Here is a 114,741-nt window from a genome sequence, read left to right as displayed (position 1 = left end):
TGTCCCAGCTTCCGCCCAGACTGCTCTCGACCTCCTCAGTCTTCCCTTCGAGTGTCTACGGACCATACGTTCTCTGTGGAGGACTCCAAGCATGCAAGCTGCTCGAGATGTCCAGGACTTCGGTGACTTCTTCGGGGCTATGAATCGGGCATGGAATGCTTCTCTCTCTACTGTGTTCCCGTCTGAGACTCTCGATCTACCTTCGGTCATCGGTAGCCTCCACACCAATCCCGCGGGACCGAGTAGATCGAAGGAGAAAGGAAAAGGAAAAGGTAAGGGTAAGAGTAAGGACAAGTGAGCGGTACGTAGCTGTAATCCTATGTTGTATGCAGTACGTTCTATCTCCTAGCCCTTCGCAGTCGCCCTTCCTTCGGCTTAGTAGGGTGAAGTTCGTGGAACTTCGCCAATATGTCGTCAGCTCCATCGACGTTCTCCACTGGTTCCCATGATACTGAGTCGTCTGTTCCTTCGTAACCTAACCACTCCACCAAGTACTCTAACTTTCCTGACCTCTTATTTACTCTAGAGTCTACAATGTCTTTTACCTCCCACGATTCCCCTACATTATCTACCTCTACTGGGCCAGGTGGTTCAGCTTGCTGACCAGGGAATACTGGAGGATGATAAGGACGGAGCAAGGAGACATGGAATACGTCATGGATACCTGCCATCGTTCCTGGTAGTTCCAATTTACAAGCATGAGAACCCACCTGCCGTACTACTTTGTACGGCCCACTTTGCTTAACATCTAACTTCTTCATTGGTCTCTTCGTCTTAATATTCTCTAACGACAGCATCACTAGGTCTCCTTCCACGAAGTTCGGCGTAGCCCGGTGTTTCCTATTGTATCCTTCGGCGTACCTCTCATTAGCTTTCTCAATTCCTTCGATACAATCCTTGTGTATTTCAGTCAAGTCTTTTACCATCACCGTAGCAGCGGGTACTTCGACTTCACTGGCCTTGATCTCTTCCGCCCACCGAGGATGATATCCATAGTTCGCATAGAATGGTGTCTTATTAATCGCGGAATGGTGGGTGTTATTGTAGGCGAAACTAGCTCGAGCTAGTAGCTTCGACCAATCGTTCTGCTGATAAGAAGTGAAGATTCGAAGGTAGAGCTCTAAGGATTGGTTGGTTCGTTCAGTCTGTCCATCAGTCTGCGGATGATATGCAGTAGAGAGATGTAGTCTTATCCCGAGACTATCGGTCAAGTTCTTCCAAAATTTCGAGGTAAACTTCGATCCCCTGTCAGACACTATGTTCTCTGGTAGCCCATGCTGAGCTACCACATAGTCCATTATCAACTCGGATAGGCCAGCTGCGGTTAACTTCGTCGTAGTCGGGATAAAAATGGCCCATTTGGTCAACCGGTCCACCACTACTAAGATGGAATTGTATCCATGGGAATTCGGGAGCTCTTCAATGAAATCCATCGAAATGCTGGACCATGGCTTCGTAGCCACTTCCAGTGGTTTAAGCTCTCCATGGGGTCTCTGCCTGTTAGTCTTTGCTCTCTGACACACCGCACATCCAGCGATGTAATCTTCAACATCCTTCCTTACTCCAACCCAAACGTAGTCCCGTAGGACTAGCTCGAGAGTCTTCGCTGAGCCTGGGTGACCCGCTAGGACCGAGTCATGCCGCGTCTTCATTATCTTTAGTCGAGCATCGGCGTAGTTCGGCACATAAGTTCGACCATCGAACGTGAGGAACCCTCTTGAGTTCCATCCCCCACGAAGTATTAAGGGAGACCGCGAGGTACGGCGTAGTTCGGTGACCGACTCTGGTTCCTGCACATCATCATGACATGTCGGATGAGAGCACTTAGCACAGGTTACCCCCAATAATTCTTCTCTAACCTCCTCCACCTCTTCGTCTTCCTGTATTCCAACTATCAAATCTATAGGGTCAATGAGGTCGTTCTCTCGTACTTCCTTTGTTCCTTGTAAAGCCCGAAGCAGGTGTTGTAACCCAGAGCTAGTATCATCAAGTTCGTCGAACTTCGGCAGACCTTGGATAAGGTTGCTCTCTTGCACCATAGTACTTCCTTTCCCTGAGTGGTAGTCTGCTCTTCTCGACAGTCCGTCCGGCAGTGTAGCTTGTTTTCCTGGTCGATACACCATTTTAAACCTGAAGTTAGAGAGCTCTTTGACCCACCTACCCTGCCTGGGGCTAAGTTGTTTAGGTTCCATCCAGTAAGTTAAATTTAAGTGATCTGTGAGAACTGTAGTCTCTACCTGTAGTAGTAAGTGTCTCCTTCTCCTGAAAGCTTCAACGATAGCGAGTAATTCCTTTTCGCCTACCGTGTAGTTTAACTGCGCCGCCTGGAACGCTCCGGACTCGATAGCCACCGGGTGTTCTTGCCCCAACTCGTTCACCTGCGAAATTATGAATCCCCAGCCGAAGAACGACGCATCTGTTTGTAGTAGCGTCTTCAACGAAGGGTCAAAGTGAGCCAATACTGGCGCCCTACACATCCTATCCTTCAATTCTTTAAAGGCTCTTTCCTGCTCTACTCCCCAAACAAACGGCACATCTTTCCTGGTGAGGTCATTGATCGGTTTAGCAATCTTGGAGAAGTTGGGGACAAAACGCCGATAATAACTGACAACTCCCATAAATCCCCTACTCTCTCGCAAGTTCTTAGGACGGGGAAAAGATACGACAGCATCGATGTAATCCGGGTTACTGGAAATTCCACTCTGTGAAACCACGAACCCCAGGAAGACTACCGAATCTCTCTCAAACTCGCACTTACTGGCTTTAACGAACAAATTCGACCTCCGAAGCACTTCAAACACCTTCGCCGTAGTTCCCCTCAGTTCTTCCAACGTTTGACCGTAGATGAGTATATCATCTATGTAGACTACTACTCCCTTTCCCAGCAGCTCTCGAAAACTTTCATTCAAGAAGTGCTGAAACACAGCGGGAGCATTCCGTAGGCCATCTCGGACAACAAGAGACTCGAACATACCGTACTGCGTCCTGAACGCTGTCAGGTGTTCATGACCTTCCTTTACTCGTAGGAGTTGATAAGCCCCAATTAGGTCTAACTTGCTGAAGTACCTCGCTCTTCCCAGCTCTTCGGTTATCTGGCCGATCAGAGGCAGAGGATAGGCGTCGGGTATCGTTGCCTCGTTTAACTTTCGGTAGTCAATGACCATTCACCATTGACCTTTTGCCTTCTTCGGTACCAAGAACATCGGTGATCCGTAGGGCGAATTACTGGGTCGAATTCTTCCGGCCGACATTTCGCGATCTAGGATGTCTCTCAGCGCACTTCTCTGATCTTCTCCAAGCGAGTAGAGTGGAGCAACCTTCAGGTTCGCCCCCTCCTTAAGATCAAACTCCAAATCATAGCTCCTCGAGGGAGGTAATTCCTCACCTCCCTTCCTTGGGTTAAAGACATCAATGAACGAGTGGTATTGTTCGGGAACCACCTGATACAATTCCTCCTGTTCCTCCGGACTCAGTTCATCCTGATCATCTTTGTCTCGGAGATCTATCGCGTCCGTCGGAGTTGGCAGACCTATGGCCGCTAACTTCGCCGCACTTGGTGGGGTTGGGATGGGAAATTTCACCGAGTTGTCTCTTCCATCAAGGACAACCCCTTCCTTCCTCATCCAATCCCACCCTATCACAACATCTGCGTCGCAGAGCGTTGTTACATCGAGACAAACAGATCGCACTTCGGCGTCCTTCGTCAAACTAAATCCGACTTCGACAAACTCGGTGATGGGTCCAGCGACACTCACCGAGCCGTCGAACATGTGAACGGGTACGCTCACCTGATATCGCCTCTTTTCTACACCTATCTTCGCTGCTGCCCTAGGGCTTATATATGAACAAGTAGCTCCAGTGTCCCAGAGCGTAGTTAGCTTTATTCCATTAATGAAAATGTCCGATTTAGGTTGATCTCTGGAAACGGAAGGGATGAGGAGATGATTATCGACATTGCATGAACAAGGGGTACTGAGTGGTGTATTTTTGTATTCACAATCCTCTGGCTCCATCAGCTGTGTTTCTTTTATGGGTTTGGGAATGGTGGCCGAGAGAATATGGCGGACCCGCCGAGCCTCGCCTACTGCGACAGGTCCTCTTCTTTTCCCTGGTCCTCTTCCAAATCTACTTCTCCTCCAACCGCATTCAAGTTCCTCCTCTGTCCGAGAGGTACTGCGTTCCCTCCCGATCCTCCACCACGTTCTCCGAACTTCTCCCCCCATGGAGGCAACAGTCCAACCTTAACCTTAGCCTCCCTTACAGGGCATTCCTTCAGCCAATGTCCTGCTTCACCACACTCGGTACACTTCCCCTCCTTCCTCCTTGTCTCCCTCAGATCGGAGCTCGGCCTAGGCCATCTTCGGCGAACTTCGTCGATGTTTGGCGGTGTACTCTTTACCACCGTCGACATCATAGCCGCCTGGACACCACCCTGCGCCGAAGGTTGCCCCTTTTCCCATTTCTTCTCTTCTTTCTTCTCCGTCCTCTGACTTTCCACCACTGTCGTTGTCCTTATCCCTCCTTCCCTTTTCCTCTCTGCCTCCTTCTCCACTTGTCTCCTCCACAGGCGGTTGTCCAAGGGAATCACAAACTCCAATAGCTCTTTCACAGTCCCAAACGATCTACCGTGTCTTGCAATTTCATCTAGAAGGTGCGATTTTAGTCCTTTCTTGGCTCGGTCAACTAGATTTCCATCATCAGACCACTTAAGAATCGCAACATGTCGCTGGAAGGCGGAGAAGTAGTCCGAAGCAGACCCGGTTTGCTTGAGGTCGTTAAGTTGTCGGGCCGCAGTTCCTTCTTCGTCTGGATCACCAAAGTTAGTCTTGAGGTACTTAACGAACTGATCGTGTGTCGTGAGGTACTCAGGAAGAGGTCTTTTGGATAGATCGGGCTGCACTGCAAGAAGAGGTGTTTCGCGTAGATGAGAGATCATGAAAAAGACTTTCTTAGTGTCGTCGGGGAAAAGATGAGAGTTCAATTCGAAATGTACGTCGCACTCAGACAGAAAGGCGGTTAACTTGTTCCGATCTCCTCTCCAGAGGTCTGGGTTAGGTAGCTTTATCCCCTTCCGTTGTTCGCCCACTACGCTTGGGGTCGCCGAAGTTTGCCGTCCCATGGCGTACCTCACTCCTTCTGATATCCCTTCTGCAATCCCGCCCACTGTATCCCTTTCTCTTCTCTGTTCCCATTCCTCCCTACGCCTTCTCTCCTCCATCATGTCTTTGTTCATATTCGCCACCATCTGCATCAAGGCCAACACCACCCCTTGTGTTCCTTCTTCTCCCAAGTTCGCCGTACTTCCAGTGTTTTCTCTTGGGCGTGGGGTTTGGTCTGACCCAAGTGGGGATCCCACAGGTGGGAGAGCATTAGACGGAGGAGAAGGAGGGTTAGAAGGCACCGGTGGAACGAACTCATCTCCTTGAATTGATCCCCCCACACTATCCTCCACTCCAAGGTCCTGCCCCATTGCTCTGCTAAGCTCCTCCAATGCTCTCCTCTCGTTCTCCTCCATCCTGTCTCCATCCCTACTCATCCCTCGTGTAATTCTTCTTTCTGGTTCCATATTATCTTTGTACTTCTCCGAGGTTCGCACGGGTCGTCGGTAACAGCGATCCTTGATACTGTCACGGCCGTCGAGCAACTTCTTCCTTATAGACCGACGGTCGACGAACCTCGGCTAACTTCACACTTCTGAGTCGATGTCTCACCCAACCAGGAGGGCGCAGACGTCGAAAGGAGTGTAACTACGGCGTACTTCGGCGTAGTTACTCTAACTAAGGCTTTGTTCTATTGATGGCGATGTATCTCGATGTATAGCTATCTCTATTTGTCTTTTACTACTGACAACAATCAAGGATCGCTGAAGAACTTCAGCGATCTTCTCAGCTAATATTATCTACTCCTCCTAGACGTTCATCCAACCCTCTCGCGCTTTGACGTACTTCAACGCACTTCGTCCAACTTCCCCGAGCCCTCGGCCATCCTCTTCCTCCTTCGACTAACTCCGCCTAACATCGCCGCACTTCTGCTCCCATTGTCCCTACTTAGCCTAACTCCGCCTAACATCGCCGCACTTCTGCTCCCATTGTCCCTACTTAGCCTAACATCGCCTAACTTCGCCGTACTTCTGCTCCCATTGTTCCTACTTAGCCTAACTCCGTCTAACCTCGCCGTACTTGGTGTCAGAAGTCCTGAGTTACGTGTAGAGTAAAGAGGTTAAGGCGTGATGGGGTTTTGATGGCCAAAGGAGGGTCATTGTTGGTGGAGTAATCGAGGTGTCACGACGTAGTTCGTGACAGAATGCACGGTTCACACTGGACAAAGATGGACTTTTAGCTTACCACGACCCTCTCACTGGCAAAGAACGACTTTGCATCCCCTCCATCAACCACCTCCGACTCACCCTCCTCCACGACAATCACGATGCTATAAGTGCTGGGCACTTAGGTATACATAAGACACTATCACTTATCTCTCGCCGCTTCTTCTGGCCAGGAATGCACAAAGATGTCCGACAGTATGTCACCTCCTGTGAATCTTGTCAAAGGAATAAATCATCTGCTGAAGGACCATCTGGTCTTCTCCAGCCCTTACCTATTCCTCCACAGAGATGGCATACCATAGCAATGGACTTTGCTGGACCACTCCCGCCATCAGGAAAGGACCGATTTGACATGGTACTGATAGTGACTGACAAACTCACAAAACGATCCCACTTCATCCCCTGTCATACAACTGACAAAGCTACCAACACCGCTCAACACATCTTCAACCACATCATTCCCCTTCATGGTATGCCTCGTGTCATCATCTCAGACCGAGACACCAAGTTCACTTCCCTCTTTTGGAAAGCACTGTTTCAAAAATTTGGAACAAAGCTTGCCATGTCTACACCCTATCACCCCCAAACCGACGGACAATCAGAACGCATGGTTCGAACAGTGAAGGAAATGCTCCGACATTATGTTGATTATCGGCAGGATAACTGGGTTGATCATCTTCCAGCTTTGGAATTTGCTTACAACTCGGCCACACATCAGTCTACCGGTATATCCCCATTTGAGCTTGACCTTGGCTATCAACCCCTTGCACCTCTGGACTGTCTTATTCCCATTCAAAGTGATGTACCCGCAACCGAAGACTTCCTTGATAATCTCAAAAGCTTACAACAGCAAGCTCAAGATGCTCTTGCACTGGCTCAAGAAGAACAAGCCCGTCATTTCAACATAGGACGAAAGGAAAGACCCTTTTCAGATGGAGACATGGTTATGATATCAACAAGTTACCTCAGTCCCCCATTCATAAAAGGTGCTGGATCGAAGAAACTGAAAGCAAAGTATGTTGGACCTTTCCGCATAGTGAAGGTGGTCAGCCCCACTTCATATAAGGTTGAGTTACCACCTCACATAAAGGCTCATCCAGTTATCAACACTCAGTACCTACGACTATTTCGCTCTAACCCATTTCCAAACCGGAAGCAGCCCCCTCCTCCACCATTAGAACCTGCAACAGCAGAGACGGCACCAGAGTATGAAGTAGACCACATACAAGCACACAGAATTGGACCTCAAGGAAAAGAGTACTATCTAGTGCATTGGGAAAGGCTATGCTGATCATGATGATACTTGGGAGCCAGCTGACAACCTCAAAGGTGCTCCACTGGCCATTACCAAGTATTGGCAGTCTCATTCTCATGGTGATCAGAGGGATGATTCTCCAAGCCTGGGGACCAGGCTTACTCGCCGCCGGGGGTGATGTAGTGGATCTGACCATCCCCTACATACTGATCAGTACCGAGCTACTAGATTCTCTTCCAGACACCCCTACCCCTGTCTCTTGTCTGCCTATCATAGTCTATACAAGTGCTTATACGCACTTGCCTCAGTTACGCCTTCTTTACCTATAGTCTCTCTTGTCTCCTAGTATATAGTATTCACGCATAACGCGTCAAAGACGCAGATTCTGTCAAGTCTTTCCTACGTCAAACGTCAGCCAATTTATGCATATAAGCCGGGTCGGAGGGGGATCTCTTCCTCCATTGTCTTTCTTCTCCCATCCTCTTTCTTCTCACTTCTTCTCCTCCTTTCTCCTCCACCTCTCTCAGACCCTCTTTGGTTTCCCTGATACACTCTTTACTTACATCTACTGACCTTTGATCATTGCGGACTAGTATTATCCACATCACAGAGTTCCGATTCAGTATCCAGCCCTACGGGTAGGTTACATTTATTTATTTGTGGTGATTGTCACGAGACCAACTAACCAGCACTGGGACGATATAACAGTGCCCTTCAGAGACAGTGGTCTAAACCACTGCGCTAAAAGGCCTATTAACCGGCGGTTACTGCATACCGCCGGTCGCTGGTTAAATACCCAACCCATCCTATCACTATCACTATCAAACTGTCTTGTCACTTCGTGACATTATGCCTTCCCTTTCAGCCCCATCTGGGGCCCCAACAGGGATGGGCACGATAGGCCGAAAACTTTCTCCGAGAGGGAGGTTTTCCAAGTAGGGACTGAGCACGACCCAGCCCACCCTGGGAGTCGAACCCAGGATCCTACCCGTAACCGCCGGTTAATCTGTCACGAGACCAACTAACCAGCACTGGGACGATATAACAGTGCCCTTCAGAGACAGTGGTCTAAACCACTGCGCTAAAAGGCCTATTAACCGGCGGTTACTGCATACCGCCGGTCGCTGGTTAAATACCCAACCCATCCTATCACTATCACTATCAAACTGTCTTGTCACTTCGTGACAGTGATCCTCACAAGCAGGATCATTACACTCAGTCGTGACCCATATCTCATCTCTATGGTAATCAGTCATATCAAATAGGTGATTGGCCATATTAGATAGGTTAGTTGACAAGCCAAATAGGTTATCGAATAGGAAATAGGTAATCTAAGACAGGGGATAGGTTAGTTAATAGGCAGAATAGGTAATTCAAGGGATAAGTAGGTAGTTTTGCCTCGAGAATTACCTATGCGAGCTATATCATGGATAGGTTTGCTATCTCTAGGTAGACTATATAAAGAGCACATTTACTTTGTAGTTATTCTTCTTCTCAAGGATCAAAATATTATTTGCCACTTCACAAAAGACCTCTTCTTGACATACTACTTACTTCGAACCAACCCTCATCATTATCTCTGTCAACACCATCACATACGCCGCCATCATCATCTCGACCTGCCCGGATCCTTCGCAAGTCACTTAGTCGTCCGATCATATCACAAGTCTACGGACAACATACTAACCGTCGTTGTCCCAGCTAACTAAACAGTTGCAGTCCACCTGTCTTTGATCCATCAAGGTCTGTCAAGGACAGGACCGTGACACATTCTTTGGCTACATCGATTGCAGAGGAGACACAATTCATTAGCACCAAGACACTTAGACTTCTACCAGACTTCCATCGAGTTTGACCCAACCTGCGACCTAGTCATTGTGTTTCCAGTACCGTTACAGAAACCCCGGAGTTTATCACTGCACTCTTTGATTTCTGGCCAAAAATCTGGAGCCAGCTGGAAGACAATGACAAAACAATTGCCTTGTGTTTCACATCTTTTGAAAGGGTGAAGAATGAACCAGCTTTGAGTGAAGTCTATGAATTTATCTGGGATCAATTTTGCGAGCGTGGGAAGGAGTTTCTACAAAACAAATTGACTCAAATCAGCTCTGAGGGAGAGCGTGTTCAATTCCATCTAGTTGATTCAAAAACGTATAAGTTTCTGCTCAGCATGAACCTGGAACCCAATCTGTGTGAGTCTAATGGCCTGCTTAACATGTTGTCTTGCTTGGAGCTATACACTACTCAGCAAGGAGTTTAATCAGACTACATCTGTAGAAAGATACAATGAATCACAGGAATGCATGATATGAGAGAGAGCAATTTCCCCAAACCCCATGAAAGGTGATACCCCATAGATTTGGTGAAGCAAGCGATGAAACGGTTCAAACCATCCTCGTTCTTCTGCTAGATTTCTAGTCATCCAGGTGGCGCTGGAGATAGAATTGACCGAAATGAGTGACTGTCACGAGACCAACTAACCAGCATTGGGACGATATAACAGTGCCCTTCAGAGACAGTGGTCTAAACCATTGCGCTAAAAGGCCTATTAACCGGCGGTTACTGCATACCGCCGGTCGCTGGTTAAATACCCAACCCATCCTATTACTATCACTATCAAACTGTCTTGTCACTTCGTGACATTATGCCTTCCCTTTCAGCCCCATCTGGGGCCCCAACAGGGATGGGCACGATAGGCCGAAAACTTTCTCCGAGAGGGAGGTTTTCCAAGTAGGGACTGAGCACGACCCAGCCCACCCTGGGAGTCGAACCCAGGATCCTACCCGTAACCGCCGGTTAATCTGTCACGAGACCAACTAACCAGCATTGGGACGATATAACAGTGCCCTTCAGAGACAGTGGTCTAAACCATTGCGCTAAAAGGCCTATTAACCGGCGGTTACTGCATACCGCCGGTCGCTGGTTAAATACCCAACCCATCCTATTACTATCACTATCAAACTGTCTTGTCACTTCGTGACAGTGACTTGGCGGTCCTTCTATCACTGATTTCCTCCACTCGTCCTGGCGGATCAGAATCCGGGTCACTCCCTGTATTCATATACTCTCTCCGATCGGGCTGGTCCAACCCCGGCAGATAGAAGCTTGCGGTATACCCTGCTAAGACTGGTCACCAATCACGGAAAGGGAAATCGAAAATTATGACGTAAGAGTTCCACGATGGACAACTTCCTTCCTCTCCCGCTTTGACCAGAATGCGGAGTTGGCTCGGTGATCATCACATACGTCATTTCCAGATGGTACAATGGATGGATGGTCTTCTTAGCCCTCCAACTGGTAGATCAAGAAATTCATAACAGCCTGGATCAATCACTTTCAACAACACTCCCCCACATCCTGGTAATTTCCCAACAACAAGCCTTTCGAGCCATGTCTGGCCTATATGTGACCGGCAGCAGCATTCTACAGGAAACAAAGTGGTGTATTGAATCAAATAAGAGCGCACCCCCGGAAACGAGTACCATACAAAAGAGAAGAAAGGCCAAACCCCCCACAAAAGGGGTAGTACTAGTTGTTTGTGCTGAAATAGTGCCAAGGAACTCTTACCAAGTTAGTGATGCTCAGGATTCTAACACGGTCACCATCCCCTATCCCAACCAGGTCGGTGAGTCTGACAAAACCACTTCCAAGACTGCTGAGGAGATCGTTCCGGAGCTGGTGGTCGATCTAACAAGGACTGCTGTCCTTCTAAGCGGTCGGTGGAGTTCGGAGGAGATAAAGCAATTCACTACCCGTTGCTCCGAGCGTTGGGATCCGCAGCTCCTGAAGACTAGTGATGCTGATCCTAAAGTGGTACCGGGTATCTTTAAAGCATGGGAAAGACTGTACCCAAAGATGTCCGAGGCTGAGCGGCAGATAGCACTAACACTCTTGGCAAACCAAAGTGTACCTGACTCACAGGCTGAGTCCGCAAGGAAAATAACGTCAAAGCTTTATAAAAGTTTATTCAAACCTCTGGTTGATAACTTCCCTGAGCTCAAGATGGCAGGTGTCAAAGAGGATGTCTGCTGGGTGGGGATTGAGGACTATTACTCTCTCCTTACCCAAGTCCCGAGTGATGGGTTGAGGACCAAGGAAGGGTTGCGTGATGTGGATAGTTGTGTGGCTATGTACTCAGATATCTCTAAGAGGTAATCTGTCCGACAATTGCCGTATTTACAAATGCACCCCGTTCAGGATGGTTTCTCTTACATGATGCAACTTCTTGTGCAATCAATGTGGTTGTCTCTATTCCTTGTGGTACTGGGCTCATGGATAGCTTGCAAATTCCCACCATCCCTTGCAGTTCTATGTCTGATCCATCCCCAAAGCAGAACAATCTTCTGGGATAAGTTACACAATACGAAATGCCCAATGTCCTTTTGGTTGGTCCGTGTGCGCAACATGTTCGCTCTCAGCTAAAGTGTGCATGTGCCACATTGGACTCAAATGCCACACATGCCACACGCCACGTGACAATTCTCGTCCATTTCGGATCCGGGAACGATTCAACCTGAAATTTCACTAACAACTCCAACTCGTCATTACTCGATCTATACATACATACTTTACTCTCCTCTCTATATAAACAACGCCTACTTCTCAGCTAAACGTTGTCCTTCCTTATCAACTGAAACACACACAGTCGCCACATCCAGATATCTGTCCGCAATCCCCACCCTTCCCTCACCCCCTCCCACCCGTCCTTCTCGCCACCCACCCGCTTTCCAATCTCCGACCGACCTGCCCAGACATTGCGACTCACGACTTGCATTGAACAAAAGACCTCAGACTCACAGACTTGTCAAGCCACATATCTCAGGCTTCGCCCCTCATGTCCGCTACTCAGGTCCAGGAGGGCAGTTCTAGCGGAAAGCCGCCTCAACCGCCGCAGGTCCCGGGATCGACGGCAAGTACGATATCAAAGCCTTCTGTACCTCAAGTCAATCAGCAGACCGAAATAGGGAAACAACCGAACGGAGGATCACATCACGTGTCAAGCGATGGAAGGAGGAAAGGGAAGGGGAACTTTGGCACGGGATACAGAGGGAATGGTTTCCGACCACCCAAGAAGTTGTCGGGAACAGAAACGTCAGATCAGGATCGGGAATCATCTACAATCGATCCTTCCTCTACTATTGATATTCAGAAGCCAAATGCTCCCGTAGTCAACGGCGACTCCACTTCTATCGCACTGCTAACAGACGCCGACCACAATCCTCATGTCTCCGCAGCCGGACCTTCCAGACGTAGTGGGAGAAGACGTGGAGCACATACTGGGCCTGACGGACAGACCAGAGCCTCTCCTCTTGGAACTTCCTCCAATCCGGTCTCACATGGCACCAATCAGGTTGGGTTAGCCTTCGAGGAACAGACATCTCGACAGCTCAGCATAGATGCTACTTCGACTGCAGAGGAGCACGCTCAAGGTTCCTCGTCGAGAGGTGACAAGAAGGGAGACACTGGACAGTCTTCTACAATAAGCCCCAGTGATGTAGCCAGTGGGTCAAAATCGAAACGTTCAAAGAAGGGGAAGCAACCAAAAAGGGAGGAGCAGAAGGAGAATCATTCACTTGATCCTCAAGCTCAGACTTTCGTCCCTTCTAGACCGACTGCATCCCCGTCTTCACCATCAATGAATCAACATGACCCGTCCTCCTCTTCTCCCCGCTCTAGTCACTCTAAACAACCCCACAATCTATCCCAAAATCGTAATCGTCACGGTATGGACAAAACCCGCCATGACCACCTCAGCACCCATCGGCACGGCTCAGATTCTACATCTGCACGGACGGACGATCCAAGCTCGATACATTCTTCCCGCAATCAACCAAATACCCATCCGCATGGACATCACGTCGGAAATAAACCATCTCAACATATCCACTCCGCTTTTGCCGCCAGAAGAGGCAAAACCCAAGGACGGTCCACCGGAATGATGTCAAAACGTCGAGCCGAGTATCAACATTCAGCTCAGCTCAGCGCAGATCCCTCGAGACCCCTTGGTAGTTCAAGCTCTTCGAAGTCTTCCAATGGCGCAAAGTCGTCGGATTATCAAAAGACGCGGACCGCTAACGGTCAAATCAGTAACCAGGTCGGCTTCCAAGATGCCTTAGGTAATCAACCGTCTGGTCAAGTCGAGCGAAGTTCCGGTATTCAGAATCGGCAGCATAACAAAGGCAAACCGCAAATGCCTCAACCAAATCCGATGAACTCCCCGGAAGTCACTCACCAAAGAACGGCGACGTTTGACCGAAAGGCTCTCTCGGAAAATGGGGAGCAGAGGAAGCAACAGGGACAAGGAAATAAAAGCAGGAAGAAGGAAGAAGAGAAAGACGATTTGACCTCGCGATTGATTCGGGGTTTAGGAAAAAGACCATTCACCGAATGTCCCATAGTACGTTCGTATCCTTTGCGCTGATGAGGGTATTCATGACTGACTTTCAGTGCTTCAATTCCATCACTCCATCTCAACCCACATGGTCATGCCAACCTGATCCTCTACTTTCTGCCCCTTCTCATAACCCCTCCAACCCCTTTCTAACATCTTCAATTCAAACTTCTCATACAGCGTGCTATACCCCATTTCATCTTCATTGCATACGAGATTGGGCTCAAAGGTCTCTTGAACAAGCTCCTCCACTACGAATTTCCGATGATCCTCCTGAATGGCGTTGTCCAGGTTGTCGAAAATCCCGAATCGTCGCTCCTGGAGCTTACATTTGTTTTTGCGGTAGATTGACCAATCCACCCACTTCGAACATCGCCCCTCATTCATGTGAAGATTTATGTTCTCGTCGGAGAGGAGGATGTGACCATCCATGTCCACTGACTTGTCATCCTGGACCTTGTCCGCCTTGTCAGACAGCTTTGATCGTACCTTGTCCTTCACACCATACTCCTTTAGCCGTGAAATGCGCAGTGGTCAGTGGTAACACGGAGATAGGTAAGATGGGAGCGGTTTGTGATGAGATTTGTGGGAGATCTTTGGGATGTGGAAATCCGGCTCATGTTTGTCAAGTGAGTATAGGGACTGAGCTCCTTTCAAGTAATCATCTCAAATTGATCTCCCTACTCTTCACGCTGTCGACATCGGCTCCCGCTTTCTCTTTCCGTGATTTCCTGCCACTCTTGATCGTCATTTCCACGTATTTAACCACCGCCATCTGATTCACACTGGATTTACAAACAGCTGTGTGCAGAAGAGTTTGCACGTATTATTATTTTCTGATAGGGAGAGAGAAAACGCTTATTCTCAGGCCCCATGTCATCACGGCGCATGTAATCCATGTGCTCAAACTCAAGTAGTAATGTGTTATTGTGGCCAAGAATCTCGCGTTGTGGCATGCGGAAGTATGCGTCAAGAAGAAAAACGTTGTGCGAGTATCGGTGAAGATGGTGTAGAAGAACACTGGAATGGTCGTTTCAGTTGCGGAAAAGAGTGTGATAGATTCTATGATTGTGGAATCCATCCTTGCAAAGAGGTAAGCCTCTTTTTATACCCCTCATTTATACTTTACTGACGATACAGAAATGTCATCCCCATCCTTCTATACCACTACCATGTCCTACTTCTCCAAACCTCATTCATACCTGTCCTTGTGGTCTCACACCTCTTTCTTCCCTCCCGGCCCCTCCACGGACATCATGTATCAACCCTATCCCAACATGCGACAAGTCTTGTCCTCGTTCACGTCCTTGTGGACATGCTTGTCCTCAGAAATGCCATGTTGGTGAATGTCCTCCGTGTCATTCGGAGGTGGTTCGACCATGTAGATGTGGAGAGAGTGTGGTGGTTTTGGAATGTGATGAATTGAGAAAATTGTTGGATTCTGGTGGAGAGGTGATGTGTGAACGAGTATGTGGGGCTTTGAGGAATTGTGGGAGACATGAATGTGGGAGGGTGGTGAGTGTTGTCGTATCCCTTTCTCTCTCTGTACACGACTCTGGTTTGTTTAAACTCTGGGATTTGAGAATACTGAATCTACTCGACATACTTGGGTTTTCACATATGTCAGGGTGGCTTGGGTCATGGAAAGATTGTTAATGTCATGTGTCTGTTGTTTGAGTGGTCGCTATCTAGTTGGATAAGAAAGCGGCGTTAATTTGAACACAGATGAGGAATTGTGACTGACATTCAGTGCTGTCCCCTCTCTTACCAAGGCAAAAATCGCAAGAAACGAGGAATCATGACACCTATGATCGACCGAGAAGACGATTTACACGTATGTGAACTGACATGCGGACGATTACTCAGTTGTGGATTACATACGTGTGCTAAGAAAGATCATAGAGGTGCATGTGGACGTTGTTTGGAATCATCATTTGACGAAGTGAGTTCCCACCCATTCCTCCTTTTCTCACATATATCATGATGATGATTCACTGATAATAGCTCATTTGTAATTGTGGTCGTACCATCATTCAACCTCCCGTACCATGCGGTACAATATTGACTTGTCCTTTCCCTTGTTCTCGTCCTTCACCATCATGTGGACATCCTAAATCTCCTCATCCATGTCATCAAACACCTGATTGTCCACCTTGTCCATATTTAACCACTCGACCATGTGCATGTGGTAAAGATCTTCATGTCAAAAACGTTCGTTGTTCACAAGATCGTGTTTCTTGTGGACAACGTTGTAATCTTTTATTGGAATGTGGTTATCATCGTTGTTTATTATCTTGTCATAAAACAGGAGAATGTCAACCTTGTAATCAAATTTGTTCAAAACCAAAAAGGATTTGTAAACATCCTTGTATGTTAACATGTCATGCTCCTATCAAATGTCAAGAAAATTCACCTTGTCACACTATCGTGGTTCAAACTTGTTCTTGTGGACATTTACAAAACCGAACGAATTGTGGAGCTTCAACAAATAATCCGATAACAAGAGAAGGAATAGGTATAAAATGTAATTCTGAATGTTTGGTAAGACAAAGGAACGTGAGATTGGCGGATGCTTTAGGAATTAAAGTTGATAAGGAGAAAACTTTTGATTGGTCTTTGGAATTGAAAAGTTTTGCTAGTAATAATATCGGTTTTGTCAAAATGGTAGAAGATACTTTTGCCGAGTTTATTAAAGGTACTAGGAGTAATATGATTTTACCTCATAGTGAGTGAAAGTTTTCTCTCTCTCTCTCTCTCTCTCTCTCTCTCTATCTCTATCTCTATCTCTATCTCTATCTCTATCTCTATCTCTATCTCTATCTCTATCTCTATCTCTATCTCTATCTCTATCTCTATCTCTATCTTCATCTTTATCTTCATTTTTATCTTCATTGACATCTCAAACCGAATTTTCTTTCATTTTCTTCTCAACTCTCTCATCTTTGTATGTTATTCTTCATTCTAATCGTCCTCGCGATGCACTGCATCATCAAGAATGTTTGATCATAGTCTCACCCCTTCTGCGACATCACCAACATATCACCTTCTCGCATCACTGAGACCGTGATGGAGAGTCAGCAGAGGAAAAACACAGAACAGAGATGACAGATGAAAAGATGGAAGATTGAAGAACTGACCTTCAGTGCCTCCTGCTAAAAGAACATTCGTCATATCTCTAGCCGACCAATATCGTCTTTCACGTGAATTGATAGATGCAGAACCCAATCGTTCCGTACAAATCAGAAGGAAAATAGATACACGTATCCCACCTGTTTTACTCTCACAAGTTTCTCAAACTCCGACGATCGCTTCGAAATTAAGATCTGTATTACCCAATTCGAAACCAAACACTTCTTCAACATCTTCCGGCGTTTTTGGCTCCTCATCATTAACACCAAACACTTCTTCATCAATACCCAACTCTGTATCACCTACACCCTATACCTCTACAGGCACAACCGTATCGACATCGTATAGTGGTCATATCTCCACAACCAACCAATCGACCGAAGTTCGCCAACAATCAGGGAAGACTTCAGTGAATAGGGAAGAAAGACCATCAATACCTATAGCTCCCATTTTACCCGAAAGTAGAAGATCAATGGGAGATGTGGAAATACGAACATCTTCCGCAAACCTCCAAGGAGCGAGTGGCCAAGGGATAGAAATTGCCGTAGATTGGGAAGAGAGCGATGAGGATGTGTAATGTCCCATGTGATTTATTCCTTTGAAAGAAGAGGACTTCTTGTGTGCGAGAAATTGCAATCATGCACCGAGGGGGAGAGGGAGTTAGGTGACGAGGAACTGAAAAATATTTGAATTGATATGGATTATCTTTGATAGATCATCTAAGACAACATGAGTACGTAGTGAAATGGTAGAGAGGTAGAATACGATTTACATGTTGCATGTTGCATAACCTACTTTGCCAGAAAGTCATTTGTACAGGTAGATCAATCGTCGGCTCCTCCACCATCATCTAACATCAGCAATACCCTTTCTCATCCTTGATCTCATATCGTAATCTTGTCAAACAGACATGATCACCCCTTCCCCCCTTGTTTTTCGTACGTTTGTACAAATATGGATCAACCGCCATCTATCCTCTTTCCCACGTCGTATGCGAATCTTGTCTTCACCCCCAAATATCCTCCTTTCCCATGTTGTAAATAAATTACTTCAACCCCACAACTTCCGCCTCTGTCGGGGGAGGAAAGGAAAGAAAAGAAACGAAAAATCTACAACTCACCACTATCCCCACGGGAATCATCATCACCTTCACCATTATCGAAATAATTACCACCATAATCTTGATGATCTGTTTCCTCACCGCTGAAACTGAATTCTGAATCGTCTGATGGAGGGGAGGATGAGACATCCTGATTTATTAGCTTTTGACTTGGTTTCTTCTTCTTCTTCTTCCTCTTCTTTTCGTGTTCCTCTTTTCTCCTCTCATCTTCCATCCCACTTTCCCACGCCTTATCTTCCATCTTCCGCTCTCTCCTATACTCTTCCATTCCTCCACATCTCATCCTCCATCTTCCAATCTTTTCGTGCTCCTTGAATCGTGCGAAATGCCTCATGTAACATATTCTTTTGATTTCTGGTTCTTCTCCTGATTTCCGATGATTACCTCCCTGATCCAAAATCTCATCCTTATGAAAGTTCGGTGACACAACACAACACGACATGATCTTGTTGTTGAAACACGTAAACAAACAAAACTCACCTCATCTTCTGCCCCTCCACCTTCCTCATCATCAACTTTCTTCTTCTTCCCTTTTTTGATCCCTTCCATCAGCTCTCTCTTGTATTTCACAACACTCAGTTCACTCACTAGGTTTTTCCACTTTTCCTTCGAAATACCCTTTCCACAAAGTTGATGGGAAAAACTCAGGATTCATATATAATTTATCGGGATCTAGTTTTTCATCTGGTCCCCCAGCTTTCTGACCGGAAGCGATGGGCGGAGGGGGGTAATGAGAAGGACCAGCTTGTGGGTTTGTCATCTTTTCTGACCATTGTTCGATTTCTGAATATCAATACTCTCTTCCACCAAGCATATGAGCAGAAAGGTATTAAGAGTCATTCCACTGAATACGACAAAATCGTCTTGTTTGGGAAGATGAGAAGGTTGATTGTAGAAGTAGAAGGGAAGAAAATTAACCTATTCCCACTATCTTCCGTGGATCTGGTAATCTCCAAGGAACACCACCTCCAATTCCATCTATGATCCCTCTAGAGACCAACCGATCGATATCTAAAGATAAAGAGATAATACTTTCTTCTTCTGGTGTTGGTGGTGATAGATAGGATGTTTTATCCATTGGCTGATGTTAGCTTTTCCGAGGGTTTTATCGTATAGCCAAGGTGGGGTAAAAAGGGATTATGACCACTCACAGGATATAACATTCCCGCATGTTTCTTTGGCATCCTCAAAGCTTCATGCCATTCTTTTGAACCAGCAGCGTTCCTATCCCCAAACCCGAAACCGAAACCACCTCTACCCCTACCTCTACCTCTACCTCTAGGTGCACCTCTTGACATGTTGCGAACCCTTCACTTGACCTGGAGCTATCCTTCCTCGTCTCGAAAGAAGCCACTTTAATGTTGTGAATTGGTGAAAGTGTGATGGAATATTTCCGGTGAGGGGTGAGGTTGTTAAATGGGGGGATGGAATAAAAAGGCACACCTTAGGCCGCGTCACTTGAACCTCCAACTCTACTACTCTCTCTACCTCTGCTTCAGCTACTAGCCACTAGCTACTGGCTGTCTTCATACCTGAGCATACCCACGAGACATAGTGACGACAAGGAGAGGACACCAAAATGTCTAACGCTCAAGCTTCCACTTCCGTGGTCCCTCCACCAGGTATGGATACAGCGGTCTATGAAGCTTTACAGGCGTATAGAGCCGTCAGTCGTCTTTCCTTGACATATCCATCTGTGTCCTCTTTCTCGCCCTCTCCTTTCTATATAAATCCTGATTTGATCAAGTCATTATAACACAGATTTCTGACCGGTTCATATGTCGAATAGTGGACAATGTGGACATGCTGACGAATAGAAAGTCAAGGAACATTCAAGGATCGGTGATAGTCTCAAAACTGGTCAGTCCATCGCCTTGTGCCTTATTCACACATCCGGGAGTGAAGCCATTATGTGAGAGAGAAATGGTTATATCAGGCGATATCCTAGTGGCGTGGTGGGGAAGGCGTAGATGCAGAGACGGGATGAGTGTAGTATGACAACGAAAAGAAAGTGCGATTGATGTTTCAGTTAGATTAGGTATAAAAGCCCTTCAAACGGATTACAACAAGACGGAAGATGATATCAAGGCATTACAATCTGTCGGACAGATCATTGGGGAGATATTGAAACAGTTGGATGATCAGAGATGTGAGTCTCGGTCACATTTTCTCTCTTCTTTCGCCACTATATCTTCCCTAGTGATCACATTGAGAATGGATATCATCATCACGACTCACTACTTAGTGCATTTTTCAAAGTGCCGTATTACTATCTGTGACCTAGATTCAGAACTCATCTACGAAACTCCCCTTCTTTTGCGTTCCAATCTATCTTTATCTCTACATGAAGGAATCAACAGGGCGTCGAAGGGGAATATAGATTTTGCTAAGCCCACAACAGTCATTGTCAAGGCATCTTCCGGACCACGATACGTAGTTTCTTATCGACCCACTTTACCAGTTTCCAAAGTAAGTCTTTCCCTTTCAGTCAAAATGCTTACCAAGCTGATAGAGAAGCTCAAAACTGGTGTGAGGGTATCATTAGATATGACCACTTTGACCATTATGCGTATCCTTCCCAGAGAGGTGGATCCTTTAGTTTACAACATGTCATTGGAAGATCCTGGTTCTGCTTCTTTTGCTGGTATTGGTGGATTAGGTGATCAAGTTAGAGAATTGAGGGAGGTAATAGAATTGCCTTTGATGAACCCGGAGTTGTTCGAGGTGGGTATTTCCTCTTTCCCGCATTACCGTTTCCTCCCTTCTCCCTGACCAATCTGAAGGACTGGTTTGTGATCTTTAATCATACTTTGGGAACCTTAGTCCAGCGCAGATCAATGCATCTCGTCTCGCCGTTCAGTAAGGAAGCGAAAGGAATGTGTGCACTCGGTTGATCCTGCATTGCTCGTGAGGATAAGTTTTGCTGACAGACTAGAGAGTAGGCATCAAACCTCCTAAAGGTGTTTTACTATACGGCCCTCCGGGTACAGGTCAGTCCAAATTTTTGACTTTAATTTGTAGATCACTGAACCACAGGGAAAACCCTTTTGGCAAGAGCTGTGGCCGCTACGTTGGATACGAATTTCCTCAAGGTTGTTTCCTCTGCTGTGGGTTGCTTTTCTGTCCCTCTTGCCCCTGGGTCATCTCTCAATTTCACATTTCAGCCCGGTCCTTAGATGCGTTCTGATCCCAAATAACTTACATTTTCTTAAAGTTTACATTGACATGTACTCCTCACCTACATTATTTGCGGAAGTGCCTGCTGAGCTGTTGGATCTCCGTCCGGTTGAGAGGAACAAGTGATCAAGTAATCAACGAGCTGATCCCAGATCGTCGACAAGTACATTGGCGAATCAGCCCGATTGGTCAGAGAAATGTTCGCCTATGCTAAAGAACACGAACCTTGTATAATCTTTATGGATGAGATTGATGCTATTGGTGGTAGAAGGTTTTCAGAGGGTAGTTCTGCCGATCGAGAGATTCAGAGGACTTTGATGGAGGTCAGTTGATAATCCCCATTCTTTACCTCCTATCTACCCCAAGTGAATCCTGAAGAATCATTTGGCTGACCACTCAGCTACTCAACCAGATGGACGGTTTTGACTCTCTCGGTAAAACCAAAATGATCATGGCCACAAACCGTCCTGATACTCTCGACCCAGCCCTACTACGTCCAGGTCGTCTAGATAGGAAAATCGAAATTCCTTTGCCTAACGAACAAGGTAGACTTGAGATCCTCAAGATTCACGCTAAAGGAATCAACAAGAGTGGGGATATAGATTATGAAGCTGTCGTGAAATTGAGCGATGGTTTTAACGGAGCGGATTTGAGGAATGTTTGTACGGAAGCTGGAATGTTTGCTATTCGAGAGGATCGGTATGTGGTGTTTCTCCAATTCATCGTCTCTTCCCACTATCCATAATCCTTACTTTGTCGACTAGTAGCGCGCGGTTACGATGTTCGCTTCATTAGTTTCACCCGGAGCGCTTTCATGCTCGCAACTTGTTCAATTCAGCTCGGCTCAGTGTCAAACCGACATCATACATTTTATCATTCATTGTGTTGATACGTACCGACGAATGCTCACTTCTCGATGAAGACAGAGAGGGATTTGTTGCTAGAGATTTGGAGGATGATAGATGTGTTTGAAAGTGAGGACATAAGTTCTGGCTAATCTCACAGAGATGCGATCGTACAGGATGACTTGATGAAAGCTGTACGTAAAGTGAGCGAGGCGAAGAAACATGAAGGTCAAATGTGAGTAAAGCGTTGTCATTTTGATATCGCCGTACTTGACACCTCCACCGAGACCCAAGTATGAGTATTCCAGATGTGGCAAGACCGAATTGGTTTTCTGAAAAGGGTAAGATGGGTCGCTGATGGAATAGGGATTACCAGGCAGTTTAGATAAAAGTGAGTGAGTAAATATGCATCGTCTATGGTGCGTGGTCATGGTGCATTTTGAATACGGTGCTCTGCTTGTCATTTCATCAATCATTACCACTGACCAACTAATCCACCATGATCTCTTCTTTATCCCACATTCACCCAACCTTGCACATGACCATCCATTTTTCACGTTGGTCACATTGATGCCATCACGACCATGATCATCACCATCAGTAACCCACCGGCCGCCCGGTTCACCGCGTGTTTATCGTACCTCGACTAAACCGTTTCCCCTGTTACGAGCAAAGATGAAACATCAAACATCAATGTTGATCCCCTCTCCTCTTCACTTCTATCCTAACATCACATTACCTCTGTGCACTAAACACCATAATCATCTTCAATACCCACACTTTTGACAGTGGAACAGTGAGTGTTCATCTTCTTTCGCTGGTATTTGGGATTGTTGAGTCGTATCTGTGCTCGGTCGGATTGACTCTATGTGTCGTTGAGGATAAGGATGATCCGTCGTTTGGGTATCGGACATGTAAGGATGGAGGTATGGAAATGATACTGATTCAATAGCTTATACACTCTTTTATATCACATTCATTCCATTCTCTCATCCATCAAGATAATCTCATATTTGGACTTTTCTTTCTCAACCGATATAACTCGCACCTGCGCCACCTGGTAGAACGTCCTTCCTCTGAATCGGAAACGGACTCGAACTCGGACTCGAACCCTCTGTTCAACCCACACAATTCTCACTTGGTTTTCGTCCTTCTCCTGATTAGAAACTCTATCTCGGTCGTTTCATATTTCACGAACTACGACATATTAACAAACGTATCCCAAGAAGAACATAAATCAGAGCGAGGTCATATACCTCAATAATCGATCTGAGGACAGCCTCAACTAACATCGATCACCAGACAAGTCATTTCACATCATCGTGACATAGGGATTTAAAACGACCCAGAAAGTGATTTTGGTACCTTACGGTCAACAGTGAGGTCTTGTGTGGAGGTCGGGTTGTGATTCAGTGATTCAGTGAAGGTTGGGTGAGAAATCATTAGTCTGGGTGAGAATTGAACATAATATTGGTCAAGTCAAACTTTACAGCTTGGGCGGAGTGAAGGTTGAGTGGTTCACTTGGTCAACGGAATAGCGGGAAAGTGTCTCGGTGAACCAGGAACATTTGAATTTGGAAGAAAGTGATGGTACAGAAATAAAAATGTCGATACCACCACCATTACCTCCAAAAGATACTCCCACTTCAATATTTTCTAACCCGTTCAACCAGTCTATCGACCGACACTTACCTTTCAAAACTTCAAAAGAACATCTTCCATCTTCTTCACGATCACCCGGTTCACCCCAGTCACCCAATTCATCAGGTCCCCAACCACCAGGTCCGCCCAATTCACCCAGTTCACGTAACCTAGCTTTTCAATCAGGCCCACACCTCGAAAAGACTACTAGTCAACGAAATTACGAAAATCTACCAGAACTCCCAACATATCCAAACCCTCGTGAAAGAACAACATCAACAACTACATCTTCTACCCATACGACTAATTCCAGTACAGGAAGAGTTTCACATGCTCAATATGCTAGACCTGCATCCGCTTCTTCACATGTTTTGTTGAGTGCCAATGATCATCAGACGGAAATAACGAATAGGAATATAGAACAAGAATTGGATAATCGTTCTGGGTCGCCATTCCCTTTACTTTCAATCACCCCTTATGACCAACCTGGACAAGAAAATATCTTTGATACTCGAGTAAACACTACTATCGACCAACTTCATCCTAGAGGAATCGACCTATCTTCTGAATTTCCAACCTCTCCATTTACTCCACTTACTCCACTTACTCCATTTGCACTGGCCGATACGAGACAGCCTCAATTGGGCCGAATGTCTTTGGGTGAAAGTAGTCGTCTGGTCAATCATCCCAACGATCCACATCATGATAGATTATCTTTAGGTGAAATCAGTCATTTAGTAGATTTCGATGTACCATCAACCACCGAGACTGATAAACATCATAGAAACCTTTTATCAGCCTTGGCTAGTCTTCCATGGGCAGAACCACCTATATCGAATGAGAAAGAAGGAAATGGGTCTAGTTCGAGGCTCATCGCCGTTCCTCATATCTCGACTTCAACTCTTCATCGTGAACCTGTATCTCCGCTCTCTCCTGTAATCGAAGATGATCAAAATAATCAGCATAACCATCCTACTCGATATGTTCATCCTGTTCTACATAATCAGAACAATCAGGATCCTCGACATACTACGAAAGAAACCAATACACAACCTATTTACCCATTCTTATCCCGTGATCCTGCTCTCGAAGGGAATAAAACATCTCGGAATTCTATGATGAGTAATAAAAGTGTACGATCATCTGTAGGTAGTACCAAAAGTGTTTTATCTAATTTATCTCAACAAGTAGGAAGACAACTCGACAATACTTTATCTCCCCCTGTACCTGTACAAGGTATACGATCTACTAGTCCTCTGTCTCCACCCATCCAGGGAGGACAACTCGACAATGCTTTATCTAACCAAATACAAACACCACCACAATTCCAAGTATCTTCTTCTGGTAATCAAGTGAACCCCTATACACAAAATCTATCAACTAACGAGGTACGACCAGGAACGGAAGGTGTAGATGAAGAAAGGAGATTATCAGCATGGAGTGGAATGGCAGATATTTCTTCTATACATGATTCAAGTCCATTACCAACTCCTCTAAGACAAAATTTAGAATTACCTCTTTCTTCTCCTTTACCAAGAAATTCGATTTTAAGATCTTCACATACACCTCCTCTTCAAATTTATTCAAGTAATCCTTCTCCCAACTCCATCATACATCCTCCTAGTCCAAATCGAAATCATCCCTCTCCCAACTCCGTGACACATCCTACTAGTCCAAATCACCCAAATCATCCATCTCATCACCACATTCCTCATTCCCCGAACAACCCTTCTCAGAACGAACATTCTTCCGAGACGCACGGGGATTTCATTTCTTTGAATAGCGCAATGGCAACTCGTTCTTCATCTTCATTCGCTTTTCTCTCTAGGACAGTATCACTTCGTTCAAATTCTATGAAATCTCATAAATCTAATAAATCCAACAAATCTAATAAATCTAGTAAGTCTGTAAAATCGACAAAATCAGGAAAGACAAGTTCGAAAAGTAAGAATGGTTCAGGATCTGGATCTGGCTCTGGATCAGGGAATGGAAATGGAATTGGTTTTGGGAATGGAAGAAAAAGTTCGGTGAAATTGATCAAACGTTGGGAAGTGAGTTTAGCTATGGTACCTGAGATCCGTGGTGATGAATTGAAGAAAAGAGAGGAATTGATGGAATTGAAAAGTTTAGTGGGAAGAGCTGAAGTTTTGGAAAGAATGTTGAGGGCTGGTAAGAGGGTGAGTAATCGTTTTCACTTGTCTTTGCTCACTTTCTTGATTATTCTTTGATCGTATTCAACTCTGGTTTCGTTTTCTCTGTTGTTTTCTCTCACCATCTTCTCATCATTCTCCATCTTTATCTGATACTCTCCTTTCTCACTTACCTTTTTCTCTTCCGTTCCTCCCTGATATCATCTCGTCATCTTTACTATTCTCTCACCTTCTCTCGATAAATTTACATCACACCAACACCATCCTCTACACTCTCAGGAAATCCAACATGTTTAAGAAGTTGAATAAACGCTGATTCACTCAAGGTCTCAAACACATCCATCCGTTTCGCTTCAACCTCCTCACCTTACAGTCGTCCTCCTTCCCTTCAATCACTAGCTAGAGCACTCACAAGATCATCTACAACACATACTAAACGTTCTTCCCTCGCTCGACCATCCACTTCAGCTTCTTCTAGATCTGGAACCGGTCTCAGTCTAAGACAGAAACTATCAAGAAGATTAAAAAGGACAGAAAGTAGAGAAGATATGTTTACAGAGTTAGGTAGTGATGAAGAATTACCAGCTGTTCCTCAATTACCAACTAATCGAAGTATTTCTCAGAAATTCGAAACTATAGAAACTATAAATACTCAAGATGATCTTGGTGACAGTTCAAATTCCAACATGAATCAGTTGAACACGAAGCAAGTTGGTAAAGATCAACATTCAGGATATATGGGTTTATTTCGATCTATGACAAGTCAGAAAGAAGATGATGGTTTTCGATCGATTTATGGTTCAAAGAATAAGAATAAGAAAATGGATAAAAATCAAGAAACTCAACAGACTTTAAAAGATGTGACAATCAAAGGAAAAGGAAAAGGAAAAGGAAAGAATTTACAAGATGATCATTCACTTCCACCTCCACTCCCACCAAAAGATTTACCAGGTTGTATGATCATTAAACCTATTCGTGATCCACTTGAAGAATTGAAACCTACCAAAATATTTCTTCTTTCAGGACCTAATTCACCCACACCACTATTATCGAATTTCCAAGATTTCAATTCTATTCCTCAACACCAAACCACTCGATCCAAGTTGACGAATCATCACCAATCTCAATCAACATCTACCAATCTTGATACAGACACGGATAGAATCAGAAGAGCTGGGAATGATAATCGTGAAAATAGACACGATAGAGAAGAAACAGATAATCATCCTCAATACCCTTGGTCAGATACTGAAAAATTACAATATATACCTCAAAGTCCTCATTTAGGTCATAGGAGTCCAGGATGGAGAAATCGACAAAGTATTTTGAGTTATATGACAACTGGGAATTGGGATGAGAAAAAAAGGAAGAAATGGAGGATCGGATTGATGGTGTTAAGTGTTATAGGGGTTATTTTGATCGTCGGTTTATTGGCTGGTTTGTTGAGTAAAAGAGAGGTTTCGTAGAGGGTACGAGTGAATAGGAAAGACAAAAATCCCTCTTGTCATGGTTAGGTCATTCTTGAAGGACTGATCCTTCCTCGTGTTCAGGGCTGGATTCAATGACAAATGACATGAGAATGATAGTTGAATTTCTCAATTTCCAAATTTTCAAACTCCAATGAGGAATATCATGATTCTGTGTGAAAGATGTGGCCTTTTTACATGGAATTTGGAATTTGGAATTTAAACCGGAAAGATTGGGAGATTTGGTAAAATTCGAGAAATGAGAATAACCCAAGTACGTCTGGGAAAGAAAACAGATGAGGATGAGGATTCTATGGACATTAGATATAAGTCAATATTAGACAATTTGTCATACATGCATATTTCACTAGCACATTACCTTATTCGATCATCTTGTAATCCCTCCACCATGTTTGATGTTCTTCATAGTCTGACGGCTGTTTCCTCCAATGGTTGAAATTCCGATAATGTCGAGTGAATGAAAGTAAGGATTTATGAGAATTGGGGAGGATGGAAAAAAGGTCAAGTGATTTGATTTGATGCGGTCCGAATGAGTTTAGACGGTCAATCGTGGGAAGGAGATGATATAGACATAAGCTTGGAAAAGAGAGAGATGAGAGGGGGTATGGTGATTTGTGGCCTGTGGTTTGTGATTTGTGATTTGTGACGGACAGGAAAAAGTTGATAAGGTCGTATTTATTGTCTCATAGGATCTAAAAGTTCCATGGAAGAAACTGAATTTCCTCTAATGACCTGTGATGTTAGTTTCCTTTTCTTGCTTTTGCCCAGAACGATTAAATTCATTTCATCTCAGCTGATCCATCGTTTTATCTTGTATGATCCAACGACACTCTGAATTGATAGCGTTTTATGAGTGTGTTTCTAACATTTTCGTCGTATTTCCAATGACGAATGACGGTTTTTTTTCCTTGGTCGAACAACACAAGACTATTTCCGATTTCCGACCATTATGACAAGTGGTGTACACTCGTCTTTCCCTTGATGGATTCTCCTTGTCTTTTGAAGTCTCCACCAAATTCGAGTCATTCCAATTTCCCTTTTCTCAGAAAATACCCGTTTCCCCACTTCTCCACTTCTCAAAACGTTCATCATATTCACAATACTTCAATAGAAGGAAACATCTGATCTCTGTCCAATACTCCCCACACGATACTAATACGAAATCATAAGATTAGAGAAATAAGAGATCCCGTCTGAGCAGATTATAGGGAAGTGGAAAGATAAGATTATGAGGCAAGAGTAAAAGAGGAGATATCTTTCAACTCACAGTAGTCCCAATAAGTCGTCTCTTCCCACCACCCAATTCTTCAAAAGCGTTATCCACCACTAAATTCAAAAACATGTCATATCCTCTCAAAATACCAGAAACTGCTCTACCACCTTGTAAATGTAGGTAGAGTTTACGATCCATAAATTCTGTTCTATCAGCTCTCCCTTTGGTTCTCTTTCCCATTCCCTAATTTTTCTCCTCTTCAATTACCTCGCTCAAGCCTGTCATCCTCTCCCCTCTTCTCTCTTCTCTCTTCTTTGCTCGGACTTGACTCGTCTTGCTCACATTGCTCTGCCTGGGTGACGTAAGATCGGTGAAGAAGACATGATACGTACTTTTCAACTCTGGTTGTGATGCTCTTGACATGATGACTTGTATAGGTTATTGATATATTTTGAATACAGTAGAAAGATACCAGTGTTTCTCACAACTTTGAGTGCGGTTGGAAGACTCATCGGTGTTACCTAAACGCCGAGGATGTGGCATATCTCCTCCTCGTAACCCTTCCACCTCATCTCCTCGACTTGTCTCTCCCTTTCAAGTCATTCACCTTATTGACCTACACACAACTTGTATAGCAACATTAAGAAGACATTTATACATCGAGAATGCCAGCCAAAGATCGTACAGCAGAATTTCACTCAACTTTAAATTCTATAAAATCTCGTACAGCTTTACCCAAACCGACAAAAGATGTTAAACAACCTTTACTCAAAGAAGCCGGACCGAGTAGAGGTGCAGGGGGGAAAAGTGAGTTTGGTAGGATGGCTGGGGCAATAGCAAAGGATATAAATTCTACTACTTTGAAATTACAGAAACTTGCTCAGTGTGAGTTGATCACTTTCTGTCATGGCGGGATACTAATACTTGCATATCACTCTTTGTATTCCTTCCCATTCACCGTCGTACACTCTCTTTCGTCCTCTTTGTCGAAATATCTTTTCTTCCTACTATATTCCTCGGCATCATCCATCTGTGTGTCCGTACCGATGAATATCAAATCTCGTCCACTCCTTCTACTCACTCGGGGGGTCTCGTAAATACTCCTGATCTCTCGCGCCCGTCCGTCCATATGTGGGTTGTTTTTTCATCAAATGGGACTTTTCCAAATTGGATCAAATTACTTTTGAACAGTGGCAAAACGAAAAACACTATTCGATGATAGACCGATAGAAATATCAGAACTCACATATATAATAAGACAAGATATCGCTTCCCTAAACACTCAAATCGCCTCTTTACAATCTTACGTCCGAGCTCAAAAACCTACGCAAAGTTCTGGAGGAAAAGGTCAGGTAGAAGAACATAATAGTAATGTGGTAATGTTACTTCAGAGTCGATTGGCGGATATGGGTATGGGATTTAAGGATGTTTTAGAGTTGAGAACTCAGGTGGGCTTGTCGTTCCCTTTCGTCAAAAAATATCTTGCTCCATTACCCCAGTTACAGAGACGAGGGCTGTCTCTCGAACTTTTGGGATGAGAGCACGAAGCGTGTTTGGGCAATGAGGTTTCCTTCCCGGTAGAGAACCCTTTTTGCAATATAGAGATCGCTACTCGGGTCAACTTCTACGGGTCCGTACACGCTGTACGAACAAAATTAAAATCGCCTCGCGAATTTGCTCGTTTGAGGATAGGTTGGACTGGGCTGCGGCGGGAGAAGGAGAACGCAACTGTTGAGGGATCTCTATGAAGTATCGCTGATGACAGAACATGAAAGCGAGCAAAGATCGATCTGAACAGTTTATGCACACTGCAGCTTCTTCTAGTGTCCCCCCTCCAACCAGTATGTCTTATCCTTTCATCTGTCTCTCCCTTTCCATCTTCAGCCGCATTCATTCCTCCCTACAATCTGCCAGTTTTCTTCGATCTGTCGTCACCCGCCTCTACCGCTGTCATTCCCGATGATCTGTCAAATCCCTCCCTTCCCTGTTGACCTCCTCGTGACTATAGAAACGAAATAACAACTCGTCAAGAGATTCGTATCAATTTCGCTAACCCCCTCAGACTCCCTCCTCATGCCCACAGCCGCCAAAACAGGCCCTGGCGCTGGGTTCCCCGCCGATAGAAAAGGAAAGTCTCGCGCCGCCAACGGGAATGGTGTGGACGACGTCGATTTCCTCGCTCTGGACATTGATGGGGATCGGGGAGAGAGTGGAAGAGGTGGAGGAGAGTATCAACAGATGCAGTTGGTAGAACAGCAGGTGGGTTACGTCTCGTTTTCACAGATAACATCCTCTCCTTCTCCTTCCCCCCTTGGGATACTCACAAATGAGTCTGATCTTTGTGGTGGCCTTGATCCACTTGTCTCAGGTTTCGATGTTGCCACGCGATGGCGCAATATGTCTACTCCATCTAGCCGCTCCCGTACCCCTGAGCTCTGAAGCTTAAGGCCCATGATGGGAGGGAGAGACGTGCAGCTGCCATCAGGTATACTGAACAGCAGGACTCTTATATTCAATCTCGATCTACCGCTATAGAAAGTATAGAATCTACCATTGCAGAATTAGGTCAAATATTTTCACAATTGGCAGGGATGGTTGCGGAGCAGAGAGAGACGGTACAGCGTATTGATGCGGATACGACGGATATAGCTGCGTGAGTTAGGGTCATCTCGCTTCCCTCGCCTCTCGTCGTCTTCTGACAATGCTCTTAGCGTCCTGCTGGTCTCACGAACCATAATCCCTCATTAACATGAGTATGGAAAGAAGCTGGGTGGCTAATGCTGATATTCAGAAACGTCTCTGGTGCTCAACGAGAATTATTGAAATATTACGCTTCTGTCACTTCCAACAGATGGCTTATGCTTAAGATTTTTGGCGTCTTGATAATATTCGTGAGTCCGTCTTACCGTTCGGAGGAATCATGCATCTCTTCACTCTTCTTTTTTCTCTTCCAGTCCCTGAACACCTACTCCTCTGGATTTTCCGCTGGTCGGTTTTCCTCTGACGATTCACATATGGCAGTGTTCATGATTTGAAGGTAAGAAAGATGAATGGTCTGATCTGACATACCAGTTCTTAGTCTTCATCCTTGTTTCATAGCTTCACATACAACTTATAATACTACATGTTACACTTTGCACTTGTCTTTGGACTTATCATTCACTTGTACTATAGAATCTTGTTTACCCAAACCTAACCACTGATCAGATCGAGAAGACTACTTGGTTTTTGTGGAAGTTGACATACCTGGGTTGAAGACCTAGGACTATAGAGTAAACGATTTATATCGCCATACGGTCACTCATTACAACAAACCCAAATACCTCTCTATATCCAATATATGATCTGTACGTGAGTGTATCACGATGACAGTCGAATGATTGTATCACACACAAGTAATTCTCGAAAAAGAAAAATGCATAATCCAAGAAAAGGGTATATAATCATAAGGTATTTCAGGTATCTCTACTCATCTCATCTTTTTCTTTTCATATCGCTTTTTATCGTTCTTACATCCTCATGTACATATTCTTTATTTCCTTTTTTTCTCATTTTTACCAAAGTCGATCGAGTTGAAACATGTTGACAACTGATATACATTTCCCAAACTTGTCCGGATGTTTCCTTCTGATCCTTATATCTTTGTACTAACAATTCCTCACATCGAAAAACCATTCTTTAATTTGATGATGATTCCGTACCGGACAAATTCAACCTGCACTATTTTGTGGTTATTCCTTTCAAATGTGAAACCCGATGTCTCATTCCCCTCTGAAATATTTCCCACGCTCCAAATCCCAACATTTCACACGCTTAACCCTGCACTCCACTTCACAACCTTGTCCATCGTATAGAGTCATAGACCGTCGACGGTTCCATACCCCGATTTCACACTGTATATGTCCAATTAGCCAAAAGTCATAATGTGTCTCGAAGTGTATTCTTTGACGAAAAATGACGCGAGACACTATCCATGGGAGCTCCAAAATCTCAGATATCCTATTCCCTCCATCTCCTATACAACGTTTAGGCTACTTTGTGTTTGGGAAAGGAACCGTATTGTCTTTACCTACCAGGGAGAAGAATGCACCATCTCTCATCTACATTCCATCTAGGGTGACGAATCCATCTCCCATCTATATCCCATCTCAGGTGAAGAACCCATCTCCCATCTCAGGTAAAGAACGTACAGTATCCCTCCCCGAAATGAAGGATACCTTTCGCACTTACCCCATCTCGGGTGAAGAATGAGTATAATCATCTAAATCGAAAGAAGGTGATTCGGTATTTTCTTTCCATTCATTCGTTTCTTTCCTCTCTTCAACTTCGAAAGGCATATGAGAACCCGTATCGTTCGATTGAGTTTTAAGACCTATAGATTGTAAAGTTGAAGATGATGTAAGATTTGGTAGAGAAGGTTGGAATAAAGTAGATGATGAAGAAGAAGATGAAGTGAATTGTTGAATTGAAGAAGTGAATGGTAAACTCCAATTTCCAATTTCTTCTCCTGAACCTTTGGTTACTATACCAATTCCATGATCTCCATTAGATTGACCGAGAAGATCAACTTGAGTACTGGAAGGTTGAGAAGATTGAATTGTAAGATGTAAATCTTGATCCATTTCTTCATTTCTTACTAAATCATTCAATTGATTATTGTGTCGATTCAAATCATTTGGTTGAGGTATAGAATCAATTGGGAATTCTAAACCTATTGGTGAACTTTCAATTAAAGGTAAACTACCTCTTGCGAATAAACCGTAATGACCATTACCATTTCCATTTCCGAAATTTCCATTCATACCGAATCCTGAACCACCAGTAAACCCCATATTATGATTCGATTGAGAATGAGAATTAGAATTGGAATATGGTATTCCATAAGAAGTATTAGGAACGATAGGTGCAGACATACTTCTACCTCTTTGATTCATTGGATCGATTGATAAAGTTGTGAAATCTATTGAAGATCTATTCGATTGTGGTTGACTTTGAATAGGAGTGATATTTTTTGAATTCAAATTCAAATTACCATATTTGAATCCATTATCGTTATTCCCATTATTCAAATTCAAACCTTGATTAACATTTAAATCATTGTTCATATTACTACCGATTTGTTGAAATGTCAAACCAGATGTACCTTGTTGTGAAGTGAAATTCCCATTAAGTTGGAATGAATTTAAAGATTGATTTGATAATCTCCAAGATGAAGGCGGTGGTGGTGGGGTTGATGTTGACCATTCCGAAGGTGAAATTTGTTGATTTGGATTCATAAAAGATAAATTTGTAATTTTGAAATTTTCGTTTATTGTATAATTTCTTAAAATATTATTTATCTCTGTAAAAGGTGGTAATATATCAGATTTTGGTCCTGTTAATTCACATAAACCACCACGTGTAGCTTCTCCATCTGTGAAATCTAAAACTGGTTCCCATATCCCAACAATTTCTTGATTCTGATTCTGATTTTGATTTTGGTTTTCTTTATTAATAGTTTGTCCAAGTCCAACTATATTTGTTTCTCCCATACCTGTTGAAATATTTGACATACTCATAGTATGTTCATTCATCCCCATTGTTTCGGAAACATTTGAAGTTGTACCATTAAGACCAGTATTGACGTTGGAATTTGTGGAAAAAGTAGGGTTGATAGAAAATTCTGGATTGTTCAGAAAATCTTGATTAGGTGTACTTGGTCCAATTCTCCAATGATGGAAAGTTGTACATCCTTCTGATAATTGAAATCTAACTGCCACTGTATCTTGACTTGCAGAAAGGTTTGTAGCTACGCTCAAAGAAGAGATCGTGTCAGGTGAAATAGGTATGGTAACTCTGTAAGTGTCGGATTTATGGACAACGTAGAGGAAGAGAGTTGGTGAAGGGGTTAGACGGATGGAACCTCCAAGATCGGGGGAATGGGAAGGACCAGGATTCAAGAAACGTATCCATGATGCTATGGATAGGACTCGAAGTGGTAAGAGGATCAAATTGGCTGTATGTAAGTGATTCGTATATAACTCTCGCACGTCATATCCTCAACCACGATTTCACTGATTGTGTTATCCATGACTTTCTGGCACACTAGCGCCAAAGTTCCATCAAGTAAGTGTGATACTCAGAGAGGCAGGAAGAGAACTACGGTTGTGGCATATTGTCTCAAAGCAGATTGACAATTGGACATAACATCGTTGTCGGGTAGAGTACACAGCACGGTCGACGAATGGAAGTTCAAATGGCGGGTGAAGGGAGTAGAAGCCAAGTAGGGTAGTCGGCTGAGAAGAAACTACCAACTCACCATCGTCATCATGTGTCAACTGTTTCAAAGCCTCAGGATCCGCTCCCGGACCAAGACGCGCGGAGATAGGGCTGAGTCTCCCCTTGAGACTGATTTTGGGTACAAGAGCATCACGTTCTTTAGCGCGGGATTTAGAGCGTCTGACGAGTCAGCGAGAGCTCCCTCGATTCGTTTTGCCTGTAAACCGATATTCCGTGCGTGGGCTCCCCGGGTGTCTGAGCTCCAATAGTGATCAGTGAGATATGGTACGGTAAGTTGGTACGTGTGGGGAGTGTGCATGATAATCCCTGGTAAGGAGCGATGTTGGAGAACCATCAGACGGCCGATAAGTCCTGCGCTTTTCTGGGCAGGACAATCGGTGAACAAAGAAGAGAAAGAAAGCTTACCTATTCTGAAACCAAATTTGTAAAGTCTTTGGCTTAACATCCGATCCCAATTGCTTTGCCAAAGCTTCCCTCGTAGCTGCATCAGGATTCTTGTTCTGTTCGTATGCACCTATCAAAATGTCCAATTGTTCTTTGGTCGGTTTAAACCTAGGTGGTTTTTTCTCTTGTGCAGTTTCACCATCCATAGGTAAATCTAACATATCTCCTCCCATCATTGGACTCATCGCTGGACTTGGATGAAATACTCTTTTACCTCCCATACTCATCCCCATCCCCATCCCCATTCCCATTCCCATATTCATAGAATTTGGAGTTTGAGGATTACCCATCGATTGTCGTCTAAATAAACCACTACTCGTTGAAGACGTCGAGTTTCTAGGTGATGGATATGGATATGAAGATAATGGCATATGAGCGGTTTTAGGAGTTTCAGGTGTAAGACTTGAGACACTCATTATGGTTGATGATCTCTGTCTTGTAGGTAATGAAGCTGAGAAATGACGATTTAAACCAGGTCTAGAAAAATAATGTTGTTGTGAAGAATCTTGTTGAAGTTCAATAGGAGTTTGAACCTGTGGCATGAAATCTGAAAAAAGAGGAGTGAGAGTTGTATTTGTTCCTTGATTTAGAGATGTAAAAGTGGAATCTGACATTGATAATGGAGGAGAAAATGTGTTACACCATGAAGAATTGGCAGCGGGGGTGTATATTGATCCTGTGTCTGGAGTGAATGGTGGAGCTTGAGGTGAGAAAAGTGGAGTGGTTTGAGAGAAGTCGAAAGACCATGTTGGATCTGGAGAAAAAGTTTGAGATTGAGATTGGGAATGAGAATGAGAATGAGAATGAGATGACCATCCGGAATTAGGAATAAAGTTTGAAGGAGCTGGAGCGGGTACTGTAGTGGAATTTGATGAATTCGACAGGGTTGCTAGATTCAAAGATTGTCGTTTGTTTTCTCCTGACCATGGACTTGGTTGAATAGAATGAGAAATCGAATTCGAAGTCATAGTTGACATATCGAAATATCCTGTATCGTCTTCCACTTGAGGGAAAGATCCTGGAGAACTGGACATGGGTAGAAGAAGCTCTTGTTTCACGCTTGGTACGCGTTTTACCAGGAGAGTGGAAGGGACGGTTAGGAGGATAGGAGAAGGTAAGGCCGGTGTCGTACAAGGACGATCAAAAGACGGGGCGGATCGGAGTTGAGGAGTAGGGTGAACAAAATTGTTGAGAAAAGCTTGTATAGAGTAAGTGAAAGGAACGTAAAGTTGGTAAAAGATGGTAGGGCTGTATGTGCTCGCCAGCAAGTCCTATATGTCAGCATTGCTCCCTTGTCAGCTATGAATTTGTGTAGAATGTATGACATCAGCTGGTGGATAGGAAAACAGGACTCACGTAGGAATTAGAATACTCGGTGTTTTCGGTCAAACGGTCAAGTCTCGGTCCCGGATCCACGGGACGTTTCAATCTTCGACTAAGATCAGACACAGTCGGTCACTCCAAGCGACCGATACACTGTGGAAGAAGATACGATCAAAGAAAGTTCGGATAAGATAGGTGAAGAAAAAGAAGAGAAGGAAGTTTCAGTCTGAAGCTCTGTAACAAAGTCAGCGATTTACCTCTCACATATCACCTTGGTTGTCCCTCACCCGACATACGGAAGTACACGATCTAAACACAGACAGAGGATAAAGGAGTGTTTCTAGTTCTTGTCAAGGGGTCACGTATAATGAACCCCACCGGCCAGACTTTAGAGTCTAGTCTAACGGTGTTCCGTCCGTCTTTAGACGTACTGGACAAACGCCGTCAGTCAAGGGAGAGGACGAGAGCTGAGAAGTTTGATCTTGGTAGAGAGCGGTGCAAGACGGACGAGAGGAAGGGGTTGAAGGATGTCCAAGGATGAGGAGAATCTTACTTCCGGCTGTGCAAAGGAATATGGATAACTTTGGGTTATAAACACCAAAAGTTTCTTTTTTTTCACTCAGCTCTTTCACCTCTCCTCTCCATACCTTCTGACGAAACCGAGGGAGAAGGAGTTTCATAAAACGCTATATCTCATCTGAAGATACAAGTATGAGAAAATGATAAGTAAGGAAAGGAGATTATCATACTGACTCACAAGAGTTGAAGGAGGGAGAAAAGTTAGGTGAAGATGTTGAAGGACCCCCAAAAGGGTGAGAAGAGATGTCAAGAGTTTGTAATGGATCGTCTTCTTCTACTACTAATTCCTATTCACTTCAAAGCGGCGACCGGCTCCGAGCTCTGGGTGAGTGATTTTTTGTCCAAGAGACGCGTTTTGAAACGTCACCAAAAGAAGCTTTCGCCGCCCAACGGATAAAAGGGTAAGACAGGTCAAAAGGGGTTATGTCGTAAGGGGTTTGATATCTCGGTCTCCTTGTTCGTGTTGCTAGGTGATACAACTTGTACTCGTCGTATCGATCGTTATTCGTAATACAACTTGTGATACTTGGTATCGGTAACAAGAATGATAAGACAAGTCATAAGTCGATTCAAGGAGTATCAGTTCGGAGGTTTATACGAAACATCAGCCGCAAATGACCGTGCTTGTGATATTGTACTTTTACCATTGCCGATGGTGGAGGCGGGAGACGGAAAGTCGGTTAGCATATTCTGTTCCTCATCATTCATTGGTCAGTCAGACAAGTACACATAACCTTGGGTTTATTAACGATTTGATGTTCCAAGGCATCATTGGACCAGAACCTTGGGACCTAAAACAGAGACACGGATACAAAGGGAGGGGACAGGGGGCAGAGGGGAGTAAGAGGGATAAGGAGAGAGACAAACACGTTGTAGTGGCACGGTCGTAACGGGGTTGTTGGGACAATGGAATCACTAAAAGTCACACATACCCTCCTTTCCGCGACGTGACCGATGTCTTCGGCCGGTACACGGGTCAAAGATGTTTCAAACCGGGAACACAGATTTCACAGTTGTCATGCCTGTCAAAGATGAGAAAGATGAGATGGTTTTAGTACAGTCTGTGAGTGGCCGAGTGGCGCAGGTCCAAGGAATGAAAGTAAGGATGGTGGTGGTTGAGTGGGAAACATGGCTTGATCGCATCCCATCTAACCCACCTTGTAGCTTCGGCCGGACCGGCATACCGGGTTCAAGTCACGTGACGCCAAAAGGAGTATGGCCGACGTGATGAGAACACAAGGAGACAAGGATACAATTCTCTCAGTCGCAGTATAAGGGTTACAGTAGGGAGACACTCACTTAACTTATTAGACGATCTCTGGGTGCAGCTAGCAGCTAGCAGCTGGTGTAAGGTGCAAGGTATAAAGAAGACAGAAGAAGAGGAAACCGTGTCGGGCCGGTACCGGTCCACCCGGTCCATCTTTACCACTTGCAAGACTACAACTAACAATATACTCACTGTGTTAAGTACGATGTCATCAGGACTATCTCTTAACTGTACATGTACTGATCATACTCATCAAGATGTCTCCTTCAACACCGTTCAACGTGATTTACATAGGAGCGGGAACTATCAATTTTGGTGGACCTGTTCAACCTTGGAATCATGTGAGTTACTGGTGCTTCCTTCTCCCTCCCTCTCCCTCTCTCTCTCTCTCTCCCTCTCTCTCTCTCTCTCTCTCTCTCTCTCTCTCTCTCTTTCTTCACCATCCTCGACTTGTGATATGTTCACACCATATCACCCAATCACTTCTATATACTCTTACTTGATAGAAGGGGTATCAAGCTAAGTTGTCCTGCTACGTCGGTTTGCTTTTCGTTGACAATAATGTGATTTGAGTTAAGTTTAATAGTCTATCAGGATCGAAAAGTATCACTTGCAACTTACAAAGAAGTTTTAGCTGATGATAAGAAAACTAGGTTCACGTCTCAATGTAGTTGGTATAGTAGATATATACCCTCAAGCTGCACATAAAGTCATAGCGAAGAAGAGGGAGGAGAAAGTTGGAGGGTATGAAGAGACTTTGGTTTTTGAAAGTATTCAAGATGCCGGGAAAGTTTTACAAGGTGATAAAGTACCTCAGTTGGTGTCTCTTCCCCCCATCTTAACTCCTAAACCTCTAACCTCTAATTTCCTGTCACTTTTCATCCCTCCGTCATCTGGTCTCTCAAAATAAACCCTCTCTCTTCCTTCTAAACTTCTAGTAATTCATTTAGATCGAGGATGTAGGTTCGACAAACACGTTTTTGGGCGTCGGAATCTTGATGGTAGATAGAAGAAAAACTTCCATTACTATGAAACTCTGGTGATCTAGAGACACGCCACCATCAAGTCTTATCTCCTCACCGTCCGATGGAAGATTTCACACTTGGTCACCTACATGTGAATCACCAAGGGTTGGGGTAGATAATCAGGAAGCGAAACTAATCCCAGCCTCGCAGTAATAGGTACCCATCCATGGACTAGAGGATCCACTAAACCAGGTTCAGACGCAGAAATACAACTCGTAGCCGCTTGGCCAAAAATAGGTATGCATATTGAGAAACCATTAAGTTCATCAAGTGTAGAAGAAGTTATGAAAGTGGTTCAAAAGTTAGAAGAAGCTGGGACGGTTACTAGTGTTGGGTATATGTTGAGGTATGTTACAGGTGAGTGTATGACTTTCGACTTTATATCTTACGTTCATTTTCATTTTCACTTTTCCAATTCAACTCACTTGATCCTATTATGTCTCTCCTAGATTCATATCCAATAACAAGGGGAAAAGGGGAAAAGTTTCCGATTATCGTATCTGTTGTACTTATCCTTTCTGGTTCGATGTCGATCCATGTGGTTTCAATGACGGTGATTTTCTTTATGTCGGATCGATGAGGGTGATTCTTCTCGATGCTTTATTTTGGTTCGATGATCGATATGATAAATCTGACTGACGAATAGCGGTAAAAGAGATGAAGTACATTTTCTCTTTTCTTCTGTCACTTTCACTATTCCCGATGGAATACCTGGAAATGGAAATGAATGTTTTTGACAAGTCAGAAAGATCATCGAAGAAAACAACCTTACTATCATGGCGACCGTTGCGAGGTATTTGATGGCATAGTGAGTCATCTTCTCATGGCTTTTCTCGGACTCATCACTATCTCTTCTCCCCTGTACAAAATGTCCCATGTCATGACACCGTATTACCCCCTAGTATAGTTCACATCTCTCTGAGTGAAAGCGAAGTGGATAGAAAGAAACACCCTGTACTTCCTCTCCCTGAAAACCTAAAGAAACATGAGAGAAATCGCGTCCCCTTCCTATCATCATGCGTAAAGAGAACAAGGGTATGTTACCATCCCTTTCTGTTCGACTATGAAATGCAGAAAATATGGAAAGGTAGCGATCTTGACAAAACTGAAAAAGATCAATACTGAATACAGTCAATTCGCAGGTACAACCCCTGCTAGGGTAGATTTCTTTGATAAATCTCTTCGTTTAGGACGTGAGGTTTTCCATATCTTTCATTTACGTGAAGTTTGACGGGATAGCTATCGTAGAACAAGCTACTCATATTTGTAAGTTATCTTCATCCCCCTTACCCTCCTTCACCCCATTCAGACCACAACATTCCCCACCGGGTTCGAAAACGTGTTTATCAAGGTTTACGACTTTAACATTGAGCCTAAAAAGCTGCAAGAGTGTAAGGTTGATACCCTAGGCGATCTATCGAGATTCTTCGCACCACCCGTCATACCAAGTTCGATCCAAGTTCATACTATCTCACATACTGAACCTACTGGACATTTGAAAGAATTCACACATGATGAATCAAAAATACATCCTGAAAATAGGATACCTAGGTTGACTACTGCTATTTGGAAATACGAAGGTGGTGCTTGTGGTACTTTGGTTCATGGATTGACTTTACATGGTGAGTTGGTGTTTTATTCGCCAAATCATGCATCTTGAAATACTCCACTTTGATCATCTTGTGAATTTGTCATGAGAGTAGAAGGGACAAAGTAAATCTTCTTCAAATATCATCATCACCGTTGGTTGCCGACATTAGAGTAAAGCCGAGAAAGTATTCATCTCTACCTTGTCGTCATTCATGAGACTCGACGTGCGGAAGAATGAGATATCGACCGAGACTTGGAGGGATGTAGAAGAGATGAACGTGTTTGAATGAAGGATAGATTGATCTTGTTCTGATTCACAGAGGGAGAATTCTCTGTTGAACTTGTCATCCTAGCAGATGGATGGTGTTTGAGGTTGGTAGATCCATATAATACAAACCCTAAATTATATGTTCGTCGACCTGGTTCGTTAGAAGGGGAGTGAATTGTTTTATCATCTCTGAAACTTGATGACCGAAGTTGACGTTTTAGAGGAAATACCTATAGGTGAAGATGATTGTTATCTCAACGAATTCTCAGCTTTGATCGATGTTATAGATGGTATTGCTCCGCGTGATGTGATACAATCTCCATATGAAGACGCTGTGAAGTCTTATAAACTTGTGAGTAATCATCATCGAATGCACTGTCTCGATCGTATCTCCCTCAGAGATCTCTATAGGTATATGTCCCACCGAAATTCCGTCCAAAGTCAAACGTTGGACGTCAAACCGTGGTTGATAATTTCCAATCGATCCCTCCCACCTTTCATCGAAAATCTTTCCCTCGCTTATCTTTGTCACCGATCATCGAAGTGAAAAAGCTGAGAAACAGACATGGGATATCCGTCTTCAAGGAGAAGCTACAGAACGTGCTCGTGGGATTATACATCCTCCTGTTGATGTGTCTTCGTGAGAAGCGATCGACTCCGACACTTCAGTAGTTGGAGGATTTAGTGATCTGGCGATGTGAAACTTTCGTAGAGTAGTGATGTTATCGAACACGGGTGCAACTCGATCTTGATCATCGAGCAGAGAGTGATTGTAGTTGATATATCTCTTGTCGGTTTTTCACAGTCTGAGTACGACTCGATGTTCTCGATGTACGATGTATCGCCTCGATGTCTTCCCCCCCCCATTGAAGTTGACTTGTCGATGAGAGGGAAAAGGTGAAAAAGATGGCCAAGATAAGGATGACACCATATGATGTCATCTCTCTTTCATCCTTTTCTTCAAACTTTTCGATCGTAACACAAACTCCCAAACTCATCTTTCGTACACTTGTATATAGCTGTGTTAGCTGTGCATAGAATATAGAGGACAGATCTCAGTCATTACATATATAGAACATATAGATAAAACCATACATATAGACACATAGAAACTACTACTTACTCGTCCAAAATAACGAATTCCGATCTTACCCCATCCCGTATCTTCCTTCCCCCTCGGCCATCGGTAACAACCTCGGAAATCGTATAGCCTACCTGTAGACTTTAAAAGAACGATCTTCACATTGTGATCCATTATACGTTGTTCAGATAGATCGACATCGACATTATAACATAATATACTATACAGAGAAAGAAAGGTGATAATTCAAAACCACAAACATCATGTCTGAAATAATATACTTGGACGATAAACGTTATCCTGGTCCTGAAACTTTTCCAGCTCCAAGTTATGTGAAAGGTATACCTACACAAGAAGAATTAGATTCTTTACCTAGGATGTTTACTTGGGGTGAATTGAAAGATTTCATCAGTGAGCAATCTCCCCTCTATCCTTCTTAGCAATCTACGTACGATCGTGACATTTTCATCCTCTATGTCATTGTCAATGGTGTCTTGACAATCTCATACGTACCGAATCTCAAGAAGAACGAGTAGAAAATGTATTATGTGTACCGAAAGATAAATCATAGAATATGAGCTGATGGAAAGAGGATGGATCTTTAGAGTTATTAGGAAGGAATTATTCTTTACAAAAGAGATATGATAGATGGATGACTGGGATTAAAAGGGAATATGGATCTACAGGTGAGTTATCTGTCACTTTTCATATCCTACTCTTCCTCTGATTTACTCGCCCCACCTCTAACTTATCTTTCTATAATCTCTATCTTCCCGATCGACCGGGTTGACTCCTTTTTGTCACTCCCTGCTACGTCTTTGTCTCACACCACTTTCGATGTTCGTCCCCCTCGCCGACTCTGTCACTGATACTCCTTACGACATCTTTCGTCTCTGTAGGAAACTCGATCTGAACAGACGAAGAAATAAGCGATTAACCTATAGAGAAATATCTTTCCACAACTCGACTCCCCTGGTCTTCCTTCACCCAAACAACTACATCACCCTCCCAATCACCCCAACCACCAGGATCAACTCCCTCAAATCCAGATAATCTTACCGGTCGATCCGCCCCAGTCTCAGGAACTTCAACGCCCTCTGCTGGATTTGTCTCACTATCTTCTTTATCAAACAAACGAAAACGACACGAACGTTCTCTCAAACGACAATCTTCTACTCCGGTCAGTGGCGATGATCAAGCTGTTACGAATGGATTTGGTTCGAGTCAATTCCAGAATGCTTTTACTAAAATGGATGAGAAATCTACTGGATCCAGTGTAGGGTCGGGTGAAGATGACGACGACGACGACGAAGAAGAAGCAGAGTATTTACGATACGATCATGAAAAAGGATTGGACAGGACGAAATACGCTTGTTTGATCAATGATTGGCCTTACAATATACCTTATGGCGTTAGACATTATTGTGTTTGGTCAAAGGTGAGTCTGGGGGGATTCCTATCGTCTTCGTCTCGGTCTTTTGGATTACTCCTTGTTTTTTTTTTGTCTCTCAGCATCTTTCATAGGCAAACGGAAGGAACTGAGGGTTGGTTCTGATGGAACCCTCGCTGTTATGATGTGTCCATCTTCACTTCAAAGGTCATGACGATAAGTAAGGAGGGAATGACTTAAGGCGAAGTGACTGGATGGATAATGGAGGGGGTGCAGAAGAGTAGATAATGAGGGGGACGCAGAAGAATAGATAGAGTGGGTGAACAGGGATAATAATCGAGAGGCAGAAGGAAACAACTGGATTGAACCTCACTAAACAATATAGGTACCAATAGCTCATCCTGAACTAGTAAACTACGATCCCACTCTATGGGCAAGAATAGAATTTTGTGGTTTATCAGGATTCACAGGTGTTCTAGATCATCCTCCTCCTTCGGCAGGAGGAGGTACACCTACCAGTGGGATTAGTCCTACTCCTCCAGAAGGACAACCTTCACCTTCTTCTGTTGATCCGGCAATCACAGGTGATTCTCCTGTAGAAGTATCCCAGACTTCTTCATCTCCAGCCATCCCCACTACTTTCCCTTTGGGACACTCATCTGTCCAAGTAAACGATCCGAGCAAAATCAACGGCAATCCGGGTCACAATTCTGTCAACGTTGAAGACTCCATGAAAATCCACGGAAATAACGATCATACATCTGTCAACGTGAACGCCCCCATGAAAATCAACGGTAACTCAGTTCACACTTCTATCGAAATTGACAACCCTTTGCAGACCAACGGCAATTCAACTTCGTCCATCGAACACAAAACTACGAATGGGTCAAACCATACTCCTCCAGGAATAGCCAACCAATCAAGCGACCCAAACGGGGAGATACAGATACAGAAGAACGGAGGAGAAGAATTATCAGGTCTTGTGAAACTACGATTAGAATCTGAAAAAGAAGATTTAAAAGTCCCACCTTCTGTCGAACGTCTCGCAGGGCCTGAAATGAGGAAATGGGCAGGTGTGACATATGAATCCCCTGGTGGTAAAGAAGTAGGGAATATGGTCAGAGGTTTATGGGATGAAAGAGGTTGGGAATGTTTATGGGTTAGTCGATTTTTCTGTCTTCTTTCTACTCATTCCTCACCGACCATTTCTTATCACCGTTCGATGTTTCTTTTTTTGAATTCCGCACTCATCATTTCTTTCTTCTCACACTTTGAATCCAAACCTCGAAGTTTCTATCTGTCATATGCCATATGGTATCCGTCATGATCATGGGCTTCAACCGTATCATTCTCTAAGACTATATCACCATGTGTTCTCATGCTGACTTTTATCACAGTTTGTCAATCCTCCTGTAAGTCGGGATTTTATTCGTCCTATATCAGCAACTTTCAGACTACATCACACATACAAGAATCACGATCCTTTGAAAACTCACACGATAGTTGGTAAGAGTATCATTTGAAAAGTTCCGTGAATACTTGACAAAGTCAAAAGTATGAGTCAGCCTACAAGCTGGAAGCGAATGAAAGAAAGACAGAGAAAGGCAGAGATAGGAAGAGAAAGAGAGAAAGAGAGAAAGGCAGAGATAGGGAGTTGGAGAGAGAGAGTTAGAGAGAGAGGATGGGGGAGAGAAGGAAAGAGAGAAAGAAAGAGAGAAAGAAAGAGAGGAAGAAAGAGAGAAAGAAAGAGAGAAAGAAAAAGAGAAAGAAAAAGAGAATGAGAGAGAGCTAGAGAGAGAGAGAGAGAGGGTTAGAGAGAGAAAGAGTTAGAGAGAGAAAGAGTTAGAGAGAGAAAGAGTTAGAGAGAGAGGATGGGGGAGAGATCAGTTGAAAAAAGAATAATCTAACAAAAACAGCATTTACAAAGCGTACCGACATTATCACATTTTCACATTTTCGCAAGACGTAAAACCCCTGAAGAGATTGATGCAGCTGAAGAAGTTTTAGGACGGGGTTAACGATGAGTTTTCAACTTGATGATATACTCTTTGAAGGGATAAAGATGATGTTGGTATTGAACTCAAAAGTCATAAGTTTCGTATCGTAAAGCGATCATCGACGAGTATGATTCCGGTGTTCTTTATATCGTTCATTGGAATTGTTTTTTCAATAGGATTTTATGTTCATCATGTCACATCATCCCTTTGCATGACGCAAAGATGAATTCCACTACGAGTACTCATACTCTGACTCATATACTCATACTCATACTCAAACTCTACTCATATACTCGTACTCTACTCGTACTGATACTCGTAGAGTCTTTTACTCATACTCTACTCGTACTCATACTTAAACTCATATATTCATACCCTCATATATAGTACTCGTAATCTACTCATGTTCGAGTACACCCTAAGTGAGAAGATGGTGCTGGGTGCTGGCCGCTGATTGCATGGTGTGTGGTGAGTGATGCATGTCACGGACCTGAGGAATCGGATGAAAAGTAGTAAAGCGACATTCAACAAGATTTCACATCACCACTATAAAGACCTTTTCTACCATAGACAAAGACAAATTCACAATTCATCAATCCTCAGTCTACCAAGACAATTTTCCATTTATCAGATCATGTTTATTCTCCACATCACCCAACATGTTTTCCCCCCTGCCCCCCTTACCCCTGCTCCACTACAGTCATGTTCTACCTAGGAGAAGCGGATCCATCGACTGGGCTCGATCAAAGAAATCACTTTCCCACCTCCAAATCTTTACCTTTATCATCCCCTTCCACATCTTCATCAGGGTTGATAGCCCTGGTATCCCAATCTACCCTTTCTACGGGTCCGATCTCCGTGTCAGAGGATACTCCGGTAGAGAGGGCTGATCTGCCGTCGAAAGCGATGGCGATTTCCTCGAGTGTGTACTGTGCCATCAGTGAAGCTTCTTGAGACTAGAAATGTGGGATCGTGAGAGTTGTGGGCAGGAACAGTCGTGGTTATAGGCGTGAAGATGTGACGGGGTGGTGGGTTTGAATTGGAGGAAGCAGGAAAATTCAAGGGAAGGATAAAGATCGATCAGGCTTGAACACTCACACCCTTGGTTTCCACCATGACTATTTGTCAGCGTTGAACACATCATAGCCAGATCATGAGACGTTTGCGAGTGTGGGTGTTCGTGGAATCTTCGGAGACGCACGGCCAAGGACAGACAGGACACAGACGGATATGGAGGGCATGAGGGAGAGCGAGAGAGCGAGAGAGAGAGAGGAGGAGGAGAGCGAGTTGGTGTGTGAAGTAGGCCAGAAGGAGAAGAGTGAAACAGACAGGAGCTAGAAGGGAAAGATGTATGCAGGCAGAGGTTGACAAGAGGAGAAAAAGAGTGAATTTGGCTCACAGTAATAACATAAAACCCATTGAATAGCCACCAAAGGTAAATAAACAGCATAATATTTATATCCGATAGAATCGAGTGCCACCGCATCTACAAACGTCACATAGGCACCTTCGAGCTGTTGAACCGTGTTCCACACCAAAAGACCTTTAGCGCGCATAGAGTAAGTTTGGATTTCGGCAGGGTAAGAGTATATGACAGGGTCTGTGGGTGAGTAAAGAGGACAAGTAATTATATAAGACTTCATTTCAGAAATGTGACCATAGTGACTTGGATCATTATGTTGAGTACAACGTGGAGAGGAGATATATCAATAAGCAATGGCGAAGGGGTAAGATAACGAGTGAAACAGAAATAGAGTAAGTGAGAAGGGAAAAGGAAAAAGGGGGATGGGACCCACTAGAAGCGTTGAAACAACCTAAATAAATCCAAACCAAAACGACCGTAGCCACACCAACACTAGAACTACCACCATCAAGTTGATGAGCAGCCACACCACCCGCAGCGCATAATCCAATCAAAGCTAAGAACAAACAAGGCCAAATCCACAGTACTATAGTCTTCCTTCCCACTCGTTTCCCAATGAAAACAGCTGCGATTTGACAAAACCAAGTGAAAACGGATAAACCGGCATTGATACCTGTTTGAGTGGTTGGGTCTGTAATTCCGACTTGGGTGAATACTATGCTATCTGACATGTTAGACTGGTTTCAGTAAGGACAAAAAAACTTACAGTAGAAGTAGATGATTGAGGCTGATAGTCAGTACTCGTACAAAGACTACGAATCTCGACATGTGGGATTCTGGATTGATGAGAACGACGATTGATCGATACAAGGAGGAGACAAAACCAGAAACATGAAAGATGAGGCCGAAAGGTGAATAAGCCAAAAAGAATTGGAATGAAGCCCTGATGAACTACTCACACCCAGACATGACAGTCAAAAAAGTCATCAAAGCAGCTAATCCTAACCTGTACCTATTCGACCTACTCCTCAAGACCGTACTCCATTTCTCCGCTTTTGCTTCCTTCTCTTTACTCAAAGCAGTGGTAATTTCCGCAAATTCAAACCTCACCAACTCATCATCCGGGTTACCATTCCCATGCAGTTCTACCAAAAAAGCCAAAGCTTCCTCTTCGCGTCCTTTATCAATAAGGAATCTGGGAGTTTCCGGTACGAATTGTACAGCGACTAAAACGTACAAAGCCATTGGTAGTTGGATTAGATAAGGGATACGCCATGCCCATGAACCGGTCATGTATGAACAACCAAAGTTTACCCAGGAGGCGATGACAGATCCTAGGATGTAGTATGAGTTCTGAGAGGTGAGTTTGCGTTCTGTAATGGACGAGAGTCGGATAAGGGAAATAGAATTGACACATACCCATGAATGTGCAATGATAGAACGGGTTCTCGGATGAGTGATCTCTTGAACAACCACCAGAGATGTCATGAGGAATGAAGCTAGACCAAAGCCAATGATGACCCTACCGCAGATGAATACTAAGTGTCAGCGGTGCTCGACGACATGGTATTGTACGGAGCTCAAAAAAAGCTGGATCCGATACAACAACATTTCCAAAGTAAGCAAATTCATAGGCGGTGATGTAGGGGTGTAAGTATTGAGACCAGTCAAAAAGTTATCGAAATATATCCTGAACTCACTAGCATAGCCATTGACTTTCGACACCCCGGCAATGACACTGATAACGGTACCGATGACGATCGTATATCCATAAACTACTCGTCAGCTAAGCTGCAACCTGGCGCTTCAGACAGCTCACATCGAACGCCCCAACGACGACCAAATGTATCGTCAATGTAACTAATAATGGGTCCAACGACGAATCCAGAGATACATCCTGCGGCATTGAGCAATCCCAATCGAGCCCCAGTGGGGTAGTTGAGATCTTCCTGCCACGAGTCGAAAGCTTGTAAACCAGAGATGAGAGTACCGTCGTCTGTACGTGAGTCGAGTTCGCTTCGTCTCATCTGACAAAGCCATCCAGATGGATTGCCTGAGAGACCGCAGTGTTTATCGGCAGTATTGAAATGTGCGAGGAGTACAGTTCGACGTACATCCATTCAAGACCATGCCAACCATGATGATACTCAGAAAGCTATCTGTCAGCGGGGGACCGTTCAAACATATGAAATACTTTAAGGGAAGAACCAAGACAACTCACAAATTAAGCTTGAGCGCTCCCTTGTTCTGGTACCATTTGAGTTTGTCGCTCGCATTGGGGCTGAACGTCAGTTGATGGCATTCGACACAAATCTATGAGACATTTCGAACGCTGCTGTTCCTTGAATTTGGAACGACTGGAAGTTAAAAAAGCAATGAGGGTCACCAGTCTTTCTCCAACCATCGAAATCCTCTGAATGATGAAGTCACTTCATCATGCTGATACTGATGCCCCAATTGCCATAATTGATGTGAATGATGGCAAATCTCAATCTACCCCATCCGATAATTCCGACTTCACCAACAACCGACGAAGACCAGTATTACCAATCCAAATCAAATCGGACAAACTTAACAACAACACCACTCACATGTTATGCCAATCCCCCATCTTAACTCCTAAAGAATAAGCAATCAATTCTATAGAAAAAGCAACTCGCGACGCAGGCATTATCCTGATCCGCTCGCACGGTATGATCTCAGCTCGATAAAGTCTTTTTTTTTTCTCTATAGACATTTCTTCACCATTCCCCACCACATTCTTCTCTTCATACTTTGATAGAAATCAAAGTACGAAGAAAAGAAAGTAGGGTCATGGATGAAGATTATCTTTTTATTCTTCCCTATCATCCTACTCTCTTGTCTCATAAAGAGAAAGCGAGTAGAATTCAAGGTTGACTTTATCGGCACCCGCGTTGCCTCCCATAGAAAAGGTGTTGAAACCTATTCATGGTTTTCTATAAAAGAAGCTTTCACAGGTTTTTTCTGATTCGATCTTTCCATTGCTGAGACTTGATAGTTTTTGTCTGCCAAACGTCGGTGTTGGGTCATACTGACTTGGTGTGTGTGATTAAGCCTGGCTTGAGTTTGTTGATGTAGTACTTGAGATTTGTAGACAATGTCGGGTGTATTGTCTATGAACAGAAGGAGATGAAGTAGAGTACAGGAGAGAAAAAGTGGTGGGAAAAAGAAAAAGTTCAAGTCGAGTAGACGATGGGGGAAAGTGGAGCCGGTGGGATTGGGACGGAGCTCCGTCTTCCGGCGGAGACGGGGGGGTTTTACCGAGGAAAAGGAATGTGGCAGTGTGGCACTTGTCACCTTGACTCGTTCTCCACTACTGGGCCAAATAGTCGCGTATCGTTCTACTTCAAGTCAGTGGTGAATGATTAGTGAAGAACAGCTGGCAGCTATCATCAGTCGATCGTTGTGAGATGTTCAAATAAGGATATAAAGGATGGTGAAAAGACGGATATAATACTCTCCACGGCCTAACACGTGAGTTTCTTCCTCTTGCTCTCTCTCGCCTCTCGCTTCTCACTCGTCACCTCTGACCCAATTTGTGAGTAAGTCAAAAGAAGATTCTCACTCACATCAGTCCAGTAGAAAAGCACCTCGAACAAATAATCAATCGTAAAAAGACTCATGGGTTCCGAAGAGTCCTCTACCCCTCCTCCGTAGTGCGTACTGTATATGGTTCTACCAAACAGGTCCAATATCATCCATCACCCAAATTTGTGAGGTCTACCCTTTTATCACACGTGGAGAGGGTATACCCAAACTACCAAAAACCGGTTTGGGGAATAACAAGTTCGATGAGAGACCTCCGTTCTAGGAGAAATCGACATATGCATATGAGATCAAGAGTTGTAGAAAGTTGTGGAAACCTATCAAGTTGGGAGATATGAAGGAGAGGTATGGGATAGAAGGTGCATCGAGGGGTATGATCTGGGTTACTGGGAAGATGAAGGAGGAAGAGTTGGTGTGGGCCGAGGACGTAGGTAGGGTAGGATTTGAGGTTTCTAGGAGATAGGAGAATTCATCGGTGGTCAGGCACGATTATGAAACGTCGAGTAGGGAAATTCTCGGCTTCGGGCGTTTCAATGACGTCTTTTGTCCACTCTGTTCCCCATTAAGCGAAATGGAGTAGAGTACACGGTATGACATGTGACCCAATGCATCGTGGTCTGACACACGAGTTGTAGGCGTGTATGAAAAGTGATGATTGACTAGACTAAGAGTGGATCATAGTAGAGTATGCACAGTACATATGTAGGTGAGGTGAACATGAGGCGGGGAATGTGGAATGAGGAATGCGAAAAACGGTCCGCGATCCGAGCGTCGACAAGTCCACCAAATTGGGGGGGGATTTCTTCATGTCTCCTTCTCTATATCTGTCCACCAATACCAGGCAGCAGGCAGCATATATACACTCTTAACCACCCTCATACTTGGTGAGACTCATAAAACCATCTCACACATAACACATCGTTGAGACTACGATCCCATAACCCAAAGACAAAGACAATGTTTCTCTTTTCCAGACGATCATTCCTTACCCCCTTTACTCGTTTTTGAACGCCCTTCCCGCTTCAAGTCTCTCTTTCTCTTTTCCATCACTTTAACTACCTATCTATCATCTCATCCTCAAGCATATCCAATAATCTCACCGATACATAACGAGACGGGATAAACGACGTCACATCCCCCCACCAATCCATTCACGCTCAGAAGCCCCTATACGTCATCGACCAACCTCCACCCTTGACGCCCTAGACACTAGACCTTTCTAACCCCCAAGTCTCATCTCATATAATCCTTCCAAACTCCGACACTTACTCACTTACCCACACACGACACAGCAAAGAGATAGAAGGAGAAGAGAGAAGGACATTGCGTGAGAGAACATCACGCCATCGATTATACAAGTAGACAGACTCCGACTTGGTGTCAAAGGAGGGCGTCATGCCGGTTTGATGAGAGAGAGAGAAAAAATAAGTCAAGAGAGAAATATATCAAAGAGGCGGTATATTAGTCATTCTTGTTGGCTTTTTCATCATCTTGGTATGTCCATCTTCCTCTTAATTCCCATGCCATCACAATCATTGAGATTACGAATGATATCTTCGGATATGATATGATGTTACTGAGGTTAGGACTTGTTAAGATGATGATGGTTATCCTTTCCACTCCGACCATGTTCTCATCCTATTCACTTTTTCTCATCCCACGGCGCTCACACCGTTCACCTTTCCTCTCTTACCCACCAAGACTATTCCCAACTTAGCCTTCTCTCTACACTGTTTTCCTTCAAGAATGTAATCGACCCCACCTTGACCTGAACACAGACCCTCACATCGCTTCGAATAGGGACTGACACAGCAACGATCGCCACTGAGTATCACAGCTAATTTTCAGTACAGCACAACCAACATCATCAAAAGATTCCCCACCAAGGGGTGAAAACAGGTGACACTAGTGGAGTGGGAATATGGCAGCCACTGCGATCTTTCAAATCTCAAATCCACATACACACACCACCAGGGAGTTACCTCCATCCCCACCTGACAGTCCTATCAAGCAAGTACCCTTTGAAGCCGACTCAGAGCTTGGACGACCATTAGAGTCTTTATCACAAGATATAAAACCTCTATCGCCACTCTACACTTCAAACGCTTTGACACCTTTGGACAGTCCCGTCACGTCTTCGCCCGCAACGCCCTTATCTACCTCCCTCGACACAAGCTCGAGGCTGTACAACGGTAACGGTCAAAACGTGGGTCCGAAAGATCCCTTGTCTGTTGAGAAAAACCCCATCGCTTCACACTCCCAAATAAGTCTTTCATCTTCTATACACTCAAAGACCATATTGGAAGGACCATCGCTCGAACCATACCCGACCACCAAAAAGCTCAAGATAGACTCTACAATGACGAATCATCTTTCCCCACCTATCAGTCCGATCAAAGACGACCACTCTTCAAGCCCAACAAGAACAAGAGTTTCGGATACAGAAGAGCAAGCCGGCCCTTCGGTCTTGACGCCGAGTACGAGTCACAGTTCTCCTATTTCTCCTCAATCGGATGGAGCCACAGCGAGGATTTGTAAAGTGAGTTCTTGGAGTTCAGTAGGCTTCTCATCTTCCAGTGCCCATCTTTCTACTGGTAGCTAGACCATGATAGTGCAGGAAGTGTGGGTAACTGATGATCAGGTCAAAGAGAAAGTAGGACTCGCGAGACAAGGGAGAAAGATGAGAGGGGCGAGACTGGAGGACTTTCAATTGGTCCGGGTTCTGGGAAGGGGCTGTGCTGGGAGGGTAAGTCTGGCAATCTCTTGATTTTATGACCATTATAAACATCTTGGAAATAGTAGTCCTTTCCCACTTCACCAACAATTTCTACGTCACTATTTCACCTCTTGTCTCTCCCAGTTGTCTTCTATCCAATCCCTACCTTTAATCAATCCTTGTGCTTGGAACCCCCTTGATCTCTGTCATCATCAGCCCCAATTTTCCCCACACTGAAACCACCTCAATCTCCCTTGAACTCCTGACCTCCCCCCCCTCTTCAACAGCTGTAAGAACTCACTCTGACACTTAGGTACTCTTAGTCAAACACGCAAAAACATCATCGATATACGCTATGAAGGCCATCTCCAAACGCTCCGTCTTCACTCACGGAGAATTACATCACACTCTAGCAGAACTATCTATCCTCCGTCGATTCGCAGAACACGAACCTGATAATGGGTTCGTATCCAAGTTACACTTCGCTTTCACGGATAGAGAAAACTTTTATTTGGTCTTGGATTTTTACCCAGGGGGAGATTTGGCAACACAGTTGGAGATACATGGGACTTTGGGACATATGAGAACTAGGTTTTATGCTGTTGATATCGTCCAGGGATTACAGGATTTGTGAGTTGGTCAACTTTCCTCTTCCCTACTTAATTATTCTCTCTCATCTTACATCATCCTTCTCCCACCTGCTGCCCAATTGTCACCTTCCCCGCAATCTTTTCACTTCATTCTCTAATTCGCTCTCCTCGATCATGTCAAGATTATTTTGGAATGTCTCAAATCGCCAAACCACTTAGTCAGTGTTAGATACCACCAGTGTCTCCTAATGTTCCTAAAGGCCAAAGATAAAATCGTGCCAGGTGATTGATTGCAGACACCGCCACGGTATCATCATGAGAGATCTAAAACCTGAAAACGTCCTCCTAGACGCTCGAGGTCATGCAGTCTTAGCGGATTTCGGTCTCGCAAAAGAATTCGGATATAGAGGAAAACCTATGCCAGTTTCGGTAGCTCAATATCCTGGTGAAAAGGTACTTCCACCTTGGGCAGGAATGGGTTTAGGTTCTGAAAGATTGGGAAAGAAAGGTGAAAAGAAAATTGTGGTTGATAGAGCTTATTCTTTCGTCGGGACTTCTGATTATTTGGTGAGTCGCGCACGGACTTCTTTTGAATATCTATACATTGTCTCTCTTATCTTGACCTCGTTCATCTCGATCTTTCGACTGTTCATTAGCTTATATGTCTTCTTTGATATTGTCTCCTTCATCCCAATATCTGGTCATCTCACCGTTCATGAGCTTGACGTTCTCTGGTTTGATAGTGTGTCGCTTCATAGCGAAAAGAGTCATACTGGTCCTTCAGTCTAGTGATCCATGTCTGCCATCTTCCTTTCGTATTGAGCACCTCCACGATATCTTTGGGATTACTCCAATATGGTCAGAGTACAGAATTCGGGCGATAAGCATTGGACCTATGGTGAGGCTAGATTCAGTGGGAGGCCAAACACATCGGGGAAAGGGGTTAGGAGGATATCCAAGACAGATCCGAAGAGACGCTTGTGAAAGATTAGAAAGCGAGCTCACGAACAGGCACCAGAAGTAATCATTGGTAAAGGATATACATACGCAGCAGATTGGTGGCCTTTAGGATGTATGATGGTGGAATGTATGATTGGTAGGGTGGGTTTCTTTTTCTATTTGGTAGGTTTTGAAATTTCCGCTAACGATCAGGTGCCATTCAGAAAGAAAGATGAGGAACCTGTGGTATGTTCTCTTTTTTTCAGATTTTTATATCTTGCCCCAGGCTTGATCCCTGCACATATCCGTCTGTTCACTAGATCTCGTGCACTTTCTGGTCACCGGTCACAAGGGACCATCATCTCGTGCTCTTCTCGAATTCACCAATAATCCCCAAAAAGCCTGGCAGTCATTCGGCGAATGTCGTCAATGCCTGCACACGTCTTAACTCTTCCCTTCGATGATCGTACCTCGTCTTGAACCGTCCTCTCAGTCCTTGCTTACCAGACCATACCAACAGAGTGACTCGATCAATCCGTGGTACTAGTACGAGAGCGAACGATACTGACCAACAGTCTACACTTTGGGAAAGAATCCTACATGATCCTTGGTACTTGATCTTTGAAGATCCGAAATTAGGTGGTTTGAATCCTACCGAATGGGGAATGTGTGATGCCATGATTGATATAGTTGATCTGGTGAGTCATTTTACAAGCTCTTAAGTCATCATGAGTGCGACATGCCTTCCCCTCCATATGTCGGTGGATATGACCCTCACGAAGTATTCCCCCCCAAAATATGTCGGTACTACCTTCATAGTATACAGTCCAAATAGAAAAGTTGAGATCGGCGAGGGTGGACAGTCTAGATGAGGTGCTGTACAGGGCAAGTCAGTAGCTGACGCGTAGTTATTGCAGAAAGACCCGGAGAGACGATTGACGGAGCCGAACATCCAGTCTCATGATTATTTCGGAGGAATGTGAGTTCCCCTTCTTCTCTTCCAGTGTCGTCGTGTCATTGTCCAGAATGTCGACTCTCACACCCTCCCCTCAATTGCCTTCGCAGCTTTTGTGTCCCTCTGATCCCACCACCTCGACTGACTGGTGCAATATGCAGCCTATGATACAGAAGAGATCAAAGGGGATAGTGCAGTGCATCGCCGGTACCACAGTACTCCCGCTGACCCACAGTGACTGGGAAGTGGTTCGTCGCGGAGACTATACCGATCCTTACGGTCTCCAACTTCACCCAGAGCTCGAGGACAACACAAGGTACTTCCCCAAGCTCTGTCTCGAAGAGGTACCCAGTGTCAACATGGAAGGATTCGACAGTCGTTTCGTCCCTGAAGACCAACGGACCCCGCTCAATGACAATCTGGTGTATTACAAGGCCGAAGCGGAGCATCACTTGGAGCTCGCTGGGTTTGCCTGGAGTCGGGATGAATTTGAGCGAGAGCTTCAGGAAGCAGAGGAAAGGGAAGAGGAGATGAGCGAGGAAAAAGAGAATGTCGATATCGAAACCTCGGTATTTGACTCTGATCCCATTAGTCTTCACCAACCAGAGGACCTTCAAACACTTGCGATGGTCGAAGTCGAACATGCGATTGTGGAGGAAGACAACGATTTGGGTCTTGATTTGACACCTGGAGATTATTCGGATCTGCTTGAAGAAATACCAGCTCCGCCTTTGGATTCACCCCAACAACCCGCCAAAATGATCATACAACATCGACAACCAATCATTCCTTTGCCAACTATCGAAGAACCTTCTCCACCACCATCACCCTTCTCACATAAAACAGACACTTTACGTCCAGAACCTTACACACATGACCATGTAGCCCCGCCTGTTTCACCTGTAGCATCACTTCATCGACCCGGTCCAGCTTCACCAATCCGTATAACCACTCGTATCCCAGCATCACCACGAAGTCATCTCGGTCCTCTTCCTTCTGTCCTACCGTCAGCAGGATTATCAGTAAGCGACATGATCTCCATCCCTTCTTCACCCGGTTTAGTCTCACCAGGTCATATGATACTTCGTCGTCATGCAATGTTACCATCCGAAGATACTCTCAACATTCCCGGTGCAAGATTGAGCGTCGAGTTACATGGTACTTTGACAACGTTGGGTGATGAAGAGTGGGAACAATTAGATTCAGAAGGAATTGATTCAGCTCCAAATGGTCATAATATATCATCACATACTGGTACTTCCTTTTTCCGTTCGAAAGGTTTAGGAGTTTTAAGACCTAAACCATCAGCATTGAAAACTAGTAATTTAAGAAGACAAACAAAACCCAGTGATTCCACGAATTCATCATCTTCTAGAAGTCCACAAAAACAGAATCAACAGGTCTTACCTATATTTCCTCTGACAGGGGCGGGAATGTTTGGAGGGAAAATAGTAGGGATGGAAAGTACTAGAAAAGCATTGGAAAGGTTGAAATTTCCGAAGTTGAAAAGAACACCAACTGGTTCTATCTCCGCATCAGCTTCACCTTCACCGCCAAAGGTAATCAGACAGGTGTCCACTCCGGCTGAAATGGGGAGAGGGAGGGAAGTTAGCAGTCCTCAATCTGGTCAGAGAAAAGGAGTTAGACAAAAACTGGATTTAGGATCAGGTCAATCGGAGTTGGTAAGACAAGAATCTGGAGTGAGTGAGACGGAAGATGAAGATGGTGTTCTGTCGGAAGAAACAGAAATGGATGATAGAGAATATATCTCGTCCGTCTCTTCCCCGAAAGGAAGAAGGGCAGTCGAGGGAGATGAAGAAGCTAAGAGAGGGAGAGGGAAAGATAAGAAGGATGAAGAAGTTGACAGAAGAGGAGAAGAGGATGACGAAGAAGAAGAAAGAGGGACAATAAGAGGTAGAAATATGATTTCACCTCTTGGAAAAGGAAAAGTCGGAAATAGAAATAAACGACCACAACAGTTGAGAAGACATACGGAAAGTTTCATGAACCTGTTTTCTGGTGGACAGAAGAAGAAAAAGGAAGGTAGAGGGGTGGGATCCGTTTCGGCTGGAGCGTCGGTAGCTGGATCTAAAGATAGTTTGGGTGAGGGATCTAGTGACACCAGTGAAGAGAGGGGGGATCTAGATGGGATTAACAAGAATAAAATGGAGTCGAGAGATATTCTAGAACGGGATCCCACTCATTTGGAACAACCAATTGACTCTGGCTCGAATAGGAAGTTGAATCAAGACCATGTTGTCGTCGACTCCGAGTCGAAAAGAGTTGCGCAAAAACATGTAACCGACCCCGAGTCAAAACGAAATCCGGTCCCGAACCATGACGACAACTCGATTCATCAGTCCGGAATGGATGAGCAAAATGAGCTGAATAAGGAAAACAACGGAAGGATATTTGATGAGGAAAGAGATCGAACGGGGGAAGAAATTTTCGACAAAGAAGAAGGGAAACTTTCTTTGGAAGATTATGGTTCTATCATATTAGAACTTGATCGACGAATGTCGGAGAATGGGTCTTTGTGAGAGATGTTGTTGTTTTGTTGTTCGTCGATGGAGGGTTGTTAGGTTGGATACGATGGATGGTCGTTGGATGTTGGATGTTTGGACAACTTGGGAATGGTGCATGGTCGATGGACGTTTCGTCGATTTGGGAATGGTGGATGGTCAATGGACGTTTTCTCAACTGAGAATTAGTGATTGGTCAATGAACGTTTCGTCAACTTGGGAGTGGTGGATGGTCGATGGACGTTTCGTCAACTTGGGAGTGGTGGATGGTTGCGAGATGTTTCCTCAACTTGGGAGTGGTGGTTGGTTGATGGACTTTTGGTCAACTTGGGAGTAGTGGATTGTCGCGAGACATCTTCTCGACTTAGGCGTAGTGGATGAGAGACGGAAGGGGATGATGCTGTTGCTGATGTTGGGAAACTCTCTTGAGAAGTAGTAAGGACTTGGGTGTATCATTTTGAGGTACAGTCCCGAGGAGTAGTCGCAGTATGGAGATGAAAGTTGGCCGGCGTGAGTCAGGAGTAGAGCTGGGGTCTGGGTATGAAGTGGGAGACGAACAGGATAAGTCAGGGGCAATCAGGGGGAAGTATCGAGTCGTGGCTCAGGGTTGTGGGCTGAGGGTGAAGGTGGAGGAGACGAGGGTCAGCATTGGGTAAAGGGAACGTGCAGTAGTGGGATGGAGGTGAAGATGGTGAGGTACAATTGTGATAGAAAGGAAAGAGGACATTGATGGGGGTTGAAGTGGAAGATGAAGAAGGAAATGGGGAAGAAGAAGAGAGTTAGGAGAGAAAGACAACACGAAAGAAGAGTAAAGGAGATATTTTGTATAATCCAATTTGATGACCAATGACCAATGACGATCTTGTCTTCATCTTCTCCGTGCTTCTTTCATTCTGTTGAGTCACGTTATGTTGCGTGGTGAATGTTGCATGTTGCATGTTGCAGAACTGCAAGGATAGTATACCCAACATGGTATTCAATATAATCCGTCTTTCCGACCAGCGTCAGCGTCGATACGAATTACGTCCATGTTGGATGTCGGGCGGAAGTTGATTCATTGATCGTCTTTGTGGTCGAGTGACGGTTGACGGTTGTCGGGTCTCGTTCTACACTTTGGAAAATGAAAGAGAAAGAGAAAGATACAGAGTTGTATAACCTCCATGCCAATTTATAAAATCACAAACACGAGTAAGGAATACAACTCCACTACCCACAAGCTAGAGAGAGAGGAAAAGGGGAGAGGTCATGAAGTTGGTACAGAATGTCTGGAGCTCAGTAAGATTTTCGATATTGGAGCATAGAGCTTTGAAGTAAGAATGTCGATATTCATATAATGATCAGTAGATAAGTATTTAAGAGGCAAAATGAACTAAGATGATGAAATACAAAGTCAAGGGTATACAACGGTTTTTCGGAAATAAAGATAAACAAAAACGTACAACGAAAAACATTATTGATCCATTCACATTGTCCCGACCATTCTAATTTCGAGATTGTCCTACATGGACTTCATCTTATCGTTGTCTTACAATTGGGACAGTTTACAGATTCGACAAGATATGTTACACGATTGACACATTGATATTCTACTCGTAGGTCTTCACTTCCACCTTCTCTTTGAACATTCTGATTCTTTGAAATCGAGGTTGATTTCTGGATTCTAAATGACATAAGAGTTGATATTACTATTGTCTGAAGCGCCTCCTTCCAACTGGTATGAGAGGAGGCAGAATAGTTGTCGAATTCTTCCTCAAGAGTATGATGATAGGGATGGACAGGGTGGGGAAGTAGGTAGATGGGTAATTCCCAATTTGGAGGTAGATAGTTGATAAAGTGATGATTTGCTCGAATTGTTTCATAATGTCGAAATGTCGCAAAGGTCGAAAAGGTCGGAAGGTTGAGAGGTAATGTAAAAAATATGACGTCGTTCAGAAGACGATACAAAGAATATATCGAAAGCATCGATCGACATTGGCGTTGAAGATATCGAAGTCACAAAGATGGTCATTCGGTCAAACCCTCATTCTTCCGATTCGGTCAAAGAAGCTAATTCATCTACCAACTCTCTGAACGCTGGCCAACCATCATCTCCCCAAAAACCAGAACGGATTTCGTCTAGACATTTCGAATATTCATTGGAACGTTTGACGGAGGACCAACGGTCGAGCTGGGTGTTAGATTGGGTCACGGGTTCACAAGTTCACAAGTTCACTTATATTTTCATAAATTGAGAAAGGTATCTGAGTGGGGACTGGTGGAGCGGATGATAAAAAAGCTAAGAGGAAAAAAAGACTCACTATGTATTCTCTGATATCACGATGAAGGATTTCATATCGATAAGTGACCAATCTATCTTTTAGCGTTTAATCATACCCCCCGCCTTCGCCACTCCCAAGAGAACTAGGTGGGTAAGGAAAACAAATGGGAGTTTTTGATGTACTTTGTGTGCTTTAACATGATGGAATGTTCCAGGTCGAGAGTATTGGAGAATATCAAACTTCGATGAGAGAGTCACATTCATTGATCACATAAGAGATGTGAGAGAGGATCGAAAGATACACCAGAGGCAGGCAGAGGATGAAATAACTCACAACATTCCCATGGCATTATCAACATTCAAAAGTCCAACCAAATGTTCTCTGGCTAAACTTTCCAACATATCAAGTCTGTATCGATGTGCTAACATGTAAATCCTCAATGCTGATGCTGGTCCAGGTTGAGGTGTCGGATGAGGATTAGGGTCTGGATGGAGTATTGATTGTTTATTTCCTAATTCTCTTGTCGATCCATTCAAACCTCCCACACCTGCCATACCTGCCATACCGCTCATACCTCCCACACCAGCCATTCCACTCATACCTCCCAAACCTGCCATACCACTAACACCGCTTATACCACTTAAAGTACTTGACGTAGTGGTTCCCGATAATCCTTTTGTTGTCCCCACACCTAATCCCGATTTCAAAGATCTATTTGGAGAATTTAATTGTCTATTTGGACTGTGTGCACTTTGAACTTCTTTACCTCTAGTCGAAACTTTCAATTTATCATTCCCTATTCTTCTTGGTGTAGCAGAAGAAGTAGTCGAAGTAGTCGAATTCGAATTAGTTGAGATTGTTGACCCAGAAATACTTTTCACATTTGTTTCATTACTCAACCTTGATATTCTAGAATTGGTAGAATTGATAGAAGTTTTTGAAGTATGTGATAATACCGATTGAGCTCTATCACTAGAATCAGGTTTATGAACATTTGATAATGTCGTACTACTTGATGATACCGTTCTAGCATCGAAATCTTTTTCATGTTCGTTTCCTTCTTGTTCTTCTACATTTGGTTCTGGTTGAGAAGGAAGATGTTGGAATATCCATGGATTGAAAGAAGTATATGAAGATGGAGATGTAGGAGAGAGGAGGATAGATAATTGTGAAGTGTCGATATCTCGAAGTGACATGATAGTTCTTGGATCGTCAAATGGGGAAAAGAGGAGAGAGTTGGTGTAGATGAATCTATCATTAACACTTCTTCTCATTCATAATAAATCAACTTCTTCTCATTCATAATAAATCACAGTAAACAGTGGGGGAAGATAAGAAGTTGAGACATTACATAGATGGTGAGGAATAAAACGGAATATAGGATTCGATTCAAGTGGATCGAGACGAGATGAAAGATATGACATTGGATGATAAAAGGGGAAGAGGGAAAAGGGAGGATACCAACTTACCTTAACATCCAATAAACAGTCTCAAACTCTTCTTCCAACATTACCAACGTTGTGATACCTTCTGATTTCGAATCTTTGTCCTGTGCTTCAGAAAAACCTCCAGTTAGAAGATCACGGAAATATTCGCTCCTGGCTTTAAGAATGGCCGAATGTGCGTAGATTGTTCTTTTCCGAGATAACAATTTAGGTTCTTCTCGTGTTTCTGTTTCTGTTTCTTCCCCATCCCCTCCAATGACCCTAGCATTAGAAGAATCCCCTCCAATAACATCTCCAACCCGATCCAGACTATCATGTAGTCCATGTAAATGTCCTTGAACAACCCCAGAATCCCTGGATACACCTGGATTAAGGATATGTTCCGCACAAACGAATCGAACGTCACAAGGAGTAGTATCTAACAATTCTCCTAATGCCATAATCATATCGGTAGGAACTTCCACTTGAGATTTCGTAGGTGTCACCGTTGATCTTGGTGGACTTTCAATTTGAACAACTAAAACCAAAGTATCTTTCCCTTCCTCGACACTCGTGCTCGTATTAAAAGCTTGATTTTGAATATCTTTCGGAAAGACATCCGAACGTGGTGTTGAGGAATCTTGTGATCCTTTTGAATATTCTTCAGAATGAACATTAGAGATATTTCCAGAAGGTTGATTGATATTTTGCTTAAATGTATACTCTTCCAATTGACTTAATAAAGTCGATAAAGGTGGTAATACCAACTCGTATAAATCTGTTGAAACTGAAAAATCCCATTCTGTTTCTGAAGTCCATAACCATTCTCTAGGTGAATATCTTTGTCCTGTATTACGTCCAGGAGGAGAGATACCGACGAAAATCGAAACTGTGAAAATACCATCGTATTTGATTTTATCCATAGCGCAGGATTTTATATATAGAGAAAGAGTTTTACCTGGTATAGGACGAAAGGGAGTTTCGATATCTGATTGAGGGGAAGGTTGAATAAGAGTTCTAGCTGAGGATTAGTAGCCTATAAAAATTCACTATATTTGTGTACATATATGGAAAATATCACAGAGAGATATGACATACCTAAATCTAACCTATGTAAATCATCTTTCATCATAACACCAGCTTGTAATATCCTAGGTATTTCATCACTTTCTTCTTCCCTATCTTCATTTGCTCCTTCAATAACATCATCTTCTAAATACCTTCTTAATTCTTCCACTCCTCTAATCTCCCATTCATGTTTCCCTATCACACTGGCAAGATGTAATCCGTCGTCAAAAGGGTTTATATCACTTCCTGTACCAGTAGTATGAACAGTAGTACTATTGGATGTTAAACCGGTTCCTGTTCCAGATGTACCAGATCTTGTACCTCTTCCTACCATGAAACCAGAACCAGGTACGTATTCACCGGAAAGAGTGACTTCTCGTCTTCTTGAAGAAGGTGTGGGTGTTCTGGAATTGAGGAAGCGTGTGGCGTGAGAGTGAGATTGAGTGATGAGTGATGGTTGAGATATGGAAGTGGATAGTGTTGATGTGGACCTTCTTGATGTTTGAGGGGAAGACATGATGAGGGTGTTGAGAATAGTGATGTACTGTAGTTGTTTGATGATGTGTAGAAAGATAAGAGTAAGAGGGAAGTGGTTCGTGTGTTTATGTTGTGTTTCCCTCCTCCACTCAACATGCGTCATTGACCGCATACATGTCATAGCAAACAACAACATTCATATGACTCGGTATAATCTTGAGTAGATATGCATACTGTACCTGCAAGCCAGAGGTCAGACAATATATCCACAATGATGCTAAACAAACGTACAGTCACCGTTGTATATGTATGGTGTTCGTTATCATAAGCTTGTTGCTCATCATCACGACCCGCAACTTTCTGATAATTTCTCTCACTTTCGCATCATGTCCCACATCACTCATAAATGTCCCAAATGCCATCTACCCAAGACTTTAACATTTCATCTCTACTCTCATCCCCTCTCCCGTCCTCAAGTGATACCCAAGTGTGCTTCCCCTTTACGATACTCCCTTCCAAGTAAATCCCACCTCCTTCTTAGATCTCTAAAATACCGATTTTTGTCAACCCCCTCTCGGTCATACACCTCTGTTTCTCAGCCCATCAAGGATATCCAAGTCACAGCAAGTATCAAAGATCAAAAACTGACCGAGACGCCCCCGTACCCTCTTCACCCACCACGTCCTCCACCAGGAACAGAAAGACTTTTGAAAATTTATAAATCCTCTCTCCCTTCCCCATCTCTACCTCGATGTCATTTATTCCATTATCTCTTTCCTCCTACACCCTCTCTATCGTCCCAAGACACACCGCAGGTTGTGATAGATGGACAATCCATCGTAGATGATAAAGAGAAGAAAAGTGTGGAAGAACGACCGGCTTTTATAGATGGTCTAACAGGTCGTCGTGTCACCAAGAAACAAGTTCAAAAACAAGCACTTCAACTCGCCAATGGTCTCAGACAGTTGGGTGTGAGGAAAGGAGAGATAGCAGCTGTTTATGGGACGAATTCTTTGGAATGGGTGAATGCGACTTTGGGTTGTTTAGCTGCTGGGGTCATTGTTAGTCCTATCAGTCATGCTTTGTGAGTTTCTTCTTGTCTTTCAATCCGTAGTTCTCTCATACTCAAACAGTCTGGTTCTGGCAATGTAACAATATAGTGTGATACTCTGCTACTCTGATACCGGGAGGATATGCTAACTTTTCAGTACGGCCCATGAACTGGCTCATCAACTTACAGATTCACTAGCTTCTTTGATCTTTATTCAACCTTCTCTCCTTCCCACTTTATATGAAGCTCTTCCTTTACTAGCTAATCCCATCCCGACAGATCGAATAATCCTTTTGGCCCCTCTTCCCACAACCTCTTGTGTATCATCACCACTCGAAAGAACATCCAATCCTCCTTACTCCTCTCCTTCCCCTTCATCCCCCTCCTCAACGACTTCCCCAATCGGAGAGTCTTCCATCGAGAATCTATCCACCACCCTTGATAACAGTACAGATGCCATGACACACTTGACTGACCCCTCCACTCCACCGACATATAAATACATAAGCCAACTCTGGTCCACCCCTTTGGAAATCTCCCCTCTTTCCCCAACGGAAGAACTCTCCACCGCTTTCCTATGTTATTCATCCGGTACCACCGGTCATCCCAAAGGTGTGGAAACAAGTCATCATAACCTTACTTCTCAATTACAAGCTTTACAAGTGGCATATGAACCTCTTGATCCTTCACACGACGTGATATTGGGGTTTTTACCATTGGCACATATTTATGGATTGACGTGTTTGTTGTTACACCCTTTATCCATTGGAGTGCCTGTGGTGTTACTACCCAAATATGATGAGAGGGTTTTGTTGAGGAGCATCAAAGAATTTAGTTGTACTTGGTGTTTGGTAGTACCACCTGTACTTGTCTCTTTATTGAATTCTCCACATATTCCCGCTATCTCTTCTGCAGATTCAACGAACTCTCAAATCGATCCTCCCAACCAAGTTATTTCTTCCGATTCATCCAACGATATCTCTTCTCATGTAGACATCACCAACAGTGCCGACAACCCTACAGGCGTCATTGATCTCTCCACACCTATTGCGTTCGATACTATCGAACCACCTTCCTCGAACAGGGGAGTAGATCAAGTTGTTCCTGTGAACGATACGAATATTTCACCGAGAGATCCTTCTCATCCTCTGTACCCACTCCGAGGTGTACTGTCAGGAGCGGCACCACTTTCTGCCGAATTGGCTAAAAAGTTCCACGCTAAATTCGGAATCACCGTCACTCAAGGATACGGTCTTACTGAAACATCTCCAGTAACACACGTCATGACCGCAGAGGAAGGACGAGAAAAATTAGGAAAGATAGGTAAGTTGTTACCTACTTACGAAGCTAGAGTGGTGGCTACGGGAGGTGAACCGACATTGAAAACTCATCAGAATGGGAATTCTTGGATATCTTCAACAGGGACGAATCCCGCAGTTGTGACTCATGAAGGTTTAGACGTTTTACAAGGAGACGAAGGTGAACTTTGGTTAAGAGGTCCTTCTGTTATGCGTGGATATTGGAAGGATGATAAGGCTACCAGAGGGACTTTCGGAATTGGAGGTTGGTACAAAACTGGGGATGTTGTGAAAATGGATAAAGAAGGATATTTCGAAGTTGTTGATCGGGTAAAAGAGTTGATAAAATATAAAGGGCTTCAAGGTGGGTGATATCTCTCTCTCGTTGATCGTCCCCTTTCCTTTTCACTAGAAGCACTCCAAATGTCTCCTTCCCATTGAAGCACTCCGGATCTCTACTTCTGCTTAATGCATTCCGCATTCCTTGAAACACTCAAGTTTCTCGATAAAATCAGATCATTCGCTGAATGATTTTAGTCCCCCCAGCTCAATTAGAATCCCTCCTTCTACTCCATCCAGATATCATAGACGTCGGTATCATCCCCATTTATTCCCCAACACGCGCATCAGAAATACCCAGAGCGTACGTAGTCCCTAAACCTGGTGTACTCCCTCTGAGGGATCAATCAATATTGAATAAATCTTTAGGAGATCATATGACCTTGATACATAACCCAGCTATGGAAGCTAAGATCGTAGCGGAAGTTAAGAAATGGTCAGAAGGTATACAATCTTGGATAAAAAGTTATGTTTCACCATCTAGGTATTTAAGAGGTGGAGTTGGGGTGGTGGAGAAGATACCGAGGACGGCAAGTGGGAAGATATTAAGAAAAGAATTGAGGAAATGGGCTGAAGAAGAAGAAAAAGAAAGAGATAAATGGGATAAAGGTGAATATGGTAGAAGGAAATTTGAGAAAAGGAAATGGAAAGGTAAGAGAAGTAATTATAGTTTGTGAGGTAACAATATAAGTATCTATTTGTCACTACTCTTACTACGAGCTTTATCATCTTATAAGATATATCTGAATGTACCTTGCAGTAGCACAACATATAGTCATGGTCCATATCCCCGACTCTGAGTATATGATAACTTTTCACAGTCGTGCGCTGAAGTATGGTCCGTGTGTGGAGGAAGAAAGGTCGACCGTGGGAAAGTGCAACAACTCCGCCACCTCGCCGTCAAGTCAAGTTGGACAATGTACTATACATCTATCTCCCTTCTATTCACCTAAGCTACTTGTAACCATCATCTCTTCCCCTCGGCATTCAGTAACTCACAGTACCTATAGTACTCACTGTGAACAATACGTGACATTGCTTGAGAACAACCAGTATCACCAATATCACACAATCCACACCTCTAGTACAACATCAACAATGTCCGTCAACCTATCAGACGATACTTGTCCTCTTTGTCTTTCCCCTTCTTCTCTTCCACCTTCGACGCGCAATGTGGAAGCAAAAGGATCGGAACATATCGCTCACTCAACGATTCTAAATGGAGATACAGGCAGAAAAGGAGGAAGAGAAAATGGAAGAGAAGTAAATATATCAAGAGAAGAAGAAGATTTGGTGATTTGGATAGGTTGTTCAAGATGTTCAGATTGGTTTCATTCGTCTTGTGTATTCAAATCTGCTTCTTTCACTCTACCTACTGCGCTGAAGGATGAGAATTTATTTTCTACTAGGGATAGGGATTGGACTGAGAGATTGGATAAATGGTAAAATTCATATTCACATCTTCTTTCTTTTCCTTTCATTTCAGTCCCCACAACTTGGTCTCCCACCTCTATCCCGACTGACACTCCATAATATGAACTCCCAACACACCTCCCTTATTTCATCTACGTTAAAGGTGAACCAGCACAGTTCACACCCTCTCTCAGGTCACCTATCAGGCTTTTTTGACATATCGGATAAATACTGATTATGTAGGTATTGTCCAAATTGTGTACAATCATCTTCACGTCCTCCTCAACCTACCTTAAAACCTATTCGTACATCTCCCAAATCGACTTCTCGTCGGAAATCAACTCGATTATCACATGATAATTCAAGACCTGTTAAGAAAATGAAAACCATTTCGAGCTCACTCTCCCCTCCACCTACGGATCTCGTTATGGATTCAACTTCGAAAAGTCCTCCCGTCGATCACAATACGACAGGTTCCACCACGTCAGATTCCACTTTGACAGTACCCAGCACGATGGAAGTCACTAAGATGGATAGGACCACGACCAGTTCTAGTCTCACAGATCTCACAACGGTTAGAGATGGGGAGGATGTAGCACAGGTTTTGTTGAGTCTTCATGGAGAACCTCAGGCAATGAGTGTTGGGAAAATGGATTTGTTTGTGGAGGGAAGGAAGGATGGTGTTTGGAAAGATACCAGAGTGATGGAAGGCGAAGACAATCGGAGGGAAGGTGAGTTGAAAAGGAGGAATATAACGTCAGTTGAGAAAGATATAATTCGGAGGGATAATAAAACAGAAATGAATGACGTAAAGCTGGCAGGGGTTGATTCAGAGATGGAAAGGAATCTAGATCACGAGATGGAAAAGGATAGAGATAAGGCAGTAGTGGGAGAGAAACAAGATATGACACAAACAGTTAAGGAGAATGACAAACGACCAAAACGAAAAGCAGCATTGAACAGACCAGATTATCTGGCTATGCATAATCATATACCCACACCGACGGGTAAGTGGTTGGAATTGATTAATGATCCGGAAAAGTATGGTGCGAGGATATTAGAAGGTGAGTTCTGTGTCTCTTCTCACTCGGAGTCTTTCCCTCGCTACTGATCACATTCATCGAAGCTCATCAACTCACCTTTCATTTTCTTTATTCTCAACGCTCCCCTTCATTCTCAACGCTTCCCTTACCGGCATCCGAGCCCTCAATAAGAACAATCGTCGCTATCGGATCTGACCCGCCTCCATACCGAACAGAATGGCTGACGAGTAGATAACTTCCCACGCATCCCCGGTGATCTATTGACCAAAGCCTGGATCGAATCTCCCCTTTCCGACACCCCCATCTCGGAAATCGTGAATGGAGTCAACTATAACACATCGTCCACTTCCCCCAAAGGTACTTCGATTCCTCGAACGTCAGTACCATCTGCTTCTTTCCCCCATCCAACCACGGATTTTTCTGAAACAAGATTTCCTCCAACGTTATTTTACGGTCCTTCTCGTGTTCCCTTGGTGATCAGGAAATCAGACGGAGGGTTTGAGAGTATGGGTGGGAGATTACCTTCGAAAAGTTTGAAAGTTGGGGATATAGTGAAACTTGTGGGAGAGGATAGGACTGTTGATGTTATCGGTGAGTGGTTTCATCCCTAATTGACCCTGTCACTTTTCTTTATCTTCAACTCCATGGGTACTGCCTCCCATTCGCAGTTCATCTACGCCCCAAGTCAGCTAAATAAGCATGAGACAAACCTCTTTCCCTCACCCTTCGATACACACTGGGTCCAAGGGTACAACACTGTACTTTCAAATCCAAACAAGAAATAATACATCATCTTAAACTTGAGACACTCATAATGTGTTTCATCGGAGATTTGAGATCTTAAAAGTATGAAAACACTCCTAGTCCCATACTAACCTCAGACGTCGCATCCCAACATTCCTCACAATGGTCTTTGACGAAATGGGCAGAATACATACGTTCAAGAACTATAAACGGTGAACCTACTCGGAAAGTTTACAACGTCATCACTTTGGAAATAAGCGGGACGGATCTAGCTAAAAGAGTCACACCTCCGAGATTAGTGAGAGAAATCGATTGGGTGGATAATTTTTGGGAATTTGGTGATGGTGGGAAGAGTTATCCGAAAGTTCAATTGTATTGTTTGGTAAGTTATTTCGCTCTTTCATTTTCATGTTCTTGATTCTCCAATGTTGTTTTCGCTCTTCTATGCTTCTATTTTACTTTCCCTGATTCCACGAATTCACTTTTCTCTGCCTTTTGGTTTTTGGGTTTCCATGGGTTTGTTCTCCGTGTTCTTACTGATCATGTTTCTGCTTGTTCGATCTTCCATGTTTCTGCTTATTCCAATTTTCCATGATTCTACTGTTGTTCCTGCTTTCCAGACGAGAAAAAAATGATGCGAGTGTAGCTAACGTCAAGATGGGTGCTAAAGGAGCATGGACGGTTGGTCTTCTTTCGAAAGAAATTTGGTAGACGCTGAAGAAGTTTAGGATTGGCATGTTGATTTTGCTGCTTCTTCTGTTTATTATTCTATACATACTGGATCCAAGGTATGTCACTTTTAAAGCTTTTTATTAAATTTCCTTCTTCAAAAACGTGTTTCGTGTTCTTTCTACATCATCTTTAAGTCGTCATATCATTCTTGGGTCTGGGAGACTTGTCTTCTTCCCATATGGCTCTTTGTGCCCATCTACCAACTTCTGACCTTCCGAACATCACTCATTCATTCTTCTACCAATCCCTTTCCCTAAAACACCACTCTCAAACATTACTTCTGGCGCACCACTCTTAAATATCTCTCAACGTTCCGACGCAAAACGGTAGAACTCTCAGTGTCACCTAGTCGAGGAAATATAAGTCATAGAATAGAAACACTAATGACCAGACCTTTTTCTTCATCCGACCGACTGAAAGTAATTTGAAAGCATATGCGACTTGGTCAGGTTCAGCCGAATTACAACAATCTACTTGGTTGGGAAATATGTGTGATGAAGTTCGGAAAGTTACTCTGACTCAAGGTGATACTATGTGAGTTGTGATTTTACCTAAGTTCATCTTCATCATCCTCCAAAATATATCTTTGTCGATCATGTGTGCCCTCCCATAGACTATATCTATTCGATTGTCCTCATCATATTCCATCGTTCGATAGTCTCTCTGTTGGGTTTCCCTCGTGCGAGACTCTCCTCGTTATTTTAACTCGGTATAGATCTTAGGTTCAATCAGATGAATATAGGTCAAAATCTTAGGGATATTCCTTATTTCATATTCATCCTCGGTGATTCTACGAGACCCGTCCTTAAAAATACCCATGACCGCTATATGTTCATCACTGATGAAAAGGATAATCCCCGCTGGATACATTCATGCAGTTGTAAGTTCCTCCTGTCCTCCTCTCCCTGTTTGGGTGTCAAACCCGGACGCGTAATGAAAGTGAACGCCTCTGGACCTTCTGTGTGTGTTGAAAAATAGACGCTGAGATTCAGTACACTCCTGAAGATGCAATAGTTTTCGGAGGGAATTTCCTCCATTCGTATGATATTGACGTTCGTGAGTGTCCCGATTTCTCACCTGGATCCGCCACCGAAACCATGAGACTCAAACAATCAAGGTTGTGTGTTTGTTGAGATGTTGAATCAGGGATGGTGGGATGTTTTGCTGATATCAGAACTCAGGATGAGACAGATTGAGATTGATACTAAAGTTCCGCAACGGTTTAGATTTCCACAATTGGATCGGTGAGATTTGTTTTTCGACTGGCGCCTGGAGTACTCTAGTCTCTCTACTTCACCAAACACCTTCGCTGCTATTCCCAATCCTCTGCCTCGTGTTACCTCTCTTCTCGACGCGACGTGCTTAGCCGCTGTCCTCAGTGTATTTCGCTCACATCCGTCACGGACTTACTGTATTCAATCAGTTCACATTCAGCTGTGCATACACCTTCTCGAACTGTCACATCTACCCATCTACCCATCTACCCATCTACCCATCTACCCATCTACCCACCTAAATAAATGCCTGAAGAGCCCCACTGATCATAGATTATGTTGGTACGTAGCATCACGCTACCGTACCCATCTCACTCAATTACGCACATACCGACCCAGAGTCCATACCTCACCTCTACACCCCCGAATCTTACAAGGTCTAACATACCTCGCTTCATTTCTAATCTCCCAAACGGACATCCTTGAAGATCCAACAGCAGAAGACAAAGTGAGGAAATCGATATGGGATCGTGTACCTGTCGAAGTTGGTGATCCTGTGAGTTTAGCGAGGGAATTACAATGGCGTGTTTTGAGAGAACTTCCAAAGGTTCATGAATCGAATGAAATGGGAGAGGAGAAACGTGGAATGGGGAAAAAGATGAAGAGGAAAGGAAAGGTTGAAAGAATTAAAATGGTTGTGGAGGGGATGAGAGAGAGGGATGGTTCGGATTTGAGTGAAAGTGTTTTGGGTGATATGGTAGGGATGGGTGATGATTCGTAAGTTTTGTTTTTGTCTTTGACTTTGTCTTTGTTTTTTTCATTCTTGTTGAGTCGTTTTGAATCTTTTCGACTCTTCTCGAGCCGTCTTGAATCTTCTGGACTCTTCTTGATTCTACTTGAATTTTCTTGATTCTTCTAGACTCTTCTCGAGTCGTCTTGAATCTTCTTGACTGGCCTTGACTCTCTTGGATTCGATCCTGTGATGAGAGGACAGTGATGGAAAGACTATGTTGTATCACCCTTTATTTCGATACATGATCAAACCATTAGAAGTTCACAGCAATACATCACATAAGAATGTACATACTGTAGTCTTCTACCCGGAATATGTGGTCAGATTGTTTGATAGAAAGGAAAGATCTGACGAATAGAGGATGGACAGAAGATGTACCTTTTCATTCATCACATTCCACTCGTGTCAAACGTCCTCGTTCATTACTTCCAGATCACATCTCGCCCGTTATACAAAACCCACAAGATCTTTCACGATCGATAGGATCCATGTTACCCATCGTACAACCTCAAAAGTCCTTGTCCATGTCTAAAATCGCAGAAAGAGTCAATGGGAGGATGGAAGGTGGGGATGAGATTATTACTTCGGAGGTAGATACAGTTGTTATGAGGGATATTGAACCGACGAGTGAAAATAGAGAGATTGTGGTTTATGAGAATGGGAAGGTAGTTCCACCGAAAGGAGAGGTCATACGGGAAGCTACGAATTACTTGGAGGTGGTGGAAGGGAAGCGAGTGGGGGATGTGGATGGTGTGGTGGGTGCTCGAGTGGTGGACATGGCAGATACGGGAGATGGGGGGAAAGTGGGGGAAATGGAAGATGCGGGGGGTATGGTGCAAGGGGGGAAAGTGGGGGAAATGGTAGATACGGGAGAGATGATGGAGGGGGGAGGAGTGGGGGATATAGAAGAGACCACAGATATGGTGGATACTGTGGAAAGGATCGATATCGATCAAAGGGTCAAACGTAGGGTCAGGAAGTTGGAAGATGGGGGGATGGAATGGGAAGAGGTTGTGGTACGGACGACTCGGACGGTTGTGAAGTGGGAATGACCGGAAGAAGAGAGATCAGATGGAATAGGGGAGAGAATATCACAAACTTATGAAACGATGTCAGTTTGATACGGGCTACTCATGGCTTACTTTCCATCATACTGTACATGATATCTCCCGTTGTGTGATGGAGCTAGAGTACGAGTAATTCTCTTGCCCCTCTCAGCGAATCATAATCTTGCTTATGGTCAACATGTACTCGTCAGTCATCGGATCCGTACCGTGTCAAGGTACATCAAAACCTCGGAGTCGAATTCGGAAGCATCCTGACATCATCTACTCGATCGGGTGATACTGCTGTATGCTCTAGCCACTCGTAGAGTACGAGTATACCGAAAACACAGATCTTCCCGAGATATCCTTTGTACTAACGGCCAACGGCGAATGCTCCTACAAGTTTTTGACAACGAGGAAACAGAACGGGAAACGATCAATCTAGATATCTACCGTATTCACCTTGGTAATTTCTTGGTAATTTAGATTTAGATTCCCCCAAAGGGTTAAACTGCGGTATTGTTTTACATCAACAACTTGTTGTTGAACACCCTCTTTAACATAGCTTGCATGCTACTTGGTATGTACATGGTACATGCTACTGTCTACATGCTAGACGATTCGTGATAGAGAGTGTTGACGTGAATTTACATCCGAAGATTAGAGAGTTAAAGAGTGGGTGAGTGGTGTAAAGATGGGTCATGACCGATGACCGAGGTTGAAAAAGCGATCAGCTCCCGATATCTCCTTCGTCACTTCTACACACTTTACACAGTACTCTACTGTTGCTCCATACTATCTTACTACCGCTGTGATACTGTGAGCTGTCAAGAGTATACAAGACTGACAAAGGGGGAGACGGGGTACCGCTAGCTATGCCCGATTCAAAGGTTTATCATAAATCTTCACTTTGTTATATTTTATCACAAGACGATCCAATTTGTCCTATACCTTTTCGTCCTTCTTTCATGTCTTCTCCCACTGGGTCCGGGATCGGGACTGGCACCATCAATAATGACTCCATCACCAACGACTCCACCACCAACATCAACACCACCTCCACCGACACCACCACCAAACACGATCACCACAAACCCATGACCTCATTAGAAACATTACCCAGAAACATACTTTCACTCATAACGTATCATCTAGTCATTTCAACTCCACATCCACTATCATCACATTACATTCCAAATCCATCAACCATAATACCCCTTTTACTGACATGTAAAACAATTTACAAAACAATAAATTTCGATTCGAATCCTCAACTTTACAACTCCCTTTTCAGATCAACTTTTGATCATTCTGCTTTGAGTAGAAGATACGATTGGATGGTGGTTCATCTTTCAGAAGTAGCAGGTAGAGGTAGAAAGATATTTGATTTATTTTCAAATCCTAGGAGTTGGGCGAATGAATATAAAACAAGATGGGGTATGGTAAAAAGGATGAGAAGGGATGTAAGGGATTGTACTGTTGTTAATAAGGAAAAAATGACGGCTGATTTATGGAACGTTTGGTTTATCTTGACTGAGAATGGTGAGTTTTAAAAGGTTTCTTCTTTCCCTCCTTCTATCTCCCCCTTTTTCACTTAGAGCCCCGTTACTCTAAATACGTATGAAGATTCGTTTATCAAGTTGTGGCTTCTTCCTTCATCTTTCTTTGTGTTTGTGTATCATCGGACTTGTCATATTGGAGATAATCACAAGTCATACATTATCCTCTCCTTATCTCCTCCCGTGCTATGTTTTCGTCATCTCTCACACTCTGATTTACCGTCTACTGGATCTCTGGAGAAGAAATCATCAAACTATCATTCTGAGCTCGATCGAGGAACAGTGGGGAATCAGCAGTATTTTGATAAATCTCCCCCCTGACCCCCTCCTTTCTCATCTGATCATCATCTCTGTTTCACCTGACCATCTTGTCCCTTATTCCACATTGAATTACTCCCGGTCGATCGGGCATGATCCGAACTCCCACCAAAATATACATCATCGAATGTTAGTCTTATATCCGATTATCGTATGTTGATCTGAGATTCCATGTCACTTGTCAGATGTCAGACTGGATACACGTTCAGGAAAAGCAGGATTTGACGTCGGGGACAAACTGACAACCAGATGGTGAAGCAGGCAACAATTTAGCATTCGTACTCGACCTTTGTCAATTACAAGCTTGGATGAGAGCTCATTATCATGCTGACATGTTGGCGGATGCTTTAGTTCCGGGATATCCTAAAGAGACTGGGTCAAAAGCTTTGGGTATATGGTGTGCTTTGTTATCTGGCACTGGTGGGTTTGACTCTGGTATCTTGCCCCTCCTTCCTTTTCTGTTTGTTTCTTATTTTGGACATCTATCTTACTTCGATTACTTCTCCCTATAACATTGTACTCAGATAACACTTTTGCTTATTCACTTCTTTGCTGCCCTTACATCAATCATATCGACTAGCTGTATCTCAAAATTCACCTTCCAAACCCCTTTCTTCCATATGGAAACCCCTTGAGAAGTCTGCCAATCTCCTTGTGAGAAGCAGAACTTGGCGACAGTGTCGAGTATAAAACTGACGCTCAGACTTCCCAGAGGACGAAACACCATCCGAAGTGGATGAAAGAATATTCATCATGCGTCCTTACGTATTCGCTTCCGCAAAATATGACATCACCTACGCTCCTTGGCGACATCGAAAATTACCTTTATGTGAACCAGGTTGTACTTGTACTTCCCACACGCCAGATGTGAGTTTACGACCGAAAGCTATTCCATATGATCGTTTTGGTTATACTTGGAAACGAGCCCCGCCACATTTTATCCTGGGAGCTTACTTGATGTTCTTCCGATTATTGGAGAGACAACCTGAGAGGTTGAAAATGTCAAAACCGACAGGATCGGCTTATACGACGTCATCTATCTACCCATCGTCCTCTTATCCATCTTCTTATTCAACTGAATCGAGTTCATCTGCCGGTCCATCAACATCTTCCCACTCCAATTATCCTTCCTCCCCATCACTCGTGTCATCCAGACCATTATCAGATGGAATAACCTCGTCATCTCCCCAAACCCTACCGATTCATCCGCCAAAACCCAAATTATTCAGCCTTAGAACTATCCTTCCTTCTAAAATACATGATAAAGAATGGCAACGCAACACTGTTTGTCAAGATCCCCACACTTCCCCAGGTCTCCCACCTTTAACCTTTCGCGGAGATTTACAAGGTGTTTGGAAAGGTAGATATCTGTTCTATGACTTTGGAACTTATCGCGATATTCTAGCGGGGGATATGAAAGCTGTTTACACTGGTGATTTCGCAGAACAATCGATGGAGATGAAATTGAAAGAAACTGTCATAAAGGTTAGAAAAGAGGATGTGGGGGGAAAAGGACCTTTGTTAAGTGCGGGTTTCGAGGGGAGGAGTTTGACAAGTGGTCAAATGGATCCGAGTGTAGGCGCGGGGATGGGTGCAGGTTTGACAGATGAAGAAGAAGAAGAATTGAAAAGGATAGAAAATGGTTATGGGAATCCAGTATGGGATGGGAAAGATGAGAATGATGAGGAAGGATGGACAAAGGAGATATTGATTTCTGGACGATGTAAGAGTAGTTGGGGGTTAGCAAGTGTTAAAGGGAGAGTTAGAACTTGGGATGGTTTGGTCATACTTTCTTTGACGTATTCGGTGAGTTGTTTGCTTTGACCTATAGTTTTTCCCGTGGTTCATATTCATCACTTCACACAACATCACAACCCCAAGATCCTGCACGTTCATCTCGGTTTGACCCAAGTTTCTTCTACAACTTCCTCAGGTTCACTACTTGAATATTCCAACATGCCGTCACACATTGTACTGCCCGCCTCAGAGTCAACCCCTCTCCCCGGGCTACCAAACATACAGACACCCCTGATTTTATCACTACTTTCATGTCGTCATGGCTGACGCTCGTTTTAGCCCCATCCAATGGGCAAATGGCTTTGGCGTGGGTATCTCCACACTGGAGGTTACTTAGTCGGTCGATGGCGAGACACATTCACTCCGGAGAATCTAAGAGGTTACGAAGGTGCTTTTGCCATGGTCCGAGAATCTCCAGATGATCCCGATTACGATTCATCTCATACAGATCAACAAGATCAAACATCAAATACGGATTTGAGAAATGATGGATCGACTGGAGTGAGGATGGAAGAAGGAGTGGGAGGGGAAATAGGAAGTATACCTCAATTTTATATCCCTCAAATACCTTTACCAGGGGAAAATACAAGACGTTCTTCTGCAACTTCAGATTCTTCCGAAGGTGGTACTTTTGTCAAATACCAAAAGAGATCTGAACCTGTTGATTCTTCCGAAGGTGGTTCTTTTGTGAAATATCAAAAGAGATCTGAACCTTTTGATTCTTCCGAAGGTGGTTCTTCTGTGAAATATCAAAAGAGATCTGAACCTTTTGAATTTTCTGAAGGTGGTTCTTCTGTGAAATACCAAAATAGATCTGAACTTTTTGATTCTTCCGAAGGTGGGTCTTTTGTGAAATACCAAAAGAGATCTGAACCTTCTGATTTTTCCGAAGGTGGTTCTTCTGTGAAATACCAAAAGAAATTCGACAATGATTCACCTCGAACGGACGGGAACATGAGGGATATCGTCAAGGAGGAAGGAATGGAAAAGGAAAAGGGCAATTATATTCCGAGTGTCTCGAATGAAAGGGATCAATCTATGGAGGTCGAACATCAAGTCGGTTCTTCTAAACACGATCAAGTAGTTTCCTCATCTCAAATTACTCGACCGCAAACTATCTCTTCTCTCGTTTCCCCTTCCCACACCGAGTCATCCGAATTAAGATCAAATCAAACACAAATCAGAGATAATCCTTCCGCATTTTCATCAACTCGGGTTGAACAAGATAATTTACCAATACGACACGGATGGACTACTCGTCTTCCACCTCCACCACGGACGACGCGGATCGATAACCCTATCGTATCTCTCTCACCTGGGATATCAAGTAAACAAAGTGTGAACCATGTAGATGAACCACATGATCATCTCTCTCGTGTGAGGTCGGAGGAGATGAATTCTGATGATAATGGTTCTAGATCAGAGAGAGAGGAGGGTGGGATGTTTCAACCCTCACGAAGATCTGAGCAAGGGATGGATCGAATGACTCTCGGATCGTTATCAGAGTTTGGTAAAGAGATGGACGGACATGAATCTATTTCGATACAACGGGGAGATGATTTGGAAGGGCAGAGAGATGGAGGGGATATGAAAAGACTCGCTATGAGTCAAATGCTGAAAAGACCTTTGATAGAGGATGATGATGAGAGAGGGAAGAGGGCGAGGTGGGAGTGAAGAGGTGGATTGATAAAGATGCATGTTGTAAGATCTTTTGCAGAGTGTTGGACATTAACGGTTCTTGCTATTGACATTACTTGATCATGACCCTGACCCCTCAAACCTCAAACCCTCTAGACCTTTTTTGGTCATTTGACATTGATATTCCCTCCAAGCTTATCTGTAAGACCGATACGAACAAGTTGAGGGTGAGTGACCATGCTTCATGAGTCGTTCATCACCCTTGTGGTTCACACGATACAGTTGTAATTGTCGGTGATGGTGTGTCCCTGTCCACTCAGTTGGCTAGGGGTGGGGGGGGGGGGAGGAATGGAAGATGACAAGATGGATATTGAAGTTGTTGATAAGTGTCACATTCTCTCTATAGGTAGGTATCTTCGACTTGCCCAGTGATAGGTAGATTGATACGTAGATACACCTGGAAGAGATTGTCTAACTTTGACACGAACGGCGACGGCGGGACCGGTCCGGAGATAAGTGACTTACTCTAGGGGTGCCTGAGTGGAGGAAAAGTGGAGGTGGAGGTTTGGATACACGGTGATTATATATAAAATGGGGGTGGGTGGGTGCAGTTGTATTTCTTTCCCACACTTTCTATCATCACTGGTCAAAAGAGAATAATATCCTTGAGTAGGTGAAAGGAAATAAAACAAGATGACAAAAGAATTATCGTTCCAAGATTTTAAAGTGCCTGTACCCGGTTTCGGGTGGGTTGTTCCTTCTCTTTCTCTTTCTCATTCTCTCCTCTCCTATCTCCTCCTCTCCTATCTTCTCCTCTCTTTCTCTCCTTTTCTTTCCTCTCTCCTGCTCCCCCCCCCCCCCCCCCCCCTCTCCGACTTCCTTCATCCACCTATGACACAACGACCCCTCTTAACCCAAAGTATGTTGAAAAAAGATGACACATGCCCATGATATCTCGATCCTTTGTGGAAATACCGTACTGATCATCCAGCTGCATGTCATTCGTTCATCCGGACGCGAACGACGAAGAAAGTTTAAAAGTTTTACGTCGTGTGAGAGAATCTGGATGTACTTTTTGGGATACCGCCGCTGTTTATGGATTAGGTTCTAACGAAAGTTTATTAGGAAGGTTTTTCAAGGAAGAGAAAGTACCGCTTGAGGAGATTTTTTTGGCAAGTAAATGTGGATTTGATGTGAGTTGTTTCTTTTTTCTTTGGTTTTCTTTCCCCCTCCTCCCCCACTTTCGCTTCTTCGTTTACCCTTTCCTTCGCCTCTTAGGCTTTTTTCTGTCCTGCATTTTACGTTTGATTACTTCTTCTCATCTTCTGGCTTACTTTCTTGTCTATGTTCTACGTCTTGTTTCTCCTTCTCCTCTTTGGCTTCTCCATCTACTCCCTCCTTCTCCCTCCCCTCTTAGACTTCTTTCTTTCCTACGTCTTACGTCTTCTTTCTCCTGTTTCTTCTCCTTCCCCTCTTCGGCTTCTTGTTCTACTTCGATCAACCTCTTCCTCTTCCCTTCGTACCTATTCGAAAAGCCGTTCGACCTTGTTTCGTAAGTACTCCCAATGAAACGAATATCCGGACTATCAGATATTCATCGAACGCCGAGGACGTCCGAGGACTTTCTCCAGTGACTGTTCATTAAAGAGCATGATCGCTTGCACCGGTCGCAGTGGATCGTGTCTACCGGAAATCTGAACTAGATCAAAGAAAAAATAATTGATCCCAGATCGATTTCGAGAAAAAGATAAGAGGAGACGTAACGAATTCACCTGAACATATACGTTCTACACTAGCATCTTCCACGGAAAGACTTGGTAGAGCTCCCGATTTGTATTATTTACATAGGATCGATCCGAACACTCCTCTGGAACAAAGTATCACTACTTTGAAAGAATTGAAAGATGAAGGGAAATGTAGGTATATAGGTTTGAGTGAACCTAGTGCTGCGACTTTGAGAAAGGCGTGTTCTAGTGAGTTCAATTTTTGGTCCCCCCCCCCCCTTCTTTCTATGTATCAACCGCTCCACCCGACATCCAGCCTCAATTTTGTCGAAGTTTCACCTATAACACCATCCATACATCCACACCCAATCTTCTGTTTAATACTCTCTTGTCAATGTCTCCCGAGGGGAAGACGTGCATGGTGAAGGCGTGCGTAGGGAAGAAGGGGAGGGGGATCAAGTGTATGGGGAAGACGTGCGTGGGGAAAGAGGGGGAAATCAAGTGGATGGAAGGAGGGAGGGGGAATCAAGTGAAAGGGTCCAGAGCAAATATCAAACCTAACTGTTATAGTCGCTCATATCGACGCTATCCAAATCGAATATTCTCCTTGGTTCACAGACCACGAAACAATAACGAACCTAATCCCTACCGCAAAAGAATTAAACGTCACAATCATAGCTTATTCACCACTAGGTAGAGGTGTTTTAACTGGGAAATATCGTGATACTTCAAAATTCAAAAAAGATATAAGAGCGACTATACCTAGATATAACGAAGAGAATTATGAGAAAAATTTGAAATTAGTAGATGAATTTGGGAAATTAGCCGAAAAGAAAGGTTGTACTGCTGGTCAATTAGCTATTGCTTGGGTTATGAAAAAAGGTTTCATACCTATTCCTGGAACTAAGAATATAGATAGGTTTGAAGAGAATTGGGGTTCAAGGGAAGTTGAATTGAATGAAAATGATTTGAAAGGGATTGAAATGGTTGTTGAAGGTTTCAAACCTGTTGGTGATAGGTTAGTTGAGAATTATCTCCTGTTTTCTCCCTATCTTTCTCATCCTTTTTTTTCCCCACCACCCCTCTCCCTTTTGTTCTCTTGTTACTCTTCCTCGCCTTTTCACCGTCTCACGGCACAAGGTATAAGAGTTTGTTGGTACTAACAAAGAAAATCATCTTTTGTTTCACTTTTTTCCATCTCTGGCGGGTTTTTCAGAAACGACGAGGGATCATTTGGGGGGGGGTGGGGGGGGGGGGGGGGGTTCGGTGTTCAGGATCATGATCGGACCGGGTGCGCTGGAGAGACAATGTCACAATTACATGTTAGATCTTTTTTGTGAAATGTCAGCTAATGGCAGATACAACGAAGACGGTCTTTCCAAAGTCGGCAGGTGATGGATGACCTCGAGAATAATTCCAAATGTTCTTTTTACATTTATCATCACGTCATTTTGGTTTGTCGTTACGTAGTGAAAGTCTCAACGTGGCCGACAAAATTGTTCAGTATCGTATTCTATGTCTTTGATCGTTGAGCGGATTGTGTGACAATGAGGAGAGAACGAACTGTTTGATTGTTTTGTAGATATGTGTAAATAGCCAAAAGTGAATTTGACAGAGCGAGGATGAATGCAAAAACATATTGTGACATTTCTATCTTCTATATATACTTTTACATTTGCAACATTACTTTTCGAAGATACCTATCTGATAATCCACTGACGACACACATCCCATGAGCGGATCAAAAGTCAAAGTGTCGAACATAGAGGGCGAGGAATGGAAGTCCGGAAGATGACGAGGAATCGGGAGTCAACGGATGGGGGGAAGGTCGACATGTGATGTTGGATATCGTGTGGATTCAAAGAAGTCGGCAAGGGACTTGTGGGAAGGAAGACCAGTGAGAAACACCAGGTTCACACCTTAACACCGGATCCACCATAAGAAGGCATCATCTCCACACCATTCCCATTCGTTCCTTCGATCACTTCATGTCCATTTCCGAGGGATAAGTGCTGAGGCGGCCAAACCACTGCCCAGGGGAGAATAGCTAGGAAAAGAGGCAGCGAATCGAGCGCATAAAACGGCCACTCGTGAGTCATGAGATACCCGAAACGGCCTGAAGCGTACTCGGCCACACGGTAAGCTGAACGGATCTGAAGGGTCAGCGACGATAGAAGGTCGAGTCGAGCAGTCGGATGTGGTAAGGGTATGGTCGTGTAGATTGCGGGCGATGGGAGCTTGGTCATGAAGTAGGATGACATCGGAGTGTGATGAAGGCAAGGGTTAAGAGGAAGGTGGAGTTGTGAGTATGACAGGTGAAAAGTGAGTGTAAGAAAGAGGTGAAGGAAAGGAATTGGGAAGGAGGGTGAGTGGACTGATCACGTAATACATGGAGTGAAAGGGGTGTGTGAGGGGGGTTTGGGGTTTGAGAAGGGGTACGAGATTGAGATACAGATACTTACAAGAATACCGATAGTAGTCCAGAGTAAAACGTAAAGAACTAATCTCCAATCGTTTCTCCATCCTTCTTTAGGTGGAAGTCTAGGGTCGCCAGCTGCATCGCGTTTCCGCCTGAGCGTTAGATATGTCACACGTGCAGTAGATTGTTTGCTCGGCCATGGGGGGAGGGATGAAAGGTTGTGTAATGGAGAAAAGAAGGTAGAGGAGTATATGTCGCGATAGTAAAGGAAGTCAGAGACGGTGAATGTTAAGACACGGGGGATGGCTGGCGAAGTGTATGATCTTAGCTAGGTGGTAATGTCACAAATGGGAGAGGGAGGTGGGACAAACTGAAAGGAAATTCAACTCACATCCTGAAGGTAAAGACGAGAGCCAAAGTGGTGAACAGCAAGAAAGAAGCCAATTGTGCTCCTAGACCGACCAAAGTGATCTACCATCAGTATTATTTTCACATACAGATACATTACCTCGAAAACAAATCTGAACGAAGAGTGATTTGAATGGTGATATGTGTGTAAGGAGGGGAAGGAAGTGTAAAGCCGAACTCACATCTTTCCCAATAGTAATAAGATTCCTCTTGCTAGGATCATCAGAATCTGATAATTCCAAACTACCTCCAGCAGCTTGTGTCAAGAAAGTTGCTACATCACTCCATACGAAGATCCTAACGATTTTCCTAGAAGATAAAAATAAAGAATCTTCAGATTGTAAATACGAAGCTACTCTTGGTAAGATTACATAATCTTGAGCTAAGTATGCGCATGGGGATAATAAAGTGAAAAGATATGTAGCGATGTATATTCCTGTACTATAGGCGTTGGTGTGAACGGCTATACGAATGGCGAAACCTATAGCCATGGTGGTAGCTCCGATGGTGACGCTTAACATCCATTTATGTCTTCCTTGAGTGAAGAAGCCTGGTCTTTAGTAGGTCAGTCTTTGGGGGTGAGAGTGAAGCGTTGTAATAGAGTAAAGAGATAGAAACTGATAATTATCTAGGAGATATACCTGTGTATGTGTTGGGTGGGGGTGGGGGGGGGGGGGGATGATCGGGAAAACCGGATGAGGTATTTTAGAAGAATCATGAAATGAGGCAACAGTGGTTAAGAAAGATGAATGGTACAGGAATGTGAAGAGTATAGTACAAAGTATTCAGACACTCACGGTACCACAAGGCGATAGCTAATAAACCATATAAAACCATTGCGATGATAGCCAACACCCTAGATGGGATGTATCCCGCTCTATCGGTCAGATACTTTAATCATCGTCCATCCGCTTCATATGACCATCGACCACATCATTCTCGATCATTTATATCATCACCTCGGTACGCTCCCCCATGTCATTCATTACCATGAAAGTTTCAGATCGGACCACCCGACGGACGAGGTGGTAAAGGAACGAATCGACTTACACAGGGGTAGTGGTATGGGTCGGTAGGAATTCTTCAATTTGGACAGTCATCTTGAATGAGTGTGAGGGAGAGAAATGATACCAATATGAAACTGAGCGATGACACGATGTTTATATATGGTTGTACGATGAAGGGAACAGAGGTTAAAAGAAACACCGCTGTCTGCGGGTGTTCCGTCGGTTCACGGGGAGACTCCGGGGGTACGGCCGCCGGTAGATACCTCTCCTCTAACGCCTTGAAATTGTTTGTTTGTGGGTACGTACTAGAGGACCTCTTTCTGCACCATGCACCTCTGACCTTGCAGCCTGCACCCTGCGGCACGAGTACGAGTAGTCTATCAAAGTTGTAGAGATCTAGATCTAAAGACGAACACCGCTTTGGGACAAACTCGTACTACCCAAGACTTTCCCACGGTGTCTTTAACACGTGACCTTGTAGAGGGTATCACCGGATATCTCCCGTCCATCGGAAACCGGTGCAACCATAGTGCAACTGGTCAACTTTCTATATCACACTCCTTTCAATACTCTACTCTAACGACTACTACTACCCACACGGAAATGGACTCGGGAAGACCTTTAAAACGACCTAAAGTATTCAAAGCATGCGACAATTGCGTTTCTGCCAAAACACGTTGTGAAGAACTCACAGATCAAGGTTGTCGTCGATGTCGTCAAAGATCCAAAGCGTGTTCGTTGATATACGAAATCCAAGTTGAACCTGACAGTTATCCATCTCACAAACAGCCTCAACATGATCATGTTGATCATATAACATTATCAGATCAAACGAAAAGAATAGAATCTTTAGAAAATAGAATATCTCAATTAGAAGCTGTACAATTGATAATAACAACTCCAGTCAATGATCCGACCGTTCGAACTTCCGCTTCAACCTCTATCAATGGGAAAGATGGAGAGAGGGAAAAGGGAAAAGGAGATAGAATGGAAGAGATGAAGAGGAGAGGTTTGAAAGACATAAAAGATCAAATGGAGAAAAACGCTTTTATGAATAGATGGGACGATTTTAAACATATGTGGTTTCAAGAAGGGATCTTCGGTTTCGCAGCTGAGAATGGTTATCCTAATGTCATTTCTTTAGGTTTGATAAATGAAGAACAAGTTGAGATGTATTGTCAAGGGTGAGTCGAACGATCATCTCATCGAATCACATGCCTGTATTAGACTTGAGAATCAAACACAAGAGAGGAATGGGGGCTGATTTTATAAAAGATTCAAACATCATTTCACTCGTTTATTACCATTTCGTCCTTTTCTAGATATCACTTCTAATTCCCCAAAACATCCTTTCGTCCTTCTTTCAATACTGGTTTACATGCGACATTTACATGATTTGGATTTATCCCAAATAATCGATCAAAGTCTACAACATGTTTCTAGAGGGGCAATCTCTATCGATGTTATCCTGGCTTTATTGATACTTTCTTTAACACCACTTGATACTTCTTTACCGAGGTTACAACCGACTGCATTTAGATTGATATCACTTGCTTTTTCCATTGGGATGGATATGGGGTTGGAACAAAGATCCGAGAGTGGGTTGAGGGATGTGGAGACGTTGTATGGGTTGGGTTCGAGACGGGGATTGGATGATATTTTGCTGGTAAGTCACACTTCATCATGTTCACATCACTTACATCACATACATCACATCATTCTGATGACGTTTTGGAGAGAAGCGGAAGTAATGAATTCAAGAGTGGAAGGTGTGTAGCTGGAAATAGCTCCAGGGGTTAGTTCAGTGTGATGCTTTTAAAAAGCGAAGGTATACGAGCGAAACAAGTAAGGGATGAATGACAAATCTAGGTGATGGAGGACTGACCTTACAGTGGGAAACCGTCAAGAGAAGATATAACATTCTTCGTCTTATGCACTCACCAAATATCCTTCCCGTGAACTTTCATCATCTCCCCGATCACGACAATCCATTGACCATGAGAACGATCCAACATCTTCGAGATGAGACTCGGATGATCCGAGCATGTGACGATCTGATTCGAGAGCTCACTCAGCTGGAGAAAGACGTGGGTAGGATAGTGGTGGATCTTAGTGAAATGTTGATATTGTGGGATGGGTTCGAAACGACAGTTGAGAAATTGAGGGAAGAGAGGGGGCATGAAAATCGTAGGTCTTTGTTTTTCTCTCCCTCTCTGCTTTCTGCTTTCTATCATCATTTAACAATATTATTTTAAGCATGTTTACTGACTCCAGTTCTGCTTCAACGTGACTCTCAAGCTGTCATACTAGCCATGTCTATCCGAATAACAGGTTTAATTCAATCCGTTCCCTGGCCAGTTTCTCCTGTCCTTCGTAGACCAGCATTTCAACATATGGGTATGAAACTTCTTCAAAACGTTCGACGTTCATCTTCCTTCATCCTTTCCCTCTCTTCCATCGAATTACGTTGTTTACCTTCTTACTTGATCCACATGCACCTCATAGCGACTTTTGTCGCTCATCGTGCACATGCTTTCTTGATGCAACATCGACGTCCAGTATCGGACGGAATGGTAGAATCAGCTTTATTGATCAAGACGGAAGAACGTTTCCGATCTATGGAAGGTGCTCCGAAAGCTATTTTGGAACATATGGAAGAACAATTCGGAAAGTTGGGAGTTGAAGAAGCGGGGATGAATCAAACGGATGGGTGGAATGGGGTAGGACATGGAGAAGGTTTTGATCCGATGGGTCTTGCTGGATGGCTCGGTATGGATGGGAATATAGATTGGGAGGTTTTATTCGGGACTGGGATGGTGGGTGGATCTATGACATGAGTGATTTTTGGAATTCATCTTTGCATTTAGATATCGGACACTTGCAAATGTGAAATGGTTGGTAACTTTACTCGTAGTATCTGGATCTATAGGAGTTCACTGACTGATGTCGCTGTTCAATCAACTTGAGCGAGTAGTCACCCGTGGCTTGTCATACCCTGTCACGTTCCATTCCTTGATATATGACCTGATAGAGTACCCTACTCGTACTCGTACTCGTGGTGCACGGAATAGCAATACTGTACCTGGTGCCCCGCATGTTGACGCACGTGGAAGACGTCACCCCTTTCTCCTATCCTCACTATGTACTACTATAACCCTCTCTATCTTGACATCACAGCGTACGGTGTGACTCTGTCCAAGGAGCTACAATCTATATCCTATTCTCAACAACATCAGGTCCATCCTTGACAGAGACAAAGACGGGTTCCTAGATCGGAAGGATGTATATTTTAGCTATCAACTGCGGATCATCATCTATCAAAGGTAAACTCTATCCTATACCTTCTCAACCCACTCAACCGTTGAGAGATTGTGCTTCTTTAAGCGTCAGTAATATAGCTTCTCATGGTGAGAGAATCAAGGTTAAAGTGAATTGGACAGAAGGGGGAAAGGGGTTGGAAGAGGAAGGTGAAGATGGGGGTAATGTGGAATGTGAGTTTCTACTTTCTGTCTTTCTTTTTTCTCTTCTATTCTATTCTGTTCTGTTCTGTTCTATTCTATCCCACTTGAGTATATAAGTCAGCAGTGAATCAAGTGATCTGCATATGGTATTAGAACTGATGAGTGCTGATATAAAGACTCTTCACTAGTACCTATGCTTCTTGGAAAACTCACTACTTCTGGATCGGTAAATAAAGCGGATATACATTACGTCGTTCATCGTATGTGAGTTTTTTTCAGCTTTAAGCCTGAGATACCTGTCATTTATAACTTGTTTTCAATAACAAGATTTTATCTATCCATACAATCAACGCACTACTCTCTCAGCTTGAGATAAAGGTTGTGTCCCATCGCATCACTTTACCTCCAAGAAGACTGTTCTCCAAGTTTGAGATAACGGTTGTATCCCATCGCATTATTTTACCTCCGAGAAGACTGCGCTCCAAGCTTGATATAAAGGTTGTGACCCATCGCATCACTTTACCTCCAAGAAGACTATCAAGCAGGTGCGACAATTTGAAAGGAGAAAGAGAAGAAAAGATATATGTTCGGTATTGCGCTGATTTCAGTGTACATGGTGGAACTCATGAGAAAGGTTTGGTGATCACTAAAGATCATACGGAGGGGTTAGATGAAATGGATAAATTATCTGAATTCGCTCCTCTCCACGTGAGTAATCTCTTTCTTCAACCTCTCACTTTCAGATGTATCTTCTACCTTCGCCCTCTAGCCTCCCTCACCCACAACGATCAAATATCTTGTGTCTTGACAACTATGCCGATTCCGATGCTCGATTGACAGACTAAATGGAGAGCTCTTGAGCATCACTGACGAGCCAGAACCATCATGCCGTCTTAGCCGTTCGATCATGTCTGGAAGCATTGCCAGATCATACCAGTTTTCTAGCTTTCGATACTCTGTTTCATGTACGTCTGACCTATTGGCCCAAACCTTTAGTACCCAACTTGGTGGAACTTGGTTGACAAATAGCAAACAATACCTCCAGAGACATACACTTACGCACTGCCTCCAGCTCATAAACCGATACAGATGCCTATTCGAAAATACGGTTTCCACGGATTATCTTATGCTTCTATAGTTCGTTCTCTCGCTGGACACTTGAGAAAACGGGAGGAGGAGATCAATATCGTCGTTGCTCATTTGGGAAGTGGAGCTTCCGCTTGTTGTATCAAGGGAGGAAAGTCGATTGATACTAGTGGGTTCACATCTTTCTTCCAGTCCTCCCCTGTAATTTGCTTGTTCAAAAGTCTGCGATTTTCACCATGCCTTTGCCAAAATTCATCACTTCGAACCTAGACCGCTTCATCTCGGTGGAGATGGACAGGAGAGGACAGCTGACTGACACATAGGTATGGGACTATCACCCCTTGAAGGTCTCATCGGGGGAACTCGGTCAGGTACTATTGACCCGACTGCCATTTTTCACATGTTTGAAGATCCCGGTGCTGATGGAGGGTTGGAGGGTATACAGGTGACAAAAGCCGAATTGGTGTTTAACAAGTGAGGGCTTGTCTCTCTCATCTCTCCTTTTTCTTCTCTACTCAATCTATCTGAATCTGAGCATCACTCAAATGAACATAGCATAGAATGGGACAAGCCCCGCTGAGAGACTGTCTAAGATCATATATGATGTAGAGTACAAATATTGATCACTTCCAGACAATCCGGTTTGCTAGCTTTAGCAGGTACCACCAACTTTGGTCTCCTCCTCTCCCGTCTTTCAAACCCCTCAGACCCAGAACACGGACAAGCCGCACTAGCATATTCCATCTATCTCGATAGACTCATGGGTTACGTCTCACAATACCTCTTCAAATTACTTTCTACCCTTCCTCTCTCTTCCATCGACGGGATAGTCTTCTCCGGTGGGATAGGTGAACGTGCTTCTCCTTTGAGAAAAGACGTCTTATCTCGTTTCTCTTGGCTTGGAGCGGAGGTGGATGAGGGGAAGAACGAAAGTAAAGAGATTGAAGAAGGGGTGAAGGAGATTACAAAACAGGGAAGTGGATTGAAGGGTTGGGTGGTGGAGACTGATGAAGAGGGTTGGTGTGCGCAGTTGGCACGGGAGGAATTTGGGTTTTGAGCTTGGTATTGTCTTTACGTCGATAGATGGCCAATGCGTTCCGATCTGTTTTTGTATCTACCAAAGCTTGTCAAGTAGATGATTGATGACTGTCGCACATGTCACCGAATATTCAAAGTACATTCATATCCCTCCTTTACAATTCGTATAGCCCAAAGTAGATTGCAGACAACCCGATAAATGACCTTTTTCCATCTCACACCCTTGCGAAAGTCCACCTCACAACTTACAATTCCCCATCTCCCTATCTCTTCACTGATCATACCAAAAAAACTACCTAATCCCTAATCCTTGATTATCACTGGACACACAGGAGGTTTTTTACGGATTTTCCAAATAAACATCTTCATGCTAACCTCTTTCAGCTCACCTTTCAAAACGGGAAAAGATCAAGGACCAACCTTTTGATCCAAACTCTCTTCGTTATGTCCCATCTCGATTCCTTCCTCGCGACCTTTTTCCCCTCCGTGATGTTCGTAAGCACCTTCGAGTTCTGCGATACGTGCACCGACACCGGAAGTGACTGCTTTATCGAATTGCCATGCCCATAGACGTTGTTCGAATAATTCGTCGATTTCTTCGAGGGAACGACCCTGTGATGTAAGTGTCAGATCTTGTTCACAAAACTTGTCTCTTTCCCCTCATTCATCGCACGCGATTGCGGTTTATGGATGTGATCTGAAGAGAGATATTTGGTAAAGGGGGTGATCAATCCCGATAACTGGTCGCGACGCGAACAATACCTGAACGAGATTGATGGACCGTCGAAATAAAAAAAGGGGCTGAGGGGTGGACGGAATCGAGATGGATGGGAGAGAAGATAGAGAGTTCAAGAACAAGATTACTCACTTTGAGTTCCGGAACACAAAACACGATAAAGAGGAATCCCAATGACGAAATGACGAAGAATATATAACCGACTTTTGCTCCGAGGTCTAGACCGGGAGAGGCGAGTAGGTACGGACTGACATAACTGACAGTAAAAGCAGCTATAACTTGCCACCAAGTAGACCAAGCCATAACTATCATGTCAACAAACACTCGAGGTATCCAGACCCCAGTCAAAGGAAGTGACGAGGACTCACTCTTCTTTCTCAATTTGACACCACCAATCTCCGAATTGATAATATATGAAGGCGAATCCGTAGCGCATCTAGCGAAAGAAGTGAAAAGGATATTACAAGCCACCACACCATGTACATTTGCACTGGTTTGATGTTTGGCACTACCGACAATGGCGACGGTGAGGATCAATGGACATTGAATGAATGAAGTGACAATCATCACTGGTCGTCTACCGATTTTGTCGTATAAATACAAAGCGCAACCTAAAGCCACAATGATGGCAGCGGAAGTTATACTGGTGTAGGTGAAGGACATATCACCGTATCCCATAGAGATGTAGAAGCTATAAGAAAACGTCAGTATGGGGTTTTACTTCCAGAGTCATTATGAAAAACACTTACGTGGCACCGAAACTTTGAATGAATTGAGTACCGTTGGCTTGCTGAACGATAAACATAAACATTGCGATCTGGTCAAAAGTCAATAATCAGAACTTTTCAAAAGGTGGTGTTCCGATTTAGACATACCAATGATCTTCTAAGGTATGTTCCACGGAAACTGATATCAGTCAGCATACTGTTCTTCGTACGATTATTCGATATAGAGAGGAGGTTCCAAAATTAAACTCACATGTCAAGCCAAGTTCCTCGATCCTTGACGTTCGACTCTTGAATGGCTTCGTCGATGGCATTGATTTCAGCTTCAGTGTTGCCGTTAGCCACATCGTGCGCAGGTCTAATTCGATTTAGAGCCACTAGGGCTTCTTCTTTTCTCCCATGTGCGGTCAACCAACGAGGTGATTCTGTCAAGGTTAACACTATTCTGGTAGAGTAAAAGAGGTAGAGATGAACATACCTGGTGTAAAAGGAAGTCCAATTAGGATGATAATGGGTGGAACGAGTTGCATAGCCACTGGAATTTTCCATCCTTTTGATTCGTGTGTCAATCGATAGGCTCGACACATCAAGTTTGACCATAATTGACCGATGACGAGGAAGAAAGTGAGCGAACCGGTGAATGTCGAACGGACAGGAGCAGGAGCGATATCACTGGTGTATGAAGGCACAGCGTTTTCTGCTATACCTTGTGCGACGTAGGAGAGACAACGTCCGAATGTGAACACCTTCCAGTTGCTTAAGAGTCAGCGCACGATACGATGAATATAACGTAGTATGGAAGAAGTGAACATCAAGAATAACTCACGGAGAAACAAGCTCGACTGAACAAAAGAACGAAGAAAAAGTATAAGCTGACAGGCACAAACGTTATTTTTTGATATGTGACTCACTGATAGCCGCCAGACACTGAACGGCGCAAAGGACAACCATTGCTTTTTTGAAACCCAAACGTTCCACCATGGGTTCTACCGACAAGGCTCCTGCCAGTTTCCCAGCCCAAACCACTGTGACATGTCAGCTTTCAACACGGAGATACGGAGAAAAATGAGAATTTTACTGTGAGACTGTGAGACTTACCAGAATTCATGATGGAAGATTGTTTCGTGGGCAATTTCTGCTTCCCGCCAATCTTTGCTCCGAACTTGTCCAGAAAACTGGGCACGACTTCAGCAAACTAAATCGCACAGCTGTAGTTGAACTTACCTTGGAAGGGCCTGTAGAGAACTGAACATACCAGAGTCACTGAAAGATATCAGTTTAACATTCAAAAATATGACACAAGGAATTTCACACTCACTATCCGTAAAAGACATCGGCGAAAACGTAAACGATACAAGTCATCCAGAGGGTGGGAGAAGTGTGAGACCATCTTGAGCGGACGGCGGTTTGACCGTTTGAGTTGGACATTTTCGGTTGAACGTTAAACGTGTGAGAGTACCGAAAGACGGGCTTGCATAATTTCAGAGAGAGACGTTGAAAGGTTTATAACGAGTGAAACTCTGGCTTTGTGATTGTTCAGGCGATTCTTGGCAACATTCCGCCATTCGTAGCGAGTCGAACGGCGACGGAGGAGTTACAAGTGTGGCGTGTAAGGATCCTTGGTTGTTTTGGTTCTCCTTCAGTCCCGAGGGGAGAAGGAAGGAATGAACAGGGTGCAGGGTGGGGGTGGGGACGGCATAGGGGTTTACTCCAAACTGAATGTGGAGGGTTGGGCTCCGAAGGGTCCCGAAGGGTTGTTGTTTGAACAGTAAACCCGAGTTCCAAAAGTGTATTGAATGCTGCTGCTTTGTTTCGACATTGAGAGACTAGAGAGTTGCGGTGTCGAGGTTGTTACAGTAAGTACAGAAGAATCCGAACCGCTCCGGTAAGCGAAAAGTCGAATGTGCACGGGTCCCTTACATCAGATGGGCGCTCGCCCGCCCGTGGGGCTCCTGATCCTCGTCTCTGATTGTTCTTCTCGCCTTACGCCCTCGGCCCGGGCCCCCGATTTTGTGGACCTCCTTTGGATCAAAAGGAGTCGTACTTTGATAATTGTCCAGCTATTCGCGGAAGCTCACAGGATCGCAGGTCACAGGGTTATTCTTCGTTCGAGTAACAAAGGGGAGGGGGAACAATCCCGGTTGCACTTATCACCGGACGGTGGAATGAGAAAAGGGAATGAACGATGGACTCGACATTAGGCTTGAAAGACTGGCAGTAACTGGATTCTCGCAGGCCTACCAAAGACTCCCCGTTCCTACCCTCGCCCCCATCCACTGACCTCTAACCTTGCCTTCATTCCGTCCCCGTGACACCATGAGTGTCAAGACTCAGACTATCCCTCTCTTGTCGGTCAGAAGGAACAGTGAAGTGAAAGCTATCAAGAAGAGACAGGGCAAGTCATTCATACAACCTCTGGTTTTTCGGCGCTGGTGCTTACAAGTCAGGATCTGGAAACGTGTGCACTGCTTGTCGTCAAACAAAAGGCAAATGGCAAGTTTAACATCTCCAAGCCAACAGCATCCCATATTTGGTTGAATTAGTTCTCGACTGACAAACAGCGATGCGGCGGATAGGTTCCCAGAGAGCTGTTCACGGTGTCTAGAGACATCAAAGATATGTCGGATCGATCCTCTGTTCAAGAGGACACGTCGGTCGGTGCTCCCCAGTCTTCCATGAGATGGGCGCTCATTTCTCAGACGAGGGACAACGGATTCAGCCACTCGAACCGAGACCACACGCAATGGTCAAGTCGCCGATTCACTCCCACCCAATATGCTCCCGGACGAAGATGAGGATGGTTCAGTCAACATCGGTCTATGCGAAGTTCTTTTAAATCGATTTACAGTTGGCAACATGACCTTTACGGCTCGTCAAGTGAACTTTTTCTTCGAGCTGTGAGTCAAGCTCACTCTCTGGAGTAATTATCTGACCAAAGTAGATTCTTTGAGCGCTATCATCCTTTTTGCCCAATACTCCTTCAAGTCCGAGACCCCGTACAAACATACATCAACGAAAAGTTTCTGTTCTGGGCCATTATTCACGTGGCCGCGCAGAATGTCATGTTCGATCCAGCCGCCGAGATGATGATGTCCAAACAGGATTTGGCGGAGTTGATGCAAGCCGTAAAGGATATGGCGGCGACGTTGAGCGTGTACTCCGGTCGATCTCTAGGAACAGTACAGGGTTTATTACTCCTATCCGAATGGTGCTTTCCCTCTACGAGACAGAAAGATGATAGGGGATGGCATTTTGCAAATCTGGTGAGTGGTCGTAGTGTACTCCCACACTTTGCTGATACGTGATAGGCAGTACAAACTGGAATGTATATGGGTCTTCACCGACCCTACCATTCCTTCGAATATTCTTCCCGTAGACCAGGACAAGCCTTGGCCGAATCGATACAGGGTCGTGAAAAAACTCTGGCGTGGATCTCTTGTCATACGTTGTCCATTCTGTCAGTCTACTATTTTATCATCCTCCATGATGGCTGATGAAGCAGTATGGCAAACGACATAGGAGTTCCTGCTATGATACGTGAAGATTGGGTCACGGTACAAGCTGCTGCCGTCATGGGCAAGACAAAACCCGATTGGTTGGTCGATGTGCCGGATACGGTCCTCCAGGCTTTGTGTATAGCTCGACATGTTGACAAAGCCGCCGACCTTCTTGGAAACTCATGCACCACACCCACCGGTCAGCTCGAAGGTCCCGCCGCTCAGATTGTATGGGCAGCATTGGATCGTGAATGGGCAGATTTTGAATTGAGCGTCGGATCACTTCCTCCTCATTTGGACTTTTGCATGCACATGACACGGGTTCGACTATCCTGCTACGGTCTTCAAATAGGAACCTCTGGGGCTTATAGGAGTAACATCGCCTCTCAACTATACGCTTCAAGTATCCGTGCTCTGGAAATTGTGGGGAATCAAGATCAAGGCAAGATGTTCTATTGGCCCAGAAGCGCATCAAGTGGTATCAAACCAGCAGCCGTGAGTAATCATCCTCACCAACGTTTACGACTGCTGACGACGCAGTTGGTTCTTCTTCACCTAATCGCTTCTGAAGACGGTCGAGATTTAGAGATCGGTCCCGCTTTAGCAGCGGTGACGAAGGCATATCGAGCTCTGATCACTTTGAGTGTGCATGGGAATGACAAGCATTCTCGATCATCCAAATTAGTCGCATTCACCTCCAAAGACGCACAAGCGAGAAGGAGAGAAGGTAGGTTATACGGTTCGAAACATCCGGACAATTTCGCGGAAATCCGATCACGTATGGGTGAGTCCTTCTGATCACATATACGTTTGAAGTTGAAGACTGAAACAACACAACAGGTCTGGCAAACTACTATCACGATTGTCTAGCAACTGCCAAGCGAGCCAGAGGACGACATGGACCAGAATATCAGAACGATCCGGATGGTCCGTCGATTTATAATCCCCCTCGTGAGTTTATTCATCTCGACGTCGCTGATCTTCACTGACGCAAACAGCTGGCACAGCCGCAAACGATCTGATTGGTCAACCGACCGAGATGTTGTTGGATGAATCTCCACCTTTCTGGCTTCATGGAGACGACGGGTGAGTTGTTCCTGATCTTACCGAACAAAGAGACTCATGTCCAGGATGGACGGCAACAATTTTGATGATTTTATCTCGCAGTGGGCTCAAATGGGACCGTCATCTATGGGACTGTTTCCGATGTTGCAGTGAATGTGCTTAACTATTGGTGTATAATATGATGCATGTTGTTGATCAGGCAGCATTGGAGTTTGAAGGCGTAGGAGACAAGTGAATTACAGATAGTCAATGTAACTTACAATACTTCCTCAGATCGAAGCAAATCAAGAAGTCCGTATGTAACCTTTGTAACTCGACACAAGGAACTCTCACTTATTCTTGTACACAGGACTCTACTCTTCTCCTACATTTCATGCGCAGCATCTCACTCACTTTGTTCATTGTTTTACTGGATATTTTTCCATAATCTGCGCAAGTGACCTTTTTAGTAACTCAACGTTTGCAATTACTTCCTTAAAGGGGCAAGATACTGCCAGGAGCTATTGAGATATCATTTGATGGTTCTGTATCTTCCTTAGCAATTAGGTTTTCTCATGAGCCCGTCTGAAAACCTTCGCTAACACTCCTGAATCTCTTCCTAAGGCTCCTGAAAACCTCCTCAAGTGGGGGTGAGCCTGACATTTCGTTCTGAAAAGTCCCGCTCCGTCAAAATTCCCCGTCCTCATCACGCCTCTGATCGGTCCGAAGGCACCGGTAATCAGATCACCCGACGATCTCACGTGGGAGATCCGCGCTTGGTCGTGCTATACCGCCGTCAATTCTTCGCTACGACAAGCGGGCCGTCAACCTTCTTCTCTAACAACATGGTCGCGGTCATCGCAGCGAATCCCGCTCCATCTCACCTACATGCGAGTGTAGGGGAAGCTTATATCCTCCTGGATCGGTCACCACGTCCACCATCTCGAGCGACGTACTCCTTGCATCGAAAATCGAAATGACTGTGACCGAAGACAAACCTGTGGAGATCATCACTCCTGTTGGGCAGATTGGGTGAGCGCAAGGGTGAATTTCCCAAGAGGTGTGCTGACTTTGCTTAGGTATGGATATCCGATTGATCCCTTCTTGGAGGAATGTAGGCGTATGCCAGAGGGGTCGTTCATCATTGCCGATTGTGGAAGTACAGACTCGTGAGTGTCACCTCCTTATCCTGACAGCGACCGCGAGCTTTTCCGCAGTGATTTTTGAACCTAGCTGACTCTTTTAGTGGTCCACAGAAGCTATGCTTTGGTCTTTTGACCGCCCCAAGGGAAAGTTACCTTCGTGACATGCGTCCCATCTTCGCCATGGCTCACGAGAGGGGATTCAAAGTACTTTTCGGTTCTGCCGGTGGTCACGGAAGTAATTCTCACGTCGATGAATTCGCAGACATCGTCAACCAGATCTGTAAAGAAGAAGGTTACAGCTTCAAAGTCGCCAAGATCTACGCCGAAATTGATAAAGATCTCATCAAGAGTCATATCGCTAACGGAACCTGCACTCCTTGTGGTCCTGTACCCGAGTTGACCGATGAGGAGGTGGAGAAATGTCCTAGAGTTGTAGCTCAGATGGGGTGTGAACCTTTCATCAAGGCTTTGGAAGGTGGTGCGGATATAGTCCTTGGTGGTTAGTGAATTCTAAGCTTCGTGGGTATGAACACTGACGTGGTTTAGGTCGGGCGTACGACCCTGCTCCGTACGCGGCTGTATGTAATATGGCCGGCATCGACCCAGGTTTGGGATGGCACATGGGTAAGGTGAGTCATCGTTTTTTCATGAGACATGAACTCGAATGACAAATGAGATTGTCGAGTGCGGTGCTTTATGCGCAACTCCGAGAGGTAAATCTATCCGGGCCACTATACGAAAGGACAGTTTTGATTTGACTGTGAGTCTGTTATTCAATGCCTGCTACGATTCCTGTCAAAAAGGGATGATGTTGATCATGCGATAGCCCGTCAACACTTCTGAACGTTGTATTCCTATCTCTGTGGCCGCTCATACCTTATACGAAAAAAGCAGACCCGATCTCCTCCCTGGTCCTGGCGGTATTCTCGATCTCAACAATTGTACCTACACCGCTGTATCGGACCGAACCACTCGCGTTTCTGGAGCAGTGTTCAAACCTCAGCCTTACACCGTCAAATTGGAAGGTGCCAAACCTCTTGGATTTAGGGCGATCGTTGTTGCCGGGATGAAAGATCCTATTCTCATCCGACAGATTGACGTGAGTTTTGCTCTCTCGTTTCACGCGAAATTACAACTGGCCGTAGCTGACTTTTTCAGGCTTGGTTGGAGATCGTTCGCAAGACTGTCATGGCTATGATGGACAACTTTGATCCTGAGATTGATCGTTTGGCGTGGCACGTATATGGCAAGAACGGAGTGAGTGTTGCTTAAAACACACAAATGACCAGCTGACCCGTTCCAGGTCATGGGAGAACTCGAACCCGACAAGGACGCTCTATCTCACGAACTACTCATCATGGCCGAGACTCTCTCCTCCACTCAAGATCGCGCCAAGCAGATTGGTAACCGTCTTCGTATTGCCCTTCTTCACACGCCATACCCTGGTCAGGTGAGTCATACTTGATGTCTGATCACAAATGGTCTCTTGCTGATTATGAGATGGCAAACTCTGGCAATGTAGCTTTCCCCTATGCGCCATTCGAAACTCCTCTCGGACCTTTCTGCGAGTTCAACGTATATCACATCATACCCACCGATGACGCCCTCGCTCTTTTCCCCGTCGAGTATCTCGACATCTCATACTCTGCCCCCGCATCCAACGGCGCTAACGGTCACACCAACGGGGCTGCCAATGGGAATGGACATGTGAAGAAAGAAGCTAAAGTCGATCCGTATTCCGCTGTGGCCAAAGAAGTCGCGGCTTATTCTCAATCCGGCAAGCCGAAGCCTACTTTCAAAGAGCTCGTTGCTGCAGGAAGGAAGTCGGCTGCCGTATCGGAACTTGCGCGATTTGTCAGGAGTAAAAATGTGAGTTTTTCGTCAAGCCAACTTAGACCGTTGTCGATATCTCCCATCTCATGTCACTACATTCGAATTGGTGAGGAGCGAAGATTCGAAACATTGGTGAGATGTCGAAGTGTACGAACGGACTCAAGTCCCGTATATAGATGAGCTGATGTTAAGGCTGGACCGTACGAAGTCACTTTCGATGTCATGTTCGCAGAAGACCTAGAATACGAATGGGTGAAACAAACAGGAGTGTTCAAAGCAGCGACTTTGGCAAAGATGTACAACACCAAACCCGAGAACGTGGTGACTTGCATGTTCTTCGACCCCGCTCGCGCTTTCAAGTTTACCATCCCTCGTCCAAGGGTAGAAGGGTGGGTTGTTCGCTTGTTCCGCCCTTGTCATCGTCCCTTCCTTACCCCACATTTGTCCTACGTGTCCTCGGCACGCATCCACCAGACCGCCGCATGTTCGTCACTACGGGGATTGCATGTGTATCGTTCACTCGAGGAGACACTGACCCTCCAGTGGATTCGGAGAAACGGACATGCACGCAGCTCAGGAGTACATGCCTATCGCTAGACTCCAAATCCCATTGCCGGATCATTTGTAGATATGGATTTTATACTGGTAGTTGGTGTATCTCATTGCTCTTGAGAGTTGCCCCCGTCTGTGTGCCTGCTTTGATGGTTTCGCAGATATAACTTAGACACTGATTGATGGCATCAAGTCCACACATCACAACACACACACACACACACAAAATAAATCATGTCCTCTCCACTACCTATGTATAATTCGGCAAATCCAGTTTTCTCCGTTTGTACCTCTAAGCTACGTCTCTGCGAATATCCGTCTTCTCTTGCCTCTCCTCGTCCCCCTCTTCCCCCTCTTGCTCCGTGTCCCTAACCTTCGCTAGTATCGTCTCTTCGCGGGTCAAAGCTTTCCTCCTACAATATCAAAATGGATCTCCTGACCACCGACAACGAAGTGCTACATTTGAGAGCGACTCATTTTCCCACCATCGCCATCAGTCTGTTGACCACGACGGAGAACATCGAGGTCCTAGAAGCACATCCCAACCACTCTCACCACTCTCACCCTCGAGACCCTCCTACTCTGTGTATATAGCATTATACGTGGTAACATGAACTCCGCCAACGTATCAAGAATGATCATAAACTGGCAACCTTCCTCGGACCCGGTTTTCAGCTCAAGCCAACAGAGATATAGGTTCGAAGTTTATATCGGTGTTTCCATACAACCATACGAGCATTGTCGTCCACTCTATTTCCCTCCGATCGCACTTCTCTACGGACTTCATCGCTGGCTTCCTTCCAAAGTCCCACATCCTGCTCTTGACCCATCACACTCTTGCCCAGGAATAGTATGCCATGTCTCAGAGGAAGAGAGGAGATGTCATGACAGATGTTTGCCATCTTTCATGTATACGTGAGTGACATATTTTGGTCCTAATTTGTAAAAGAGGCTGATCTTAATCAGATCAGATACCCATGTGTGCTGGAACGCAATGAGGAGGTCATTCCCTACATTGATCTGGCAGTATGAAATCGATCAAAAGCAGTCGCTGCTACTCGGGCGGTGTTGGTCTTGTCATTCGGTCGGTGACGAAGGTTGTTCGTTGGTCGCCCTTCGTCTTTCGATGATCGACAGAGACGGACAAACGACTGTTAGGACCAACGCACCGTTCATTGATCCCAATCCCGACGTCAAAGTCAATCCCCAGCCTTTTCTTCCTCCCCATCGTCCTGAACCGTCGAAGAAAGTCCTTTCTCGTCCTCCGAACGAACTCAATCCTTATCCACCTATCGACTGGATCGAGGTAGAACGCTTCAGGTTCGCCCTATGCAATCCTCCGGAGTGGGGAATGCAGACTGAAATTGATGAGATCGGTATGGGAATCCTCAACCACCTGATCTTAACTTGCCATTATCTGGAATGGAAAGAAGGACACTTGCAAGAAATCGTTAAAGAGCTTGAGAAAGAACGGACCGAAAACATAGGCGCTCTCCAAAGTCTGAATATGAAACTTAAGCACTACCTCATGATTGCTTATCAGAACGACGGAGCATGGATAGACTGCCAACACAAGATTCAAGCTCTCCAGCAACAGAAATATGATAGCGATGTATTCATCCAACATGCCATCGATCGAGAGGGAAGGGCAGTATCGCGAGAAGCAAATATGAGAATGGAGCTTCAGTGGGCGAGGCAAGGGGAGGCAAATGCGATGTATGCACAGAAACAGGCGGAAGCCCAGAAGGAGGAGATAATCACGCAGCTCCTTGCGAGGGAGGAGGAACTTGCTCGCCTCAAGGAGAGTCGGGCCGCGTCTTTAGGACAGGTACTGGCGGTACGGGAGGGGATGAGACAGTATCTCCAATAGGATTTTTTAGAAGGGGGGTTATATGGAGTTGGGGTAGACTTTATTCCGTACTTACTTGACAGATGAAATTTATACGAGCGTACCAGAAGATGACGAGATTACTGGAAGGGCTGCATGTGGGGCAGAATGCTCGTCAGCTGTCCATGCGGGGATGTGTACTGTGTGATGTAGGCCTACTCGTCGTAAGTACTCGTACACAGAATAATGCATGTACTGTACTTACCATTACCCACAGGTCAGTTACCATCATTTCCCCCTTCAAGGGTAAGTAACATTTGATCATCAAACACGTCTTCGCGTCCAAGATGATTTACAGTAACTGAGCCCTTTATGCCATCTTCACGCCCTATGTCCCTCGTATCCATGATGCCCGTTTCCCTCTCTCATGCTTCACGACATCTTTCGATAACCACACATTTGAGTTTTCTTGCAGCAACTCCCTCTGTGTTGACCTTCAATGAACCCCACAAGTCTGACATCCTGGCAAGTGGAGACAGATCCAGTCTTTCGCACGGACGATCAAAGGCGAAAAGTCGAACGAAAGCTCGGTGATGCGTTTCAACCGTATACTCATTGTCATCCCCTCTATTTCCCGCATATCGCTCTCTCTTATGGCCTTCGTCGTTGGTCTCCACTTCCTCTTCCTGATGCCGTAGGTCGAGGACCTTCGTGTTACGTTGCGTGTGATTGGAAAAGATGTCATTCTGGTTGTCTACCTTCTTTCATGTACACGTTAGTCCTCTTCCAAACGCAAGTACAATCAATTTCCATCCCGACTCCGCGATGCATTTGTGTGCAAGGCTGATTGTAACAGTTCGGAGAAGGACGATTGCCCTAATGCCGTTGAGAGATCATTCCCGACTCTGATATGGCAATACGAGATTGATCAAGAAGGAGTTCTAACACCTGGGGAATGTTGGTCTTGTCATACAAATTTCGACGAAGACTGTTCCGTCACATCCCTCCGTCTATGCAGAAAAGACGATCATCTACCTGGGTGTAAGCGAGACATATCTCTAATCCTTCCGAACCACACGTCGACAAAGACAGGAAGTAGGACAGCTACCGAGGCAGGACTTACTGAGCCAGAGGCAAAACGACCAACCTCTACGTGTCAAACTCCTCCCCCAACATGTCGTCAGCCTATACCTCCTCTACCCTCGTCATCACCAGAGATATCTTTCATGTCCAGGATCAGGCCATATCTCCCTCCACTGAAATCTCTCGGTTATCCACGGATACCCGCAAACAATCGTGCATCCGGATTTCGTCAACCAGCGATCGATGTCTCCTCTCCGTCCCCACGATTGTCAGTGATAGAGATATCATCTCCGTTCCAATCAACACATGTCATAGATGTATCATCTCCATCCCCACCATCTTCACCTATCACTTGTTCCAAATCACAGACGCTCCCTACGAAAGTCGTACAAACCATCACTCCCGAGTATCCTTCATTCGACCTCGCAGGATTAGCAAGATATCGAGCAGTCTTCGAAAGCATCCAGTCTGATGGTACGCTGGTCCTAGAGCATTTAGTGGGGCACTGCCAGCGAGTCATAACGGAGGCTCAAAAAGATCGCGAGAGTCTTCAGAAGTGTCAAGAGCAAGCACGGAAGGAACGAGAAGAACATGCCACGGCCATTCGACTGTGCGATACACGAATGGCGCATGCCGTGCAATTAACAGCTCGACAGGATCAAGGGTTGGCGGAGGGTTTCAGGAGGGTCCGAGAGTTGGAGCTCGAACAAGCCGCCAATCAGAAGCTTCTGAAGCAGGCTGAGCGTGACCGACAGGCTGCTTTCCAAGAGAGGGACAAGGCGACCCGAAGGGAAGCAGAACAACAAGACAAGGTTCACCGAGGGAAGGTGGTGGAAGGGACACTCATCCACAAAATCAACGAACTTGAAGCGTGTAGAAAAAAGGAGTATGCTGATCACAAGAAGACGTTAGCGCAGATTGGCAATCTCTCCGCAAAATTGGAAAAAGCAAAGGATATGGTGAGAGGGATTCAAATGATGGCAAATGAGTAGAATGGCACGGCGCGTATTTCGACATCGACATAGACTGCATTTCGCTACTCCCTTTTCGAAACTCAAAGACTCAACTCCTTCTCCTCGAACTGACTTCGTTTCTCGATCGTTTACGGGGAGTTCTCAACGACAGTCTCAAAAGATGGCAAGAGCGTTGGGGGGACTGCCTACTCCACCAGGAACCTGTGGGTCAGCTCTGTTCTGGATGTAGTTCCGCTTGTTCCTCTCCATCGCTGACAGAGAGACAGCACCATCATTTGACACTCCATTACCCTTGCTACGCCCATCCCCATGGTGCCCTGCCTTTCAGAGTGAGGAGGCCGTTAATCATATAGGCGAGGTCTCAGCAGGAGGAGAGAAAGCGATGATGATTCATTGACGCGCGAGAGTAGTCTGTTGCGAGTACTTGTAGACAACTGGGGTGGTGACGATGGGAGAAATTGAGGCGTAGTGAACATGACACAGGGTTACGAACGTTTATATCAAGGGTACAAATTGTAGGATATGGAAATGCAACGAGAAGGGCTCACATTGAGTACCTCACTAGTGAGGAAGAAAGTGTATCGTTTGAGCTCTGCACACTTCTTGGACAAAGCTTCGAGATCGAACATTTCTCCCAAAGTCAGACCCCAGCCAGAGAGACAGACGGGGTGAATGTGATAAGTTTCTTTTTCGGCGGCGATGAAGGCACCTGCTTCGAAGGCTCTGCGTCATCAGCCGCCATTGACCTCGCGTCCTTATTGAATATTGTAGTCTTTCCATATAGTATAGACTGCCAAAATTTGTCTGTGACATCTGAAAAGTAATGATAGAATCGTCTCAACGCTCAAAGGTGGAGGCTATGAGCCGAAGCTGATGATTCTTCAAGGGGTTAGGAAATGAAGCAGCATTGAACACTGACCGAGTGTCACCGGCCAACGCTGAGAACTTTTTACTCCAAAACCAGCGAAGAGCTTCTTCCGAGCAATCCATCCCTATCTGGTGCCCGTTTGCACCAACCCAGCGAGGCTCCATCCTGATATGTCAGCGTTGCTCCCTCCACAACTCGCACATAGTCCACACATTTCCTCCGACTGTAGACCCCACCGAGAGTGGATTGAACAGAACGGGCACGAGCGGATTATTTCCATGTGTAATAAGAGACAATAGAAAGCAGAAGATGACGACTGCGGACAGAAGCACTCACCAGTCCCTCTCTTCCTCAGTCAAAGCCTCATAAGCGGGGACAAATCCAGATCGGATGAACAAGATGTCTCCTTCCAAGATATCTGCCTCGGACATTCCTTGCCATTCGAGAGTCTTGATAAGATCCGCGACCGTGATGACGGTCTTTGCAAAGATCTCAAGTTTGATGTCGTGGGCTTGAGCGTATCCATAGTAGTCGATAAGAATACCTCGTCCGACGATTCCTTCCTTGGAGAATTCTACCCGTTTTAGTGACACTCGCAGAAGGTTTAGAAAGACTCACCATGGATACCATTGATGTTTGACGAAGCGATTTGTTCATTGGTCACACCATTGTAGTATTGCTGAAAGTTCAGCCCCGCCCTCATCTTGACTTGTAGAGTGTGCGGGATGATTCAAGGTAAAAGGAGAATTGTGAACGATGACTCACACCAGTTTGTTGATACGCATAATGCCTAAAACTATCCCACTGACTAGATCCTTGACTATTGAAGAACCATTCATCATCGTGTGCATTCCTCCCGGGCTTCCTGATGACATTCTGTACGAAAGTCTTACGGCCGTATGCCGGTTTATGAGGTTCGAACATCGACCAGTTCAAAGACACCCTTTGACCGGTTTTGATTTGGGTTTGAGCAGCGTTCAACACCACTTCTGGCGTGAGGAGGTTCTACGTGTATGTCACTTCAGATATCGAGACACAGAATACGGATAACTTACCAGCATCCCAATTTGATCATCACGACCCCATAGACCCCAAGCGTTGTATTTGGGCCCGTCCTTGTCGAGAGGGAGATCGTCGAAGGACGGCCAAGGGATAGCAGGTTTGACCATGACTGTGCGAGTGACTTGATGTACCAATGAGGTCGAAGAATAGGTGACGAATATAGAACAAACTCGTTCGCGGCCCTTATACGTACATGTACTGACGCTCTGCTGCTGCAGTGAACATAGGAACCGGCAATGGAAGCGTTTGGCGGACGACCATGGCCGGACCGGGCCGGACCGGCGCTTGACGTAGCTACCGTTGAATCTCCGTCTAAGTCCGAATGGTGCTACTCTAGTTGAGGGAAAGTGGTACTCCATGGGGTGTCTAATGACGTCAGCTTCCTGTCCTGTGTGGAAAACATTTGGTCAGGGCCCACTATCAAGAAAATTACAACAACTTCAACGGGTCAAGATCCTCCTAACTTCGCTTAACTCATGCTGATCAAAAGGGATGTCCTCATGAGATTCCATCTCGTTCCCTTGCCCTTCATTGTCGAGAAGAATGGCTTCAGAGAAATCAATGACGGCGCACGATGAGTCCTCTGGCCGCAGTCGAATGTGTCTAGGTTCCACGTCGTGATGCAAAACTCCGCAAGCGTGAATGGCTCGGTAGGCAGAGATGATGTCATCTACTCGCCTGACCGTCAGTAAGTATCCCAGATACGTGTCACCTGCAAGAGGCAATGGAAATTGTGCCGTGAGCAATGGTCAGTGGATTACGCAGGGGATGCCGGTCATAAGGGTAAGGTAGTCGACAGTAGGTCAATAAGTGTAGTGAGACCAGAAGGAAGAATCCGAACAACCCACGTGGACAAATATGCCCTTTCAACTTCGTCACCTAGGTCCTCCATGATACAAACCCTGACCTCACCTCCTGTTGGCCCACCGGGAAGCCGGAACCCCAAGTCACCACCGTACACTCCTAACCAGCGGCCGACTTCCCGCCCCTGTAGATGACGCATGCGGTTATAAGCCTCATCCTCGGTATGGACGGCCTGGTCAATTTCCTCTGGCCAGAGCAGCGGCATCCAGTGCGGACGATTATATGCGGCGGACATTGAGGTGATCTTAATCACAACAGAAAGGGGAGGGTGTCGGAAAGACGAGGAAGAGCCCGGTGTGAGGTGCCCGCGGAATGCGTCCCAGATTCTTCCGCTGGACAGATACCGTTCGACGGTCACGTGAGCAGGTGAAGTACTGACCTGATCCCCTTCAACAGTGCCTTCTGTCGACGAGGAGGGTTTGACAGTAGGAAGGAGTGAAAGAGTGCCAGCGCGGAAAGGGAGAAAGCCGGTATCCGGAAACTCAAAGCAGATTTGAGCCTGCGCTATCAGCTGGACTGGCGATATGGTCAAGTTGGGGACATGACAACTCAATGAAGCTGATGGGAGTGGTACATATACAGGTACAGCAATGGATGGAATATAGCGGGGTTCAACTACATTGAGGGGTCAATCAAAGGGTGATAGAGAATAAGATGCAATACTGACAAAAGTTTTGCTGGGCCACGGCGTTCTGACGACACTGTCATCCCCAAAAACAACGTCTTCGATGGAAGGCAAAGAGGAAGAAACTGATGAACATAAGGGCGAAATCCAAGACGAAGTGGTGGAAATGGAAGAAGGGGAGACGAATGAAACTGTCGACGGAACTTCCTCTGTTTTTGGATTGGGGAGGTCAATATCGAGCTTTGTCTGTTGCTCAGTGATGATACTGACTAAGGCATACTGTGGGAGGGTAGTCCGAAAGTGTGCTGAAGCAAAGAAGTAAGGAAGCTGACAGGATGGGGCAGAGAAGGGACGATATTCGACTTACCCTCCACAACCACGACCCAAGCGACCACCGACCCGACTGCTGGCTCTGGCATCGCGACGCGGGTCGAGGTCGATCGGATGTGTGGGGAGGTGAGGGCCGTATGGCTGTCATCGGAGCAACAGGTCCCTGCTTGTCAGCACGGGTGGGACAAGAGGGTGCGAAGGGAAGACGCGACGGTCCATGATAAGATGAGGGTGACTCTGCCTGTTGGGATCATTCTGGCTGGCAAGAAGCACATGAGATGACGATAAGGCCCAAGGGGCAGATGGGGGAACAAGACGGAGTAAGGATGAAAGACTTGCCCGACGGCGTAAAAAATACCCTCCCTCTCCCCCCTTCCCTCCTCCTCCTCCTCCCCCTCCTCCCCCTCCCCCCCCTCCTCCTCCTCCTGCCCTTCCGATGCTGCGTTCCAGTCGCTGATCATCAGTCTCTGGGGAATTTCTTGCAAGGCTTCTGAGACAGGTCTTAGCACATCTCCGACGACATTGGCCTTCAGCAGCCTTCCAGAATGGATCGGGCGGGCTCCGCGAGCACTACGGGGAGACGGTAAGGCTTTGTTTGGGTTTCCCAAGTGGAGATGAAACTAGGCGACGCATCACCAGGACAAAGCCAGAATGAGGGCTAAAATATATGTTGAGTCGTGTGATGAATCAGAGAACTCGAGAAGTCTGTTGACAACTGCAAAAATTAAGATGGTGCGGTTTGCATATAGCAGATAAAGCAGATCCATAAAGTGTGGTTATGGGGGCACGACAATCTGGAAGGAAAAAGTAGAAACGACCACTCACAGCCCTCTTGTCCTCCCGTTCCTGTCGATCGAGTATCAGACTCAACCACAGTCCAAGAGGTCTGACGACATGAAACTCGGACCAGAGATCTTCCCATGCCTCCAATCGTTCTCCACGATCCCCGGCATTCCACCTGAAATGCCTTCGCCACCAACGCCGTCTGTCGGAACCGATGTGTGCCAGTGAGGACTGCAGGATTGGACCCACAACTTGAGGATATAACAGCCCCCGACTGGTGATGGGCGGGCTCACCCAGATGACGTTGGCCTCCTCCCCTTCCCCGCGTCGTAACAAGCAATATGTGAACCCATCTTGTACCACGATCGACCCAACCCCAGTGAAAACAAATTCATTGATGATCTGGGTCAAAAGGGAACGAGTCCTCTCCTCCAAGAAGATATGATCATCTATGTTGAGAAGGTCGTGGATAGGTTCCCTGCGCAAATGGAGCAAAGAAGTTCGAGCAACGGTGGATTGGGCGTTGGCGACGAGTTCAAGACCGGGGTGGGTGTTGGAGGGATGCGAGGCCGACACGAAGACCAGAGGGGCGACGCCTGCGAGTGAGCGGTGAATGGGGTCGACAAGGGGGCGGGAGCCATGCGATTGGGACGAGGAGACAAGGGCAAGTAGATGAGCAGGACAGACTGATGACTAACCTCGTAAGGCTCCGCGGACTTTAGTCTCGACTGCCCACCCCGCCGACACGTCACCGGCCTGCTCGTACTCCCAGATCTCATCTGGGACACCCGGTTTACCCACATTCTGGGGAGCCAAAAAGGATCCCTTGAAGCGGTCCGAAGCATAGTGATCTATCACTAGGGTCGCAGGCTGCTCGTTAGGGAAGATTACAGTGGAACGTGAGGGCAATAGTCAAGATCGGAAGCAAGGTGACAGGACGAGGAAAATCTGAGCTGAGTTGATAAGTGATAAGGGCAGAATGAGCTGAGCGCGAGAGTGAAGATGAGACATCAAGGGCAGATGGGTACGAGACGATACCAACGTCATTGAGACATCTACTCAGGTTATGGCTAACCTGAGTTTCCGCCCGGACCACAGTGCGAAACGCCATTGGGGACTCCACCCGCCCCCGAGAGAATGGCCATACCCAAGTCGAGAGACGGAGATGCTTGGACAACACCGCTTCCAGGCGAGGAAGCTCTGCGTGGTCCTGACGGAACTCCCATCTTGAATGGGGCCATCTAGAGATGGAAGCTATCGACACGTTGGTGAGCGAAGAGGGGAGACGGACCGTATCGTCCTTGAGGGAGGGCACAATATGACCAAGGATCATTCGCGACAAGGTGGTCGGACGTAAGGGGGGGAATTTGTAGAGACAAAAAATCAACAAGCAGATGAGAGGCGAAATGTAAAACGGAATACTGATCACAGCGGTGGGGATGGCAGAAGCCATGGTGGTGAAGAGTGACTGAGGCATGTAGTAAACAAAAGTAAAGTGACAGTGAGCAAGGTTAAGTAGTAGCTTAGTGTGATGAGCGGAGGTTTACGGGGTTATGAAGAGGCTCATGACTGTGGCGGATTCGCTGACACTCGCATCACGTGCATTTCAAGCGGTTACAAGTACTATAGTACCTGTCTCTAGTCTCGGCATTCTTTATTCTTTACTCGCTCGATCCAATAACAGAAGCGGCTTGGTCCGTGTTGGTGGAACCCAATCCCAGAGTCTTCTGAAGGGTCGAAGCCACTTTACTCGTCTCACCCTGCTTCCTTGACGCCCACGTCCAGTCTTTCAGCTCCGGCACGTCGATACCATGTTTGAAGGCGTAGGTTCTCGCGGCGATCTGTTGGTTGAGGAGCTTCTCCCTGACCATACTCGCTTTGTTCTTGAAGCTGAGCAAACGATCGATAGCATCGATGGCGAGAGTGAATCGATCAGTGCCGTTTCGGATGGCGAGTTCGAGAGGAGTGTCAATGTTCCCTTTCTCCTTGTATCCCCTGACATGGATGTTGTGTGATCCAGCACGTCTATAAGTGAGACGGTGAACAAGCCAGGGGTAAGAGTGGAAGTTGAAAATGACCGGTTTGTCCTTGGTGAACAAAGCATTGAACTCTGAATCGGTAAGACCATGGGGATGATCGTCGCTCGAGATGAGCTTGAAGAGATCGACAACGTTAACAAAGCGAATCTTGATCTCGGGCAGGTATTCGCGGAGTAACGCCGTAGCAGCGAGTGATTCCATAGTGACCACGTCACCACAACTGGCCATGACCAGATCGGGTTCGTCGTCTGGACTGTTCGAAGCCCACTCCCAGATCCCAACACCTTTGGTACAATGCGCGATGGCGTCCTCCATGTTCAAATACTGAAGATGGTCCTGCTTGTCCGCCACGATGACATTGACGTAATTTTCGCTGACGAAACAGTGGTCCATGACGGACAGGAGACAGTTGCCGTCAGGGGGAAGATAGATACGAACAACTTCCGGACTCTTATTGGCAACGACATCGAGGAAACCTGGGTCTTGGTGAGTAAAACCGTTGTGATCCTGACGCCAGACAGTCGCAGTAAGGAGGATGTTTAGGGAAGGGACTTTCTTCCTCCACTCGACTTCGAGACATTTTTCGATCCACTTGCAGTGTTGGTTGACCATAGAGTCGATGATGTGAATGAAGGGTTCGTAGCTGTTGAGAAGACCATGACGACCGGTCAAAACGTAGCCTTCGAGCCATCCCTCGACTGTGTGTTCAGACAAAATCTCCATGACTCGTCCGCTATGCGCCAGATTTCCCCCATCCTCGTCTTCAGGCAAATAGTCACCCATCCACACCTTCTTGCCCGCCTTGTAGACCTCCCCGAGCTTGTTCGATTCAGTCTCATCCGGACCGAAGAGACGGAAGTTGGTCTGATTCTTGGCAACGACATCACGAAGCCAGCATGCCATGTTGCTCATGCTAGGACCGCTGGTGATACCCGGGTTGACGGCAAGAGCGTAGTCTTGGAAAGGTGGAAGTCGGAGTGAGCGACGAGGGTAACCACCGTTGGTGACAGGATTGGCAGACATCCTCTTGTTACCTTCCGGGACGAGAGTCTTGAGTTCGGGAATGAGTTTACCCTCCTTGGTGAAGACTTCTTCAGGTTTATACGATCGCATCCAAGATTCGAGGAGCGCAAGGTGCTCCTTATTCGTGGCGACATCGGTAATGGGGATCTGATGAGCACGCCAGTAACCTTCGAGGTGATGTCCGCTGACGTCACGAGGAGAAGTCCAACCTTTGGGGCTGCGGAGGATGATCATGGGCCAGCGAGGACGGAAAGCTTTTCCAGAATCACGAGCTTCTTTCTGATAAGCCCGGATCTCGTCCACACACCTTTCCATAGTTGCCGCCATAGCTTGGTGCATCGACTCAAGATCGGATCCTTCGACAAAGTATGGAGTCCAACCATAACCGACGAAAAGGGCTTCAAGCTCGGCGTGGGAGATACGGGAGAGGACAGTGGGGTTGTTGATCTTGTAACTGAACGTCAGAGAAGTCTAGAAAAAGAGTTGAACAACTGACCCATTGAGATGCAAGACAGGTAAGACTGCACCATCGTTGATGGGGTTGAGGAACTTGTTGCTGTGCCAAGACGTCGCCAAAGGTCCTGTCTCACTTTCACCATCACCCACGACTACGAGACTGATAAGATCGGGGTTGTCGAACACTGTACCGAAGGCATGAGACACCGAGTAACCCAATTCACCGCCTTCGTGGAGCGATCCGGGGGTCTCAGGGGTGGCGTGAGATCCGATCCCTCCCGGGAAGGAGAATTGCTTGAAGAACGTGGTCATCCCCTCGATGTCCTCGGTGATGTTGGGGTAGACCTCGGAGTAAACGCCTTCGAGGTAGGATTGAGATAGGACGGCGGGAGCACCGTGACCTGAGTATCAGCGTTTGGTCCAGCTCCGAGAGAGAGAAGTAGGCGAAAGGATAGATACTTACCGGGTCCAGACAGGTAAATGACGTTGAGACCGTACTTGTTGATCATGCGGTTCATGTGCATGTAGGTGAAGATCTGACCAGCGTCCGACCCCCAGTGACCGAGGAGACGAGCTTTGATGTGATCAAGAGAGAGAGGCTCCGAGAGAAGAGGATTGTCGCGGAGGTAAAGCATACCCATGCAGAGATAGAGAGAAGCCCGCATGAAAGCGTCCATCTTGCGCAACTCATCCTGGCTGAGAGGCTGGCCCTTGACGGTGGTACGAGCGGGCCCGAATGGCGTGAGGAGAGAAGCTTGGCTAGCCATCGCTTTCTGACGACGAGCTTTGACCAGAGAAGAGCAATTGATGAAGAGATAGTTGAGATGTGAACGGAGAGGTTACAGGTGATGGAATGGTTGGCATGCGTGGGTGCGGTGAGTTGTATACCTTCCGCTTCGGGCATTTCTGTGATCTGCGATCTGCGACCACCGCCGTCTGCTCCGCCACTGATCACTACGTCATGTCACTGTGGCACTTTGCTCTAGATTCAAGAGAGATCCTTGTCCTGCAGGAAAGGTTTTGACAACACTCTGAGACACCTTTTTGGACTTAATTACGTTCTGATAGGTAACTGGTACTTAAGTATGTTCCCTTGAAACATAGTTCAGCTTCTGGTATAACATAGTTTAGTCCATAGTTAGCAGCAGGTCACATGTCACGGACGGGGTTTAATGATCCTGCTTGTGAGGATCACCACAAACAAATAAATGTAACCTGCCTGTAGGGCTGGATACTGAATTGGAACTCTGTGATGTGGGTAAAACTAGTCAGCAATGATTGAAGGTCAGCAGATGTAAGTAAAGAGTGTATCAAGGAAACCAAAGAGGATCTGAGAGAGGAAGGAGGAAAAAGGAGGAAAAGAAGGAAGGGGAAGAAGAAGTGAGAAGAATGATGATGGAGGAAGAGATCCCCCTCAGACCCGGCTTATATGCATAAATGAGCTGACGTTGGCCACAGCGTTGACAGGGTGTCACGCCTGCGGGTAGACTGCGGTAGCAAAGGACTGCCTTGGGAACTGAGGGGTTTAGTCTCTGGCTCGTGGACCTTGGTGACTGCCTTAGGTACTGAGGGTTCGAGAGGTTGGGTTAGAACCAACTGAGTGACTTATCAAACGAGGGGAAGGGAATTGAAAAGATACATTGCTGAAGAAGAAACTACAGTACTAGATAGGGTTTAAATACTAAAATCACGCCTTTTCCAAGAGGCTCGTGCAGACCTGCGGAATACGAGCGCTCTGAACCGTCCTGCACTGTCCTGCATGCATTGCCATGCATCCCACCGATTACCACTGATATCCTACGATGCCATATCTGCGTTTACCTATGTCCTACTATGATATCCTACGTGATGCGCCGGAAGTCGGTGACTTTGTCGAAGGTGGTCGATGAGGAACTATGAGGAACTATGCAGAACATAGAAGAGCTGCGAGAACAAGAGACTGAGAGATTATGCCTTACAAGGCATCAGAACAGAGGAAAGAGAAACTAGAGAAGTACTTGGGGCTTATGCCTGTCAGGCATTAGAGCACAGGAAAGATAGTCTTGGAGTTTATGCCTGATAGGCTTGAGAGCAGAGGAAAGATAGACTTGGAGTTTATGCCTGATAGGCTTGAGAGCAGAGGAAAGATAGACTTGGAGTTTATGCCTGATAGGCTTGAGAGCAGAGGAAGATATGAGAGTGGAGGTCTGAACTTGTGATTATGACAAGTCATTATTTGATAGTGTCATTCATGACAGGAGCTCCCCCTCTAAGGGCGAAGTCCTCTGAGCCTTGATGATCTATGCTGAGATCTTTTGTTGTTGTCTTTTGTTGTTTGATGTGTGTTTTGCCGGTGTGCTTTGATTGGAGGGAAATGATGAGTGGGATCCTTAAGGTGTTGTTTACGGAAGCTTTTATATGCTGTGGTGTGGTTGACATTTTCCCAGGGTTCCCATGAGTCATGGAAGCTGGAGTAGTCTTTCCAGTTGACAAGGTAGTCATAACCATTGTCTGCACCAATACGAGAGTCGAGGATTTGAGTGACAATATATTCTTCTTGACCATTGACTTCAATGCGCGGTGGAGGATCTTGGGGTTGTTCAGGATGACCTTTACGCATGGGTTCAAGAAGGTTAACGTGGAATACAGGGTGAATGTTCATTGAAGGTGGCAGTTCAAGTTTGAACGCAAGTGGAGAGGATGTGGCTTCAATGATCTTGAAGGGACCAAGCATCCTTTGATCAAGTTTGAGCGAGGGCCGTAGGGTTTGAATATTACGTCTGTTAAGAAAGACTTTATCACCAACTTTGAAAAGTGGTTGATCCTTGATGTTGATATCCTTGACCTTCTTGTTGAAGTGTCTGGTATAATTTTCTTGAGCTGACTTGATATTATTGGCGAGAGTTTGGTGAAGATGATGTAATGTACTAAGATGTTCTCCTGCAGCTGGAACAGAGAGAATTGAAGGTGAAGGTGAAGTGGGATCATTTGGATGATACCCATAGTTTGCTTGGAATGGAGTGAATTGTGTTGAGGAGTGGACAGAGTTGTTGTAACTGTACTCTGCAAGATCCAGAAGAGATGACCAATTGGCTTGATCATAGTCACAGAATGATCTGAGGTAATGTTCTAGGACTTGATTGACTCGTTCTGTTTGACCATCTGATTGAGGATGGAAGGCAGTAGAAAAGTTTGGAGTGATTCCTAAGCCTTTGACAAAAGAGCGCCAAAACTGAGAGTTGAAGATTGATCCGCGATCTGAGATGATATCCTTGGGTAGACCATGAAGTCTCCAAATATTTTGTCTGAACA

General features: G+C 45.0%; 27 protein-coding genes across 27 annotated transcripts; 15 read left to right on the top strand and 12 right to left on the bottom strand.

Moving 5' to 3' along the window:
- Positions 1-4,081: 4,081 nt before the first annotated feature.
- TREMEDRAFT_59914 (uncharacterized protein) lies at positions 4,082-5,566 on the bottom strand (the record flags this gene model as incomplete). The annotated part of the gene is made up of 2 exons (XM_007002579.1): positions 4,082-4,486; positions 5,165-5,566. 2 exons carry the CDS (start codon positions 5,564-5,566, stop codon positions 4,082-4,084), a joined length of 807 nt encoding a protein of 268 aa, XP_007002641.1.
- A 5,404-nt stretch (positions 5,567-10,970) lies between these two features.
- TREMEDRAFT_59912 (uncharacterized protein) lies at positions 10,971-11,735 on the top strand (the record flags this gene model as incomplete). Its single annotated transcript, XM_007002578.1, has 2 exons — positions 10,971-11,205; positions 11,392-11,735. 2 exons carry the CDS (start codon positions 10,971-10,973, stop codon positions 11,733-11,735), a joined length of 579 nt encoding a protein of 192 aa, XP_007002640.1.
- Positions 11,736-13,887: 2,152 nt separating this feature from the next.
- On the top strand, positions 13,888-17,326 carry TREMEDRAFT_11630 (uncharacterized protein; the record flags this gene model as incomplete). Its single annotated transcript, XM_007002164.1, has 7 exons — positions 13,888-13,981; positions 14,215-14,600; positions 14,840-15,064; positions 15,112-15,486; positions 15,722-15,913; positions 15,976-16,696; positions 17,115-17,326. Coding segments are annotated over 7 exons (2,205 nt in total), but the record flags the coding sequence as incomplete, so codon positions are not given.
- A 1,148-nt stretch (positions 17,327-18,474) lies between these two features.
- TREMEDRAFT_59910 (uncharacterized protein) lies at positions 18,475-19,518 on the bottom strand (the record flags this gene model as incomplete). The annotated part of the gene is made up of 5 exons (XM_007002577.1): positions 18,475-18,564; positions 18,701-18,762; positions 18,809-19,003; positions 19,139-19,301; positions 19,372-19,518. 5 exons carry the CDS (start codon positions 19,516-19,518, stop codon positions 18,475-18,477), a joined length of 657 nt encoding a protein of 218 aa, XP_007002639.1.
- Positions 19,519-19,706: 188 nt separating this feature from the next.
- Positions 19,707-22,669, top strand: TREMEDRAFT_37495 (uncharacterized protein). The gene is made up of 11 exons (XM_007002404.1): positions 19,707-19,886; positions 20,038-20,080; positions 20,250-20,369; positions 20,622-20,689; positions 20,738-20,944; positions 21,156-21,210; positions 21,257-21,327; positions 21,550-21,720; positions 21,798-22,096; positions 22,403-22,477; positions 22,609-22,669. The coding sequence occupies exons 1-11, from the start codon at positions 19,800-19,802 to the stop codon at positions 22,625-22,627; spliced, it is 1,215 nt and encodes a 404-aa protein (XP_007002466.1). The 5' UTR covers positions 19,707-19,799; the 3' UTR covers positions 22,628-22,669.
- A 1,177-nt stretch (positions 22,670-23,846) lies between these two features.
- TREMEDRAFT_59908 (uncharacterized protein) lies at positions 23,847-27,499 on the top strand (the record flags this gene model as incomplete). Its single annotated transcript, XM_007002576.1, has 2 exons — positions 23,847-26,060; positions 26,360-27,499. 2 exons carry the CDS (start codon positions 23,847-23,849, stop codon positions 27,497-27,499), a joined length of 3,354 nt encoding a protein of 1,117 aa, XP_007002638.1.
- A 696-nt stretch (positions 27,500-28,195) lies between these two features.
- TREMEDRAFT_67521 (uncharacterized protein) lies at positions 28,196-29,156 on the bottom strand (the record flags this gene model as incomplete). Its single annotated transcript, XM_007002902.1, has 3 exons — positions 28,196-28,252; positions 28,788-28,936; positions 29,126-29,156. 3 exons carry the CDS (start codon positions 29,154-29,156, stop codon positions 28,196-28,198), a joined length of 237 nt encoding a protein of 78 aa, XP_007002964.1.
- A 242-nt stretch (positions 29,157-29,398) lies between these two features.
- Positions 29,399-31,832, top strand: TREMEDRAFT_27331 (uncharacterized protein; the record flags this gene model as incomplete). The annotated part of the gene is made up of 7 exons (XM_007002279.1): positions 29,399-29,618; positions 29,925-30,181; positions 30,499-30,574; positions 30,796-30,992; positions 31,232-31,386; positions 31,525-31,624; positions 31,806-31,832. The coding sequence occupies 7 exons, from the start codon at positions 29,399-29,401 to the stop codon at positions 31,830-31,832; spliced, it is 1,032 nt and encodes a 343-aa protein (XP_007002341.1).
- A 757-nt stretch (positions 31,833-32,589) lies between these two features.
- Positions 32,590-37,073, bottom strand: TREMEDRAFT_59906 (uncharacterized protein; the record flags this gene model as incomplete). Its single annotated transcript, XM_007002575.1, has 6 exons — positions 32,590-32,626; positions 32,964-34,728; positions 35,032-35,171; positions 35,418-36,727; positions 36,813-36,891; positions 37,051-37,073. 6 exons carry the CDS (start codon positions 37,071-37,073, stop codon positions 32,590-32,592), a joined length of 3,354 nt encoding a protein of 1,117 aa, XP_007002637.1.
- A 1,809-nt stretch (positions 37,074-38,882) lies between these two features.
- TREMEDRAFT_67519 (uncharacterized protein) lies at positions 38,883-42,152 on the top strand (the record flags this gene model as incomplete). Its single annotated transcript, XM_007002901.1, has 11 exons — positions 38,883-38,966; positions 39,212-39,228; positions 39,271-39,441; positions 39,793-40,007; positions 40,392-40,458; positions 40,782-40,843; positions 40,890-40,916; positions 41,060-41,272; positions 41,561-41,662; positions 41,718-41,860; positions 42,072-42,152. 11 exons carry the CDS (start codon positions 38,883-38,885, stop codon positions 42,150-42,152), a joined length of 1,182 nt encoding a protein of 393 aa, XP_007002963.1.
- A 695-nt stretch (positions 42,153-42,847) lies between these two features.
- TREMEDRAFT_73151 (uncharacterized protein) lies at positions 42,848-46,187 on the top strand. The gene is made up of 6 exons (XM_007002981.1): positions 42,848-43,000; positions 43,180-43,275; positions 43,534-44,027; positions 44,365-45,138; positions 45,377-45,391; positions 45,896-46,187. Exons 1-6 carry the CDS (start codon positions 42,853-42,855, stop codon positions 45,995-45,997), a joined length of 1,629 nt encoding a protein of 542 aa, XP_007003043.1. The 5' UTR covers positions 42,848-42,852; the 3' UTR covers positions 45,998-46,187.
- A 303-nt stretch (positions 46,188-46,490) lies between these two features.
- Positions 46,491-50,508, bottom strand: TREMEDRAFT_42510 (uncharacterized protein). The gene is made up of 12 exons (XM_007002457.1): positions 49,931-50,508; positions 49,561-49,620; positions 49,454-49,494; positions 49,159-49,335; positions 49,040-49,114; positions 48,759-48,877; positions 48,299-48,692; positions 48,106-48,126; positions 47,773-48,063; positions 47,376-47,576; positions 47,075-47,094; positions 46,491-46,905 (listed from the first exon to the last, which is right to left on the bottom strand). The coding sequence occupies exons 1-12, from the start codon at positions 50,074-50,076 to the stop codon at positions 46,729-46,731; spliced, it is 1,722 nt and encodes a 573-aa protein (XP_007002519.1). The 5' UTR covers positions 50,077-50,508; the 3' UTR covers positions 46,491-46,728.
- A 3,093-nt stretch (positions 50,509-53,601) lies between these two features.
- On the top strand, positions 53,602-55,325 carry TREMEDRAFT_13278 (uncharacterized protein; the record flags this gene model as incomplete). Its single annotated transcript, XM_007002165.1, has 5 exons — positions 53,602-53,652; positions 53,936-54,232; positions 54,480-54,594; positions 54,721-54,779; positions 55,224-55,325. Coding segments are annotated over 5 exons (624 nt in total), but the record flags the coding sequence as incomplete, so codon positions are not given.
- A 5,323-nt stretch (positions 55,326-60,648) lies between these two features.
- On the bottom strand, positions 60,649-63,895 carry TREMEDRAFT_59901 (uncharacterized protein; the record flags this gene model as incomplete). Its single annotated transcript, XM_007002574.1, has 5 exons — positions 60,649-60,795; positions 60,926-60,977; positions 61,220-62,152; positions 62,356-63,331; positions 63,409-63,895. The coding sequence occupies 5 exons, from the start codon at positions 63,893-63,895 to the stop codon at positions 60,649-60,651; spliced, it is 2,595 nt and encodes an 864-aa protein (XP_007002636.1).
- Positions 63,896-64,241: 346 nt separating this feature from the next.
- On the top strand, positions 64,242-67,220 carry TREMEDRAFT_42508 (uncharacterized protein; the record flags this gene model as incomplete). Its single annotated transcript, XM_007002456.1, has 9 exons — positions 64,242-64,670; positions 64,710-64,939; positions 65,064-65,224; positions 65,360-65,775; positions 65,930-65,957; positions 66,041-66,274; positions 66,344-66,568; positions 66,742-66,867; positions 66,943-67,220. 9 exons carry the CDS (start codon positions 64,242-64,244, stop codon positions 67,218-67,220), a joined length of 2,127 nt encoding a protein of 708 aa, XP_007002518.1.
- Positions 67,221-74,625: 7,405 nt separating this feature from the next.
- On the top strand, positions 74,626-77,610 carry TREMEDRAFT_27348 (uncharacterized protein; the record flags this gene model as incomplete). The annotated part of the gene is made up of 6 exons (XM_007002282.1): positions 74,626-75,070; positions 75,664-75,825; positions 76,109-76,406; positions 76,560-76,951; positions 77,012-77,211; positions 77,482-77,610. Coding segments are annotated over 6 exons (1,626 nt in total), but the record flags the coding sequence as incomplete, so codon positions are not given.
- Positions 77,611-79,533: 1,923 nt separating this feature from the next.
- TREMEDRAFT_67516 (uncharacterized protein) lies at positions 79,534-81,959 on the top strand (the record flags this gene model as incomplete). The annotated part of the gene is made up of 5 exons (XM_007002900.1): positions 79,534-79,586; positions 79,832-80,033; positions 80,588-80,813; positions 81,135-81,582; positions 81,923-81,959. The coding sequence occupies 5 exons, from the start codon at positions 79,534-79,536 to the stop codon at positions 81,957-81,959; spliced, it is 966 nt and encodes a 321-aa protein (XP_007002962.1).
- Positions 81,960-82,195: 236 nt separating this feature from the next.
- Positions 82,196-84,505, bottom strand: TREMEDRAFT_42504 (uncharacterized protein). The gene is made up of 6 exons (XM_007002455.1): positions 84,442-84,505; positions 84,189-84,268; positions 83,574-83,941; positions 83,375-83,454; positions 83,027-83,135; positions 82,196-82,717 (listed from the first exon to the last, which is right to left on the bottom strand). Exons 1-6 carry the CDS (start codon positions 84,489-84,491, stop codon positions 82,478-82,480), a joined length of 927 nt encoding a protein of 308 aa, XP_007002517.1. The 5' UTR covers positions 84,492-84,505; the 3' UTR covers positions 82,196-82,477.
- Positions 84,506-87,565: 3,060 nt separating this feature from the next.
- TREMEDRAFT_42503 (uncharacterized protein) lies at positions 87,566-90,105 on the top strand. The gene is made up of 7 exons (XM_007002454.1): positions 87,566-87,889; positions 88,036-88,123; positions 88,468-88,567; positions 88,738-88,824; positions 88,889-89,114; positions 89,269-89,419; positions 89,579-90,105. Exons 1-7 carry the CDS (start codon positions 87,679-87,681, stop codon positions 90,000-90,002), a joined length of 1,287 nt encoding a protein of 428 aa, XP_007002516.1. The 5' UTR covers positions 87,566-87,678; the 3' UTR covers positions 90,003-90,105.
- A 286-nt stretch (positions 90,106-90,391) lies between these two features.
- Positions 90,392-92,872, bottom strand: TREMEDRAFT_59895 (uncharacterized protein; the record flags this gene model as incomplete). Its single annotated transcript, XM_007002573.1, has 12 exons — positions 90,392-90,595; positions 90,852-91,024; positions 91,088-91,410; positions 91,469-91,536; positions 91,595-91,625; positions 91,698-91,884; positions 91,923-92,200; positions 92,271-92,286; positions 92,356-92,469; positions 92,543-92,619; positions 92,669-92,707; positions 92,763-92,872. 12 exons carry the CDS (start codon positions 92,870-92,872, stop codon positions 90,392-90,394), a joined length of 1,620 nt encoding a protein of 539 aa, XP_007002635.1.
- Positions 92,873-93,760: 888 nt separating this feature from the next.
- Positions 93,761-96,159, top strand: TREMEDRAFT_59894 (uncharacterized protein; the record flags this gene model as incomplete). Its single annotated transcript, XM_007002572.1, has 10 exons — positions 93,761-93,843; positions 94,006-94,098; positions 94,144-94,341; positions 94,386-94,707; positions 94,753-94,901; positions 94,947-95,436; positions 95,482-95,725; positions 95,782-95,892; positions 95,940-96,027; positions 96,072-96,159. The coding sequence occupies 10 exons, from the start codon at positions 93,761-93,763 to the stop codon at positions 96,157-96,159; spliced, it is 1,866 nt and encodes a 621-aa protein (XP_007002634.1).
- Positions 96,160-96,961: 802 nt separating this feature from the next.
- On the top strand, positions 96,962-99,632 carry TREMEDRAFT_73146 (uncharacterized protein; the record flags this gene model as incomplete). The annotated part of the gene is made up of 11 exons (XM_007002980.1): positions 96,962-97,017; positions 97,065-97,154; positions 97,232-97,629; positions 97,677-97,759; positions 97,807-97,890; positions 97,957-98,229; positions 98,289-98,387; positions 98,434-98,580; positions 98,631-98,999; positions 99,156-99,352; positions 99,507-99,632. 11 exons carry the CDS (start codon positions 96,962-96,964, stop codon positions 99,589-99,591), a joined length of 1,881 nt encoding a protein of 626 aa, XP_007003042.1. The 3' UTR covers positions 99,592-99,632.
- A 740-nt stretch (positions 99,633-100,372) lies between these two features.
- TREMEDRAFT_59892 (uncharacterized protein) lies at positions 100,373-103,338 on the top strand (the record flags this gene model as incomplete). The annotated part of the gene is made up of 5 exons (XM_007002571.1): positions 100,373-100,430; positions 100,487-101,343; positions 101,448-101,567; positions 102,123-103,297; positions 103,329-103,338. The coding sequence occupies 5 exons, from the start codon at positions 100,373-100,375 to the stop codon at positions 103,336-103,338; spliced, it is 2,220 nt and encodes a 739-aa protein (XP_007002633.1).
- A 215-nt stretch (positions 103,339-103,553) lies between these two features.
- Positions 103,554-105,437, bottom strand: TREMEDRAFT_67514 (uncharacterized protein; the record flags this gene model as incomplete). Its single annotated transcript, XM_007002899.1, has 7 exons — positions 103,554-103,601; positions 103,949-104,123; positions 104,320-104,433; positions 104,605-104,842; positions 104,887-104,947; positions 105,034-105,273; positions 105,324-105,437. The coding sequence occupies 7 exons, from the start codon at positions 105,435-105,437 to the stop codon at positions 103,554-103,556; spliced, it is 990 nt and encodes a 329-aa protein (XP_007002961.1).
- A 908-nt stretch (positions 105,438-106,345) lies between these two features.
- Positions 106,346-107,540, bottom strand: TREMEDRAFT_56280 (uncharacterized protein; the record flags this gene model as incomplete). The annotated part of the gene is made up of 4 exons (XM_007002534.1): positions 107,489-107,540; positions 107,187-107,312; positions 106,862-107,065; positions 106,346-106,693 (listed from the first exon to the last, which is right to left on the bottom strand). Coding segments are annotated over exons 2-4 (638 nt in total), but the record flags the coding sequence as incomplete, so codon positions are not given.
- A 434-nt stretch (positions 107,541-107,974) lies between these two features.
- On the bottom strand, positions 107,975-109,385 carry TREMEDRAFT_73144 (uncharacterized protein; the record flags this gene model as incomplete). The annotated part of the gene is made up of 4 exons (XM_007002979.1): positions 107,975-108,073; positions 108,227-108,528; positions 108,631-108,802; positions 109,008-109,385. Coding segments are annotated over 4 exons (951 nt in total), but the record flags the coding sequence as incomplete, so codon positions are not given.
- A 116-nt stretch (positions 109,386-109,501) lies between these two features.
- TREMEDRAFT_37476 (uncharacterized protein) lies at positions 109,502-112,286 on the bottom strand. Its single transcript, XM_007002403.1, has 3 exons — positions 111,914-112,286; positions 111,491-111,851; positions 109,502-111,448 (listed from the first exon to the last, which is right to left on the bottom strand). The coding sequence occupies exons 1-3, from the start codon at positions 112,215-112,217 to the stop codon at positions 109,594-109,596; spliced, it is 2,520 nt and encodes an 839-aa protein (XP_007002465.1). The 5' UTR covers positions 112,218-112,286; the 3' UTR covers positions 109,502-109,593.
- Positions 112,287-114,741: the final 2,455 nt, after the last annotated feature.

The sequence above is a fragment of the Tremella mesenterica genome (genome assembly GCF_000271645.1).
Source record: "Tremella mesenterica DSM 1558 unplaced genomic scaffold TREMEscaffold_2, whole genome shotgun sequence".
NCBI lineage: Eukaryota > Fungi > Basidiomycota > Tremellomycetes > Tremellales > Tremellaceae > Tremella > Tremella mesenterica.
This window is presented reverse-complemented; position numbering and strand designations above follow the sequence as displayed.

Coding starts and splice junctions, on each gene's coding strand:
- TREMEDRAFT_37495 (XM_007002404.1), top strand. CDS start 19,800: ATGTCTAACGCTCAAGCTTCCACTTCCGTGGTCCCTCCACCAGGTATG. Junction 20,690..20,737: donor CCACTTTACCAGTTTCCAAA/GTAAGTCTTTCC, acceptor CTGATAGAGAAG/CTCAAAACTGGTGTGAGGGT. Junction 22,097..22,402: donor TTTGCTATTCGAGAGGATCG/GTATGTGGTGTT, acceptor CTAATCTCACAG/AGATGCGATCGTACAGGATG.
- TREMEDRAFT_73151 (XM_007002981.1), top strand. CDS start 42,853: ATGTCTGAAATAATATACTTGGACGATAAACGTTATCCTGGTCCTGAA. Junction 43,276..43,533: donor AAGGGAATATGGATCTACAG/GTGAGTTATCTG, acceptor ATTAACCTATAG/AGAAATATCTTTCCACAACT. Junction 44,028..44,364: donor ATTATTGTGTTTGGTCAAAG/GTGAGTCTGGGG, acceptor TAAACAATATAG/GTACCAATAGCTCATCCTGA.
- TREMEDRAFT_42510 (XM_007002457.1), bottom strand. CDS start 50,076: ATGTCTATAGAGAAAAAAAAAAGACTTTATCGAGCTGAGATCATACCG. Junction 49,336..49,453: donor TGGCATGGTCTTGAATGGAT/GTACGTCGAACT, acceptor ACTCACGTACAG/ACGACGGTACTCTCATCTCT. Junction 46,906..47,074: donor TCATGGTGGAAACCAAGGGT/GTGAGTGTTCAA, acceptor CTGATGGCACAG/TACACACTCGAGGAAATCGC.
- TREMEDRAFT_42504 (XM_007002455.1), bottom strand. CDS start 84,491: ATGACTGTCCAAATTGAAGAATTCCTACCGACCCATACCACTACCCCT. Junction 83,136..83,374: donor CTCGTCTTTACCTTCAGGAT/GTGAGTTGAATT, acceptor TCTAACGCTCAG/GCGGAAACGCGATGCAGCTG. Junction 82,718..83,026: donor GGACTACTATCGGTATTCTT/GTAAGTATCTGT, acceptor CTGACCCTTCAG/ATCCGTTCAGCTTACCGTGT.
- TREMEDRAFT_42503 (XM_007002454.1), top strand. CDS start 87,679: ATGTATATTTTAGCTATCAACTGCGGATCATCATCTATCAAAGGTAAA. Junction 88,568..88,737: donor CTGAATTCGCTCCTCTCCAC/GTGAGTAATCTC, acceptor CTGACGAGCCAG/AACCATCATGCCGTCTTAGC. Junction 88,825..88,888: donor CTTTCGATACTCTGTTTCAT/GTACGTCTGACC, acceptor GTTGACAAATAG/CAAACAATACCTCCAGAGAC.
- TREMEDRAFT_37476 (XM_007002403.1), bottom strand. CDS start 112,217: ATGGCTAGCCAAGCTTCTCTCCTCACGCCATTCGGGCCCGCTCGTACC. Junction 111,852..111,913: donor CATTTACCTGTCTGGACCCG/GTAAGTATCTAT, acceptor GCTGATACTCAG/GTCACGGTGCTCCCGCCGTC. Junction 111,449..111,490: donor CCTGTCTTGCATCTCAATGG/GTCAGTTGTTCA, acceptor TCTGACGTTCAG/TTACAAGATCAACAACCCCA.